The sequence below is a fragment of the Calonectris borealis genome, chromosome Z, assembly GCF_964195595.1.
Source record: "Calonectris borealis chromosome Z, bCalBor7.hap1.2, whole genome shotgun sequence".
NCBI classification, from domain to species: Eukaryota; Metazoa; Chordata; class Aves; order Procellariiformes; family Procellariidae; genus Calonectris; species Calonectris borealis.
In genome coordinates this window covers 19722191-19866369 of record NC_134352.1, presented here as the reverse complement: position 1 = coordinate 19866369, position 144179 = coordinate 19722191, and the positions used below count along the sequence as shown (strand labels likewise).

The window sequence follows — 144179 nt, the reverse complement described above, 5'->3', positions numbered from 1 at the left end:
TCTTCTCCCAAGTACCAAGCGATAGGATGAGAGGAAATGGCCTCAAGTTGTGTCAGGGGAGGTTTAGATTGGATATTAGGAAAAGTTTCTTCACCGAAGGGGTTGTCAAGCCTTGGAACAGGCTGCCCAGGGAAGTGGTTGAGTCACCATCCCTGGAAGTATTTAAAAGACCTGTAGACGTGGTGCTTAGGGACATGGTTTAGTGGTGGACTTGGCAGTGCTAGGTTAATATTTGGGCTTGATGATCTTAAAGGTCTTTTCCAACCTAAATTATTCTATGATTGTATGATTCTATGACTTTTTATTCTCCTGTGGCAAACCTGCCAGTGCAAACTTCCTTCTTCATCCTCTTTTCTCTTTTCGCCGTTTCCTTTCCCTTTCATTTCACTTTTCAGCGTGCTCTCCCTTTTGTCTTCATTGCCCAGCTGTACCATTTGAGCATTTTCTCTCTCCTTTCTCAGCCACTCATCTATTTCAGTCATATGTTCATGTTCCCAAACATCTACACTTACCATCCAACTTTGTCAGGGATACTCTTCTAGATGCCTGTTTTCTTCAGGCACATATCCATTTATTATTCCATATATGTGAGTAACCGGTAACCGGAAGCACCGTGTTGAACTCCTGAGTCACCCATGTGAAAATCACTTCCAGTTCTCCATCAGTATTTCTGCTACTTCCTCTCAATCATCTTCTAGATTTCTCTCAGTCTCTCTAGATACACCACAGCCTACATGTTCTTTAGGATTTTTTATCCTTCTCATGATTTTGTACTCACTTTTTGCTGCTGGAGGGAAGCAGAGGAGTTGAAGACATAGCATGGGAGCCATTTCCAATTGACATCACCTGCATAAGTATCCTTCCTGCCTACTGAGAAGCAAGACCAGCAGCTGCACCCCTCTCTTTCTTACAATCTGATCAGGAGAAGTTGGGAACACGACAGATCTGGCTGAGCACGAGGAGGGGAGATGCAAAGAGATGAGGTGAGGGCTGTACAATGAGGTTTCTGAGGAGGTAGGGGCCAAGATACTACAGGAGAAACCAGAGGGTCTGCAGGGGAATAAATGTGGCCACAAAAGGCTTCTGAAAATCAGAGAGCTGGATGAAATGAAAGGGCACATCCTTTTCCTGTAGGAGGGGAAGCCTCACAGTACAAAGAGCCTCGTTAATCTTCTTGCTATAAGTGGATTTAAAGCCATAACAATGGAAGATGACAAAGTTAATCTTTTACCCATTTTCTCCTCTGAAGTTGATCCCCACATATTGACCCCTCTCAGTACCTGCATGAGTATTTTTCCTTCCTGTATCCTCCTCAGCCTTCTGTCTGCATATTAAACTAAGCAGCTCACTTCACATTCCCTAAGCTCAGAGGATTTCCTCGGCCCTTCCAAGTCCTGTATGATGCAAGCAATCCAGACAAACATTTAGCCCTCAAACGTACTTATGTGGCCTCTTGTTTTCCCCTTGTGTGGCTCTGAAGGGTTATGAAAATAGGAGGCCAAACAAATTCATGCCAGCAGTAATTCCAGCCCCACCCTGCAGAATGGGCAGACACCACACGGCCCAAGGAACAGCCAAATTTCGTGATTACATTTAAATAAATGTTGACGGTTGAAAAGACTGCTCTGTTTCCCCCAGTTTTTCTCCCTCTTCATGTTCCTTCACTGCAGGGGGCTATCAGCACCTTGGCTAACTTGGCTGCAGCATTACATGAGGAGACTTCGCTGTGTAGGAACAAAAAGTTCCTCTAAAAACTTGAAAATACCCACGTAACAAAGCAACGTTAGTAAACAGGATTTCAGCGAGCACCACAATGCTTAATGATTTCGGGGGTTAAGAAAAGGCACAGATGAGGTGGGAAGAACCAACTGTTTTTCCAAATATTTTAAGTTCCGTGTTTGCCAAGAGCTGCAGGAGGGAGACACAAACAGTAATACTAATAACAAAAAATGAAGGATTTAGAACAGTATTTCACTTCATTTTGCAGGCGGTTTGGGTATTTTGTTTGTTTGCTCTGCTTTTTTTCTGGACTTGGCTGCAGGTACCTGTAGTATTATGTAGACACTCCAGGCAGGAATTTGTATTTGCCTTTTGTTGAGTTGTTCACAAGCTGTACAGACACCACATTTCTGTGCCTCTTTATCTCCTTGTAGTTTTTCACATCCTTAATTCTACAGCAGGCTTCTACACTCTGCTTCTGACTGTATATGAACAGTACTTTCAGGTATTACCAGAATTAAACAGGAACTTCCATGAGCCATTTGAAGAATGGAATTTTTGTTACCTACTTCAGAAAGTAAAACTGAGATAATGCATGTAAATGAAACCTGTTTTTTAAATGACATATATTCAGGAAAAATGCAAGACTATGCTCGATCCTATTGTTTTTTAGAATTGAGAATACGAGTTGTTTACTCAGCCATTTCACTTTAGCTTCATTGTGTATTGTGATTTGAATGCTGTCAATACAGATTAAACAGGGCATGTGAGGTTATTTTTAAAGAACATTGCATGGTCAAATTTAGAAAAGTTTATTCTACATTGTTTGGAAATCCAGCTGAAAATTTTGCAAATCATATCTCCGTGGTTTGTTTTATAATTTTTTTAATGGCAAATGCTGCATTTGTTGTTTTTTTTTTAATTGTGTTACTAAAGAAACTTGCAGTGTAGCTCAGACCTCATTGTAACTCATTACTACTACTTCATCTTGAGGTTGCTTGTATTACAAAGAACAAAAATATTAACAGCCACCTTGTAATAGGTAGCTGCCAACTATAAAAGACTATGACTCATTTGCATTTTCAACTTCAGTATTTTTTTGGAGGTCAGAATGGGGCTTGTGTTCTTATCGGCTTGGCATCAGTTATACTATAAGTACAATACCATGATGAAAAGTTTTGAGTCTATTAATAAAACATGGAAGTTATTTGACTGCTAAAGACAGTGTATAAGTTTGGCACTTTTGGATATACACTCAAGCTAGACTACTTTTATCTTCCTTTCACATCTGTTTTTTCCTTCTCATCTCCCATCATTCACTCTGCTACTTCTCTTTGAGCATAGATTGCCAGTTGCAGACTCTTGCAGCTTCCCCTTCAAGATGCTTGAGGATGTTGTAAAAGGTAAAAAGAAAGCAATAGCATTGTATCAAGGTTTCATGGACAACACAGTGCTGTTTGATTCCCATATCCTCCTTGCAGGTGGCAAGACAGCAAGCATCAAGAAACCACGTGGCATGAGCACCACACATTCCTCCATATATTCGTCTCTTGGCTATTTGTGACTAGTGGATCTGTACTACTGATTAACTGTGCCACAGAAGACGAGACAGTGCAGCTGGCTCTGCAAGAACCTATCCAGGCTCCTTAAGTTATTATCTTGAGGCAGAATACAGGAGTAGTGCGGCAGTTTTTACACAGAATATAGCATAGGCCTGGACTGGGATTATCTCAGTGGAGAGCCAGACCTGTGGTCTCCACACCATACACACCAAAACAGTACTGTGGAACCCTCTGGAGGTGCATCCAAGGGGCTCTTCTTTGCCAGCACGAGGCCAGAAGATTTTATGCATTTGTGTGCCTGCCATATCAAGCATGATCTGGCTCCTACTATGCTGCAGAGCACACTATATTCCTAGAAAGCTTGTTAGCTCTTTTGCAATGCGGTGCACTCAGAGAGTCAGTTCAGGTTGGGCGCTGTGTCTGAATGAGTAAGTCCTCCTGCAGTTTGAAGTGTCAGGGGGGTGCAGTGCAGAGATACTCCTAGGTCTGGCCAGTCTTATGAGAACTGGTTCCGTGACTGCTCCCAGTACTTGCATCATCCATGTTTTTCTACTATTGGGAAAATGCTTGTTTCTTTCCGTCAGATAATGGAGAATTCACCGTAATTATTTTTGGCTGGTGTACTGCTGCTAAGAGCTATTTCAAAGTGGTGTAATACAGAATAGGCTTATGCCAGCGGATGGTTCCTTTGTTCTGGAGAAAATGGTGTTACTGAAGGTCAGACTAAGAGATCAGAAATCCCAGTAAAAATCCTTTCAGCCTGATGGAGGGCAAAGGCTTGAACCGTTACCTACTTGTCACATCAGTGTCCTACTACTGGGGCAGGCAAGTTCGAAGGAAGGATCTCGTCCTATGCATACTTAATCTACTCCGCTCAAAATGCATCGACAGCTACTAGGACAGAAGGACTTTCCAACCTGGTGGTGAACATGACCAGCTTCCGTAACAAAGCGTCAGGCCAAGGGGTGAGAGCAGATCCATCTCAATACTTCCCAGCCCGCTGAGCAGGGAGCTCTCCTTTGCTTCAGAGTGTTCAAACCACAGCTCCTGTGACCTGAGAGAGGCATCAGATCTGCATCCTCCATATCACTGACTGCGCTGGACACTTTGCTAATGATTAAAAGCACTGCCATCAGCATTCACTGCCTCAAAAGTATGTGAAATGCCTGCATGATTTCTTTCCTGGAGGGGAGTTTATATGCCTGTGGAAAGAAAGACAGAAAGAAAGAAACAAAGTCACTAAATGCAGTTTGATCTGAACAATACATACATTTTTACTTCTTTTGTTCAACAGAAGCTAAAACCGTCTATTATTCACAATATAATCAATGTTTAAATGGCATGGTAGCCATCATCTTTTTTCTCACAGGAATATCCCTACCATTGTATTCTTAAGCCTACATATAATGACTGCTGCAATCATTTCTTACAGGCCTCTCTTCATGTTGTATGCCACAATGAGTAGGATTTACTTTCATCCATTTTGTGAACAAAGACAAAACCCCATCCTTTTCAAAGTCTAGCCACTGGGCTCTAGCAAGGTGCTCTGGAGCAGTTCTGTTTCGAAAGAATGTTACAAAAAATGTGAAACTTTCTACACTGGCATAACATGAGAAGACCCTACAGAAATCGAAATGCCAGACTAGTGAGCTGGAATTTGCCTGCGTTGCTGACTGGGAAGGGAAAAGGGGGAAGAACAGCACACATTCCTACTCCAGAAGGAAAAACCTGGTTGTGACTCAGACAGGGGAGAATTTTTTCCAAGAACAGTTCATCCTAGTGAAACTAAGACACTCAGGTCATGTTGCCAAGGTCATTGACATTTTTGTTCATCTGATTCTTAAAGGGAAATTACTAAGTTAAAAGTTGTGGGCTATATCCTCCATGGGGCAAACTGCTGCAGCACCAGTGTAGCCACTGGAGGCACTTAACAGCACCACGGGTTTCACGCTGTTTCTTAGGAATTCTATGTTGTTTGAGTTTTGCTTTACTTCCAGTTTTCATAATCTTTCCACAGTTGATTTCTGAAAGTCAAGCTGTTTTAGTCTGGTTTTCCTATGTGTAATCGTATAGCTGCATCGTTGCAAACAGAATAGTGAAATACACGCAAGAAAACTTGCTTGAAGTCAAAAACAATGTAATGAACATGTTGTATTAGAGTCTGAAGCAACACCGGGCCGTAACTTCCTGCCACTTGCTATCTCCTACCTCCTCCCATTCCCAATCAGCTCTTGTTAAATGACTGCCTTTTTCCTCCTTTCATGTACCCCCTGAGATACAGCAACTGTCTAAAGCCTAAAGATAAAACCGCATTTATTAAATGTTGAGTCTGTGTGAGGTGTAACCTCCCTACAGAACAAGCTGCACAAAAACATGTTCATTGTTTTTACAAAGGGCAACTCCTTACTGGAGGCAAGGATTTGAAAGTAACTTCTTACTCTAGTTAGTGCCATTTTTGTTATCTCAATGTGACTTCCCTCCATAGTTTAAAAATCATGGGATTTAATCCTAGTAAAGTCTCAGTGTTGAGCTCTCCTTGTTTGCCTTCTGAGTGGAAGAGCACTCCTTGCTGGCCAGTAAGGGGAGGTACAAATGTAGTCCCAGATTCACTGGGTGTAAATTCAACCAAACGGCCAGCGTTTCATACTCCCTATTGCTTCAGCATTTTGCAGGCCTACAGTGAGCCAACAGGCCAGCGTCAGCAGCATCCTAGGATCGGCAGTTATTTGATTTTTCAGGAAAAGCAGGGATCCTTACAGACTCAGTTAGCTGGAGTTTTAAGAAGAACACTATCTCTGACGAGAATTCTCCGCTCGTACTTTTTGTCTCTAATCACACACCTGAACTGTAAGCTTGATAGGGCAAGTTTTCTCTCTGCTATGACCATCACGTAGAGGGACCTATTCCTCAACTGAAACTTGCCAACGGTAGTGATATGCTGCCATTAGTAAAATATTAAATGGCTGTCAATAAGGAGTAACCTTTGTGCAATTGTCTGCCTGACTAAATCCATGAAATCTGGAGTCACTCTGATGCATCACAGGTCCTCTGGAAGTGTAATCCTCCCATGCATCATGGGGGAACCCGACATACACAGTGTAACTACGGAGAGTTTTATTTACAAACATATTCTGTAGTATTAACAGTGTAACTACGGAGAGTTTTATTTACAAACATATTCTGTAGTATTAACAGATCAAAATCGGTAGTGTGAGATTGGTTATACTCAATATCTTTGAGCCATTTATCCTACAGAGTGCAGCATGATAGCTCCTGGCAATACTCCACAGGAAAACTTTTGTGTAGGTTATCACTTCCACATCTTCTTCTCATCAAGAACAGGGTCCAGTTTCCCTCAACCACATAAAGCCAGTCAGTCTGAAGACACTGTCGTTTTATGCCTGACCTCACTATTGCCTAATAAAACATTTTCCTGTTTTGGAAAACACTTGGCTATTCAAAGTACAAACAGAGACCCTAGTAGTCCCTTCAAGTAGCCTCACTGTGAAATACAGCTCAAGGGAAAAGTATACTGAAGGTTTAATAACAAACATATTTAGAAAACAGTAACTAATCACATGGGAAACCACATATTTCAGCACGTTACTCTATGCAAGATTTTTTGTTACAGAACAATTACTAAATCAAAGTGTTGATTATTAAGAGAGAGACTTCTTTTATGACTAAACGTTCTCCTTAATAAAATTACACATAAGACCTACACAAAATACAAACTTTATCAGACAGCTCTGTCTACAAACAGCCTCAGAATATCTGTAAAAAATCCAATAAATTCTTCTCCAAATTTATTAGAAGGCCATGTCCATTAAGCAGTCAATTTTTGTTGTTCCCCTGAGAGACTGCTTACGGCAAATTTTACTGTATTTCCTTCCCTCCTAGTATTGACTTATAATAAAAAAAAAACATTTTTCCCTCTTTAATGCATTTTCCAAAATTACATCAGTATCCATCCACTTCAAACAATTTCTAACAAAGGCCTTGTCCAGCTGGGTAAACAAAAAGATTTTACGTATATTTCATTGAGCATTTTTTACTTTTTTATTGTGAAATATTAAGGCAACATGTCTTGCCAAAACCCATCACTACTCAGATGAATAATTATTTACATGTTTAAACCAAGGTATAGGTGCTCTTACTGTCACAGCAGAAGTTAAGAAAAACATCCCGGTGTAATAAACTTGAAAACATGAAAATAGGGCATTAGCATGCAACACCGTTTAATGGACTTATACAGCAGCCCTAAGGCAACATGACTCTCAAACAATAAATACTGATTGAACAAAAAGATAAACTGCTCATGCTGATACACCTGTCGTAAAGAGAAAGATGAGCAGTATAACGTATTTTAGCTTGTTCTCTTTTTCAGCAGATTAAACGCAGATCATTACCAAAGTCAATGAGCAGATTTCCTGAGCGCACAACTATTCCCAAACAAGTAGCAACACAGGCAGCCAGCCCAGTGCCCCCTAAGAGAAAACTGTTTTCATCCCCAGCTGCTGAGGGCATGCACTTTGAATACGCTTAGAATGAAGCTTTAAGCATACTTTGGGGTTTTGTTTTTTTAATTAAAAACATAAAGTCAAAGGAAACAAACCCAATATGAACCATTCTTCTTTCTTTGGTGCTTTAAGTAGGTTTTGTTAAAGCTGCATTGGACTCCATTTGATGTTAAGGAAAGGAAACCCTGTTCCTGAGGACAAGATGAGTGGCAGGGTGCGCATGGGAAGAGTGCCGCTGTTTATGAATTGGTCTCAGCAGCTCAGGTTTCCTTTTTTTTTTTAAGGACATAAAGACAGCTGAAAATAAATTGACAATACAGAGGAAAGACCTCATTTGACTTGTTGCATAGCCCTGAAATCCTCTCCAAACCAAATCCAGCTTTCACTTACATTGTCATGATCTCAGTGGAGTCAAATTTTCTTGTGATGTGCTGCTATTCACTAGACAAAATTGAAGAGAAAGAAACCCTTCCTGTACTGATTTTTGAACACACCGACGAGCGCTCATTGCTGCCAGAGTTATCCTGACTGAAGTGTTTCACCACAGAAACTCCATGGAGTCCAGTTTTTTGAAAGCTGCAATGTAAATAAGTAATTACTCGTTACATGAGGTACCAATTAAACTTACGTGTTTCTTTATGTCGAGGTTTCACTTTTCCCCAATGATGTGTGTTAGACCATCAGAAAGACGGGTGACTGTGTAACTGATTCACAAGCGTGTGGCACAGGAGTTCTAGGTTTTGTTCCTGGGTGGTCTTCCTGTATAATCAAGGAAAGGTCAAGGGTCATTCCTTGTCTAATGACAACTGAGACCTCTGCATGCCACCATAACACAGTAATATGTTGAGGTGGGTTAGCCTTGGCCAACCGCCAAACTCCCACCCAGCTGCTCACCACCCCCATAGAGCAGGACTGGGAGAGAAAATAGGTTGAGAAAGTTCATGGGTTGTGATAAAGAGATTGAGATAAAGGGTTGAGATAAAGGGATAAACCACTTCGGGGAAGTGGTTGAGTCACCATCCCTGGAAGTATTTAAAAGATGTGTAGATGTGGCAATTAGGGGCATGGTTTAGTGGGCATGGTGGTGTTGGATTGACGGTTGGATCTTAGAGGTCTTTTCCAACCTTAATGATTCCATGATTCTATGATTCTATGAAAGACAGGGAGATTGCTTACCAGTTGCTGCCATGGGCAAAACAGACTTGACTTTGGGAAAATTATTTTATTTTATTGCCCATTAAAATAGGTTCATCTCGTGAGAAACAAAGACAATCAATAAAACCACCTTTCCAGCCTCCTTTCCCAGGCCCACATTCACTCCTTCACTCCTGACTCCTCTATCCCACCCCGAGTGATGCAGGGGGTTGCAGTAAGTACACAGCAATCTCCTCTCTGCTGCTCATTCCTCCTCACACTGTTCCCCTGCTCCAGCATGGGTCCTTTTCATGGGCTCCAGTTCTTCAGGGTAAACCTGCTCCAGTATGATTCTCCATGGGCTGTAGGGAATATCTACTCTGCCATTGAGCACCTCCTCCTCCTTCACTGACCTTGGTGTTTGCCTGTGCTGTTTCTCATTCTTTTTGTTCTCTTCTTCTCTCTACCTGGCATTTTCTGCCCTTTCTTAAATATGCTTTCCCAGAGACACCACCAGAGTGGCTGAGGGGGTCAGCTGTGGCCAGCATGGGGCAGCCCTGGCTCTCTTCTCCTGGAGGCCACCTGCAGCCCTGCCCTTGCAAAAACCTTGCCATGGACACCCAGTACAAATGTACACTATCATATTTTCTAGCTGTACAAAGAGGTGCTTGCAATAATGCCTGCTTTTTTATTTTACTGCGTGCTGTGACACTATGTAATGCAAAGTGACAACAATATGTGATTGGAATGTGGTATAAAACTTAGAATTTACTAGTATTGAAGATTTGTAAAGATACTCTTTATGTTCTTTTTTCCAGCAAATTTCTCCGCATCCCTCTCCTCTTCCAGAAAACATTACTCAAACTCATAGATTGAACCAGGTGTGAAGGTTAAACAGAAAGGGAATATAAATAAAACAAATACTGTATCTACAGCAATTTACTCATCTAAACAAAGGCAGATATATATAGATATGCATGTGTGTGTGTGCTTGTTTATATGAAGAAGAGAGTGATGAAGAAAGAAAAAGGGGAAGAGGGTGAGAGTGTGCGGAGGAGGAGGAAGGGTAACTTGGGAACTCGCACGTTCCTGACATTACGGGGCAATGCAAACAACCACAAATGCAGTTATTTATGGCAAAAGAAAATATATACATTGGTGCAGACTGAACTAGGCTCACACAGTGGGCACCTGCCTGTAAGTTACCTAGTCAATCTGTACCATAAAAGATCCTTCCATTTCTCTGCTGGAGTGCCAAAGCTGGAAGGAACATAGAGGTAAAATAAAAAGGATTAAGGGAGTTGTACTGCATTTCAGGCGTGCAAGGCAATTTATGGTGTCAGATCTTGGCTGAAAAAAGCAATCTGTTGTGGACAGTGGTGGTTAAAGCATATCAGATTCAATCTGTTACAACACATCACAGAAAAATCAGCATCTGTTTGAGATTACACCTATAACAAGTATTTTAAAGAAAGGAATTCTGAAGGCAACTACGGAAACAGCAGACTTTAAAACAAGTTCTGAACTCTTGGGACTATAATCCTTCCTGTAACAGCCCCTTAATACTTAATGGCCTGAGCTTCACACAAACTACGAGCAATAAAATGCAGTGTATCATGTGGGCAAGGAAGCAGAAAAATCTGCAATTGGGAAACTTCTGAAAGTTAAAAATTATCTATGCAATACAAACACATTGTGGCTGCACTGGACCCTGAAGTATGGTGAAGTAAACAGGGAAATGCTTTCACATTTAATTGCTTTTTTGAAGCACATTGATGTTTTCGCAAGAAGCGGTTTCCAGTGCTCATCTACTTGATTCTAGGAGATATTTATTTTTCCTGGTCTCCTTTTTTCTTGCCCTTTCAGAACTTCGTTATTTCTCAAAACAGGACTAGACTAAAAATTACTGATAGGAGGAAATGAGAAAAGGATATTTTTGAAAGAGAAAAAGAGGATATTTTTAGCCGACATGTTTCAAGAGTGGTGCTGCCCTAGAGAAACTTATCTGACAGTTTCCTACTGACCCATGATTTGTACTGGGTCACTAAATGTATATATGAAATAAAACCTCTCCTGTTTTTAGTACTTATTGGCACACAAAGAGAGATGCAGTAGATCAAGCACAAACTATTTTAATTCAGTTTTAGAGAGTGTCTGCAGGTCAGGACAGGGGCAAATTGACTAAGCATTGAAAGGATGCAGCTATGAATTATTCTGCTGGAAGAAAAGACAAAAGGCTGTCAACCTTTTACATTTCATAGCAGTACAGTTGCTATTTGTCTATTTTGCCAGAATGTTTACAATCAAAAGAATTACTTTATTAAAATACAGTGATGATTCCTTAGGTCAAGGAGTTTTGCGCTTTCGACTCTTACTGAAACCACAATAGAAACACTTTCTAAATACATACGGATAATTAAATTTCTAATTAGTACTTTTTCTTAGCAACTGAATTACTGTCTATTGTTTAGAATGATCATAGACTCATAGAATACCAGGTTGGAAGGGACCTCATGGATCATCTGGTCCAACCTTTCTCGGCAAAAGCACGGTCTAGACAAGATGGCCCAGCACCCTGTCCAGCTGCATCTTAGAAGTGTCCAAATGTTGGGGAATCCACGGTGTCCCTGAGGAGATTATTCCAATGGGTGATTGTTCTCATTTTAAAAAATTTTCCTCTTGTGTCCAATCGGAATCTCCACAGGAGTAACTTCTACCCAATAGCCCTCGTCTTTTCCATGTGATTCCTTGTAAAAAGGGAGTCTCCATCTTCTTTGTAGCCAGCCTTTAAATGTTCCTTTAAATACTGGAACATGGTGATAAGGTCTGCCCTAAGCCTTCTTGTCTCAAGGCTGTACAAACCCAGTTCTCTCAGCCTTTCCTCATGTGGCAGACTTCCCAGTCCTTTGATCGTCTTTGTGGCCCTTTTCTGGACCTTCTCCAGCCTGTCCACATCTTTCTTGTATACCGGGGACCAAAATTGGACACAGTATTCCAGGTGTGGCCTGACAAGTGCTGAGGAGAGTGGGATAATGACTTCTTTACCTCTGCTGGTGATGTCCTTGCTGCTGCAACCCAGCATCTTGTTTGTTTTCCTTGCTGCAGCAGCACACTGTTCACTCATATTGAGTTTGTTGTCCACCAGGAGCCCCAGGTCTCTTTCCACAGAGCTGCTCGTCAGCTGGGTAGATCCCAGCCTGTGCTGCACTCCCGGATTATGTTTTCCCAGGTGCAAGACCTTACACTTGTCCTTATTGAACTTCATAAGGCTCTTGTTAGTCCACTCTTCCAGCCTATCCAGATCTTCCTGCAGGGTGGCTCTCCTTTCTGAAGTGTCCACTTCCCCACTCAGTTTGGTATCATCATCAAACTTCATCGGGGTACACTTGATCCCATAATAAAGATCACTTATGAAGATATTAAACAGTGTTGGGCCCAATATTGGTCCCTGGGGGGACCAGTTTGAAAAGGAGCTATTTACCACCGCCCTCTGGGTGCAGCCTGTTGGCCAGTTCCCCATCCACTGCACAGACCCCTTGTCTAGACCATAACACATCAGTTTCTCTAGGAGGAGGCTGTGGGAAACCGTATGATTTATTCACTTGCCTTAGACATAATGCGTTACCTACTTTTAATGAAAACTGACCATTTCAGCTTTTCCAGTCTGTCCTGGTTCCAGCTGGGACAGGGTTAACTTTCTTCCCAGTAGCTTGGGGGTGTGCTGTGTTTTGGGTTCGGTGTGAAAGGAGCGTTGATGGCCCATTGATGCTTTGGCTGTTGCTGGGTGATGCTTGCACCGGGAGGGGGGAGCACAGCCGGGGTGGTGGACCCAGCTGGGCAATGGGGTATTCTATACCATGTGACATCATGCTCAGTATAAAAACCAGGTGTGTGGGGGAACTCGCCCCCCGTTCGTGACACGCGGTCGGCGGTCAGTGAGCGGTTGCGTTTTGCATTGCCTGCTTTGTGTATTCTGTTATTGTTGTTGTTCTCATTGTTATTCTTACTGTTCTACTTAGTTTTATTTCAATTATTAAACTGTTTTTATCTCAACCCGGGAGCTTTCCTACTTGTGCCCTCCCGATTCTCTCCCCCATCCCACCGGGGGGGGGAGGTGATCGAGCGGCTGCGTGGAGTTTATTTTTGCTGGCTGGGGTTAAACCACGACACTGTCTCTATTCCTCTTTTCCCTGTATGCAAGGAAAGAAGCGGAACTTACCCATTCGTATATGGCATCATGTTCTGTCCTGGAATGAGGCTAAAGCATGATGGCTGTGCTAGTACAAGACTATGTACTGCATCATTTCTTGCTTCATGTTGGTTATTGGAGAGTTCCCCCATCTCATCTTTGTAGATCTAGCTAAAACAGGTGTGTTTTGCTTCACAAATAGTATCTTGTCTTTACTTTGACTATAAACTGCAATAATACTTGGGAATAATGTTCTTTTCCTGTAGAATTGGGCAGTCAACTAAAGCAACTAGTGCTTTAGTTCCTGTGTTGGAAGTGGTTCATACTGACTAAAAGTCTGCAATGGCAGGGCCACCAGCTGTAGCACCCTTCATTGTCAAATTATGGGAAGGGAATTGTCAGCAGGGTAGTACAAAATAATGGAAGAATCATGTCCATTTAGTTGGGACAAAGTGGGTTTGATAGGATGGCTTAACAGTGATGCACTCACTGATGGAGTGAGTTATTCAAAAGAGTAGCCAGAGAAAAAAGAACTGAAGGAAAAAAATGGAATATGCAATACCTTATGCCCCAAAACACATGAACAGTTCAGAGAAAATTTCTTTTGGGATAGCCACAATTGAGCCAGCAGCATAGAATCATCTTGATGGGAAATCACAGACCATCAGATTGCCAGGAGCTCCAAAAAAAATCTAACGACCATTATAAAAGCTTTATGTAGAATTTGTCTGGTTTTGACTATATAAAAATTCTTGAATTTAATTTGGGCTGGGTACATTTCAGGATGTAATTGTTTGACAATTAAAAAAAATATTCTGCTAAGTTATTAATTTGAATTTATTTATATAGGTGAATTTATTTATATTATGTGAATTATAAATACTACTGGCACATCAACCTTGCAAAATTCTGTTTGTTAGCTCATACATGACAAATATGTTTTTTGACAAGAAAATAAATTATCAGTAGTTTTTGCATCAATCAGTATGATGCAAGTATAAAGGGGTATTTACATGGGTGTAGTTGTTACTCATTCCATACTAATATGTTACTCATATTATTATTTGGCTTTTATGCCAAGGCTAACATCCTTTCTTTCATGAACACTTCTAGATATATAATAGTTGCAAGTTATTTAAACCCTAATTCTACCTTCATCTCATGTAACATACTGTACTTTGAGTAACACAGCACTTCCTACCTTTGTGCTGGACAACAGGGTTAGTTAGCAGTGACTCAAAAGAAAGCTGTCACTCACTGAGTTATTATCACCAGATAGTGCGGTATTTTATAGCAGTATACTTTCAAAGAGTCACAGACAACTGACCATATATAATCTAACTTCTTCTGGACTACATTTAAGGTATTGCTTCTCACCTACTGTCCTGTAATGCTTTAGCTAATCTTCAGCTCTCCATTTAAAATTGCTTTATATTTATGGTTTCCTAAATACATTAAAAATCTTTCTAAAAGAAAAATATTTATCACTTTTCAATCTCATTGGGTTTTCTGATCTCAGTGAAAAAAATCATATCACTTAGAAATGAGCTTGGAGCACGAAACACCATGAAAAATATAATGTTTTAAAAGTATAATTAAAAATCTCTGTCTAGATATTAATTTGGTACTACCATTTGAAAAATGAAATTAATTGATCTTCCCCACCCCTCTGCCCCCCCCCCCCCCCGAAGCTAAAAGGAGAGAAGCAAATTACTGCCTTATCAAAGAATAAATGGCAAGATGGTGATGATAAAAGCCAATTTAGCCTATAAACTTTATACACAGCAGAAACAAGGTGGGAAATAGATGTAAAACCACACAAAGTCTTTGGGTGATGAATTTGATTTGGTTTCACCAGGGAACATTATTGTCTTGATAGAAATTAAAACTGTACCCTGAGCCTCAGTAGAAAAACTACTGTACAAAGATAAAGATTTACTAAAGAAAAGGCAAAGTGATGCTTACCTTTCTAACAGTTTACATGCATTATCTCTTCTTAAAAGCCATGAAGATTTTCATGGATTTAGACCTGTTCTGAAAAAAGTGTGTAGATAAAGAATAATCTAACTGTATCCACTTCTGGAATATCTCTTTATTTTCAATTTAAACCATAGGACTCTCTCACCTTGAACTTAAAAACACTAAGGTGCCTTAGGTATTCACTCCCTCTACCTGACACATGATGTAACGTCTTTTATAATCCGGTTGCAGATCTACCTAGTACAACATAGCATATGATGCCTAGTGACTAGTGTATGTTACCTAGTATGCTAACAGTCGTCTTATTTCTTTAGCTGTAAGGACAACCAAAAGTTCTAACTCCTTTTAGTGTTACCATGTTATATAAAAGCCAGATTCCAGCATGCAGACATTTCTGCTAAAACCTACCAGAATGTCTGCTAAATCTGGCAGACAGATTATTTTGGGAGCACTATAAAGTTATTTCAGACAAATTCTTTAGTCTAAACATTCAGTTTAAGTCTCATCCCATCACAAGTTAAAGACTTCTCTTACGCCTGGGAGGTCCCGGAACCACCAACATTCCTCCTGGACAATTTGGGATCTGAAAGGAATTATCTTCAACTGGAGAAGATTAATAAATAACATAGCTAAAGGGAAAGTGAAGTTTCAAGAATGTCCCAGTATTCTGGCTTTTAGGATAACACTGTTTCAGCATGTTTGTGAGAGTCTACGAATTTGGGAGATCCAAAACTTTGCTTAAATAATTGTAGATCTTCATGTAATTGTTCTAGCAGATCGAGTAATTAGCGATTTGGTAAATTGAAAAAGCCACATTAGGGAATTAGATCTTGCATTATAAAACACAGGGCCTTGCATCGAAAGCAGAAAAATCTGGAATGATTCAGTACTATGTCTCAGTATGAAGAAACATACACTTCTGCCCTCTAAGAGAGCCCTACCTGTAGTCACCTATTATCTCATAATGGCTTCCTTTTGTTGTAAGTATTTAAGGCAGGATGTTAACAAAAGCATTTTTTTTAAATTCAAGCATTGCCTGGATTGCCCTAAGTACGTGTCACAGACAAATACCACAACAGCACAAGGAGCGAACAGAGCCCACCAGCTCTGACTGGAGCGCTGCCTCTTAGCCTGTTTCTAGTACACTGATGAGAGAGGTCGTTTGTACTACCTGAAAAACCATGTTCACGAGTGGTATATTGGACTGGAAAAGGAAGAAGTCTGTCGGAGGAATGCATAATGTTCTCAGGAGACCCATTTTGGATATTTTAAACCCGAAAAATTACCAGATGAAACCAGGAGAGGGCAATGAGCTCACAGAATATTGTTGATACCTAGAAAGGCCCAAGTTCCTGAATGGTGTGGTATTTTCGTCTTTTTAATCGAGGGGTAAATATTTATTTGCCCCATCATTGGCTCTGAAGAAGCTGCATTTCTGAGGTTAAATATCATCGCATTGCACACGATAGGTCTAAAGGTCTCTCAAAACAAACTAAAGGTTTCCACATCAATCTTGCTGAAATAAAAAACAATTCAGAATTGCTGCCGAGAGTTTCCTCTTGGGCTAAATGGAAGAATGTGTCTAACTGGATAAATTCCCAGAATTAATGCCACAGAAATTTGCATTAAAAAAAACAACAATCAGCATTTAGAAGTGGAAAAACCATTGCAAAGATCTGTTCTAAGAAATTGCTTTCACAACACTCCTCACATGAATGCACTCTCTGAGTTGCTTCTTTCCCAATGCATATTATTTTTAAGAAGCTTATTTAGTGCATTTTGGTCTCTTTCAGAATGTTTAACTTTTGGTGAACTCTGAAAAATCTATCTGTTCATTAACAAAATGTTTGGTTTTCCCAGAAAAAAAGCTTGCTGCTATATGTGTTGCTGTTAGGTCCGCTGCAGACATAAACAACAATAAATTGTCCTGCTGGATTGAGGCATATAATTTTCTTAGTTTTTTTTAACAGGAAACTCCCTTTAAAAAGACAGGGTAACTTCTAACTTCAAAGATTCTGTAATAAAAAAAAAAAGAAAAAAAAAAGGAAAAAAAAAGAAAAAAAAAGAAGAAGGAGAAAAAAAAGAGTTGCTTTGGCTGAAACAAAAATAACCTTTCCCAAAAGCAAATGAATAAGGTACATCATTATTCTCAGGTGTAAACAAGTGCAGGATTTTAAACTGGAGTTTTTTTATAGCTGAAGTGGAAATATGTTCCATCAAAAAATAATTCTTCAGAAGCTTGAGTCCTGATTTTTTATTTTTCAACCTTAGTAATTTAGGTGGCATGTGTTGGATTCTGTTTTTGTCCTAAAGGTATTAGTTTAACATTTTATAACATAATATTTAAAGTTCTGAGGAATTCAGAATACTTTCAGGATCCACAGGAGCAAACACACACATATTGCCTGCATACCTAATAGTCTAGTGGTTTACTGAAGAGAGAAACTGCCCACCACATTTTATGGTTTAGCCTCAGTGCTTAGTTTTTCATGGGTTCAAATGCATTGAGTTTGTGTTTCTCAAGGATATCACTATCTCACACTTAACATACATAATTTGTTCACTGCTTGGAACGTCTTTCTGAAATAATATATTTTAAATATCTGTATAATTTATGAAAACATGATTTCATGTCATATGAATAACAACATGATCATCTTCCGTCACAGAAAATGACTGAGTTAAATCTTATATCCTTAAACAGAACAAACTTTATTATTTATGAAATTACTTTTATAATAAGGGTGCTGTCACAGTGAGCAAAATAAAAATGAAGGCAAATTAATCTCAATGGTATTTTAAAACTTAAAGAGATAGGCCACGGTCTCTAGATGCTATATAGCCACCAATGATTCAAAAGAACATGGAATGAATGTTCCAGTAGTCCCATTTTTTTTGCAGGCTTCTCGGGAGAAGTACGTCTCGATAGGGATTTGATCACATAGAGTGTGGAGGTGCACCAGACGCTCTGGAGGGCACAGGACTCGCTGGGACTGCACAGGTGAGACAGGACTGGGTCACACTAACTACAATGGAGATCTGTCCTTTGTTTCTGGCCTCTGTTTGCTATCTTTTAACCCCAAAGAAAGGAACCTGGCCAGTTTCTTCATGTATGGGATATAGTTTACCTGACATATTTTAAGCCTGGGCAAAAGCTGCAAATCATGATTTAGGACTGAGTATGTGTCCTGGTCCCCCGGTACCAGGCTTTTTTTGAGCAATCCCTTTGCCAGTATGCCTTTTCACCATAATGTGGATCTTAAATGTAGTTTTGTAAACTACAACTATGATCTTATATTCTGAACATAAATTTTGAGTGGTGAAAGAAATTGAATTTTTTCAAGGGATGCAGTATTCATTCTGATCCCAGTGTTTAGAAAGCAAAAACCATGTAACAAAGGAGAAGACTTAACAATTTCTGCTAATTAATGTGTTTGATGACTCCTTGAGAAAAAGGCGTCAGGCTGTTTTCACATGCTTGGATATCAAAACTTCCCAAAATGCTTCTGGGGGGTAAGAGGGTCTCTTCCCCCCAGCTGACACTCATTGGTGGTGTTCTCAGCCCAGCAGCACTTCATCATTTGGCGTGAAGAATGCAATGTCAGATAAATACATTTTCAGCACACCAGATGCTGCAACCAAAACTGCTCCTTTACAGCAACATGCTCCTTTCTCCCAGGTAGAAAACCAGTGAAGGACAGTCACTCCAAAGACCACATAATGGTAGGGTTCATTTCAAAAGGTGCTTCAAAGCTGCTGCAGCTCTTCAGCACAACCCTGGCCCTCCCTCATGAAGTAAGCAGCCAAAAGGGAAAAGTGAGGGACCTTATAAAAGTGAGTGAACAAGAACAGTGAACAAAACTTTGCTTTATTTTCTTACTGCTCCAGTCACTGCTTTTCATGCTTAAAATTCTTACTTCTCCAGTCACTGCTTTTCATGCTTAAAACACGTTCATGCTTGTGTTAGCAGTGCTTTCTTACTACAGGTGCTGTCCTGAATGACAACTTCAGTGGGGGTGTTCAATTCAAATTATAAATAAGGCACAGTTTTGTTTTGTTTTGTTTTGAAGTCAAGGGAAAAAACTATTGCATCAGCTGACTTTAGGATGTGGTGTGCTCTCTATCATTTGACCTCTTTAATCCAAGACTGTCTTTCTAAAAAAGATATCTTAGCTCAGTGACTAATTATGATCTTTATGCAGAAATTACTGGGTGAAATTCCATTGCCTGTGTTATGCAGAAGATCAGACTGTATAAGTCCTTCTTGGCTTTAAAATTTTGTAAATCCAGATTCCAATCCAAATTCTAACACATGTAATCTTACTTACAGATTTCCCCAGAGGCTTCTATAAAAGAATATTTCATTTTCCTCCTGTCCCACACTGCTCATTAACACTACTGTAACAGAGATTACATGCTCTTCCTCAGCGGTGTGCAAAGAACAGGGATGGGAGAGATTTCTATAACGTGCTTTTGAATCTTCCATGATGTAATGCAAACTAAAGTTACTACTTGTTATTGTTTAGTCTTTGGCTAACCTGTAAGGACAGTACAGTAATGATGGAAAGACAAATGGTAGTTTGAGAAAGACAGTAGGTGCCCTTCTTCATTAAGTCAGGCTTTTAAAATTTTGCTCTGCTCCTACTTCCTACTACAGTCAAATTTAAACTTTAATTAACCAAAGTTTTACAACAGGAGAGTTGTGCTGGAAACGATTCTAATTTTAATGCAAAATGAAATGTGAAGACAGAGCTACAATAAAGATGTGAAAAATACAGTATCTGAAGGAATTTTCGTTCTTTAAAAAATATATCATAGGACATATACAACCATGTTAAATTCTCCATTCTCAGCTGCAAAGTCCCACCCTGGTGTAGCTCAGCTGATTTCCATGGGAGTCATTCACTAGAATTGAGTATTGTACACAAAACTTCAAAGGGGAATCCAAACACAGTGTATTCCTTGAGTGTCTGAGGGGGAAACACCTGCTTCTGGAACCATTCATTCAGTAAGCTTCATCCTCCTCAAGCAGAATCTTTGCTTCTTAAACTTGCCAATGCTTATGCAGGTTCTCTTTTCCTACAGGGTCTCTTCTGCTGATATGATTCCTAGAGAAGTCCTATAGGAGTTCCTATAGGCTCTGCTCTTTATTCCTCAAGAAGTCCATGACAGTGAGTAAAACAATGCTACCAAGTCAAGACTTTCTTATTGATTATTGATTTCTCATGCCTCTTCAGAAACTCTTTCTGGCTTCCTCTATGAAGCTTGACTTCAGTGGAGCAGTCACAGTAACCTTCCACTAGGAAAAGCAGAAAACCTAGGAGCAGGCACACCTCCCTGCAGTCCTTTCAGATCGTTGTGCTACAGGGTGTAATCTGTCATACTATGAGCGGTGAGACACCCCATTCTGTAGAACAGCTAGTCCCCTATTGAGTTCCCCATAACAAAGCATGGACAGTGACCAGAAACATAAAATCTCCTAAAGCTTAGGGCTGTACATATTTGCTTATGATGGTCTGTGTATTTGTACAGATCCAAGAGTTTGATTTTGTTCAAGCTATGCAGGGAAAAGGTAATTGTACCTAGATAAAATATTATATAGATAGACACATACAGGAAGTTTTGCTAAACAAGAACAAGTACGGAAAGAAATTAGCATGGTAAAACTAGACTAAAAGAAAAACTGCTGTGGGTTTAGCTGTAGATTTACTGGGGAATATAAGTAAGGGGTTTAATTGTTCCTGTTTTTCCCCATCTTATGTCCTCACGTCCTTCTCCCATGCCACCACACAGATAACTAATACAAACCCAGCCACTGTGTGAAACCACAGCTTTTCCCTAGTGCCTCCAAAGCTACAGAGAAGTCAGTGTTTCACCAGAGTCAAGACTGTTTGTCATCTGTTCTCTCCCTCATCCCATTGCCTATTCTCTTGTAGACCCTATTGGCAGCATCGCCCCATCACCTGACCTGATGCAGTCACACAGCCCAGACATCTATCACAGGGGTCAACACAAGTCACCTGGAGGGATGGGGAAGGGGCTCCACTTTCTCAGATAAAGGCAGCAGCCACTTCTGTCACTACAGTACTCAACTGAAATTAGCACAACTGAGTGTATACATTTCTGAATAATGTATCTATTTTCATGAAAGTTTCTCTTCGACATCAAATGTTGAGATAATTTTGAATGCTTTGAAATGACACACATGCAGTGCAGTTTAAACCAATTACTGTGTTAGGCTTCAACTCAGATAGAATAAACCCAATGAAATCAACCTGGCATACCATGACAGTTTTCAAGCTTAGCCTCAAAGATTTGTCTTCAGCTAGTAGCTGTTTGAGTCTGTTCACTGTGAGGAGAAAATAGTATTTACCATCAACTTTTATTTCAGCTCATTAAAGCCAAACAAGCACTTTCTAAGTATATCTCTTTTCTTCTGCTCTTAGTTGGTAAAGCAAATATTACAGTTATTGCCCTGATATACCTTCAACACCTTTTTATACACATTCCTTTCAATCTAACTGCATGACTTAATGTTTTACTTCAAATAATTTCTCCGTCTGAGCAATGAGAAGACCTGAAGTGAAATCTGATAGTTACCTGTGGATGAAAATAGGAATTAGTTAGGAATGTATTTCAAAAAGGATCTACTACAGAGCAGAATAGTAAAAGAGTTCATAATATTGGTATGTAAGACAAAATATTATGATGAAATTTAGACCAAAGGGAAAACCACCATGGGTGTTTTATTTCATTCAGAATTGCTGAGTGTCAACTTTGTTCAATAATACACACAGCTGCATGAGGGCTTTCACATGTTCTAAATGTTGCATTTGTTCAATATAGCATTCTGTATTCAGTGCTGCTCTTCATATTGCAGCGGTGGCCAAAAGTAATAGTCAGACTCAGTGCCCTGCTGTGAGCATCACTGAGCCTATACATAGGAAGCCACGGTCCGTGCCCTGGAGAGCTTACAATCTGGCTTGAGAAAGGACATAACAATTGGAAAAAAACAAGAGAGTAGTAAGGCAGAAAGATAACGAGACCAAGATCATGTACTTGGATAGGATAAGAATATGAACAACAAACAATTTCTCAATAGGTTTAGTGTTCTTTTCATCTTATAAGGAAGGTAAATAAATAAAGTCAGTTCTTCCCAAGACTCATTCAATAGACACTACTTTTTTCAATCTTCCTAGAATAGTTATACTTAGTTGTGCCTAGAGAAAGAAATGCTCAGCAGCCAAGAAATGCTTACCAGTCCAGGCCATCAATTTAGGCAAACTGGCGTATCTCCACTGTTGTATGTAAGCTGATTTTTTTCAGGACCGGAAATACACCTTTTTTCATAGAATCATAGAATCATAGAATGGTTTGGGTTGGAACGGGCCTTCAAAGAACATCTAGTTCCAACCTCCCTGACATGGGCAGGGACTTTCAATTAGACCAGGTTGCTCAAAGCCCCATCCAACCTGAGCTTGAACACTTCCAGGGATGGGGCATCTACCACCTCTCTGGGCAACCTCTTCCAGTGTTTCACCACCCTCATTGTAAAAAATTTCTTCCTTATGTCCAACCTAAATCTACCCTTTTTCAGTTTAAAAATATTGCCCCTTGTCCTGTCACTACAGGCCCTGGTAAAAAAACTCTCTCCATCTTTCTTATAAGCCCCCTTTATATACTGAAAGGCTGCAATAAGGTCTCCCTAGAGCCTTCTCTTCTCCAGGCTGAACAACCCCAACTGTCTCAGCCTTTCTTCATAGGAAAGGCATTCCATCCCCCTAATCATTTTTGTGACCCTCCTCTGGACCTGCTCCAACAGGTCCATGTCTTTCTTGTACGGAGGGCTCCAGAGCTGGGCACAGTACTCCAGGTGGGGTCTCACCAGAGCAGAGTAGAGGCAGAATCACCTCCCTTAACCTGCTGGCCACGCTTCTTTTGATGCAGCCCAGGATACGGTTGGCTTTCTGGGCTGCAAGCCCATGTTGCTGGCTCATGTCCAATTTTTCATCTACCACTGTCCCCAAGTCCTTCTTGGCAAGGCTGCTCTCAATCTATTCATCCCCCAGTCTGTACTGATATTGGGGGTTGCCCCTACCCAGGTGCAGGACCTTGCAGGACCTTGCTGAACCTCATGAGTTTGACACGGGCCTATCCCTCAAGCCTGCCAAGATCCCTCTGGATGGCATCTCTTCCCTCAAGCAAATCAACTGCACCATTCAGCTTGGTGTCATCTGCAAACTTTCTGAGGGTGCCCTCAATCCCACTGTCTATGTCATTAATAAAGATATTGAGTGGTACTGGTCCCTATATGGACCCCTGAGGCTCACCCCTTTTTACTGATCTCCATTTGGACATTGAGCTCTTGACTGCAACTCTTTGGATTTTCTCTTGGTGAAGCCATGTTGGCTGTCTCTAATTAGGTCTCTGTCATCGATATGCCTTGACATAGCTTCCAGGAGGATGCACCACATCTGTTTACGCTATCCACACAGAAAACCTTTTTCAGGGTTTATAGATGAAACTTTCTACACATAACTGTTTGATAAGCAAAATAGGGCCAATCTGTCTTAATAATATCAAACATTTCCTTGCCAATACCAAGCTAGGAACCAAGATTGAGTTGCAAATGTGAGGGTATTTATTTTAGAAACATCCTGCCCCCTGGCCGGACATTTAGATTTTGACAACATCAGATACAGCAAAACACTGCTGGAGACATCTAGGAGAGATTAAGGGCTGATAGATGCCTAAATTGCACTGTTTTTCTATGGGAACTTGCCTAATATAAGGTAGCTTATAAGCTGAACCTGCATCTCTATCAGAAGACCTTTTGTCAGGTAGGTTTCTGTGTCCTGCTAGAAGTAGATCTCACTGTGGAGAAGTTGGCCTATCCATCTGTTTCTATTCTTCCCTCATTTCTTTCTGAATACAAACTGCAAACTGTATTTCTAATATCCTTGATACTCACCTTTAAAACATTCTCTCTAATGTAAAGATGTGGAGTTTTTTGTTTGTTGTTTACTGTATATATATTCTTCAGTGAAAACAAAGTAGAAGATAATTAAAATCCTAGTCACAGGGATATGGTAGTTCCTCTGCCAGTTCTTTACTACCTTCATCATTGTCCCACCTTTTGTGGATTCACATTTGCATCATGAATGGCATTATTGATTGCTATTTTAATTAAGCCTTTGTATGCACCTTATCAGTATAACACAGAATTCTTTTCCAATGTCAATTATGAAAATTCACCTTGAGATTTGAAAGTGGGATCTTCTCTGGTATTTCTCCATCAGACATTGAAGTTACACAAAGAAAATTACCTGACTCTGCGACAGCCATGCAAATTCAGGGATGGTTAGGAAGACAAAGATGCTATACACTAGATGGAAAAGAACTATCAGATCCAGGTATATAGGAGAGTTAGGAATTATATCTACTTGTAAACTAAGCAACCTAGATATGATGAACGAGACGCAATGAATCTGGAATTTCTTTATGCTATTTTTCAAAGACAGCTTTGTTTTAGAGATATCACTGCCACACTGTCTAACTATCTTTGATGAGATGCATAGTAAAATCATGTTCCAAAATTTCTGCCAACGTGTTCTGCTCTTACATTATATTGGACAGTGTTCCACTTTGTGAAAGATTTACAAGGACTTCTCCCTTGCTGAAGAGGAAAGAAAAATGACGGATTTGAAATGTTATCCATTCCTCTCCCTTCATACATAATGTTCTTAATCTCAGAACAGTCTGGTGAATGCCTCAATTCAATACTAATTGTTTTCTCAAGTCTTCCTCAGCTTGGACTTACTAGCTGGGTTTTTTTGCTTTTGTGCAAAATGTGCAGAAGGGAAGACTCATTTTGGAGCCCTGCCACAACAAAGACATGCCCGTGTATAGAACTGTTCAGCCAAACATTTGCTCTTTCTCAATTTATTTAGGTTTTTCAAGTTTATCATGATAACCTCTTCTCAGTATTCAAAAACCTCAATAAAATTATGTAGTTGTAACTGAGATGGTGGGCAGTTCTTGAGCACATGCTCTGCTTATGAAAACAATTCAGGACTGAACTCCCTAAACAAAAAAAGTACTGTTTACACATGTACTGTACAATCTAATTTTAATTTTATTAACCTTGCTAAATGAAACTAACTGGTACCTATCACAGGCATTAATGCACAGATAGTGGGCTTTTTACTTTGAGTGTCTTGGATTTCTATTCCTTTGTACATGTCATCAGACAACTTACTGAAATCAAAACAAACATACCTGGTTATATTACTGATGGTAAGTTTTGCATACCATTGCAATGAAGACTTCAAAGACAATAGTTAGGGAAGCTTTCATTACAGACGCTGACGTCTAAGAAAACAAATAACTTTGGTGGATTTTCAAATATCTGATTGAATGTGCAGTAGCTGGCTATTTAACTATTTATCTCACTTTTTTACAATTCTTACTTGTTACAGAAACCTTTGGGAGACCAACGGAAAACAAATAGAAAAGTTAGAAAAAAATATTCAGAGATGAAACACACTATAAATTCAAGAAGGGAGAGGCTTTTTGTTTAATTTTCACTATGCTCTTTTAAAATCTAGGTTGAAGTAAGAAACCATGTAACTGCATGCTGTGAAACCATTCATACTCAGCTTTACCAACACATCAACGCGCTAAACTTAAAGAATACTGCTATTAAAACCTCATTGCAAAACCCTGATTTAACAAAAAATCCACTGACATCGGAAGGCTTTTGTCTTCAGGCCTCACACAAGAAAAGAACAGCAGCTATCTCAGGTCCTCTAGCTGCTTTTCTTGATAATGCTGTCAGATCCTGCAGAGATAGACAAGTGTGCTTAATTTCCTTCATTGGGTGTAGATACATGCAATTCAGTAGCTCTACCCACAGTGTATGAAACAAAGTAACTACAAACTAGTTTTGTAATGCAGATAGGTAAACCCAAAACATTAGATAGGGGCCAGGTGGTATTTTGGCTGATAATTTTGAATTGAGGAGATTACCTACTAAAAAATTCTAACCATTTTCTTTCTTCAACAAATTGACAAGTTCATTGACGCAACAAAAATCTATGTGTCCTTTATAAATTCAGTGCAGAAAAAAGTCTGAAATTTTACTTTTGCACTTTACTTATGGTCATAGGAAGCTGCCTGATTAGAGACTTCAATATCAGACCTACAAGTTGTAGCTAAATTTAACTAGAAGATTAACTTTTGTGAAAATAAATTATTACAGTCTGCTCCAAAGACTACTGATGTCAGAAAAAGTCTATAACCCTGGTCTCTAATTATGTTGGTTTGTTAAAAAAAAAATCTCGTTACAGACCTGAATCTGAAAATACTTTGTGTTCTTAGTTTCTAGTGAAGTTCACATATTGTAAGGAATAACTTAATGTCTTAATTCCAACTATTGAATGGAATTCATTATAATTAGGAACCTTTTAATCCAATGCACTGACAAGTGAGTTTCTAAATAAAGATACCTGGACCTGCTGTAAAATGTGCTTCAGAAAAATCCACATTGTTCTAGTGTGCAACAAAACTACCAATTTTGAATATTTGAATGCAAAAAATTACAAGTTATAAAAAATATTATAAATAAGATCTGCAAAACAAGTTATATTTAAATAATCTAGTTGCAACTCAAACGTGTTTAAGCAAACAGAAAAATCAGAGTAAGTTCTTTGTCTACTCAAGCATAACTTGGATGAGTAAACTAAATTTTTCTCAGATACAGAAAGCTGAAACCAATGAACTACTCTTCAAGATTTTTCTCATAGTGACTCCTCAATAACCAATCCTTTGATCCCAAACAAATAAATACCAGCTTCAAAGAAATATACTTAACACATATTAAATTTTTCTAGTTTCATGTTAGGATTTTATAAGATTATTTATATTTCTTGCTTCACGTTCCCAATTTAATACTAAACAAGAACACATATTAGCCATCTTATAACAACAGAATTGATGATTTTTTAAAAATAGCATTGAAGGTAACAAATAATACGTTTGGTGTAAACTGTCTGTCATTTAAAATAACTTCACCTTTTCTATACTATTACACTTTTTTCATCCACACACTAAACAGTAAGCTTAGAGAACCTTAAAATGTCTTTCTGAGGACATGTACTAAGACATGCCAAGTTCAAATATCTTTGGTTCTGTTTGGGGTTTTTTTTGTTGCTTTTTTTGAAGAACAGATTAATCTTTTTCAGATTAATTTTTGAGATTCACAACTGCTGTTTAATAGTGGTGTACAAATAAGGAGGACTCCAAATGCTACACATGCCATTTAAGACATTTTTCCATTTGTAACCTTTGAATGAGGACTGCAACAATCTACCAACTCAGTTTAAATATAAAATACCTCCTGATTTCAGGTTTTGTGAAATTACTGCGATTACTTACTGATATCTGCTTCAATTAGTGTCATTTTCTGGTGAGGGAAAATCTAATTTCTCAGTTGATATAGACTGTGTTTGTTTCTGTAGGTGGCAGAAATGAAAATCTCCAGTGCAGCAAGTACCCAGGCATCCCAGTCATTCCAGCCAAAAAAGAAAGAGATGGGCAAATGCTGAAGTAACTAAATTAACTGCGATCCAGTATCAGAACTGGGCTTTAAAAAGAAGCTCTATTAACCTCATGAGAAAGCTTAATACCAGCGTACTTGACTTTTTTTTAAAAGCAATCACAGTACCCGGGTTGCTTAGAAGACTTCTAAGTATTCCAGAGATTTTCACTTCCATACCTCTGGTCACAGATACTGGTGGCATTTTTGATGGTCCAGACAGATCCAAGGTATAAAAGCTAGGTATAATTAGGCAACCTGTGAGGAGAGGATGGGAGCTGAATGGACGTAGGCACTTAATGATGAGTGAAGGACATGGCTCTCCAGGGCTGCTGACAGTGCTTTTCATGTTTTATGAAACCTAAATTAATTAACAAATAAAACTTGTGCCATGGAAAAAATGGCAAACAACATGAATGACTGATAAATGGCAAGACTAGCCTCAACTACGTTTTCTCCAGTTTCATGAAACTTAGTTATTTAGTCAGGAAAAAACCTATATGGCTAGAATCCCACTGTGTGGAAACATTGTTTAATATCACACATTGGGCAACAACCTGCTGTTTGTAACACTAGTAAGATTTAGAGGAAGATTAGAAAGACAGAAACCTCATTCCTTCAGTGTTGTATTTTCCCTATCTTCAACCTTTCCATTTTACTCAGTCTTAGTCACTGATTGTTCCAGGCAAACCCTTAAATGGAGAATAATATTTTCAAAGCCACAATGAGCAAGATCAGAGGGGATGAGCAGTCTGCAAATACAATGAATAAGAGAACCCAAACCCAATCACCTTCTATGGCAGGCTGCCCAGACTAGTACTAACTGGAGAAGTACTAGCCTGGAGAAGAGGAGGCTGAGGGGAGACCTCATCGCGCTCTACAACTACCTGAAAGGAGGTTGTAGCGAGGTGGGTGTTGGTCTCTTCTGCCAAGTAACTAGCGATAGGACGAGAGGAAATGGCCTCAAGTTGCACCAAGGGAGGTTTAGATTGGACATTAGGAGAAAGAGTGGTCAGGCCTTGGAACAGGCTGCCCAGGGAAGTGGTGGAGTCACCATCCCTGGAGGTATTTAAAAGACGTGTAGATGAGGCCCTTAGGGACATGGTGTAGTGGGCATGGTGTGTTGGGTTGACGGTTGGACACGATGATCTTAGAGGTCTTTTCCAACCTGTATGATTCTATGATTCTATGATTCTAACTGGAGCGTCAGGCACAACCTGCTTGTGGAAAGACAGCAGTTACTGGTTCTGGTTGGGGGCCCAGTCCAGCCGATGCTCCCCATCAGTCTGGTGCTGGCTAGCAGTGATAACAAACACCCACTTTGCTACTGGGGGTATTCCGAAGTAAGACGACTTTGCTCTCTTTGATGCATACCTAGCCTATGCTCCCCGGTGTTCTCCAGACTGGGAATTTTTACAGTGATTTTAACCCTCTAGGTTGTTTGGGTGACTGCAGGGAAGTGAACAGTGCTTAAGTCCACTAGGCTGCACACTTGTCTGCAGCACAGGTCTCCCGAGATCAAGAGCAGAGCAAGCAAGCCTGGCTTGGTGAGCAGCGGGTACCAGGCACTGGTCACAGCCTCTGGCAGGGGTAACTTTGACTCCCAGGATGGCGCCACTGATTTCAGAGGCTATAAAGAGCTACTTTAAAGCTAAGTACCACTACTAATAATTGGACAGAAGTGTAAACCACACTCACAATCTATCACAGGCGCAACACAGGACAACATTTTGCAGGATTTCGATTATTAAGTGTGAACCATTTGAAGTAATATGCAATTAAAATAATCTACAATGCAAAAAAAAAAAAAAAGACAAGAGAACTGTATCAAGAACATCAAAATGCAGTGGCAAATATCTGTGCAGCCAGTAGCATGAGGACTGTTAACCTGTCCTCGGGAAGCCAGCAGTGGCGGGAAGGTGCCTTGCATCTACTTCAGTAGGGTAAAAACTTCCAGCCTGGACCGATTGTCTTTGACGGGAATCACGTAAGAAATATCCTCACCACCAAACTTTTGGTGAAGGAGAACTTTTGTGTATTCTCCTCCATTCCTTTGCAAGGACTCATAAGCAAACAGCCCTTGGAAAAATACACCCAAAAGGAGTTTTGGCTGAAATCCATGGACCTTAATTCGTTTGCCTCGCTGGGTGATTGGACTTATCAAAACACAGCGCTGATGAACTCTTGTAAAAGCAGGAAGGGAGGGAGACGCTTTCGGGCCACAGCCTGCTCCTCTTCTCCAGCACGGTTTTGGGGAGACGCTGCGTGAGCCAGGTTTATTTGTTCTGGTGACGGGGCTAAGCCTCTCCCATGTGAAATTTCACTTTTCAATGAAAAGTTACTCCGGGAGGAGGACTGCCAGTATATTTCTCGTGTGACTCATACGCAGATAACCCAAAATTCACTAGTCAAGAGTTTATTTGATGGAGGTTTTCTCCTAATTAAGAGGTCATTAAGGGGATTCGGCTGTTACTCAGCGCTGAGACGAAGGTCCCCAGCAGCTGCTCCAGCCCGGGAGATGTGCCGGCCAGCACATTTTCCAGAAACATGTTTCCTCTCTCGCTAGCGGCCCCTTCCCCCTCCCCGCCACCCCGTTTCTAGTCTCTCCAGCGCTGATGAGCTAATAGCATTTTTCCTTTGCATACTTTGGCGCTGCCCCACGGCATACTCTGGCAGCCGACGTGTGTCTGAGCGCGCCCGCCCGCCGCAGGCTCGGCTCGGCTGGGCTCGGCGCGGCGCGGGGCGCGGGGAAGGAAGGCGGGCGGGCAGGGAACGAGGGAGGGACGGAGGGAGGATGGGGAGCCCTCGCCGCCCCGTCCCCCCCGGCCGCCCCCGCGCGGGGTGGGCGGCGGCGACGGCGGGCGGGGGGCGGCCGTGGGGGAACTGTCAGGGCCGCACGTTTCCAGCCGCATTACGTGAACAAATGGCGGGGGCGCAGCCAGCCCAGCCAGCGGGGCTTGTGTAACTTTGCGAGCGTGCCAGCAAGTTTAAAGTCCCTGGTCTCTCCTCCTCCTCCTCCTTCCCTCGCTCCAGACACCAGCGCGGGCCGGAGGACGATGAGAGGCTGATTGTTTGCTCCGGCTCCCATTCGCATCCCCCTCGCCTATAAATACCGGGGAGAAGAAAAGCCGCTCCCGCCGCCTCCCCCGGGCCGGGTTTCCTTCCCGACGGCCCGACCTGTCCGATGGCACCGCCCGGGTGCCGCCGCGCCTGAGACCCCGCTGCCCGCCTAAGCCTTCCAGAGGCGCAGCCCGCACCCCCCGGCCTCCCCACACCCCCCCGCCCCATCCCGGGCAGGAAGGCGCCCCTCGCTCTCCGCTCGCCCCCCGGTTTCGCCCGTTCCTCTCCCCCGCCGGCACCCAGGAAGGAGGAGAAGATGCATTTCGCGCCGCCGGGGCTCCTGCTCGCCCAGCTCCACGCGTGCATCTACTGGAGCTGCCTGTGGCCCGCCGGCTGCCAGCAGCCGCCGCCGCGCCGCGACCCCCCGCCGCCCCCCGCCACCTGGAGGCAGCGGATCCAGTGGGAGAACAACGGGCAGGTGTACAGTCTGCTCAGCCTCGGCTCGCAGTACCAGCCCCCCCGGCGCAGGCAGGCGGCGGAGGCGGCGGGCAGCCCCATCCTGCTGCTGCGGAACAACGGCACGCTGCCGCGGGGAGCCGCCGCCCGAGCCGCCGCCGCCGCCGCTGCGCAGCCCCAGCCCGCCGCCGCGCAGTCCCAGCCCGCCGCCGGCAGCCGGGGGGGCTCCGGCGCACGGCACTGGTTCCAGGCCGGCTACCAGGCTCCCTCCGGGGGTCGGGCCGCCGCCGGGCAGCGGGGCCAAGCGGCCGCCACCCCCGCGGCCTCCGGGGCGGCCAGGAGCGCACCCCCGGGGGCGTCCCGACCCAGCGCCCCCACCAGCCCCGCCGGCGGCACCGGGACTGACGGCAACCGGAGCAGCACCGGGGCCGGCGACCTGCCGCCCCTCAGCAGCTTCAGACCCGGGCGGGAAGATGTCATGGTGGGGGACGACCCCTACAACCCCTACAAGTACACGGACGATAACCCCTATTACAACTACTACGACACCTACGAGAGGCCCCGCCAGGGCAGCAGGTACAGACCCGGCTACGGCACCGGCTACTTCCAGTATGGTAAGAGCCCTCCTTTCCCGTCCCGTCCCGTCCCTCCCCTCCCGCCGGCCCCGGCCCCGCCGCGCCGCCCCGCTCTCCCGCGCACGCCGCTGCCAGCGCGGCGCGTCCCGACGGGATGCGGTACGGGGGTCGGCGGCCCTGCCGGCCCCTCGCTCGAGGCAAAACTTGACCGGCCAGGCGCTTGCAGGGCTCCCGGCCCGCGGGGAGCCGGGTGGGCAGCAGTCCCCGCGGCTGCGGGGGGCGAGCTGCGGGGGGCACGGCGGGAAGCCCCCCGCGGGGGGCCGGGCGTCGTGCTTGTGATGCGGTCTTTGAGAAAAGCCGAAGGGCCAGAGCAAAAGGGAGAGCGAGCTTCATGGGGGGTAGGGGTCCGCAGAAAAAAGACGGCTCCTAACGGTTGGGATGGAAGCCAAGTGTTTGCAGACGTGTCCTGGGTTGATCTTGCTGTTATGTGGTTGGTTTGATGAACTGCAGGTCTCCCTGACTTAGTCCCGGATCCCTATTACATCCAGGCGTCCACATATGTCCAGAGGATGTCCATGTATAACTTGAGATGCGCTGCCGAGGAAAACTGCCTGGCAAGGTAGGCATCACCCCAGCTTTTGCCTGTTCACTGTGCCTGTTCTTGTGCTCCTGTGCCCACCGCAGAGTACCTGAGGGCACGGTGAAGAGTGGAGAGAAGTGAGGCTGGAGGGCCTGAGGAAACATAGCCCAGTTTGTAACCTTCTTCTAAGCCTGTGGTAGATGGTAAGGTGTGCAGATAAGAAAACAATACCGCCATATTAAAGAGACAAACTACAGATACTTTGAAGAACCTACATTTTGTGAAAAGTTATACTGCACGTTTCTATTATCAGGGTCATTTGAACGTATCTGAATTTTGCAAAATGGAGGCACCTAAAAAACCCACTTGAATCTGGTGATTTTCATCTCCCTCCTCTAATCCAACCAGATAATTTTCTACTCCATTTAAAAAAAACCCTTATTCTTAACCAGCACAAGTTACTATTAAATTTATAACATGCTAATTGTTTCTGGGCCTGTGCCTTGTAACGTCTCCTAAGACTAAAATCTCCCTGAAAAGTGTTTCAAAGTCTTTTAATGGGTTGAAATAACAACTTTGCTATGAAGTTAGGTGCTGTCCAGTTGGCAAAGAGGGATTTTTCCTGTTTTGTTTGGAAAGAAATCAACATGCCTGTTTTTAACCATTTTAACTTGTTTGATACCTTATCATGCAAAACAGATTTATTTATTTACCAGCATCGTTAATTGATGTCAGGCTGTTTCCAGGGTCATGCTCTTCCTTTACTTGCTGGAAAAAGAAAACGTGGCATAAGAAGCAGTATTTTTTATGCTAACTTTATAGTGAAGACTAATTGAAATGTTCTTCCTGGCTATCAATTGATTAAAATATTCCAGTATTTAAAATACTATAGATAATAGCTATGTGAAATAGGAAAATATAGCCTGAGTCATATACTTACTCATTTTTGTTACAAAAGAAACAAACACCTGTTGTGTGATCTTACATACACAGTGAGTTATTTTGGTTAACATCAACTAATGAAATTGGGTTTTTGGTACCAGAGTAATTTTACAACTAAGTGGTGATCTGCTTCAAAGATGGAGGCAGAGAGTCAGTGGTCAAACTTGCTCAGGTCTTGGTCTGACACCAGACACTTCCTAGCACACCATGTGGAAATCCTGTGCATCTCCAATGCGAGAGCTTTGGAGAAAAGGTCTGTGCTATCAGTTACTTCTGAGACAATACAAAGGTTTTTTTAAAGTGTTTCTTGCATATACTTACAGCTCTTTTTTACATTATTACAGTTCAGCTTATCGAGCAGATGTTAGAGACTATGACAATCGGGTGCTCCTGAGATTCCCCCAAAGAGTGAAAAATCAAGGCACGTCAGATTTTCTGCCCAGCAGACCCCGTTATTCATGGGAGTGGCACAGCTGTCACCAGTGAGTGAAGTGCTCAGTATGGTACCTTCTAATTATCTTTTTCACTAACAACTTGTCACTGATAAGGTGACATTTTCTAAAACTGCAGTGAAGCGGGGGGAAGCCATGGGGAAACTTCAGCCTTTTACAGTCTGATTAATTTTATGGTAGTGGCAATTACTCTTTATATAGCCACATGAAACCAAAATGGATATGAAGCTTATCTATAAGCATAAAACTCTTACAAGTATAAATTCATTATAAATACAAGTCTCAAATAGGTTTTGACAGTGGCACCTTCTCCCTTTAAGTATATTTTACATAGGTTATAGTCCAGTTAAATTTAAGCAGAACCAGGAAATAAAAGTCCCAATCACGTTAAAATAATTGTGGAAACCCTAAAATGTACATTTACTAGCATGTTCCCTATAATACGTCATTGTAAACATTGACCCATACTTCTTGACCTGAATTTCGTGAGTTAGTTCTTGACAAGGAATGGTCTGATCAATATGGAAAAGAGAAGATATGAGTTGACTGATCCCATTGTCAATATCCTTATTACATCGTGATGCTTTCATGTAGCAGTATTGCTCTAGAAATAGCAAAATTGCTGGAAACATGGCAAGGCAAATGTAGTAGAGCGTAAGTGATAACTTAATATTTTTCTATTAAAAAAATAATATGTAATGTGGGCTTGATCTAAAGGCCCCTGGAATGAATGGAATATTTCTCTCTAGCTTCAGAGGCTTTAAGCTTTGAATGAAAAATCAGTATCATTAGAACAAATTCTTTCAAGAAAAGACTGATATCACTGGTTTATAAATCTTTTAAGGATCAAAGAGCTAAAACTAAATCAAACAAAACAAAAAAAAGCTGCATAAATGCTTTCATTAACCCCCACCCCTGAAAAAAAACACCACCACCAACAAAAAACCCCAACCCCGGTGCTTACAAAGTTGATAAATGGATGAAATGGACAGAGAGCAATTGAAATCTTCTATTTCTAGAATAGCAGTTTCTTACTCTGCCACGATAGCCCAGCTATGGTTATCCAGATGCAAAGTGCCTCTGATGTTGGTTCCGTTCTTGGACAGAAAATACATTGCCTACAAAAAAATGCATTTCTTGTGATCATTTCCATGACAGTGAAACAAGCTCATTTGGAAATGAACTATAACTGCCAATTAGTTTGGCTAGCCATCAGACTTCAGTGTTAGTCATCATTATTTGTGGACCAGTTTTAGTGTACTTGACCTGCATGCTTGTGAGATTCTGTGCTCCTCTTCGTTTTAACAACATGTTTGAATTCTGTTTAATTGTATCTTTTTCACATACCTCTTGAGCTGAAAGCAGCCAAATGCTGCACAGACAAAGTGCAGGTAGACAGTACAAGTTTAGTTTTCAAGGTGTTTGGAAAAAGTGAAACTACAAGAATAATAGGTGTTCAAGTCCACAGTAAGAGCTAGAACTCACTTTGTATGAGAGCAAGAAAAATGCATCACTGTGCCCAGATCAAAAGCATACACACTTTTGAAACGGAGTAGACTACAAAAATAGTTGGCATCGGATGAGACCTGCATTGCCAGTACACAGAAGCTGGTTCCTTTACGCAGATTTTGTTTTCACTAATGTTATGAATGTGTTACATTGATTGAGGGCCATAGAAATGTGAAAGTAAATTGTTGGGGTTTTGCTAGCAAGTGGCAAAATTCCCTGGAATTTATAGTATGCAAGGGTATGTAAGCATTCCTCGCGAAACTCTGACTAAAGGCAGTTATAAGATGTACAATTCAAATATGAACTATATAATACTTGCTATTGTTACTGGAAAAGAGCTGAAGCAGAAAATTTTGGAAAAACAGTGCTGCTCTGGAGTCTATCACTTAACAAATTAAAATCTGTTATTTATTTATAGAAGATGGCATTTTTATAGTCATTGAAAATTAGAATAATGAAAATGATAGGAACGTATACTAACACACAAGTTCTGTGTAATAAATAAAATTTGTCCAGATCAAACAAAAAGTAGATCAAATAGGAATACATTATTGTCAATGTTATTGAAAAGATCTGATCCATCTTTAATGGTGTATCTATGGTTTAATAGACATTATCACAGCATGGATGAATTCAGCCACTATGACTTGTTGGATGCAAGCTCACACAGAAAAGTTGCTGAAGGACACAAAGCAAGTTTCTGTCTTGAAGATACCTCCTGTGATTATGGATATTATAGACGGTATGCATGTACAGCGCATACGCAGGTAAGAGTTGGTTTGGAGACAACCAAGGCTTTTTTCCCCTCTAATTTATCTTGGGTATTTTTTCTACCAATCATCTGATGCCCTGAATTATCTGATGCCCCAACTAGCTCTGAAATTCTCCATCACAGAGGCCAGGATAGCAACTTGGAGACTTATAATTTATGCAGGTGCTGTTAAATATGGGTGTCTCATTAAAGTGCAGGGACACTCATTAGCCTAGCATCCCTGGTAACTGAACTGTTCTTGTGGTTATAGGACTGGTTAAGCGAGCTAAAGGGAACTCCAGAGAGTCAGTAAAGTAGTTGTTTCCAGCGTTCATCCCCCACAAACTGCTCAGTGATGTCCTTGGCTAGTCCCAGAGTTCATAGCTAGTATTTTCTCCCTTGCAGGGCATGAGGCAATACCAATAGCTACTGGCTAGCAGTCCAACACAGAAAACTTACAGCATAGTTTTATGCATGTATAGAAGGCTGTTAAAGAGGATGGCAGCCATGTGAACATTATGATGGGTCATGCACAAATGTAAAGCAAAGTGTTAGGGCTTATTAAAGGAATAGATAAAAAGTGGAATGTACCATTAATGATATTATATAAATCCGTGATAGACTCCTACCTTAAATACTGCATGGAATTCTGGTCACCACCTCTCAAAACTGCTACAGAAAAGCCTAAAAAAGCAAACTAACCAACCCCAGGAGAACAAGGATGATCAGCAGTGTAATATGGCTATCACACTAAGAGATTTCATAGACTATTCCATTTGGAAAACCAGAAATGATACCAAATCTCGAGTGGTTCTGGATGGAAAGAGGAAATTGTTGATATTCACTGTTTCTCACAGTACAAGAATTTGAGGATATCCAAAAGAACTGTCAGACAACAGCTTTAAAACAGAGAGAACTGCTGTTTTGGCACATGAGTAAAGTATTAAATTCCTTGCCATAGGATGTTGCAGAGATCAAAAATATCTGCACGGGTTCAAAAAAAATTTAAACAAAGTAATGGAGGCTATTAAACACAAAAATCTGATGGTACGCCATGTCTTAAATACAGTTAAATACCTGGTGGAAAGAATTTGCCTGGGTAAAGGACATTACACATCCCATTTCTTATGTTCTTTTCTCCTCAAGCATCTGCTGCTGACCACTGTCAGAGACATGACACTGAGCTTGATGGATCTGTGGTTTAACTCAGCGTGGCCATACTTATACATAAACTTGTATCCCTTATTCTGCAGTTTTTAATCTAGGAGGTAGTTATTTTATCACCGAGAAATGACAGCTATGCTTCACTGGCTGACGTGTCCACACTTGAATTTTAAATATAATGAATGATCTGCAATACATAAAGGCTTTGAAGAGGTTTTATGAATATCTTTTCTCCTTCTGTAGAGTATGACATCAAACTAAGCAACATACATATTTTACAGCTGGATTATTTGTGTCACTAGAATCATGGCTGTGTCAGTGTTTCCACTGCAAGCCCATATTTCAGGGGTTTGTAATTGGACTGTAAAACTTTCCTCCAGCCTCAGACTTGGCACATACGTGCGAGAGTCTGAGCTGATCACCAGCTGGGTCAAGAGGGAATTCCTGCAGGACTTGGGTTTTGTGCATTCTGTGTGTCGCCAGAACGCTGATCAGCTTTGCCTAGAGCAATCTGTATCGGCCGCAGATAAAACCACCAGATTTGAACCACTGATAGAGTCATATATGGAGATTCTTACTAATGTTCCTAACAGCAAAGAAGTTTTCAGAAAAGGTTCCTCTGGAAGAAAGGCTACATTTTCAGTTCTCGCAGATTCTTGTGTCGCTATTTGCCTGAAGAGATGCCATTTCTGTGCAAAACTCAATGTGAAAATGGCCCTAGACTCTACTAGTCAAAGATGGCACTTTAGCAGGGTACATCTATAGCAAAAAGTTGCATCATTCCTAAGGGTAGAGACAGGTTCCAACACAGTGATCAAGTTTGTTCTCAAGGACCTCAGAAACTATTTACTTGAGATATCCAGATATTTTGGTCCAGTCTTTGGTCAGTTTTGATTTTATTCTCACCTTTTGTAAAGAACAGTGAGTAATAGCATCAACAATATTTACGTAAAAGGAGTACTGTAACAAGTGATAATAAAATACAGATAAAATACAGGTATCTCACAGATGAACAACTATCAATAGTATAGGTGTTTCTTATGCAGTAGTAATACAGTGCTGTCTATAAAAATGATATGTTAGACTTATGTGTTCTAGATTAGATATTCAAATAAAAAGCCAAGAAAAGATAAGCCTCATTTCGTGAGGTAATTTTCTTAGTGAAATGTGATGGTTAAGTGAACTTCAGTCTGAGTGTCCCTAATGTCTAGAATGTTACTATTCCTAATGATTTTTTGACATCCATCTTAACTTCATTTTTAAGGGACTGAGCCCTGGCTGCTATGACACTTACAATGCTGATATAGATTGCCAGTGGATTGATATTACAGATGTAAAACCTGGAAATTACATTCTGAAGGTAAGGGTATTGGGAGTGGGAAGATTTGGGGTTTTTTTGTCATTTTTTAAAGAAGCAAATCATATGCATACGTTCTTTTGAATGTAACTTACGAACTCAAACCTGGAAGTAGACAATACTGTGCTTTCTCCCCTTAAGGTGAGCGTAAACCCCAGCTATTTGGTGCCTGAATCTGATTACTCCAACAATATAGTACGCTGCGATATACGCTATACAGGCCACCATGCATATGCCTCTGGCTGTACAATTTCACCGTAAGTACATTCTGTTTTATATTCATAATACTAAAGTTGACAAACAGATTTATAAAGCTTAGACATTTATTTTATATTGAAAAAATAACTCCCGCTCTTAATTCTAGAGATATCAATTTCTTCAGTTTGTTGTTTCTTGGGTTTCAGGATCTAGTGTGTTAATTCAAAATTCAGATGGTACTTTTCAAAGGTCTTTTTTGGCAAGAATGATGGGAACTGTTGCTTCGCTATTGATAGCTGCATAGCTTTCAAATCCTTACCTCCAGTAATTAAACTATTTCCATAAGGCTAGCACTGATTTTTAAAAATTATTTAGTCTTGAAAAACAATCACAAGTGAGAATTTTGCTCTTGCAATCGTGCCAACAGGATATATAGCACTTTCAAGATTGCTGCTACGTCTGGGCTGCTAGATAACTACCTCTGGCTCATGCCTTCTTTGTATTTGCACTAAAACCTTTCTGGGCTCATTCAGTACCCATTTATAGCATCCACACAGAACTGTTGAGCAGTTACAGAGCTCTTCAAACATTCTGCAAAATCCCACACATATATGTTACTTTGCTGCTGCGGCTGACACAGCAGCCATCCTCCCTGAAACAGTTCTTCCAGACACACTCCATTTACAGTTTAGTTCTTTAAAAGTTTAAACAATGCCACAATTACACGTTTTTTTTTTCCCTCCAAAAAGGCAAATTCATTTAATTAGTGTTCTCATGGTAGATCTACTGTAGCTTAGTATCTGTGAAACACACATACAAAAAGCAATCAGTCTTCTGTAACACAGAGGTAAGCAGTTCTCAGGATAATATATTGGTTGCTCATACAAAATATTTATCAATGGTTTCATTTGGATTGTATAAGGAGTGAGTATTAGCATTGTATAGAGGTTCATGTGAGATAAATTCCAGATCGGTAAATGAAAAGTAAAATAAATGACCAGCATAGTGTGCTATAACAGCATCAGTGAAACAAATATACCTAATTAATGTGAGTATTGCTTAATTAGCCTTTAAAGTATTCATTGCTTACCTTGTACTTGGAAACCAGTAGTTAAATGAGGCTAAAATGAGAAACATTTTTTCATGTCAGTGTGGAGATCTGTATTTGTAATCACACTTTGGTCATAAACGCGACAAGTTAAATGGCTTCAGCATTGACCAAGTGGTCAGACTTGCAGGAAATGGAGGAAAAAGAACAACAGGCGTCCTGCAAGTCATGAGTGATTATTTTTGGTGGACCTGTGGCAGGAGCTTTTAAAGCATTTCTCTGTAACAGCACTGACTAATTGGTACTTCTAGGAACACGGTCTCTGCTCACATTCATGTGGAAGGGAAATTTATGCTTTACGCATTTAATCCTTAATCTCCCCATCTTAGTTCTGTAAATGTTATCAAGTAAATATATTCATGCAGAGTGAGGAAACAAAATTTCTGTTATTGCGTGTTGACCTGCTCCTTCAAGCTGACACAAGGGTATTTAGCAGATACTTTCTGTATTTCTTGGTCATCTGCCATAACATTGTTTTTTTTCTTTCCACAGATACTGAGAAAGATGCAAGAAAATGGATGAGATGGTGCCAAATGTTGTGAACTGGAGTATCATTATATAAACTTCAATAGGATGTAAACACTATAGAAACAAAACTACAGAACATACACACATACACCCACACACCTTATGTGATTTTGAAGCACTTCAGCTGCTTCTCAACCAAATCTGTAACTGGATTTTAAGCATTTAAATTGGCATTACTTTTATTACTATTGAAATGTGTGGAACTGGTGATTCATGCACAGTTAATTTAAATTTTGAGGATCTAACTCATTCATAAAAACATGAGCATTTCTTAACTGCTGAAAACTTGGAGTTTAGGTCATAATAGACTTCAGTGGGAATATTGGTGAATGAGTTGAACATATTTTAAAACGTAGCAAAAATTTATGTAAAATGAATTAAATAAAATGCAATAGAAAGTACTAATGTCAGCTATCTCAGAAAATACCAGAATGAAAACCAGCTAAAACCAGTAATGCTAGAGTACCATTAAAATAAAACTTGCTAGGACTCATTGATATGAATGAGAAAAGTATGTTCAGTTTTCAAGGAATATTAACATATAGCAGAGAAATACATATATATATATATATATCAGTTATACCCCTGCAAGAAAAGTTATGTTTACATTTTTAATACATTAGAAGTTTTTCCATTTTCTTAAGTAAAAAACAGATGGGGTTTTGAAAGAAACCTTTCATCTGTGGAAATGAATTAAAGAACTTATCCACCTTTCTATGTTCAAGAGATTTTTCAAGGTGGGGCTTTTAAAAGACTTCTGCAAACTTAATGTGTATAAAAATAAATACCTGTCAAGAAAAGGGCTCTTGGAGATGATGAAGAGTCCCTGATGTAGTCATCCGTGAAAAACATCCAACTTGAACAGGTTAACCATCAAAATAATACAGGCATAATTAACTCAGGTGGCACCACAACAGAAGTAGGTCAGAATCTCTAACAAAGTATTTTTATTGTGAAAAAGCCTACTACCTGCTTCCCCCTTAAGTACTGTATTTGACTTTAAAAATTTATATCTCAGTATTCAAACAATGAAGTTGAAAATATACTATATATAGAGGGAGAACAAAAGTCAATTTATTTAACATCCTACTTTAGGCTGTTCAGGAACCAACTACAACATTGTTAAGGGGAAAAACTTCCAGCCCAAATTAAAGTTTTTGCTGAACTGCTTAACTGGTGCTGGGTACACCACTCCTCCTCCCATTCCCAAATTATTTTGCTTTTGCAGTGCACCCTGCTGTAAGCTACAGTAGCTGTGATTTTGTTTTTAAACTGTGAAATAACATATCACAAGGGGATCTAGCGTTTTTTTCAGAAGATTTCTGATCATGTAAAATGAAGGATTACTTTTGAAACAAAGGGACCTAGAAATATTGGTTGGTATTAGTTAAGTTTAATCAGCCGTTCAAAACACCTAATGAAACATGGAAAGCTCAATATCTTTTAAAAAAAATTGAAAAATACATGTGCTATAGTATAATTAAAAATGAAAAATCTGAGGAGTATGGAGAGGTTTTATTATCGCTATTGAGAATACTTCAGGCAGTATTTGGAAGTATTTTACGCAATAGGACCCTGTGGATTTTATTTGGAAGTTTTGTGAATTATCGTAATATCCTTAAAGGATCAACTTGTTCTTTACTACGTATATTTAAGCTTATTTCACGATTATAAAGTATTTCCACCTTAATCATAACTTGGTAACAAATTTGCACAACTAGTATGTATACTTACAAAGAATCTAAGAACCAGCAACTCAGTGATTACTACCCAACATTGGGAGTGGGTGCAGAATGAATACCATTTATACCTGCAGGTCCCTTCTTGTTTGCTGAGAGATCCATTTTGGCAATCAGTCACCAGTATGGGCAATGAACAGAAGCAAAATTTGGCAACTAGATTTATTAGAAAGCCATTTATTACATATGTCTGCAAAAATGAGGGTCTCTTTGAAGTCTAGGCTTCTGAAATCTCAGCCCAAAGAGTTTTTAAGATTAAGAGGTGTTAAGGGATGCAAGTGCATTCACCTTTCTTTAGACTTAGGTCAAAATTGGGGTGAAAGTCCTGATAGCAGCTTGGGCAATGGACACAAAAGCTACTGTAATGGAAGCTAGGCTGTGGGCACGGGCTGCTTCCTGGTAAGAGGTTGTGTGCTCGTACCTCATTGTGCCTGATGCTGAATGTGGGATAAGAGAGCACTAACTGGACACACAGCAGCCGCAGAAATTGAGTTTATCCCTCGACTTACGAGACAGTAACCTGCTCACATGTCTATACCCAAACTACTTGCAGAACTCCACTGAAGTCAGCAAGGAGCCAGAGGACTTTGAGCATCTGTGTAAGTGGAGCAAGTTGTAATACTGGACTTAGTCCTTTCAGTGGGAATGGCCTGGTTCGGAAAGGTGTTGAACGCCATAGCTTTGAATATTGGGGATATTGTAGCTACAAAAATGTAGCTTTTTTTTCCGTAGCAAAATATTGTATTTGTTTTGAAATGTGTGTTAAGCAACATGACAGTGATGTACAATAGCACAAAAATTGCCTAAGATAACATGAACAGTCTATTTAGAAAAACAAGGGATTTTAGGATTAAAAAAAATGAAGGAATGTGACTTTAACTTCCCCTGTTTAACGATAGTAAATCACAACGCAGTAGAAATAGAAGTGTTTTTTATATAGCATGTGTAGAAATAGGTCTAAATAGGGGAGTGCCAACCAATATTTTCAGTATCTTGGCTCTGCAGTTTTGACCCAGACACCTTAACTTACTTTTTTCATACTGGAATATATTTATGGGATTACGTGCATTTTGTTGAAAAACATTTATAAAAACTGTTTGATAAAAGCATATTTTATACAGCAAATTATATTTTTGAATCCTTTTTATGAAACATTGGGCTTATTCCCATCATCTTTGAAAGGCATCTTGCCATTGGTCTCAGTGGGAGCAAAATCAGATTTAAATTTTGTGAGAATTCTAGCGCAAATTTGCTGTCTTGCAGTCTCAAATTTCCTTTGAAAAGCCAAATTGCAAAAGTGTGTGTGAAGCAATTACCTCCCACATTTCACATCTTTAGATAAAAATTGCACATAAGGAACATATTGTATGTCAGGCTCATTACAGGAGGGGTTTGTTATATATTTTTTTTAATCCTGAAATACATTTGGTATTTGCATATTTCTAGACAAAAGTGTAACAAAAATGACAGATTGGTCACCAATGGAACCAACATATTGTGTAGATTATGTTTTTGTGTTAGTAAAAGTCTACTCATTTTCTCTGTGCTCCAAAGTTTACTATGCAGTGTCGAATGAGTGCAAACATCACATGTACCTTCCTATAGTCATTCATGCATTGTTTGCAGTGTACTCATTCAAAAGCAGCAGGGTGAATTTCATAAACGAGACATTGAAAGGTGGTTTATCCTGTGTCTCACATTTATGCCGATAAGGCATTTTCATTTTCTCCAAATCCTAAAAGGTGCTGAAAGATTTTAACTTGAATTAAAAACAAAGAGTATGTTATTGGGAGGTTTTTATTATGCAACTAAATGCTACAGATACAGTGAAATGCCACTTGTTTTTGCAACTTTTTTGAAGGTTTTTCATTATTTCCTTCACTTTTCTTCCAAGAGTCTTAATTTCAATAACTTTGCATCTTTATCTGAAGAGCTCTAATTTATAATATTCAGGCACTAGCTTTGTATTCTTCATTGCACTTTCATATTCTTGTGTTACATGCCCGTATTATGGTTGCAAGTTTATGTGAAAATGACTTGAATAAAATGTTTCAAGCGTTCTACTTGTCGAAGTATTATACTTAATGCATAGGCCGGATCCATCTCTCTATGAGAAAACTTCAATTAAAGTTGTTATATCTATATGAAAATGAGGAAGATTCTGTCATGCTGACATGACGGTCTCAGAAAAAAATGTCACAAGTTAGAAACAGGAAGAAAAAGTTGCAAGGCGTGATAAATTATCCCTCTCCCTACACAAAGGCTTAACACAAGAAGGTGTAACAGGGTGAGGTATGGTCCATCTGGATACAAGATTTCTTTACCATATCAGCTGTCTCTGTAGGAACAGGAACTTGGAAACCACTTTCAGAATTTCTGCTCCAAAAACTCTACTTTCATGGAAAGAACATTTGAGCAGTCCATGGTAGAAAGTCTATGTACTCTAGAAAATTGACAAACACATTTAACACTCAGTTACTCCAAAAACGTTTTATCCTTTGCTATTTACATTCTCTGAGTACAAACCAACCCTGCTGCCTCTTCAATCTGTACGCTAAACTGATGAAATAGGCTGAATTGTGAAGCATCTTTTGTCCCTTCACTGAGGGATTAATACAGAAGAGCATGGTTAAAAACTTTGGAGTGTTCACTCTAGTAAGAAGTTGTCAAACACTTCAGTATCTTCATTACAAGAGTAATGGCACTCTTGGCTTTGAGTAAATGAAGGTCAAAATGATGTAATATCTTTTAAAATTCATAAAATAAATGTAGAATTATTTCAGATATAAACAATGTTGTGATGATGTTTCTATAATTTGTTTAACAAAATTACTCCTATACTACTACATATTAGAGCTAAGAGCTTCAAACTGAGAATTCCTGCAAGCGCTATCCCTAGAGCACAGAACTCAGTGTGGATCAGAATACATGCAAATACAAAAATGCAGTAAAAAATGCATACAATTATTGCAGAAAGTATATTAAAATTTATTGAAAATAAAGCATCTCCTAGTTTCCAAGTACCTTCTACCTGCTAATCTACTACCTCATTTTCACATTAGATCACATTAGTATCACATTTCATATTAGTATCGCAAAATGATCTATCACCAATCTACAATTAGAAAGCAGCCCAACACTTTTGGTTAAGAAAGTATGGCTGTAACGGAATTTTCATTCAAACCCTACTTCTCCTGATCTAATTAGTACATAAAAACTGATGAGAGAAATATTTATGCCTGTTTGGAAATCTTCAAATTAGTGCTATCAATACTACACCTGTCTTTCTTTTAAAAAAAAATTACATTTAAACTAATATTGACTCTCAAAAGATACTGAAAAATCTGAGATTGTTTTGTCAGTTTGAAGTGAAAAAAATGTGTACCTGAAGCAGTCTAGTAGCATCTGACAGTACGTACCCTGACTGAGAACATTTCTTCTATGGTATGGTACTGAACAGGAAAGCATGGTTCTCAAGGGTTTTTAAATCTAATCATCACAGAATGAAATAACTTTCCATATCACTATAAAAATAAATTGGTAGTACTTTGTGAGAGGTCTCTGTCTAAACAGTGTTACAGATAGATACAAATTATGTTAAAATCATGTATATACTGAAAATATTATGTTGTTATAATGAGGAGAAAATGTTCTCAACTTTATCAACAAACTCCAGGCAAGTTCATTGGGTTTATCAGCTCACAAAAAAATTGCCCAGTTGCACATAAAAAATATTATCAGGTCTAAACCATTACTACTTGTTTGTATAGTGCATTAAGGCTGTGATCCAGGTGAGTCACTAAGCGCCAGCTAAAAGTAGTAGTAACCCATTAAAATATGAAGCAATGCCAGTAACCTAATCTCTCTTCTCTCATTCATGTTCAGTGTATGTTATCTTTTTTCTTTTCTTTAAAGTAAGAGCTCAGAAGTGTTTTTGAAGACGAAAAAAGGAGATGTTTTGATAAGTCAGGCTTCCTTCAGGAAGAATTCTATAGCCACAAATCACAGCTGTAAGAATGGAGTAAGAAACTTGCTCAAATGCCAAGATAAACCAATGCTCCTAGATCTCTATGCACATGCAAAAAAGCACTTTAGAATATAAGCTCCTTAAAGAGTCTTTTTTTTTTTTCCCCCGAACTATTTGCAATCTTTAACTTTTTGGTCTTTAATGTGAATCAACTCTTACAACAGAGTGCGCATCTGCTAAAAGAAAGATAAGCTTGAAAAACTGTATTATAGCTGATGACATCTACCAAAAGACATTTTTCTTGCCTTCTATCGGAACCAGAGAAGTCACATACCAAACATTTGTTTGGCATAGCATTTGGCTAGAATTTATTTACTTTTTTATTTAAAGCATTAAGGATTAGCATTCGTATCTGGAAAACTTCAAGATTTTGTATACAGCAGATAAATGCATGGCTTTTTCTACAAAATACGATCCTTCCCTACAAAACCAGAGTAAACACGTTTCCATGTTTTATTTTGATACTTCTGGCCTTAAATGTTGGTCCATATGGTACAGTGAAAATAACAAAAACAAAAAAAAACCTGGGAAATGGAAGGTTATTTGAATTTCTAATTCCTCTGAGCGGCAATGCCATTCAGGAAGGTAATACCATACATACTGACATTTGTTCAGAATGCACAAAAGAAAGCCTAACTGAGTGGGGCAAAGACATGCCTAGATAATAATGCAAAATGGACCAACCAGAATGTTTAGCCTTCAAGAACAGGATAGGAGGATGGGCAGAAATTGCTGGGCTCGAAGTATTAAGATACTGCAGGAGAGAGAGAGACAGACGTGGCCATACCAGCAACAGAATAACACTACATTAAAAAACCCTAAACTTATTCCTGCCATTTGACTCTAACGTCATCCCAAGTGGAATAGACTCAGGTATTACACAGTGACTACACGTTCTAGACACAGGCAGGAATTCCCCTGTGGAGCTGCTGATGGTTAGGGAGTCATTGCTTGACTCAGTCCTAAGTGTACAAAATCACAAGGAGCAGATGAGGTAGGAAGAGACCTCTGGATATCATTTAGTTCAAACGCACTGTCCAAGGAGGGTCACCTCGAGACAGTGTGCTGGTTTCGGTTGGGATAGAGTTAATTTTCTTGAGAGTAACTAGTATGGGGCTATGTTTTGGATTTGTGCTGGAAACAGTGTTGATAACACAGGGATGTTTTAGCTACTGCTGAGCAGTGCTTACACAGAGTCAAGGCCTTTTCTGCTTCTCACCCCACCCCACCAGCCAGTAGGCTGGGGGTGCACAAGAAGGTGGGAGGGGACACAGTTGGGACAGCTGACCCCAACTGACCATATATTATATAAGGATATTCCATACCATATGACAATACGCTCAGCATATAAAGCTGGGAGAAGAATGAAGGGGGGATGTTTGGAGTGATGGTGTTTGTCTTCCTGTGACGCGTGATGGAGCCCTGCTTTCCTGGAGATGGCTGAACACCCGCCTGCCGATGGGAAGGAGTGAATGAATTCCTTGTTTTGCTTTGGTTGTGTGTGCGGCTTTTGCTTTACCTATGAACTGTCTTTATCTCAACCCACGAGTTTTCTCACTTTTACCCTTCCAATTCTCTGCCCCATCCCACTGCGGGGGAGTGAGCGAGCGGCTGGGTGGGGCTTAGCTGCTGGCTGGGGTTAAACCATGACAGACAGTTACCCAGGACTGTGTCCAGTCAGGTTCTGAGTATCTCCAAGGATGGAGACTCCACAATCTTTCTGGGCACCTGTGCCTGTGCTCCATCACCTCACAGTGAAAAAGATTTTTCTTGTTTAAGCAGAATTTCTTGTATTTCAATTTCTGCCCATCGTTTCTTGTCCTGCCACTCAATAGCACTGCGAAGAGTCTGGCTCAATCTTCTTTACACTCCCCCCCGCCCCATATTTATACACATTGACAAGATCACCCCAAGCCTTCTATTCTCCTGAATAGACCCAGCTCTCTCAGTCTCTACTCATATGTCATATACTTCAAGCCCTTAATCATCTTGGTCACCCTTTGCTGGACTCATTCCAGTCTGCCCTTGTTCCTCATGTACTGGAGAGCCCAGAACTGGACGCAGCACTTCAGATGTGGCCTCACCAGTGCTAAGTACAGGGCAAGGATCACCTCCTTCGTCCTGCTGGCAACACTTTCTAATGCAGCCCAGGAGGCTGCTGGCCTTCTTTGCCAAGACATAGAAAAAGACTGTTTTGCATAACACGTAGGAAGGACTTCTACACCTTAAGGGATTACAGATTCCACAAGTTGACGTGGATTTAAGAGCAGACAAATCTGCAGAAAAGAAATCCATTGAGGATTATTAAACACAATAAGCTACAATATCACAAGATGCCTCTGAGCTATAAAACCAGAAGCTCGATGAGTTGCAAGTCAGATAATGCATCACTGTGTGCTTCCTCTACCCCTATGCTTAAAGCATCCCTTTTTGACTACTGTTGAAGATATTAGGCTAGATGGACCTTTGGTCTGATGCAGGGCTATTCTTAGGCATTACAAAAAGCTGCATGAATTGTACAGTGTATTATCTTACACCCACTGCAATCATTTACCCAGTTTCTGAATTAATTTGATTACGAAAGATAAAAGATTACAAAAGATAACTGTATTTAAATAAAAAACACTGTTAAAGATCAATTACAAGTTCAGAACTTGTTTCAATTAAGCAGTAGGAAAAGCCCCTGAAGAAAAATACCCATATCCCAATCAAATGAACTCCCAAACTCAGAATGGCACTTAAAAGTCAAATGTTTCTTAGTGTACAAAAATCTTTCAATTTTTCAGCATTCTTTCGGAAAGTGCAAGACAGACATGTTGGAGCACCCGGATATATCTACCAGGACAATAGTATTAAAGACACTCTTTCAGTTCTTCAAATTGGCAGTATAATCAAAGGACAGAGATCACAATTTAACAGGCCAATATTTTATTGCTCTCCAGAAATTTTCATATCATGCGTACTACTGATCGGCTTCTCCAACTACCTGATATATTCATGAATCTGTGAATTCTGTTCAAGTTTAAGAATCTCTTACTTTTTCTCAGTTAAGATGTATTTGATAATATAGTCCTAGGATTATCACCTCAAAATTTTGTATTTTCCTCTCTCTTTTGACGTCCAAGTCCTCATACAGTTTGAAGTAAATTTTTACTCAAAAAAACCCTTCAAAGAATCTGTACTATTCCTACAGGGCACAAAGGATGTTCTGAAAACCGTTCATTCATGTTAGGGTGTATTTCATAAATGATGGCACTATGTAATGGGACTTACGAGCCAACACCATATGACCATACATTAATCAACAGACAGCACACTGAATAAATGAAGCAATCTTCATTATTAACAGATGGTAAGTTTTAGCAGTTGCTATTTTATAGGTTGCAAAGGATAAGGACAGCATAACAAAAATGCTCAAACAGCAGTTGTTACTTCATAAGAAAATACCATAGGATGCAAATCTGCAAGAACCTTTTTTAAAAATCTCGATTTACATACAGTCTAGTCATCAAATTTAATCTTTTTCCCTTGGAATGCTGTAATTTGAGACATTTGTTCCCGGCGTCTCTTGCTTGCTTCCCATGACGGATGAAGAGGCTGCTCCAAACATGCTTTCTTATTGTCGCATTTAAAACCTGCAGCTTTTGCAAATGGTTGCTTCTTGAGCTGTGGTTCCTTTCTAAGAAGAGCTGTGCAAGAAGTACAAAATAAAACATTAACTACATCATGAATCTTCATAAAAATATGCTAAAACTACGTTGGGATTGCAGATATTTTCAAGAATTTCTTAATGAGCCACAGGGAACACATTCATCTGAACGCTCACAGCAAGATTTCCTCATCTTGCAGCCCAGTAAATTGTCACTTGATAGACTGCAGATAGTTAAGATTTATTATTACTGACCACATTCAAAATTTGTGTAGACAGATATTCAGCACAGTCTCAACTTTTTTCTTCACAATAAACCAATGAGACACTACAGAATGTAGCTCAACATGACTGAAATTCATATTATTATATGAATTCCAAAACGGAATGGAATAAGTGGAATACTATAATGGAATAAAATATTGAAGGAGCTATTGAAGGAATTACTCATGAGATAAACTACTTGTTAAATATCATAATATGACACCTTTACCTGTGCACAGGTAACAATAACTGCTCAATATGAAGACAGACAGAAAAGCACTTTCCTGTGTAAACCCTACTTTTAGTATTTCTAATATTCAAAAAAAGGAAATAGCAAACCATGTTCACAGATTAAAATGAAAGCTCAACAATTGGACCATTTTAACAACAAATGTTAAAATATGTGCCACAAAATTGAAATGAAACAGAAATCAGCCTATCATGATTAGACTGCAGAGGCAACAGAATCTCAAGACGTTTTTACTCTTACAACTTTACCAGGTTAAGTAATACACACCTGTTCTTCCATTCTTGAGAGGCTGGTCTTTAGTATTTCTAAAAATAAAAAGAGAATTTAGGATTTTTCAAGAAACTTGTAAACACCTGTGAATAAAGAAACATCACCACCAAAACACTCAAGCAAAGACTTTTCAAGCATAATGTGCAAAACCCTTACATATTGTTTCCTCTTTGTTAATAAAGGAGTAAAAATGGAAGTATTCAGTAGTGATTTAGTTTGGATGCAGGTCTAGTTAGGAATCCTATGTATATGTCAGTGCTAATGTGAATACGAAAAATATGTAAGTGTCAAGAAAGCACAAGAAGGCTGCAGAGTAGTTTATGTGAAAATATTCTAAGCTGTAATTGGCTGAAATTCTCCTTGTTTGGTAAGGGCTACTAAAAATCACAACAATTTCCATTACTAGGAAGGAGGGAGGGGAGAACATAACAAGGGGAAAAGGTTTACCTTCTGTTTTGAGATTTCTGATTAAAGGTAGACAAAGAACTGCAGAACATTGATTCTAGCTTGCATGCTTTTGCATGTGGCTTTCCTTTTTCCATAATCAAATCTTGTGCTGTCCCAGGCGCTGTTTTCTTTTCTTTCTTCACAATGTTTTTCTGAAGTCTATCCTTTTCTTTTCCCAAAGAAAGATCAGTAACTGCTGCGATCTTTTTCTTTCTTTTTACTTTGCCAATGAAGAAATCATCATTGCTGTCACTGTCAGAATCTGATGACTGGTTATAAAACCTCTCCTCAGTACTATCATCAAAGTACTCCTCTTCATTAGGATGTTCCTGGTCACTATCATCATTAATTATTTCTTTTATTGCATTTAATTTGTTCATGCTCATATTTTCTTTCCTTTTTTGATAGCCAAGTTTCTTTCCTGTTTTATTCTGACTGACTGCTTGCATTTCTACTGCCTGAAATGAAGATTCTTCTGAAGCATATGCTCTCTCCACTTCCACAGTTTTCTGCTCAGATTCACTCTCAAAAAGTTCTTCAGCCACACTGTCAGTTTCTATTTTCATACTCATTTTTGGTTTTTGTTCACATCCTTGCTGTTTTTGAGCTAGTTTAAGAGGTTGGTCATCCAAATTGCTATTGAAATGTTGCGCTGATTTAGGCTGTTCTTCTGACTTAGCTTTTTTCGAAGGAGTGGCTTTGGCTGGGTTCTTTCTTGCATCCTTAAAAGCTTTTACAGCAGCTATACAAGGGGCAGAAGAAAAATCTTTTGTTGCAGCTACATAAGTTTACATAAGGTATTTTAATATAATAAAACATTTTTGCAAGTTAAATATGTTGTATTGAGTAAGCATATTTTGAATGTCCTTATCAATCATTTACTGAACACATGGGGCAAGAAATACCTTAGAGTACAGCATCAACAAAAGTGAGGAAAAGAACTTGAAATTATTACCAACTGAATACACTGTTAAACTTGGGTTTAACTGGAAATTCTCTTTCAGGAAATAATCTGCAGCTGATAATCATGTTCATTTAGGGCATTACTTTGTTTATAAAAACTGCAAACAAATAGTAAATTGCTCAGATATAATTAAATGGATATTTGACATGATCTGTTATTAACAAAGTAACTTTGTGACATTATTACTAGGACTTGACCCTTTTTAACATCAATTTTAGTTGGAAAATTTGAGTTTAAAGAGAACAGGAGATAACCTAAAGAACAGGAAAGATTCCCTAAGGATTCTGGGGATACTTTCCAGGGAAGTTTAAGGAAGCCATTTGCAAAACCTTTTAGCTGCCTTTGGAAACCCAGTTGTAATGCTTCTTTTACCTTTGTATCTGTATGTTATTGTGCTCATTGCCAGTTCAGTCCTATTTAATTTAGAGATACTCCATTATATCCATTCGATTTTTTAGAGTTCCCATTATGAGCCCTGTTTGTTTTACATCCTATATCTTAAATGTCATATAGCATACTGTCACGTATAAGCCCATTTCAACCAACATAAATGACTACAAGCTTGTGACACTTGGTTCACTGCAGCTAGTTAAGGAAATTACAGGAGCTTTTCGTTTTTTTTTTCACTTTTCTTTTTATACTGGCTATTATATCAGGAATATACAGGAACAAGGTAACACACCAGTAAGCTACTGTAGTCATAAACAAGTTAATATAATATTTCATACCTTTAAGTTCAACAAATCTGGGTTTCAAGATGGGGTGTGTTGCAAGTCTTGCAATGGCTCGCTCAGTTGCAGTACAATTTGGCTATACAAAATAAATGCAAAGGCATGAAGTCAATAGAACGGTGAATACTTATTACAGGTCTGTATCAGTTATGCTACAATGCATACTAATGTGATTCCGGACTATTAACTGAACAAGAGGAAAAGCTTATGACACTATAATATTTGAGTATTTCTTATTTTTCCTGTATTACCACCATTCTAAATGGAAAAATCTGACTGCCCAAACATTGACAGAAATGTAATAGACATGTAAATCTGCTATTTCTCAGGTACTGAATAGGGATAACATGATTTTTATTTTAAAAGCATACCAGACACATCTTTCAGAGCTAACACCCTGATTTTACATTCACTATTTCTTACACGTGCAAAGGAAATTCATGAACCCCCTGAATAAAGAACAACATATTGGTAGAAGGCATTCTGCACGAAGGAATACAGCAGCTTGCAAGAAGTGCAGTGTGGATGCCATAAAAGTAGGCAAAATGACATAGCAAGTATTGAAGGAATATGCATTAAATATGGTTGAGAGGCAAGGTCTAACCTGATCTTAAAGACAAACAACCTTTAATTTGATGTGGTAGAATACTGGAACTCTGTAGACTGATTCAAAGAACAAATATGATCTTCATGCTTTAATTTGAAGATAAAGGAGAAAAGTAGGAATTGCTTCCATTTCTGACTTCCTCTTTTATATCTTAGAAGTCACAGGTACAACACATTGTAAAAGCTATCTCATTTTCACATTCTTGTCATCATTCTGCTTGGAGAACAAAATGAAAGGTATCTAAGACTTTTCCAAAGACAGCTTTGTCTTCTCTTTTTTTTTGAAGGAAGAGAAAGGGGGTATAACAGGCTTGTAAAACACAAATTTAACAAGAAGATTTCTTAAAGCCTGCAGTGGAATTCTTTAGGAGAGAGGAGAAAAGACACACCTTCCTCCCTTCCTCCTAGTGGTACTGTATGGATATATGTTTAAATTGTTACTACCTGTGATTTGAGCTATATGCCACAGGAAGTACTACAGTAGAGGCCACCCAAACCAACAGATGATGAGTTTCGTAAAGAACCAGGCAAGTGCCCTGTTCTGGTTTTGGTGCCCAACAACTCAACACAACACGCTGCCCCTCCTGTCCTGAGCCACAACAGATGGAGCCCAAGTCACAGGTATGTAAATGGTAGGGAATAAAGGGTGGAGATTGTACTGGCTCTGCCCCGGGATGGAGTTAACTTTCTTCATAGCAGCCAAGATGGTGCTGTGCTTTGGAATTGTGACTAAACATTTTAGAGTTGGTAACACACCCATGTTCTAGTTATTGTTGAGCAGTGCTTAGATCAAGGCCTTCTCTGTTTCTCACTCTGCCCTCCCAACAAGCAAGCAGGGCATGGGCAAGAGGTTGGGAAGGAAACACACCTGGGACAGCTGACCCAAATTGACCAAAAGGATATTCCATTCTGTATCAAGTCGTGCTCAGCCATAAAAGCTCAAGGAAATGAAAAGGAAGGGGAGGATGTTTGTGGTTATGGCATTTGTCTTCTCACGTAACCGTTATATGAAGCCCTGCTTTCTGGGATGTGGCTAAACATCTGCCCGCTGATGGGAAGTAGTGAATAAATTCCTTATTATCCTTTGCTTGCACACACAGCTTTGCTTCACTTATTGAACTGTCTTTATCTCAAACCACGAGTTTTTTCACTTTTGCTCTTCTGACGCTATCCCCATCCTGCGGGGGGGTGAGGTGAGCGAGCAGCTGCTGGGTGCTTAGTTGCTGGCTGGGGTCAAACCACAACACAAACACTACCTAACACATCAGCAATGCATGTTTAAAGAATCTGATTTGCTTGACATAAGAGTGCTCAGTGGGGAATCTTACTTGTTTGTATGTACATTTTCTTCCAGCAGAACTATGCCACTTAGTATAAAGAGTTATGTATTCATTGCAGCATAGATGGACACTTCATGTCAACTACCAGTGCAGGAGAGTCACTTTCAGTGCTTTGGTCTGAAGGAAACAGAGCAGAAGAAGACACTACAGCTAGAGCAGAGCCAGTACTTCTAAATGCAGAAACATTTAATTGGTTTGCAAAACGTAGATCTTGTTCGTTAACCAATGCAAAGCAAATCCCATTTGTATTTCTTTTGCTGTAGTTCTAGAGCTTACAAAATAAACTCTGGGTATGTTCGCTCATGTTTCATGTTTGAAGTGCAGAGCATCTGCGAATTCTAGTACTTTCCTTTCTCTTCAAGTCTTTGCTATTACAATGTTATTTCTTCAGGTCAAGAAAAACTGGAAAAACTTTTCTCTGTAGACTGTCTACAGAACTATGAACACTGGCCAGCGGAGACGAGTCAAAAGATGGGTCCATTTCCAAGGGCCACAGACTGGTTTACCTTCAGGCTAGCCTAGCTCTGAGAACTTGAAATCTTAATTTTGATCCCCATGTGACAGTGCTGCATGCTGCCACCAGATTCCTGGGACAGCAATTTCACATTTCTGAAGATCAAACGCTATTTTCTTTGGAGATTTTTCTATAGCTGGAAAATCTATTTCTGAACTTAATTAATACACTTTTTCCCTCAGCTACTTCCTGTGGGTTTTGAAAGAATATACCATGAAGTTCAGAAAGCAGCAGCAGCTTCTGTGCAACATCTGGTGTCCTTTAATTCAAATATTTATAGAAAGGGTTTAAGCATATAGATGCCAATCCATATGGAATAACCACATTTTTTCCTTATAGCAAAATACTTCACAAACACTACTCTGATAGACAGTAGCCAAAAAACATACAATATGACATTCACATTCTTTAAAATTTCCCATTTTTCTGATTTTTTGGCACATCCAAGGCTCAATTTATTTTTCCTCAATAAGGTATATAAAAGGTATATAAAACCTTGGCAGAAAATAAAGCTTAACAGAAAAACAGAAAAACTTAACAGAAAATACAATTTGAATTTGTAAATACAAATCTTATATTTACAGCAAGAACACCCCTTCCCCCTCCTCTAGCCCGCAGTATGTTTAATTATGCAGATACTGGAACTGTACACATTTATTCTCACATGTGCCGGCTACTTTTTGTATTACCTTGCACTATTCATTTTTTCACGCAAGAATGTCCTAGTACTTTCCATAGGAACACTCTCCCCCATTCAGCGTGCAACTGAGCTGCTGCAAAGTGAACAAAGCAACTGAACAGTGTATAGTCACACTTTTCAGTGAGAAGTTGTAAGCTACATACAGAACCACCTGAAAGTCAGAGTCTCCTCAAACTTCTTATCTTGGTAAGTGATGCATTATTTCTGTATATAGTATTAAAGACTTGTATCTATCATCACTGACACATTTCATGAAACTCCATGTGGACATTTAACTGAATTAACTGCACTGATCTCTGTATTTTCAAATCTCTTAAAATGAAAAGAAACCCAACCTGCATAAATCCTGAATGGTAGATGTACACACAGATGCACAAACCTCAAAACATAACTTGGCAGTTATAGCATAATAAAGCAGCAGTTGTATAACTTACACATGTGCAAACACACATGCATGCCCCGCATAAAGGGGACAAACTTTGTACAATGTGGCAATGATTGGGAAGAGAATGGACATTACAAGCTTGCTAAGATAAAACAGTTTCACAATGCAAATTTTGAGATGTGCTGGAATAGGGGTGAGGAGAAGTATGGAATGGCTCTGAGAGCTGGCAGTACTGGATAAAAAAAAACTCAGGCAGAAGTTGTGTGGGTAGTGCCTGCTTCATACAATGCAGGTGATAAAGTGAGAACGAGGGCCTTGGGGCAGATGGGATTGCAGGAGTTGAAAGGGATATCTTGTTAGCATGCTTGAGACAGTAAAGCTTCAGGAAGAATTAAAGGGCAGAAACCTGGGATTAGCTCCGGAGCATGAAATGGAGACTTCTGACCATTGCTTCACTCTGATTACTCTTCCTGTTCAAGTTGACTTTTGTCCATACCCTCTCTGCTATAATTATAATCAATAATAGGAAAGAAAGAGGTCATACTTCTGTTCTTCAATTGACTGTTGTACAAAGGGGGATTGCCTTGTTACAGGTCTCACCAGAAACAAGCCTGCTACTAGAAGAGTAGACTACTACGAAGACTACTACTAGCATTTCAACTGGGTCAAAGGACAGTGCTACCAAACTGGTAATGCTTGGTGGCCCTGCATCTGTCACTTTAGATCATCTCTCAGTTATTTAAATTAATGACATTCAAATGGAGAGAGTCAGAAACCCCACTGATAAGTATGCAGTACATGGCAAAAGCCATGACAGAAAAAGTAACCTTGAAGCATGTCATACTCAAGTTTCTAAACTAACTGGAAGTGCAGTTTAATGTCGAATGTAGCAACAGCCTGATTTTAGGCAAAAAAATGGCAGAGATAATGCTAACCAGGGTAAGCATAAAAAAAATAAATCCTCTATTCTGGGCCAAAACAAGATGTCATTGCAATACCCTTTGTAGCAGCTTAGGAGAAGAGCTGTCTCTCTACTAAAAAAAAACCCCAGAAAACCTGTTAATCCACACGTTCTTCCCAGAGCTCTAACTAGTTACAGCTGTTCTTCGTAATAGCAGATGTGGTTAATGTGGAGTCACAGGGTGGCTGAAGATGCCAGATCATGGCTGCCACCCAAGTCCATCCCATGACCTCATACTGCTTTGGAATAAGACCCTTGAGAAAAGTTACTTTCTGACTGCGAAATGGTGCTAGTTCTCCCTCTTCCTTTTTGTCTGTAAGACATACAGTATGTGATTTGTGGCCATCAGACATGGTGAAGATTTTGGTATGAAGCAATTCGTTATTGGTATCACTCATGGCAGCATTGTAGTCTCTCAGCTCTTGACAGCAAGAGATTGTTTGTTGACTGTGGTGTGTTGACATTGGCTGGACACCAGGTGCCCACCAAAGCCGCTCTATCACTCCCCTTCCTCAGCTGGACAGAGGCACGTTGTCTCTGCCGCTCCTTCCTCCTCAGGGGGAGGACTCCTCACACTCTTTCCCTGCTCCAGCATGGGGTCCCTCCCACGGGAGACAGTCCTCCAAGAACTTTTCCAATGTGAGTCCATCCCATGGACTGCAGTTCTTCATGAACTGCTCCAGCATGGGTTCTTTCCATGGGGTGCAGTCCTTTAGGAACAGACTGCTCCAGCGTGGGTCCCTCACAGGGTCACAAGTCCTGCCAGAAAACCTGCTCCAGCGTGGGCTCCTCTCTCACAAGTCCTGCCAGGAGCCTGTTCCAGCACAGGCTCTCCATGCGGTCACAGCCTCCTTTGGGGCACATACACCTGTTCTGGCACAGGGTCCTCCACGGGCTGCAGGTGGATATCTGCTCCACTGTTAACCTCCATGGGCTGCCAGGAGACAGCCCTCACCATGGTCTTCATCGTGGGCTGCAAGGGAATCTCTGCTCCGGCATCTGGAGCACCTCCTCCCCTTCTTCTTCACTGACCTTGGTGCCTGCAGAGTTGTTCCTCCCACATATTCTCACTCCTCTCCTCTGGCTGGTATTGCGCAGCCGTTTTTTTCCCCTTCTTAAATATGTTATCACAGAGGCACTACCATCATCGCTGATGGGCTCGGCCTTGGCCAGTGGCGCGTCTGTCTTGGAGCCAGCTGGCATTGGTTCTATTCATGGAGGCTCCACAACAAGCAAAGGATCCCCTGCCCTCTTGCCACCAGGCAGAAGGAGGGGACCCAGGAGACAGGGGGGAATGGACATGGGTCCCTGCTCGGCGTGCCAGGCGAATCCCTGCCCAGCCTCCCTCACCTCAACCTTCCCAGTTGCCCTTACAGAACAGATACGGGGCTCTGGAACTTGAGGGCCAGACGAATGAGGATGCAGATGCAGGCCCATCCAGGGGGTTGCCCAGGGCGAGTCAGTCAGCCCCATGCATTACGACTGCCTCCACTAAGAAAAAAAGGAGGGTAATTGTCGTAGGTGATTCCCTTCTGAGGGGGATAGGGGGCCCAATTTGCCGGCCAGACTCATCCCACAGGGAAGTCTGCTGCCTCCCTGGGGCCCGGGTTAAGGACATTACTAGGAAGCTCCCTAGTGTGGTACAGACCTCTGATTACTGCCCGCTACTGGTTATACAGGCTGGCAGTGAGGAGGTTGCAGAGAGAAGTCCCGAAGGGATCCAAAGGGACTTCAGGGCACTGGGGCGACGGGTGGAAGGATTGGGAGCACAGGTAGTGTTTTCCTCCATCCCTTCAGTGGCAGGGAGGAATACTGAAGGGAACAGGAAAACTCATCGGATCAACACGTGGCTTAGGGGCTGGTGCCATCGGCAGGATTTTGGCTTCTTTGACCACGGGGAGGTTTACACGGCACCGGGCCTGCTGGCGACGGACGGAGTTCAGCTGTCTCACAGGGGGAAAAGGATTCTCGCGTGTGAGTTGGCGGGGCTCATCGAGAGGGCTTTAAACTAGGTTCGAAGGGGGAAGGGGATAAAACCAGGCTCACTAGAGAAGAGCCTAGGGGCGACATGCCAATCTCACAGGAGAAATTGGCAGCCCAGCTGAAGTGCATCTACACCAATGCACGCAGCATGGGCGGCAAACAGGAGGAGCTGGAAGCCGTTGTGCAGCGGGGTAGCTATGACTTAGTCGCCATCGCGGAAACATGGTGGGATGAGTCTCACGATTGGAGTGCTGCAATGGATGGCTATAAGCTCTTCAGAAGGGACAGGCGAGGAAGGAGAAGCGGTGGGGTAGCCCTGTATGTTTGGGGGTGCTTCGATGGTCCAGCGCTCAATGATAGTGATGATAAGGTTGAGTGCTTGTGGGTAAGGATGAGGGGGAAGGCCAACAAGGCAGATATCCTGCTGGGTGTCTGTTATAGACCACCTAGCCAGGATGAGGAGGCAGACGAAATATTCTACAAGAGGCTGGCAGAAGTCTCACAGTTGCTAGCCCTTGTTCTCGTGGGGGACTTCAACTTTCTGGACGTCTGCTGGAAATACAACACGGCAGAGGAATCAGTCGAGGAGGTTCCTGGAGTGTGTGGAAGATAACTTCCTGGCACAGCTGGTAACTGAGCCTACCAGGGGAAGGTGCCTCGCTTGACCTGCTGTTCACAAACAGAGAAGGACTGGTGGGAGATGTGGTGGTCGGAGGCCGGCTTGGGCTTAGCGACCATGAAATGATAGAATACTCAATACTTGGTGAAGTAAGGAGAGGGGTCAGCAAAACTGCTACCATGGACTTCCGGAGGGCGGACTTTGGCCTGCTCAGGACACGGGTTGAGAGACTCCCTTGGGAGACAGTCCTGAAGGGCAAAGGGGTCCAGGAAGGCTGGACGTTCTTCAAGAAGGAAGTCTTAAAGGCGCAGGAGCGGGCTGTCCCCATGTGCTGTAAGAAGAACAGGCGGGGAAGATGACCGTCCTGGCTGAAAGGGGAGCTCTGGCTGGGACTCAGGAAAGAAAGGAGAGTTTACCACCTTTGGAAGAAGGGGCAGGCAACTCAAGAAGAGTACAGGGATCTCGTTAGGTCGTGCAGAGTGGAAGTCAGAAAGGCAAAAGCTCAGCTAGAACTCAATCTGGCCACTGTCATGAGAGACAACAAAAAATGTTTTTACAAGTATATTAATGACAAAAGGAGAGCCAAGGAGAATCTCCATCCTCTATTGGATGCAGGGGGGAGGGAACGTTGCCACCAAGGACAAGGAGAAGGCTGAGATACTTAACGCCTTCTTTGCCTCAGTCTTTAATAGTCAGAGCAGTTATCCTCAGGGTACTCAGCCCCCTGAGCTGGAAGACAGGGTCAGCGAGCAGGATAAACCCCCCATAATCCAAGAGGAAGCAGTTAACGACCTGCTACGCCACCTGGACGCTCACAAGTCTATGGGGCCGGATGGGATCCACCCGAGGGTACTGAGGGAGCTGGCGGAGGAGCTTGCCGAGCCACTCTCCATCATTTACCAGCAGTCCTGGTTAACTGGGGAGGTCCCGGACGACTGGAGGCTTGCCAAAGTGACGCCCATCTACAAGAAGGGCCGGAAGGAGGATCCGGGGAACTACAGGCTTGTCAGCCTGACCTCGGTGCCGGGGAAGATTATGGAGCGGTTCGTTTTGAGGGCGCTCACGAGCCATGTCCGGGACAACCAGGGGATCAGGCCCAGCCAGCACGGGTTCATGGAAGGCAGGTCCTGTTTGACCAACCTGATCTCCTTCTATGACCAGGTGACCTGCCCAGTGGACAAGGGAAATGCTGTGGATGTGGTCTACCTGGACTTCAGTAAAGCCTTTGACACTGTCTCCCACAGCATTCTCCTAGAGAAGCTGGTGGCTCATGGCTTAGACAGGTACGCTCTTCGCTGGGTGAAAAACTGGCTGGACGGCCGAGCCCAGACAGTTGTGGTGAATGGAGTTAAATCCAGTTGGCGGCCGGTCATGAGCGGTGTTCCCCAGGGCTCAGTTTTGGGGCCAGTCCTGTTCAATATCTTTATCAATGATCTGGATGAGGGGATTGAGTTTCCCTCAGTAAGTCTGCAGATGACACCAAGTTGGGCAGGAGTGTTGATCTACTCGAGGGTAGGAAAGCCCTGCAGAGGGACCTGGACAGGCTGGATCGATGGGCTGAGGCCAATTGTATGAGGTTCAACAAGGCCAAGTGCCAGGTCCTGCACTTCGGCCACACAAACCCCAGGCAACGCTACAGGCTTGGGGAAGAGTGGCTGGAAAGCTGCCCAGAGGAAAAGGACCTGGGGGTGCTGGTTGACAGCCGGCTGAACATGAGCCAGCAGTGTGCCCAGGTGGCCAAGGCGGCCAACAGCATCCTGGCCTGTATCAGAAATAGTGTGGCCAGTAGGAGTAGAGAGGTGATCGTGCCCCTGTACTCAGCACTGGTGAGGCCACACCTCAAATCCTGTGTTCAGTTTTGGGCCCCTCACTACAAGAAGGACATTGAGGTGCTGGAGCATGTCCAGAGAAGGGCAACGAAGCTGGTGAAGGGTCTGGAGCACAAGTCTGATGAGGAGTGGCTGAGGGAACCGGGACTGTTTAGTCTGGAGAAGAAGAGGTTGAGGGGAGATCTCATTGAGCTCTACAACTACCTGAAAGGAGGTTGTAGCGAGGCAGGTGTTGGTCTCTTCTGCCAAGTAACTAGCGATAGGACGAGAGGAAATGGCCTCAAGTTGTGCCAGGGGAGGTTTAGATTGGACATTAGGAGAAATTTCTTTACTGAAAGAGTGGTCAGGCCTTGGAACAGGCTGCCCAGGGAAGTGGTTGAGTCACCATCCCTGGAAGTATTTAAAAGATGTGTAGATGAGGCGCTTAGGGACATCGTATAGTGGGCATGGTGGTGTTGGGTTGATGGTTGGACTCGATGATCTTAGAGGTCTTTTCCAACCTTAATGATTCTATGATTCTATGAGACATGGGGGAGCCCCCCCCTCCCCCCCGCTACCAAAACCCTGCCATGCAAACCCAATACACTCACCTTGATAATAGGAGGATGGATCAACTAGGGAATGCAGTAAAAAGGTCTCTGTTAGATTTGGCAAGCATTTAAAAGAGAATTGTTCTCTCAAATACAGAAATAACAGAGAGCAATCCCATAGTATTCAAAGGAGAGAAACATCAGCACTAAATACTTCAGACTCTGCACTGGAAATGGATAGCCAAAACCTGCCAGATTTATAATCAATTTTTACGCAGTTTTTACCCCAGCTTTCCCAATTTTCCATGTAATATCAAAATGATGGTACAGGTGTTACGAAGAAGTAGCTATACAAGCTTAATAGCAAGAAAGGTGAGAAGCTCTTTCTGCATTTAATTCTGTATGGATCTCAGGAAATCATGCAAGTTTCAACAGATTTTTTTTTATTGGACTGTATACAATTTTTAAAATAGATGGATGAAAAATTTCCAGTTGAAGCTAAAATGCATGTCCTAACAGATCTAAAGCCTTTGCAAAAAACCTCAGCAGGATAATGTCTTGTAATAGAACAATAGAAGAAAAACTGCACAATTTCTTACAAAACATCAAGATACACAAGTAAACCTGAAGTTCCCCCTGCCTTCTTGTTTATTATTCTCTTCACTTCTTCCAGGGCTAGTAAGAATATGTGTCTATAATCGTCTCAGTTTGGCATCCCACACAAACAATGCACGCATTTTTTAAGAAAAAAATGTTAACTTCTTAAGGTTTTGAAAGAGGACATAAAGCAAGCACCGTGCCAACTCCCCCACACAGTTGTGGTGGTCTAACTTGTTCTGACTACCAACACCGAAACCTCTGCTGGTCTTTGAGAAAACCTAGAAGCATTTTGAACATAACTTTATGCTATTGACAAATGGGTCTATGATGTGGACAAATTCCCACTGGAAAGCAGTTGTGAAGAGAGTATTTCCCATATTAGATTCTAAAAGAATTATTAAGAAATATCTGTAATGTAAAAATATTACATAATTTGAGTTGTACATCCAGTACAATTAACCAGTATAAAATATGTACCATTCTGACTTACAGCAATGTAAAATCAAATACATAAAACGTAACAGTATAAAGACTACATGTTTTTGCTTTTTATATATAGTTTTGTATAAAACATATGCATTTCATATATTTTGACATTTGAACAGTTGGGACACTATATCACTATAAAATATACGCATCTTGCCAAACTGAATAAAAAAATTTGGCACATAGCACAGTAAAATAGATCCCATGAAAAAAAAACAAAACACAAAAACCCCAATCAAACCCCACCCCAACGCAAATCAGGCAAAAGACAATCATATTGAGAAAGTAAACTGGAAAGCTAAATGTGATGAAATAGAAACCGTGACGCAAAAAATGTACTTCGGGGGAACAGAAACAAAATGCATTGTGGATAACAGGCAGTAGCTGTGAACAATACAAAGAGAAAGGTCTTTGCCACAAAATTCACACAGACTTCTTCAGAGAACATAATGAAATTTGGAGGAAAGATCATATATAAATTAATTTGACAACCACTATATATCAGATCTGAAGCCACAACTGACTTTTGCAGAGAAGTGTAGTTGACAAATCGTTTGGTCATAACTGGCCATCTAGAATGAGGGTCTGGAGACTTAAAATAGGCAGTTGTTTATTAACTCTGAACAGGGAGTTAAGCTGGCCAATCTCAAAATAAAATTTGAAACAACCACTATGTGGGAAAACAAAATTTGTTTACTTATACTTATTTGTTATAGAAAAGAGAGCAGAAACACAAAGTAGACCGTACAGCACCATGTGTATGAGCACGTATGAAAAACAGTTTATAACAGAGAAAGTAGACATAGTTCAGATCTTCAAATTTAAAACAGATGCAAAGCTTCAAAACTAGCTAACATTTGAAAAACAAGCTCCAATTTAATCAGGTATATTTCAGATAATTCATAACATAAAGGTAAAAGATTTATCCCTGCCAACAAACCCTGTCTTGCTCAGACCTTCACATTTACAAGCATTACCACCAGGGAACACATCTATATATAACTAAAGTATTGTCAGGTCAATGTCTTCAAATAAAACTCTTGGGAGAGATGTATTTATGTTCAGAGCACTGCTAAGGAACTAAATATGAGAGCCAGGGATTTGGAGGCACAGGCGACTTAAAGACTTCACGAACACTGCACATGCTAACCAGGGATAGGCCGTGCTGTAATATGCTATTCAAAACAAGACAGAATTTCTTGGCATACCACATTGCAATTTTCGTGCATAATTGAAAACAGATTTCTTTTAATCTATATGTTTTTCAGCCACTTTCTGAAAAAGACAATGGAAATACAAATTCTGTTCACTGAAAAACTATTAAAACATCTGAGATAAACATACCAGTTCTTTGGCACCAAAATGTAGATCTTCCATCATTAAGTCTATTGAGGGAGTATATGCATTCAAAACTTACTCTAATGATAAACATATGTCAGATATATATGGAAGCCCTAATACTACTTGAGCGTATCAGCAGATGATAGATGTAAAATGAATGGAAATCCTGGATGTTCACATTTTATTGCAGGTATTTCACCATATGGCACGCAAATTAGTCACCTTCATGCTTAGAGGCTCTTGGGCATCTTCTAGGCCATTACATTATTATTACCGAAGTCTGGCATGCAGAATTTTCCTAATGTGTAATCACTCAACCATTTCAATCGTCATGCAGTTATTTGTGTTCCAAACCCAAGAAAAACTAGACCATCACCCTTTAAATTTAATGCTGTTATACTTTCACTAAGTAACTAGTTAGCTCATGTTTCCCATACTTTCTCTTACCTAGTAATCTTGCCATACAGCAATATGCTGTAAACTTAGGCTCTCATTTTACCAAGCTGTAACTTTTTAATGTCGCTGGTCTTAGCAGCTACATTCGTTGACATCCCAATAGATCAGATTTTTCCTTAGACAGAATTCCAATAACTCAAGAACATCTAATTTTTCTCCTTCTACAGTTAAGTTTTTAAAAGTTCAAGCAATAGTGCCTCCAGCATTTTTCATCTAATTTTGCAGTGTTAACAGACTGATGGGCTTCATACTGAGCTGAAAGAGCCCTCCTAATTCTGTAACTTCTTTTTTTTTTAGTTTTTATTTTTATAAATCTCAAGTTCTTAATTCGGAGTTGCAGCACTTTAAAAACTAATCTGGATAGGAAAGGGCTGAAGAAATCTGAATGGTTTTGTACTTTATTTTTATATGATATATAATGAAAAACTGATAGGCTTTCATTTATAAAAATAAAAAGAGCAAAAGACAGCAGCAGCTGTTTTTCATTTTTAGAAATATCAGGAATGTCATATTTATTTTCTTCTGATTTTGTAATGCAATTCTGAGTCACACTACAAAGCATATACATAGATAGAGCTTTTCCAGTTAGTAATCTGTGAGTAGCTGTCAGTCTTCAGCTTAAATGATTTGTTTATAAAAACAATTGTTTATAGAACATTAAAGACATCTTAACATTTTAAGTTTTCTAAGCAACCAAAATAATGAAAGATTCCAACTCATGTATGTTCTACCTTACATTCTCTCTCCTTGCACGTATCTTCTGTGCCAACTCTATGGTGCTTCTCAAAACAAGATCAAGAGGTAATGGACTATGGCCACCTTTCCCTTCGTTTCTCAAACAAAAAAAAACTATTGGAAGTTAATGCTTTTAAAACCACCTCCAGTAACCTTGGTTGAAATTTCTCAATGGGTACCAATACTTAGAGGATTAGCAGATAGATAGATGGCAAGACAGGGAAAACATTTTGCTTTCTCATTTGGCTAAGCATATACTTCTCCCTGCCCCTTCATGTGGCTCAGCTTTATAAACTGATTACTTTCCCTATGGATACATAAAGGACGCAATTCAAAGATTCTCTCTTTAGTACTGAATTAAGGGTAACTGAAAACTCTCACTATTAATATCGGGCCTAAATTTGTAGCTTCTCTAATCTCATTTAACGTCTTCTCTTCACCATCATCATTCTGACTGGAGGCTGCAGCACATCACTAGTACCAAACTTCTATGACAGTTAGAACTTCCATTCAAAAGGCTTCTTAGTGCTGCTCTTTCCTGTAATACATTTGTGCTGTTAGACTTAAAATACAGTGCTTCACAACACACCGCCACTCTCATGCACATACATCCTACCCCATTATCCCTGTAAAGACAGTATCTTTCATTAATTTTCTTGAAGACCTGGTGGAAGGAGGATATCTATTGTATCTGTGATGACGTTATATGTCAGGCATTCTATTCCCCCTCCCCATTAATTTTTTTGGTTCAAGGATTGCTGTGGAAGCATTCATAATTTACACCCTTTCTCTGTAGCTTAGTATTGGAGGTGCCAATCATCTGGCACTGTAGGCAGCCTGATTTACTGTCGTTATTTATTGGATCAGGCTATTTCCTCCTTGGCCTTTAAGAGACATCCTGAAAAGTAGCCACATGCCCCTTGTTGGTCATGTCATTGTGACTCAGATGTTCCTCCATGCATATCGTCTTTCCCCTACTTTTAGTTTACGTATTCCTTTACGACCTCTAAAATTTTCAGTGCCAGCAGTTTGGCACAATTTTGATGATGATGATGTAGCTCATCTTTCCTATTTAGCTTCCTCTTGCCCCAAAGGTTCCCCAAACACCTAAATCTCTCCTTTCTATACTATATTTTCATCCATTGCATTGAGATTCTGGACCTCTGTCTGTCTCTTGGGCGTTGTATGCAAGTCTGAACAATATTTTGGAGAAGGATACCAAGGAGATTCTGGACATCAGTAACTTGGCCTTCCTTTATTAAAAAAAAAACAACAACAAAAGCCAAACCAACCACCTTTTGTTACGCTGTATTTTTTTCCTGCATTTTCTTCAAGGAATGCATAGAAACAAGACTACTTCTAACATTTTCCTCTATTGTTCCCATGACAGCTCACATCCAGTAAAATATTTATACACATCACTTAAATACTCATTTAAAATAGGAATGAAAGTTGAGAGTTGCTTGCCTTTCATCAGTGCTGTGATATAAATCTTTCTGGGACTGAAAAAACCCAGCCACGTGCATGTGAAGCATCATGCATCACAACATCACTACCACAGGTATATCTGAGCTTAAAAACACTGCTCTTCCCCACCCACCTTTTTGTCCATTTATGCTCTTGCAGGTGTGTTTATTGTGTCTGAATCATTTATTGTGTCAAATATCGCTTACAAAAATGTGAATTGATTCCCTCTGAGCTTTATTGACAAAAATATCCTGCCCACATTCTGGTCTGACACACCAAGTAAGTGAAATGAGCATATTCAAATCAAAAGCAATTACATCACTTCTGAGATTGAGCCTTGTCTAAGGACAGGAATACACTTTAATAATCTTGAATAATCAGTTCAGCCAGGCAACAAAATTAAGTAGTACAGCTTCATAGGAATGCAAATGAGTGGTAGAAAGATCCCTGGACTATTAATTTAAAATTTGACAGGAGACAGCCTTTTTGTGTCAGAGAAAAACAGTATCTCTGTGAAAAACTGCCAAAGTTACTAGCAGTTTATTTCAATACTGAACTTTAAAAGATTCTTTCCAGAATGGACAAAATCCAAGCTGTAATTAAACTGAGATCACTGCAATTGCTACTCTGCTGTTGAAGATGATGGTAACTTTGGTCTAGTCTATCTCCTTGCTCTCAAATGGTGACCCTACTGAGGCCCATGTGTGGCAGCCTACTTTGAATGCAAAGGGGCTAATGGAGAAGAGATCTACAAATTGGCCCAGAGAAAGTAAGGGAAAGAGTGTGTGTGGGGAAGGAATGGCTATCCAAAGGTGGGAGGGCAATGGACAGAACATAGCATAGACAGGAGCCTGAACTCTCCCACTGGAAGCCTGGGAAGAGATTGATACTGGCTGGGCCAGCAGACAGACGGACAATTGGGTGAGAAGAGTGGAGAAAGATTTGTCAAAAATTGACAGACTTAGTTTTATACTGACATAAAAATTCAGTTGCAGCCATAGCAATGGATTTTAGGCTCTAAAATATAGAGTAGTATATATAGAAGACATGCTAAACAGCTCGCAGTTCAAGTTATCAAATTTGGAAGATGAGGAACCTTCAGAAAAAGAAAACAAAAACCAATCAGTCACACAGAGAAAGTATTTACGCCTGAATGTGATATTCATCACTGAATGCAAAATTCTTCACTTCATCAGTAGTCTTAGGAAGACCACAGACATTCCTGTTTAACATTAACATCTGGTGTTTGACATGGAAAATTCTCAGGAAACAGTGGCTTCATATATTCAGAGTAACTTCCATTCAAACAGAGTCAAAATACTCAGGACAAAAAGAATTCAACTCTGCAACACCGATTCCCAGCATCAAGCCAATTATTTTAGCCTGTGTTACAGGAAATTGTGCTATTAAATCAATGCAACACATTTCCAAAAACATAAGATGTTGACAGACGCAACTATTACATTGAGAAAAGTATATCTGGTATCTGATATGCAAATTAACACCTTTATTTCCATACTGAAATAAGAAAGGAACATAACATAACATTTTAACATGTGGGAAAATAAATGGAGGATTATTATTTCACTATTCTCAGCGTAAACACATTGTTGGAGAATGGAAACCTCTTTGCATGTACAGGGCAATACATTCATTCTGAGGCAAAAGTAAGTAAAGTTGGTAACAATGATTCCAATAATTGATACCTAGAAAGAGGCGGGCTGGAGGGGGGGATGAGATGGAGATTAACAGAGTCCAGGTAGCTGATCATTAAGCTATTAAATTATCACATATTCTTCTTATAATTATGCTCTGATTGTCTACACAAGATTTCTAATTTAAGAAGAGTGTAACAACCAGAGTTTAGATAAAAAAAGAGAATGAAGTTTTTCATGGGTCCCTCAAAAACAGCAGTCATTCACCCCCACGTTGCCAAAATCAAACCACAAAACAGCGAAGTGCAAAGAATTAATGATAAGCATATTATACAAAGCTGATGGACTATCACATCAGTATCACACAAAAGACTGATTCATACAGTAGTCCTCTCCCTATGGTTTATGGACTGCAAACAAAATATTTTCATAAGCAAAGAATGTTAAAAATCCACATAAGTAATTATCTAGTTATGCTGCTATTAAAGGCACTAACAACAGAAACAGAAGTTTTATATCAATAATAACATCCATCCTAATCAGAATGTTTTTGTAGTGAGTAGAATTCTTCAGGGGGGGGTTGGGGGGTGGGGAGAAGGGAGGAGGTTGTGGAAAAATCCCCCAAAGCCCAACCAAAAGACAGCAACTATTCTGTGCTTGATCCAAAGCCTTTGAAGTTAATGGAAAGTCTTCAATTAAACTGCAAGAGACTTTGCATCAGGGTCCTTTTATGATTTAGTGCATTTCCTCAGATTAAATCCACAGAGAATACAGTGGTTTTGTTTTTATATATTTTCCACTAGAAAGTGCATTTTTAAAATAAATTAAGGCAAAGATCACAAGTGTACATTTAAGATTGTCAGCTAAAATAGAAACCTTTATATTTTTCAAAGTTAGAAAATACAGATGTGACTGTTCCTTCTCGGATGCAGATGTGTTTAATCAAAAGTTCTACTCGATTCAGAAATTACGTCTTCCTCTCTCTCTCTGTCACACAGTTAAAAAGTACTAGCAGTATCAAGTTTAAAATTTCCTTAATAATTAAGTGTATTCATTAGAATAAATGTTATGCATGTATTGGTTGTGTAGCTGTATCTTGTACGTGTTAGTGTCTCGTAACCAAAGATTACCATCTAGTGACATACTCCGGGGAATCTGATGCTCCAAATAATTACTTACTGACTGTTAATTAATGTCTCAAAATTAGTAGCCTTTCATAAATTGCCTTTTACAGATTGTTGGTGTGAAACATGTTTTCAGTGTAAATCTACAAAGAAGAACATGAAACAATACAAGCACTGTGACTACCCTATCCTTGCTTTTTTTTTGGTTACTGATGAAAGAGAGGTTGGGGACTGATAAAGAAACTAATTGCAGGCCATCACCTGCAAAGTTTAAAAAGACGGTGATATGAATCAGTGAAACACTATTTTGATAATGTGATTTAAACTGTTTAGAAAGAAATAAAGGTAATACAGAATCAGACCTGTAACTTCATCCTTTTTGTTCCTGCCTGGCCTGGGCAGAAATACCTTTTTACCTCTTTCTTATGTCCTTCTTGCCCAAGGACTTCCTTAGTCCCACACCAGAGATCCAGTGAATTCACGAGGAGTTTGGGAGGTGAAACAGGGTCTTTCACATGTGAAGCAGTAGAATTCTCATTTGATGAGAATGAGAACTCTCATCTTATTACTACCAGTATTTTAGCTGGTTCCCCAACTCAAATTCTTCCAAATTCATTTGAGCCATATAGGTAAAGAGCCATAGATATTAAATTCACTCACCCCTAAAATTACCTCCAGAACTTTAACAGTAACATAACAGTCTTTGGGCATCCATTAAAAATACCTGGACCTGAAGCTAGACAGCACTAATGTCATCCCTCCAAAATCATGTTACGTACAGCTGTCCTCATCAGGCAGCTTAGACTTTTAATGATCAAAATCATACCAGGCTGCTCAGTCAAATCCTGGCATGTCTCTCTATGGCTATGCATGAGCTGCCTGAGATCTTGTTTCCAAAGCCTTCAAATTCCTTTTAAATTCCAAACAAGACAAAGTTGGTTCCTGATCATGAAGCAATCCAAAATAAGCTCACCAGGCCTTACATTAGCACAAAAAAGCTTCTAAGAGCTCGTAATGGCTTACATTTCTGGTCTAGAAGAAATTTCTCAACACACTTAGAAATTGTGGCAAGCTTTTCGGTAATCTTGAGACTCAGAGGGATGTGGCATGGCCCCAATAAACTCTGAAGATCACTATATACTCAAAATTTGCTGTGCAGAATCCTCTTTGCAGACAAGCATCTGCATGATTCAAACATGACAGGATTGGAGTAACAGATGAAAATACAGGACATAGTAGGAAAAGATGGTGCTCTTCTCAAGGACCACAGATTAGACCTCAGGGCAAAAAAAGGAAAACTATGCTACTAAGGTTATGTGAAGATTGTACCTGGAAGCAAAAAACAGAGGATGTATTTATCAACTGCGAATATTTGTTGGTATTTCTGCAAGTCAGAAGCATGTACTCAATTCAAGCTCTGACAACAATGTATACTGGTACTCTATTCATGCACTCAAAATAAAATACAATAGTTCTTTGTAGTTTCAGTTTCAATGCCTCCCACCCCCAATCTGAAACTCACTGACTTTTGAAGCACATAGACTTTATTATTTAGAAAAAATAAGAAGTATTTTGACTTAAGGCAAGATGGCACTCCAGATCATTGCTTGTAGTAGAAAGTTCCATTATGCTGGAGCAGAATTCTGTCATTCCTCATGTCCTATATACCAAAGACTTATTGGAAGAAAAACTAAATGAGATGCTACAACAAGTTAGTCAGTATCTGTTAGCACTAGTGCAAAGGCAACAAAACCAACTGCAGTTATGAAGAAGGTGTTCACAGGTGGACCAATGTTCCCCTTTTCTGGAGAAACAGCACAGATGATACACATAATTTCTTTAATACCGGGAAAATATTAATACATATTAACCTATATATCCAGCCTATCTTAACCTATCTAAGTTACTTTAAACGTATGTTAGCAATAAGTTGAAGATAACAGTTAGGACCTTTGTCAGTTCCCAAGTCAGTTTCTTGCTTGTAATGAACAGCATTTTTAGGATTAGCTTCTGATTTATAACTTTGGTGTGTGGGAGCACAACACTAATGAACCAAGCTTTCTGTAACAGTTCAGGTACGTACGCTGTAAGGAACACTTCAAAATACAATCACAGGTGGAAATACCAGTTTAAAAGAACATTAGACAACAGATCTGCCACGTTTTTTAATTTTATTAACGGCTGGTAAATATATTTGTTGCTGACAGTACACAACCGTGTACAGAAAGCGCACAAAAACTTAGTCAACACCTAAAAAATACAGGTTCCATTTTTCAACAGCTGTAGCTAAGCACCAACAATATAGAGGCTAGTTAAAGTTGCATGGCAACATTCATTACAATTTTTACAATAGAATTTATCACCTGTCGATAGCAATGGTGCCAGCTGCAGCTCCAATATTAAAATGGATTAAAAATATTTCAGCAGAGGTGCACAAAGAAGAACTGTTCAACTACTGCTTCTTGTCTTACAGTAACGTGGTAAGCCCTGTAATATTTTTATAAATTAGAAGAGGAAGAAGTCTTGTATGATGTGGCTGGTGACTCTTGCCAACTCACTCTACAATTATCATAAATCTGATTTGCTTATTAGCAACCACCAGTATAGCAATACTGACAGCTAAATCATAAGAACTCAAGTTAGAGTGCCACTTGCTAAACACAGCACAATTTTATTGTACTTCTACGCAAACTCTTTTTAAATAGAAAAGTATGCTTATCTTATTCTGAAAAATGCTTATCTTATTCTGAAAAAATATATGGGGAAACATGGTAATGGAACATAAAATCTCAGTGGGCAGAAGGAATTAAACAAATATCTTGACTACATGTCCACTATGCAAAACTAATATTCAGCATTCCACAGTGAATTAAAAGCAGACTGCCTTTTATCAATGAAAACAAACCTATTCTGAAAATGAAAACAGCCACAGGATGTTTTCCTTCAAATATTTTGAAACTCAAGTTAATGAAAAGGTAAACAGTGATGTCTGCATTTCATGTAACCTACAGAATATTGCTAGGGATAGAAAATCAATGATTTTTTTTTCTTGTGTATTTAGCAAGTAACTGTGGGAAAAGAAGAAATAATTTACTGGAAAATTAACTTTTGTTAAAGCACAGAAGGGATGCTTTCTTTAGTTGGGGATATTCTATGGCCAACCAAGAGCAAGCAATAAAGTTACGATGGCTTAGCCACCACTTGACAACAGTACTGTAATAATCAAACCTGCATGTTCTTCTACTGCAGTGAGGTTAAAAACCCTCTATGGGTTTAAAAAAGCAACAGCACCCCTCCATAAACTTGATTTGAAACATGAGACCCATTCACTACAAGGTGTGAGATTAACAGACTTTCATACCACTGAAAAACAGGACCAGCAGCAGAAAGTAACAGAAACACCCAAAACAATTCCATGAAGATACCTGTATTATCTGTTTTCAAGGATTTCAGCTAAATGAATGTCTATTTTAAGTAAATATGGAAAGCATATAGTCAGCCATGACTATGAACACATCAAAAATAATGGGACAAAATAAACTAGCAAGATTAATAATGTTCCTTCTGTATTCTCGGCAATAAAATTGTGCTCTTAGAAAAAAATATTCCAACTGTAAACCTGTAAACTCCTTTAAAACAATAGCATCAATTGTTTCATTTTGGGGCTCCTATACTTTATGCAACCAGCATAAGCCTGATGCATTTGAATTCTTGGCAGAAGAATATTCTACAGGAAGTGACAAAATGTCTTACTGTTTGAATTTATCATCCCTCTTCAAGCATGAAATCCCTTTCCATGTGTCCTCACACATCCAGACTCTTCACTTCTGCGCCATTTCTAACATTACAGTAACCAGTTTCTGTCTAGCTCACCTTCAGACTAGAAAATCTTGGTCAAATAAATTTAAAGAATAATACTGCTTTTTAGCTCCATGTCAGTACGTCCTTACTCTCTTCTATCATTAAGAGAAGGAAAAGCAGTAAGATGCTTCCATCCAAACACTGCTCCAGAAATACCAAATTCCTACGACATTTTCCTATAAACTTGATTTTGCTCACATGAAGCATGGAAATCCTGCTGCACGCTATGCTAATAGCTGAATTACATCACACATGACTGTGCTTTGCAACAGCATAGTTATATTACAAACTAATGATGCTATTATAGGAGGAAATGACCCAGTTCTACATTAAAACTTAGCCTGTGGACTATAAACATTTCAGATTTCAGACCCCCTCAGTGGACCACCCATAAGAATTTAGGATAACATGGAGGAAAATATACAACTTCATGTATTGATATTTTTTGATTCAGAATTGCTTTCTGGCATCACTTCTGCAGCACATCGCTTAAAACGGTACTTGTTTCTGCTCTTCACTCTTCCTTTAGAGCATCCTGTCTGCTCTCAACCTCAGCTGCTTATTTCAACAAGCATCTTTCCACTCGTATGTCTTCATTTAATCTCTTAGAGACATCACTAGTTAGACAGTTAATATTTAATAATGTATCATCAATAGACTTCAGGAGAAACATTGCACTGAAATTAATGAGCCACAGGGGTGTTAAAATTCCACCTTTCAGGCTAATTTTTGTCACTTTTTGTTCACATGTGGAAACTTCTCTGCATCTAGAAGTATTTAGAGCCTTTTTCCAAGTGTTGTTGAAAGCTTAGATTATTTACACTAACTGAACCATGTATATGTACTATATAAACAAAACAAATCTATTTATAAAGACTCAAAAACCACTACTACGCTTCCTGGTATTCTATTCCACTTACTAGGGATTAGCCCACCAGCCTAGATGACAAGCCACTTGTACTAAACAGCTATACAATTTTTCGTAGATATGTCCTAGTGGATAAATTTCCTTAGAAAAGGAAGTAGGATCTACAATGAAGATGCAATACAACATACAGAACACACTGTAAAATGCAGGTACTCCCACCCACATATGCACCTTTTCCTAAGGACCACTCTCACGCTCACAGAAGCAGGGGAAAGAAAACAAAAAACAACAAAACTTACCTTTCTGCAGACACTTTCAAAATTAACTTCTGTCCTAAGAGCAAGTCTGGTAACTTCATCTGGCTTTATTTCCTGTGGATGAAAGATATATTTATACTTCTTATGATGAGACTTTATGAAATCTTTCTAAAGTTCACCTTCCTCATAAACATTCTAACTTCATGGCATCTCCCATTGATCTCTTAAAGGAAGAAAATCAGTTTGTTATATAGAGGGTTTTTTTTGTGTGTATGTGAATACTACATTTACTGACTTCCAAGACATTACTTACACCTAATCTGATTGTATTTACTACTATTGAAGGCAATAGAGATTTTCAACAGCAAGGTATGCAGAAGGGTGATTTTATTTACAGAAATGTTTAAACTGCCTGTATTCTTGTGCTACAAATAAATGGAAAGTCTGAAATGCCTCATTTACCTTAGACTCTGAAGTTACATCACAACTTATCAACATGTGAATATATAAGTTTGAGACAATGAAAATGAAGTTGAGAAGAAAAAAAGTAAAATTCTCTTTTCTGAAGAGACTGACTACACATGCAGTTTTCATTCCTTGACTTAAGCATTTCCATTGGCAGCTGAAAGAGGGGAATGAAAATCCTGGACAAGTGGATTTTGTTAAAAGTTGAACATTTTATGAAACATGCCCCCATGACAGATTTCTCGTTATTTTAAAATACATACTTTATATCTGCTGTATTACAAAATGCCCTATTAACCTTATAAATTGAATGCACTGAATATTGGCTTTTTCCTCCTAGGGCACTGCGTCAAATAAATCATGTTACACACCAGTTGTTTGCCAGATGGCCATTTTAAAAGCAGTTTAACTACTGTTATGCAGAGCCCAAATAACTTCCACACATTCATAGTTCTGAAAAATGAAAAACTTTGTACAAAGAAACCTAGTTATTCTGATAGCTTTCATCTAGATCTAGCCTATATCACAATCCTGGTGGCTTCAACACCTGAAGAAAATTATCTGTTTGCTGAATTTCTAAAACTCCAAGAAAGTAGATGACTTCACTATAAAATACAGTGATTTTGCAACATTTGTGGTCAATAAAGAAGAAGAAAACCTGAACTGGAAGTGCCCATGCGAAGTATTGGTTTGAGAAAATAAGACATGTCCAGGTGTTTGGGCTGCACAAACATGCTGTAGTTAACATTATGCTCAGATCTGGACAAGAAAGATGCTAACTGAAAACCCTTAAAAGCAACTACTGTAACTATTGGCTCAGAATAATCAATGTATTAGCAAAGATTCAAATGCAAATCAAATTAGGGAGACAATATAACTTACAAATGTCTAGGAAAAAAAATGTACTATATAATAGGGAAATAGTTCACGTTCAACAACTAAATTATACTTGTTCCTTTCTCTCTTTTTCCCTACTAAATCATCCTTGATAAGTATTCCAACACTTTCATTTAACATCCTGCTCCATTGTTAAGTTTCCATACTCTATCCTGTTTCTGTCCTAATTCTGGAGCAGTCTGCACACTTCCTTAGATGTAATTGCTTGGAAGAACCAAGTAGCTTACTTTCTTATAGAGGGCCGTACCTTGAATTTCAAAATCTTATGTTGTCCTTCCTTCCATATATTAGATACCTTACAGAGAGTTTGCATCTTATCTAGATTTGTAAGGTGTTGCGTAAATTGCATATATGTTAAAACTATAAGCAAGCATATAATAATGGGAATAAAGTAACAGAACGAAATTAAATTAACAAAAAAACCACCCCAAAACCTCTTTTTGTCAATGTCAGAAAAGCTTCCTGACAATGAAGTCTAGAAGTCTGCAAAATCATCTCCCAAAGGTACTGGTGGAAGCCCAATCATTTGGAGGACAGAATCCAGACTGGAAAAACACTGGTGGATATAGGAAACAATCTTCTACTGGCAGATGGACAGTTGGATGACCTAATAGACTTTAGAGATGGAAAAGACCTATGATTCAGTTTTCCATGACTTTCCAAAGCATTTTACAGATGGTGAAAGTAGGACACGGTGGTTAAGTGACATGCTTACTGTCACATAGTTGGTTGGGGGCTATAACGAAGCTCTGGAACCCAATACTATTCATTAAATCAAGCTGTTGCTTTATTAAAAAAAAGATAACTTACATGGTCTTCATCCCAAATAAAACTGGCTATTTCCTGTCTCTTTAGGATTTAAACGCAGCAACCTGGTTCAGAGGGGAGGCAGGTAAACTTCAGCAATCCCTACACTAGAATGTCAAAGGTTTAATTTTTATATGACAATATTGCAGAATCCCTCAACATTGCAGAATCATGCATAATAATGGAGAAAGAACTACGGTTTGGAATGTGAAGTCATGAATGGAACTTCACTGAAATGCTTAATATACAGAATGAGGCCAAGAACCTCCTGTTAAGGCTTAAAACCCCAAATTCTAAAGCATCTCCTTCACTTCTTTTAGATTTAAGGCAAAACACGCATTTTTGACTTACATAATCTTCAGCAGCACCCTGGTTTTGTAAAAGCAGCCATGGAAATCAAGGTATTGGAATAAATAGATCTTTCTTCTGTGTCTATTAATGGTCAGCAGCAGACAAGAAAATAGAAAAAGGATATAGTGGTATTTTTCTCAGCACAGTTTTCTCAACTTTGAGATGCATGTAGCTCAATAACTCCTGACTCACAAAGAGAACCTTTGTATTGAATACCTATTTTGAAATCTTCTTTCACCAATTATGTTAAGGGATGTTATAAGTGGCTGCCACCTCCATCATCTCTGGGACCAGTCCAGGGATTTCTCCTGTCCTGCTGCTGGAGCCCAGTCTGGTGTATCCAGAGGCCGGGGGGTCTCCATCCCAGATCCATAGATGAGGCAGTGGCTTCCTCATCGACAGGTTCAACCAGTAGTGAAGCTCAGCTATGCAGCTAGCTGCCACAGACAAGGCCTTCGACAACACCCACATGTAACACTCCCAGGGTTCACTCACATGAACTTAAGGACAGCCAGCCAAGACCTCTTCCTCCTTTTTTCCCTGGTCAGGATTGAAGCTCACTATTGCGAGTACGCCCCCTCTCACCCCCTTTAGATTCACGAGCACATGCACATTCATGGATCCCTCAAATACCAGCCCAGCATATCCCTCTGTCCATTTAATACCCCTCTGCCTGGGTCCAGAGTCCTTTTAGCCATCTCATCATGGGCCTACTCGCTGGCTGGCAGCAAGTCACTAGCAGATGCATGCACTCACATTCTTGTCTTACAGGTACTCTTGTCTTACAGGCACCCCATGCTCACAGGTCCCTCCGGAACACCATCATGGGCCCTCTACCTATCTGATACCCCTGACCAGACCCAGCACCCCTCTCTCACTGCTAGTCCAACTTGAAGTTTGCTAGTGAATTACACATGCCAAAGAGACACATGTGGGGTCAAACCACGTGAAAAATACAGACACTCTGCCTGCCCCCGTCAGCAGCAGGCACCAGGCACACGGGCTGCAACCTGCAGTCCCAGTCCAGATGCTGTGCCAAGAGCCTCACCTGCTTGACTCACCCCAGTCTCACCTGTAGCTGCGCCCAGGACACACACCGTCCCTGTCCTCCCAGTTGGGACGCGTGCTGCTCCTGCCCCCGTGGCTGGAGCCGAGACCCTTGCCCGCTCCTGCTGCTGACACCACAGGCTCGGGGCACCTACACCCCTGGTCTGACTCCAGCTGCTAGCCCCATGCCAGTCCCACAGTAGCTGGCACCTAGTCCTTACAGCACTCGCACAAACAGGATATACAAGGAAAGTTAAGAAAAGATTTATAAAAAGATGATAGACTGGTGATCAGACACAGGGCTTGGTCAGATAAGTGTACTGACTGGCACTGGTTGGGACTGGCCCCTCCCATACCCGCTCCCACCTGTGCCCCCTAAACATTGTTTAGTAAGCTTCGCAGAGTCCACAAGTCCTCCCATATCCCAAAATCCTCAGGTTCATCTTGTTTCCCCTTCTTATCAGTTCCAAAGTCCAGGCTGGCCTTCCCCAAAGCAGTACCAGTAGTTTCTTAATGGCCTGTTAGTGACTGGAGGCTTTTTGTCTTTCTCACTGTCTCTGTTATCCCTTATCCACCAGCTCTGTTCCTCTCTGTGTTTTTGCTCACCCCTTCCCCCTTCACTTATTAACCCCTTAGCATTGAAAAGGTCCTCTACTGGGGGCTCATAATGAAGAATGCTCTCACCACCTTCCACACAGCCTCAGATTATAGCTGCTTTTTGAAATCATGTTAATGCTTGGTATCATAACACCCTGTGCCAGTAAGCTTCTAAGATTAATGAGGTGTTATGTTCCAAGTGAAGAGGGAATACAAAAGTTAAGAGGGAACCAGCTACTTTATGAAGTATCCGGTCCATAATAATCCCAGATTAGGTAAGTACACAAAAACACCCCTACCAACCAACACACGTAGACTCCTTCTCTCCCTGAAAATCATCTCTCACAAACATTTTAAACAACCCCCAAATACCTAAAAAAAAAGCCATAAAAATAAGGTGTTGAAGTACTGACTGCCTCTTGAGAGATGATGAAAAACAACTGTTGGGATCAACAGACCCTTCTCCCCTGCACGTTGACCATGTTTTCTCTTGTGGAAAAGAGACTACAATTACAAGAGCTACTGACTTTCAGGTACATTGCTAGCACCGACGGCACCAGTGCCCTAGCTGGCAAACGCTGGCACACTGATGGATAACGGGTAGTAAGCAACAAGGGGAACAGGTGGTTTTGTTTCAATTACACTCTGCACCCCTATCTCAACTTCTGTCACAAAACCCTTTAAGAGACAGGGAAGTGAGCATGAAAAGACTCTCTGCAGGCTGACGTACACAACACAAAGCACAACCGTGTAGCTCTCTTTGTCCTGGTGCCTGAGCTGAGCCAACAACTGCCACAGGAGCAACCAAGATGAGACTGGAAGGAGATGGTGAAGGCGACAGAGTGGCAGCAGCAGGACCAGCTTGACACTCAGAGCTGGGATTTGCACAGTTTTTCGACGATTTTCACAATGAGCAGACCGAGGCTTCTCCAGGCAGTCGCCACTCAAGCAGCTGCTCTACGCTCCGGCGGGCGGACGTCAGGCGCACCGACCCGTCAGCCAGTTGGACCTCATCACGGCTGCAGGCAGATGACTGGGCCTTGGCCTGAGATTAAGCTGAATAAACAGGATGTGAACAACTACTGGACATGACATAAGAAAACTGCTGGATGTGACAGATAATGCGAGAAGCTGACAGGGCGGCTGGATTTTACAGATCATTAAGGGAGAGTTACGTGAAAAACAGACAAGCTCCACGGAAAGGTGGAGTACGGGGCAGCTTTGGGGGGGGGGCATCTTGCAAGCCTGACAGTACCAAGGTAACCGTACTGGTAGTAGCACACGAAGCCTAGACCGTCTACAAAGTCACACTGAAATACAAATCTGGGGCAAAATTACATATGGGTGGGCAAAGCCTGGCCTGGGCTGGGAAAAGGGAGCGCTGGGGCACAGGAAGGGATACGGCGGCACGCAGTGGGGCTACCTGTGGGGCAGCCATGCAGCGACTCCCAGTACCAGAGGCAGCGAGCTCACTCCACTACTGACAGAAACTTAGAACAGCACAGTTTGTTTTTTTTGTTTTTTTATAAATGATGAACTTATTTAAATAAACCGTAACTGTCTTACACAGAAAGGCAAGACTATATTGAACAGAAGTATGTCAAGCATAAATGGCATTTGAAAATGCGATTTCATGCCGATATTGATTGTGATTGCTCAGATGACACTTTATCCAAGCGATACTGAGGAAGATACAGTTTCTAACTTAACGGGTATGGAAATGTAATTTATCGAATAGCCTTCAGAAGACAGGAAAGACACAAAAAACCCCTCTCGGATGAGGCTTTGACACATCTCAGAAATGCAAGATTATCCACATAAAATGTATTCCCAGCTATGCTGTCTAAGGCAGTTTTAGATGACTCAGAAAAAAAAGTTTGCCAGTAGTGGCCTGTGGAAGCAATTTAGGAGCCCTCACACTATTAAAAACTACCCAATTTCAGTTTTCTTTTGACTAGTATTTTCCTTTTACCTTTATCATGCAATTCATTCATTTTCCTCGTTATTTTTTCACATTTTCTTAGCTGTATGAGTGTTAAGCCTTTCCTTATGAAATCACTCCATATACCCCACCTTTATAGGATGATTGTTGTCTTAAAATGGAGGGATTTCTATAAAAAATAGGTAATAGAATCAGGGTATATACAAGTAGATAACAGAACACTCATACCAAAAATCAAATATTTCTGGTGAAATCTCAACTATAGTTTGTTACCCATTACTGCACTTGCATCTTTTAAAACATTATTATAATTTTTACCCTTGAACAGGTGTTTGAGACTACTTTTTTGCAAAGTTTCTCATATTTTCCCACGGCATTCAGTCTCATTTTGCTGTTTTCTGTCATTTTTCTAGGTTCCTCAGTGAGGAGAAAGGGATAGGAAAAAAAAAACAAACCTCATTTCAAAACAGGTCTTCAGCCTCTTTTTTCTATAATTTAATTGCTGTGTGGCTTCCTGTCATAACCAATTTGTTCCCCTAAGTCTCTAAAAGTTCAGTGTTTTAATCATTCAGAGCAAAAGTAGACTTTGACTCTTAGTGTACATACTACCACTGTGAAAGTATACAAAAATGGGATCATGCACTTACAAGCAGGATATCGTCAAAGTACTGAAATAAATCCGCCATGGTTCAGCTGAAAGTTTATATGCTTTTCAAAAAGAAACTAAATCCACGATAAGAGCACAAGGTTTGTTTCAGCTCTGAAGGCCTGTTTTCAAGAAATCAGTACTCTAATTAGTTATACCAAACTGATTATGAAGAAAAAGTGACACTTTTTTCCCCTGACAGTTTACAAATCCAATTCCTTTGTCAGTAATTGTGACCCAAATATAAGAGAATTTCTACAGATGCAAGTCTCATTAGTGGACCACCATAACAAACTAAATGGCACTCTGCCTATGTAAAAAAATAAAATAAATCCACCCCCCACAACATATCTCCCCAAGCCCCCATTTTACCAGATGTGAAACCAAGATGAATGGTATTGCCAGGAGGGGAATTTAGATAAAATTAATGTACAGAGCAGTAGGACAGAAAATTTAAACTGCTAAGTAAAAATCTGATATTGTCTACTTAAGTGTGTCTTAAGCTTATTAATAAGTTTATTAAACAGATCAGCTGTATCTCAGATCACTGAGATATCTGCTTTATTATAAAATCACTATGTAATTTTACCAACAGACAAAATTAACCACTTTTGAGTAGCTGGCTGTCCTCCTGCCAGTACTTACAAACCATTACCAAGTCACCTCTCAAGGCTTCTTTTGAGTAATTAAATGTCCTGAACTTCATCTACCACAGAATGAAAATTTGTCCGTATGTAACCTCTGTAAGTCTTTTCTGCATTTGCTCTCATTTTTTAACCACAATTTTTAAAACTGAAATAAAATGGGATGCAGTATCTGTCTTGGTAATATCATACAGAAGAAGAGAGCTCTCATTCTAGACAAAGAGCCCATAGCCTTCCTTACTCCTGGAAATTTAATTTTCCATTTGGCTTTACTTTTTTCCTCAATGGAATCCAGGCAATCCAGATCACTCTCATCTTTATCCATCACCTTTAAATTACATAAAATTCTTCCAGAGAGGTCTACTGATTTGTCTCAAATTTCCCTAACTGCAACCTGATGTTAGGTAAACTCAGAACGCTGTATTTGCTACTTGTTTGTGACTGCACCTTCTGCAGTAAACCTTCTGACACCTAAAGACTCAGACTTTTGTTTTAATGATTTCCTGCTTTGTTGACTGTGACAAGTAATCCCAAAAACCCGTTTATCTCCTCTGGCCAAATGACAACATGAGAATGCCCGAATGATGCAACCGCACCATTTATTTTACTTGGTGCTAAGAAATAGATTGGATAATCACTGAAATGTTTCATTCCTAATTAACAAAAATATAAGCTGATACATTAATTTAAACGGACATAGTAGCATTATTTTGATACTAAAAATTCTGTTGCTAGCATCCCCTAGAAATCTCCAGTCTTCACACCCATATATTGCAATACAGCACAGTCTGAAAGTGTGGCAAGTAAAAACCAGATTTTTTTCATCAGGAATTCAACCCAGCATTTCAGCATTTCAATTCTAAAAAGACCTGCCATTGCCTCCTGTTGCAGCAGACTGCAAACAGACAATTCACATAACGCTTCACATCCGTGGATGTGAAAGCATTACGCCACAGTTACCAAGAGTTTCAATTACTGCTGAGGAGGACTGAGGTTTCAACCCACAGGTGAGAGTCCTGTGAGGGCCAGTTACAGTCTGATTAGAGGTGGTATGATTCACAAGGAGTCTAGGATGGCGCTGTAAGGGCCATCCCTGTCACAGATCTGAATTTGACTGATGCCCAGAAAATTAAGAAGGTATAGAGACTGCCAACTCAATTGTTCAGAATATTATTGCCCTTCATGAGTCAAGTAAGTATCTAAATACCTCTGTGCTAAAAGCTTTCCTGACAGTTTTTTAAAGACTCATTTGGAAAAAACCTGCACCCACCAATCCTAGAAGTGTCAGCTCACCCACTGGCTGAAACGGAGATTCATTCTAGGGGTTCTTGGGTGAATCACACTTGGGGCTCAGGGCAGGGGATATGCTGGGAAACTTCAGCATTTCAGCTCCCCCAGTTTACAGAATCCCCCCATATTACCCAGAGAAGGGCCTTGCTATGCCTCCCAAGCCACACTCAGTTCATGCTAGATTTAAAGAACATGCAATTAAAAGCATTTATTTGTAATACTCGAAACAGACATAGAAACATTTATAAAATGCCTAGGTAAAGAAATGAAAGACAAGATATTATTAATCTACTCACACGAAGGTTAAAGATCTCTCTGCCTTGCTCAGGTTGACTCACCGTTCTTCCTGGCAAGGCAACACTCAGGATTTTCAATGTTTGTGCATATTTATGCCACAGCCTGCATCTTTCAGATAAAGTGAAGGAGTCTATTTGCGAGCTACTGTCATGGTTTCTTTGGTGACTCACTTGCTATTTAAACTACAGATGGACACAAAATCTAAGTGGTACAAACATGCAAAGCTTATAAAAATACACAGTACTCTACTGGGTGCTAACACAGATCATAAAAGACAATAATTAACCACTGTAGGGTGAATGTCTTTGGGAAGATGAATTCCCAATCCTTTCAATCTAGTATAATGTAATATACTGACAAAGTAAAGACTGTGTGTTGAGGCATAAGTGCGCTCCAAATTAATATAAACAAGACAAATAAATCAGCATATTACTAATGTATTCTTTTTTCTAAGTGAAAATGACATGTCACATTACAATGGGGGTAGGAATGTCTTTCCAATTAGCAATGCTCTGCATGTTGTGGGAACGTCTCACTATTAACTGTTTTCATGCTATCAGTCTTACAAATATTTATTAATATTGTTTGAATAAATACTATTTCAGAAGTTCGCACATTTTCAGGAATGACATCTTTTAATAAATTACTTTAATAAAAGAAGTTAAACTTTTTCTAAGCTTGCAGCCAATGTATTAAGTCTGATAAAAGTTCAAAGTATGTGGATGTACAGATTTAGCTTTCCACAGAAGTCAAGTTTTACAGTAAATACCTGTGTCATAAAGAACAGACAACTACAGGAAAGCAAAACCACAACAAAAAAAGATTCCATAGATCTTTTTTTGTTCCACCAGTCTAGCCAACAAAGCTTTTCCCGGCAACCTGACTGGATGACTTGATTCTATATCATCACATACTGGAACCAGAGTTTTATCCGGTAGAAATGAAGACATTTTCTCTCTAATTGCAGACAAATTAAGTGAATTATAATTTAAATACATTCCCCTGTATCATTAGGGTTTAAGATTATTATTATGTCCTACAGTAATTACAGTATTTTTCACTTATCAAATATCTAGATTCTGTATTACAAAGAGGAAGGAAAGCATAAAAAGAAAGGGTTCTACAGTTGCTAATTCTCCTAAAGTATACGCTAAAAAAAAATTTCATATATTTTTAATGACTTTGCATGTTTCATCGATTGCCTTACATTCTCAAAAGCTTTACAGAATTTAATGTTGTTTTAACTTGTCTTTTATTTTAATATATGACTTCTCAAAATAAAAAATAATCTTCCTTGAAATCATTAATTTTCAGCCTTGTTGGATTAATTACAACTTGGGCAGGAATACTACAGAATTGATTAAGAAAAAATAGTAAAACTTAATTCTCATTCTAAAATAACAAAACCAAAGAAGTCACTAGAGGAAATTATCAGAATAGAACTTCCCAAAATATCAAAAGCTGTACAACCATCTCACTTTAGATGAATATATGGCATTTAATTTTGATGGGAATTAACTATTACTAACCTGATAAAAAAAGAGCACTCCAAAATTACAGTTAATCATTGGGAATGCAAGAATGTATTTCAAGTGGAACTTGTCTAGCAGTTGTTCTTTTTGTAAACTATACTGGTGTCAGGTTTTTGCTGGCAGCAATTTTAAACATTACTAAATGTCTACAGTATTGCTGTCTCAGTTTAGATCCAAGTGAAATTCAATGTCAACCTGTGACTTTTCATCTACTAAGTTTCACACTACAAAATTTTATAGTTTTCTGTTTTTATTGTTCTCTGGAAAATTAAAGTTATTAAAATACTCATCAAACAAAACTACACAATATTCCTATAAATATAGTCTTGTCCAAATGGTTAACTTCTTCTACCCAAATATCTTTATTCTGTTATGCTGTACAAGCTTTCTTAAAAGTAGAGCACAAGCTTAGGCAAAGACTACGTTTTCATGCAGTTTAATAACAAAACAAAATGAAGAAACAACTCCCCAAAAAAAGAGTTAACATGGCTAGTTTGTTTAAGCTGTTGTAAAATACCCAAACTTTATTTGGCAAGTATAGGCTGCTCTTTTCTGCCACGTTTATAAACTAATTTAATATTTCAAGAGGTATGCAAGTCAAATGCCAGCAATTACATCAGTCTACCGAGATGAACACTGTGAACTTGGCATTTTATTTAGTCAATTAGATTAGATTAAATGAATTGTTTAATTCTGGAGGTTCCCATCTGATTCAGTAGCCACCGTCAGTGAGCAACAGTCACTGTTTTCACCATATGTTACAAAAAAAGTTAGCAAGTCTGTAATCTCGTGAAAATTTTAGAAGTAGAAGGTATTATGAAAGTAAACTACAATTACAAGCATTCAAAAGAAAAGTTACAAAAAAGGAAAAAACAGTCTCACTGGATTATTCAGTACAGCAAGATGATGATGCCAAAATTACCATTATTTGAATATTCTTTTTTCTTCAGAGGTCTTTTAGTTCTGAATGTCAGTGTTCACTTGGAGTGGTACAATCTGTAATTTCACTCTGTACTGGCAATTTGTTCCACACTGCTTTTCTAATATTAAAATAACAACCACATGCAATTTCAGGGTTAACATATTTCCAAGCAGTCCTGTGTTGGCTGGAACTATCTTTGGTTTTGAATTACTATCCCCGGTATTCACAACCGTTGCCAGTATCACTGGCTGCCAGATGAACTGTTTTTGTAAAAATAAGGAAAAACAGCGTTACCTGCCAGAAGGGGACGCTATGCACAACTAACAGAAAACCGCCTCTTTCTCAGTTTAGCCTCTTCCCTCCCAGCAGGAGCTTCAGCCAGCAAGACTGCCACCAAAGCAGCCAGGAAGAGGATGTGCTATATTCTCACAACGCTCCCAATGGAGACAGTGACTGACAAATGGGTGCAATCCAGCTAATAATCCCCACCCGCTAGATTCTGGTTTGAAATAGATACGGAAACAGAAATGAATAATGAAGGACAGAAGAACCCGGAGAGAAGCAGAAAGAGGTAGAAGAGTGTGAATACACAGAGCCATATACACAGCCCCTTCGTCTGCTTCCAGAGGGCATAAAAGAAAAAGAGTTCAAAGATTAGACACAATGGAGAAAGAAAGAATTTCCTTTTTCCATTCTCTTTCCCAGTATGCACTTTCTCCAGGAAAACTACTCCTCCTCCAGTCTTTTCTTAAAGCACCATGGGGAAGAAAATAAATTACTTTTTGTCCTTTCCTAGAGATCTTGAAACTTGAGCAAGACAAACCTGCTATCTCCTTTGCCCAAGGTGAGGGGTAAAGGTGGAAAGAAGAGATCTGGCAACAAAACATGAAAAATACCATTTTTTCCAGTACCTGCAGATTTCCAAATTGGCTGCTAGAAGCTCCTGAGCAAAATGTTGGTATACAAAGTGCAAAAGAACTATCCAGAACAAATACACAAATTGTGTAAACCTCCAACATCAGTAGTTCACCTTGTATCCTGAGGAATCCTATTCCAATTTTGTTACACCTTCTGTAGATGCTGTGTCATATCCCTGATCATCCTTGACACTTTATGTTTTTACTAGTTTTTTTTATTTTTTTAAAATACACTAAGATAACTTATGCAGTATATTGTAAAACAATTGATTTAAATAGGAACAGACTGCCTTCTGTCTGAAGACACCTAATAGCAATATAGCATTTTCACACAGGTATCTATGGTAACTCCAATATCCACCTCCTCACTGGTAATAGCCAATTTCGATCCAGTGAAAATGAACTATTGGAAATGTAATTCTTGCCACCACCACATGCATTTGTATCTATTACTATCGAATTTCTTTAGTCATTTTATTGCCCAGTTAATCAGTTTTGTAATATTACTCTGCAGTGTCTTAGTGTTAGTATCTTCACTATCCTGAAATTTTGGATCATCAAGCTGTGACATTCATTCTGTTTTTCTGAATCATTTCCAGCACTGACCTCCACAGAAGTCCACCGTTAGCTTTCCAATACTACGAAAGCTAACGATCTATTCCTCTCTTCCACTTATTATGTTTAACTCTGTGACTAAAAGAAGAAAACTCATACCCATGAATAGCTTTTTTAAAAAAAAAAAATCAAAACCAAAACCACAAAAAACCACCAGAGGCTTTGGTGAAAGCTGGACAATGGCTTTTTGGAAATTTAAAATAATATACAGACTCAATCAGCAACAGCCATCGTATGTACTTATTCCTTCAAAGAACTCCCACTGATTTGCAAGGCATATCTTTCATCTCCTAAAGGTACAATTATTCTGCCTCATCCTATTCATCCATGTGTTCACTAAATCCATTCTTTAATAAAACTGCCACTGAGCCTGTCCAGCACTGAAGTCATATTTACATTAGTATTACAATCCCAGAACAGACTTCATATATTTTTTTTGTAAGCAGGAGGCAACCATGGGGGAAATAAGATTTTACACACAAAATCATCAATCGGAATAAGAAGTCATAGCAGCTGCAGTCATCATTCTGAATTAATTAGTTTCCAAGTGACTATAAAGATATTTACAGTAGGTCTCCAATTTCTTTTTTTTCTCCCCCCCATAACCCCTCCAATTAGAAGAAATAAGAATAAAACCTTTCCTACAATATTCAAGAATAATTTCTTTTATACCTGTGAAGAACGAAAGACGTGATTTCTGTGGGAAATTTCTTCAGAAGAAGCAGTCCCAAAAAGAACAGTTGATTAAGGATATTGAGACAGTTTAATACTGATCCACCATACTAAGTAGATTCACTGTTTACTGGAGATACTCTTCTTAACTTCTCCAGAATAAATTAAGTACAAAGACCAGCTAGTATACAACAAGAAATTACGTAGAACTGCCTCAGAGATCTCACAAGGACCATCTTATTTGGCAACTATTAGTACACCTCAGCATAGGATAGCCAAAATGTAAAGAAAAGGTATGCAGTGCTTACAGAAACATTCTTTCCTATCTCAAGTTCAGACAAATTATAGAGAAGGTTAATGAAGAGGCCCAAGTTCGTGCACTGAAGTGAAATACATGTTGGGATGATGAAAGAAGTCAACAACAAAATAAGTATCTATTTGGAATATGCATAAATATTTTCAAAATGAGCGCAGAAACATGCTGACATTTCTGTCATTATTTTGAATAATAATAACAATAAGTGTTTTGGTTTGCTGTCACTGCTCAATTTTCAAATAAACTAAGGCATATGGGTTGTATTAATTTGTTTTTTGTACTACTGCAAAGGTTGCCTCTTTATTAAAATAAACAATAAAAATACTTACGCAGAATTCAGAACGGAGATGGAGTCTCATCTGCAAGCCATATTTTTTAAAAAGTGAAAATAGCTTATTTTGCATCCTTACAAAAAAATAAGATAGTAAAATTCTTACGCAAGACTCAAGAGGAAAAAGCTTCATCTGCAAGCCATATTTTTAAGATAGTTGACATACTTAGAACCTACTTCAATATTTTCCTTAAGTTGTCTCAAATCCAACAAAAAGCTCCCTTTGTGATCTGTTTTCACTTTGTAACTAAGAATCTAGTCCATAAGAAAAAAAGTACATGATAACTGCTTCTATTTGAGTACCTTGTCAATGATGAAGTCTTGAAAATGAAGCTGAGTTTTATATTTAAAAATGCAGCCCATTTTTTTTTATGCAATCCAAATAGTATTTGGTGTAAAAAAAATCATTACTCTGCTATCATAATGAAATAAAACAGTAGGAATGGCTGTCAGTTGTTTTCTCATTCCAAATTAAAATTGCACAGTACAAGATTTCCCTCCCATATTTTTCTCTCAGTTTTCCTTACAATTCTAAGTATTCTTTTATGCTTGCTATCTAGAAAAAAATGTTTCATATTTTACAGCTTTCTCATGCTGAGATTGTTAAGCTTGCTCAGTTAAGATATTTTGACCTGCAAGAGGAGCAAACAGGAGACTGGCTTGGGAAAACGGTTATATTAAATATGGGGTTTCTCATTTTAGCATAAACATGAATGGAAGCAGTATATCAGTGAAAATAATATGAAATGCTATGAAGATTTAGAATAGAACAGAACTCAGTCAGTGAGTATACCAACCTGCCTTCTCACTATTTTAAGAATCATGTCAGAAAAAGGTGGTAGGTAGGAATATTCAAGGAAAGTGGTATACTGAGGAAACATGGTTATGCAGTCTCCTGACAAGGCATTCCTCCCTCCTTCTTATTAATCAAGAATATGAAGAGCCAAGCCTCAGACCTCATAAACACTGAGAAAGGCTTCCCAACAGACAGCCATTCAGCTCATCACTTCTGTATACTTTTACTCCACCTTAGCTATGAAGACCAAAACATTTGTGTTTTGATAAAAAAAGTTGTCATCATTTGCTTCTAAGGATAAGCGCATATACATATCGGTAGACAGGCGTAAGTGAAATTTCCATGAAGTAATTTCCATTCAGAAGCAACATCCCTTATTGTCTTGACTGGAGAGCAATTACATACACCAGCATTTTATTCAGGAATAATTTATGTTTGTTCAGACTCTCTTACTTCTCTCTGGAAGTGTAACATTGTCTTTGCTGATTATTTCAATGTTAATGTAATGTTTTTAATTTCAGAAACAGAAGGAAAGAAGTTTTTTCAAGTAAGAACATCTTTCAGTATCAGAACATCTCCAAGGCCTGAGATCCCACACCCTCTCTTTGCTACCTCTTTCAGCATTTTATCACCCCAGAGGTGAATTCCCCCTCCTCCTCCCCCCCAGAGCAAGTCAAAATTCTCCAGGATGTAACTCATGCCCACCATCCTTCCACTGGACACCTCTGAAGAAAGAATGGCTCCATCTTCCTAGGTCATCCTAGGTAGCTACAGACATTAATAAGGTTTGCCCTTAGCCTCTTTTTATTAAGGGTGAACAAACACAGTTCTCTTACCTTGTACATCATATGCTCCAGCCCCTAACCAGCTTGGTGGCCCTCTGCTGGACTTGCTCCAGTATGTCCATGTCTTTCCTGTACTGGGAAGCCCAGAACTGGAGACAGCACTCCAGCTGCAGTCTCACCACAACCAAATGGAGGGGAAGGGCCACTGCCCTGGACCTGCCAGCTATACTAATGTAGCCCACAATGGTATTCCTTTCCACAGGGACACTTTTTTGTCTTATGTTCAACTTCTTGTCCACCAGGACATGCAGGCCCTTTTCAACAAAGCTGCTTTCTAGCCAATGGGTCCCCTAGCCAACTAGCCTGGACTGTTGCATGGAGCTATTCCATCCCAGATATAAGACTATGCATTTGCTTTTCTTGAACTACATGTGGTTCCTCTCAGCTCATTTTCCTACCCTGTACAAATCCCTCTGAATAGCAGCCCTGCCCTCAGGCATATGATCCATGTCCCCCAATTTGGTATCATCCATAAACCTGCAGAGAATGCACCCCATATAATCATTTATGGCATTACTAACACACTAAACAGTACTGGTACTAGTACAGACCCCTAAAGGACATCACTTGTAACCAACAACCAGTTGGATGTTCTACCACTGACTATAACCCTTTGAACCTGACAGACCGACAGCTTTTCACCCACTCTTATTGCCCAGTTGTCCACTTCATCTCTCTCCACAGAATCACAGAACTGTACAGTTTAGATGGGAACCTCTGGAGTACTACTCCAGCTAGAGGTTGGATCTCTAGCCCAACGCCCCTGCTAAAACAAGTCAACTAGAAAACATTCCTTGGGGCTATGTCCAGACAGGTTTTGAATATTTCCAAGGATGCAGACTTCACAAACTCTCTGGGCAACCTGTTCTAGTGATTAATCATTCTTACAGTGAAAAAGTTTCCCCTTAAGTTTAAACGGAGTTTCTTGTATTTCAGTTTGGGCACACTGACTCTTGTCCTACCAGTGGGCACCACTACTTCCATCAGGTATTTATACACATTGATAAGATCCCCCTGAGCCTTCTTCTCAAGACTGAACAGTCTCAGCTCTCTCACCTGCTCCTTGATGCTCTAGTCCCATAGTCATCCTCGTGACCCTCACTTGACTTGATCCAGGACGTCCATATCTTTCTTGCACTGGGGAGCCCAGAACTGGACCGAGCACTTGAGGTGTCTCTCACCAGGTCTGAGTAGAGGGGAAGGATCGCCACCCTCAACCTACTGGCAACGCCTTTCCTAATGTAACTCAGGAGAGTGCTGGCCGCCTTTACCATGAGGGTGCATTGCTTGCTCATGGTCACCTAGTGTCCACCAGGACACCAAGGTCCTTTCCTGCAAAGTTGCTTTCCGACCTGTCAGCCCCCAGCACAGATGGGTGCAAGAGTTTACTGCTACCCAGGGGCAGAAGTTGATATTTTCCTTTGCTAAACTTCATGAGATTTCCTTTCTGTCCATTTCTCCAGCCTGTCCACGTCCCTCTGAATGGCAGTACAACCGTCTGCTGTACTCTTCCCAATTTTTTATCTTCTGCAAACTTGTTGGGCACGCGCTCTGTCCTATCCTTAGTGAAGAACTTAAATACTACTGACCCCGGTATTGAACTCTGCAGTATATCATCAGTTCCTGGCCTCCAGTTAGGTGGTCTTTGTGCTGCTATCAAAACCCTTTTTGCTCAGCGCTCCAGCCAGTTTTTGACCCACTTCACTGTCCCTTTATCTAGTACCTGCTACTTCAGTTTGTCTGTGAGGATGTTACGGAATACGGTGTCAAAAGCTTTTCTGCAGTAGAGGTAAACAACCACTGTTCATCTCACCCACCAAGCTAGTCACCTCACTGTAGAAGGCTATGAGGTTAGTCAAACGTGATTTCCCCATTGTAAATCTATGCTGACTACGCCCGATCAGCTGCTTGTCCTTTCTATTTTTGTAAATGTTTTTCAGTATTATTTGCTCTGTTCATCACCTCAGCAATTGAGGAGAAGCCGCCTAGCCTGCATTCCATCTTGCTCCACTCCTGAAGATAGGAGAGACATTTGCTTCCTCCCAGCTAGGGATACCTGAAAAATCAACCTCTCCTGGACTCCCCTCCAGGACTGTATCCCCATGGGATTCTTCCAAGCAGCTGCCTGAGAAGGCCAAATTCTGCTCTCCTCAAGTCCAGCGTTCTGATCCTGCTTATTTTTTTTTGTTCCCTTCTCTCAGGATCCTGAATTTCACCATGTTGGGGTCACTGCTAGCAATGTTGCCCCTGACCACCATCTTGCTGACCGGTTCGTCCTTGTTTGTTTATATCAGGTCCAGCAGAGCATCTTCCATCATTGGCTCCTCAATCACCTGTGTTAGAGACTTATCATCAGCACTCTCCAAAACTCTCCTGGATTGCTTGACACTTGTGGTTTGTATCGCTCAGCAGATAGTGGGGCGATTCAAGTCTGCAAGAGGCTGCAGACATGAGGCTTCTTTCAGTTGTCTGAAGAAGGCCTCACCTATGCCCCGGGGAGGGTGTGTGCGGCCATGGGGGAAAGCTGGTGGTGGGGAAAGCAGGGCCAGGGCGGGGTGGGGGGGCTGGCGCCAGTGCTGGCAGGGGACAGAGGGTGCAGCCGCACTACCCTTAATGTGTCCAGTCTCGAACGCTAAGCAGAGGAGGGCCAGCTTAGTACTGGCATGGGAGACCCCCCGGGGACACCCTTTTGCCTCTGCCCCTTTCCGTTTTGGGTTTTTCCCCTTCCTCTCTCTCCCCGGCTTTCGTTGTCCTCCTTCTACAGCCTCCTCGCACACGATGTGGAAGTTGGCCAGATGGGTGCTAATGGGTGTAGGGTCATCTCCCATCCCCTTTTCGTCCCGCCAGCATCGCGGTCTGTAGGGTCAGCACCTCTGGTGCTGGCCTGCAGACTGGGAGACGCATCCTCGGGGTGGGGTGGGTGGAGGTGTGAGGAGGTCTTTCTGCCCAGCCAAGGTGGCGGGGGGGCTTCCTTTGTCCCCACTGAGGGGCTGGGGCAAGTCCCCAGACTTGGGCCGGGTGGACCGTGTGCTGTCCTGGGAGGTGGTGGGAGACAAGGGCAGGAGGAGGCAGGCAGGGCACTGATGGCAGAGCGCCAATGCAACGCCAATTGGTGGGGAGCACGGGGGAAATGGGACACTAACCAGGGCTGGGCCTTGCTGGTACACGGCACCCTGAGAGGGCAGGCTGCTACGGTGCTTTGGCCCGCAGCGCAGGGCATGCGCGCACCACCCTGGGCAGCCTCTGCATGGCAGGAGCTGTGTAACGTGGGGAAGTTATGCTTTGCGGCAGGGATGGGGTGCGTGAAGTCGTCTGGAAGGGGGTCTTCATCTTTGTATCAGAAATAGTGTGGCCAGCAGGACTAGGGAAGTGATTGTCCCTTTGTACTCAGCACTGGTGAGACCGCCCCACAAGTACTGTGTTCAGTTTTGGGCCCCTCGCTACAAGAAAGACATTGAGGTGCTGGAGCGTGTCCAGAGAAGAGCAATGAAGCTGGTGAAGGGTCTGGAGAACAAGTCCTATGAGGAGCGGCTGAGGGAACTGGGGTTGTTTAGCCTGGAGAAAAGGAAGCTGAGGGGAGACCTCATCACCCTCTACAACTACCTGACAGGAGGTTGTAGTGAGGTGGGTGTTGGTCTCTTCTCCCAGGTAACAAGCAACGGGACGAGAGGGAACGGCCTCAACTTGCCCCAGGGGAGGTTTAGATTGGATATTAGGAAAAATTTCCTTTCATGCTGTCTTCTTCTGTGTTACGTTAGGTGTGTTTCCTTTACATTGTATTTCCTACTTAGAAGAGCTTTCTACTTTAGCCCTGACAGAATTTGAGATATCCATTAAATTAATATTCAGAGTTTGTATAACAAAAATAATCTGCTTTATTAGGGCATACATTACCTAGAAGAGCCACGTAATGCTACTGACAAAGTAGAACGTGCTGTTGAGAACACAAGCGGTAAAATTCAGTGTTTCGTTGAAGTGCCTGACTTCTTGTGTATGTATGCCTGAGTAATGCACACATGGATCTATTCACCACTCAAAGCACCAAGTTTCCTGCATTACTGCAGAGAAATGCATCATGCATGGATAACAAGTCTGACACTTGCCAAAGCAACGATCTGCACTGCTCTATTGAAGGAGGGCTGCATGACTTCGAGTTCTACCCCTTCTTCCTTCCCTGAAATGGTCTATGAGTGGCATCTGGCCCATACCATTGTGAAAGCTGGTCCACCCCTGCATATGTCGTTTGTTGCGAAGCATCAAGGACCCTTCCTAAGCTGATTACACTAGAATTTAAGAGCTTCCCATTACTCTTTCAAAAACCTTTAAGGGTTAAAGATTCTATAACATTAGTATGAAAGTCTGCTATCTATTATGAAAGAAAATATGCAAAACTGTTGTTGGAAACATATGCTAGGAGAAAGAAAAAGCAAAACTGCAAAAAAGTGCATTAGTCCTCACTTTTACTTAAGACAATTCTACAGTGAGATGTTAACTGAAACGAAGGCTACAGAAGATGAAAGGATTAACCAAAAAAGAAACCACTACTGTTAGAAGAAAGTGATAAGGCTTTTTGAAAAAGCCTGGTATTTCAGGATACAAAAATTCCACGCAAAAAGACCATACTAAAAGAAAGATCTATCAAGTTTCTTAGGCTGACCTACTCTAAAATCATCAGTTACGCAGTCCTGAGTAGAAGCCCTTTCTCACCCGTATCACTGTTACTTTCATGAAATTGGATGATTTTTGTTCCAAAGCCAAAGATTGTGAAAACATCCTTCAGACTGAAGCTTCACATTTACAAAACAATTTGGCTTTCAAAAGCTTGACAGTAATACTGGAGTTCATACTTAACTCTACTTCTGTTCATATCTTGCTAAAATATACAGTTGAGAGAAAATAATTTAGAGTAAAGCATTATTTTTTCCTGTATCTCTTGTACTAAACTCATTATTCTGTGATAAATATTGTGTTTTAAGTGTATTAAAACAAAAACATTGTATTGACTTAACTGTTTCTCCAGTAATAGTTTTCAGGATAGAGAACGTATTTTTCCAAGCCATTTAACAATGGTTGTAACCAACTGCTGCTCATTCCCAACAACTGGAAGACATTTTCCCTTCAAGCACTGCAAATAGCCTTTCTTCCACATCTCATTAATGGGCATTCTCCAAACACGATATTGCTACAGCAACACCTGCCATAATACTAAGATTTTTGTTGTAAGATAAAGGCAAAAACTACTCCTAAATACACAGTAAAGCAACCACACAAAGTTGTATTAAGACCTAATTTCAGCCAAGAAATTTGAACTATTCAAGATAAGTTACACCTTGCTAAGAAATCACTAGACAATCAGTTATTTTTGTGTAAAGAAACTTTTTAAAATATCATAGCTTCCTAAAGATGGTAAGAAGTACTCTACAATGGATAATTCATCCATTTTGACAGTATCATCAAGCCTGAAAACAAGTAACAAAATTCCTGCAAGTATACACAATTTTGTATTTTAAAAAAGTAGTATCATAGTAGAAGGACTAGAAAGGATCATACTGTTCTTTCTTCCCATCTTTCATGAATTGTTAAATAAATATTTTATATGGTCTTGGCAAAACAAAATCTGAAGAACTCAAAAAACAGTGTACTATTCCAATAGCTTTGAGAACTCCTGCAAACAATTAACCCAGTTCCTGCATCCACGTAGCTGGAATTTTTAACTGCTCTCATTTCCCACATTGTTTACTTCTGATTGTTGTGCTTGAGACATTATTAGTTGTATTTACCAATTAAGTTATTTTTAATCTCCAGTTCTGACAATGAAAACACATAGAATCAAAAATTGTCATTCCAACAATAACACAACAATATATGCTATTTGCAAATTCAAATAACAAAAAGTTTCTTAATACAGCCCAGCACCAACGCTTCCTAGGTTTTCAATACATGCAGAACTGTGTATGTGTGAGTATGTATAGGATATTAAAAAAAGTAGACACAGACACAGTATTTAACCTGAAAAGTGAGCATGTGATTATGTCTCACTCCTAGGAAACAGTGTATTGACAGTGAAATTATGTCAGCAGCATCTGTTTAGAATCTACTTGAAGACAGGAAAAAAGCATCCCCAAGAATTAGTGATACGACAAGACTTATCAAATAATAGCAAGCATTTTCTCCTTCCTATGATATCAGATTGTAATTAGTAAAGATCTATACTAAAAAGAGAAGTTAAGATCTTGTAACTGAAAGTTCACATTTGTCTCATTCAGAAGGACAGTAGCTCTTACAAGTCCTGCTGAGCTGCAGGCAGCCAGCCTCTAACAACAGATACACCATCAGGCAATTGATCTTTTTTTTTTTTTTGTTATAGTCTGGATGAAAGATAACAGTTGTTCCACAAAGTGGCAGCAGCCATATTGAAACACTGTGCTGACCAAGAAACAGATTCTCCAAAGAAATGAACTAGTACAAAAGGTTCCTGGGTTTACAGGCAGCTGAATGCAGAAATGTAATTCTTAAGAAGGCAAGGCATTCTCCCTTATTGGGATTTCAACCCCTCAGATTTTTTCCCTGAGTAAGAGAAACTTAAGCCATCGCATTAAAAACTTCAGTAAGACAGACAACTGTGTCAAGGTCCCAGCATTTCAGTCTCTTCCCCGAGCATGAAACAATTTCCCTGTGAAATGGAATCCTCCTCTCATGCCTTCTGAGGTCATCAGGATACATAGCAAGTCCTTCACAGAAGACCCTGTTCATGCCAGCAGTCCCCAGAAGACTTTTTCTTTTTTTTTTTTTCCTGGATATGTGGTAGGGGAAAGGTGGTCTGGGTCTGTTCTTGACTGAGAGAAGAAAAATGCATATTTAGAAAGAAGTGTGGTGTCTTTGGCAACCGGGAAAAACTCAGGAAAACATTGTACTATCTTCTTTTTCTTTCAAAGATGTATTTTCTTCAATCTACAGCAACCCTTTGTGTCTTTGTCCGACCAATAAAGAAGTTCTAGAAGTTGTAAGTAGCCATCTCCAGAAATCTTTTAATCTGAAAATACACATGCTGTCAGACTCTGGTGTAACATCCACTTTCTGGCTCCAAACCGCTCTGGCTGGTTATTTTTGTTGTTTTTCGTCTTTTCAACCGAACTTCTTTTTGCAGCTTGCTATACTCCTCAAGACTAAACATTCAGTAAGAGAGAAGGCAGACATTTTTTCTTATGTAAAACATGTAAGTGGAAGTTTATGGATTATTTCTGCATGTTACATGAAAAATGACCAATTTGTATATTCTGCACACAAACAGTCAATCAGTTTTGAAAGGACCTGCATCTCCTCTGACAAGTGTTTCAGATCCACACACTGAAACTGCTAGAATAGTCTGGATAATACAAGCCTGCTCTAAGTTACAACTTCATAGACGGCTTACCGATTTACCTTATTAACCATTTCTATTCTGTCCATTCTTTCCTAAAAATTCTAAAATATCCATTCAGGTTATGCAAAGAGTTCTCCATGAATCCTATGATCAATAACTTAAGACAAAAGGCTGCTGGAAGTGACGTTATACCAATATAAAATCTCCCACTATCTCAAATAATATCAATGATATCTGTGAAAGCTGTCTTGTTACTCTTCCACGCTGAATGAGGAATATTTCTATGCCAACTCTAAAAAGCTCTCTTAGTCTAGAAATCAACAGTGGTGAAAAAATATGTAAACAACTAGTGTTTTTTAGGCTGTGATTCATAAGAAACAGGAATTTTTCCTACATCTAAGAAACAAATGAACAAATAGACACTTACTAGCTCTAAAGACTAAAAAAGCCCAAGAAAACCAACCTTTTTGCTATAAAAATATTATGAACAGAAGGGTGCGTTTTTTAAACAATAAAGACCACTTACAGCACAATTTCAGATAACCGAGCGCATTTACTAGCTATTTGCCTGAGAAGTGGGAGAGCTTTTCCTCATTCTCAGCTGCTCACTTAAACTGTTTCAAAACAAAATTTGTGTGCCTTTGGCTCTCCAGATTACAAATCTATCCTTCCTTGACAAACACTCTTAAAGTTAACACCTACAAGTCCTGCACTCATTAATGGCAACTGAGGAATCAGCTTGGATGTACTTGGCCAATAAAGTCCTGAGTGCAAGCAGCCTTTAAGATGTCTGCATGAGCCAATCCTGGAAGGAACAGCACAATGTGGACAAAGCAAACACTTCTGGGAGATGTGTGCAGAACAGATCTTGCAGTGAAACCCTCTCAGGAGCGCTCACAGAAGCCCTGTAAAACACGGGCTTGTGAGCTCAGTGCTGCACCACACTTGATCACTTGATATATACTGTTACAAATTGAGAGATGTTTCCAGAATCCTCATCATGCTCCAACAGACACATAAACATGTCACCCAAAAAAAAAAAAAAAAAATTACAAGACCAAGTTTAAGACCGAGGGCAAGCCAGAAAAGCAGAATGCCTCAATGTGACTGTCATGTTGCTTGACCAGTGCTTTACCCTTAATACAGTGCTGCCTATTTTCTTTTCCTCTTTAATGATTTGTGAGGACTCTTGTTTTTTAAGTACTGTGCTAAAACCTCCTATGATTCCACCTGATGAATCTGGCACAAAGCACATCTAAACGGGTCAATGAAGCCTTTCCAGTTACCAGCTTTTTTGAAGACTAAGATCTGTGCAAGGATCAGGAATTTAAAAAAAAAAAAGAGAGAAAGGTTAAAAAAAAAAAAACCAAACAAATCACACAAAACACACAACAGTAAGGCTTGACTACAGTCATCAAGGAAAAACAAACTAAACAGCCATTTTATGTGAAAACAGTTTTCTTGGCCTATACAGGACTCTTGTGCTCAAGCCTTATGACTGGAATTTGTACCTCATTTTAACACACACAATTTTAAGCAGTACCGGTTAAAATTGAGATATGACTAGTACAAAACATTACAAAGTTATAAAATTTCTGAAGCATTTGCTGATATGTCATAACATATAAGATATAAAAACTATAAATTGACAGCAAGGCTGAAGATAAAAAAAGGTCTGACTCAAGCATTACCAGTCCCTTGTGGCTAAAATTTCAAACTAGCACACAACTTTGAAGTTGAAAGTAAAATACAAGTAGCATCATACTTGAAGCTAAGAGAACTGACAATGAGGATACTGTACTGTCAGGCACACAAAATGTCTTCCATATTCCTGAGCAGCATGAGAACTTTAATTTCTTCGCTTTAACTGTTACAGTAAAAACTTCAAGCACCATGCATTTCTAAACAAATTCATGTTTAGCCTGGCAAGCTTAAGACTCAAATTGTCTAACACCTTGAGAGATGCAGCAAACAAACATAGAAATATGCAAATATTCATAATTTTCCAGCTGTGTTACAGTAATAACCAAGCTGACTCTGGAAATATTTCAGTTAAGTTTCAGTAATGCAATCCCAGAAAACAGACAAAGCTTTTTGTTACTAAAATTAATTGCCTCTAATATTTAAATATCTAAACATGGTATTACCTTCATGGCATGGATTTCTTCTATTAATCTCTCAACCCGTTTTTGGTTCTTTAATTTCAAGTCTTCTGTACCCCTGCAAATGAAATCTGTCTTTATTAAAAAACATCTGGGTTTTGTTCACTTTATTTCCCCCCATGGGCTAATACTAAGTAGCAAAATGAAAATATCACAAGAGTGAGCATAAACACATTTCCTTGTTGTTAAATGAACATTTTAGCAAAGAGTTGAACATAATCTACTGCTTCTGTTGTTCTGCAGAGGAAAAAACACTGAGGATTTACCAGAATAATAAGAAAGATAAACGTTACTTCATTAGAAAATAGTAACTACAATTCCTATCAATAATACATAGGAGACACTGATATGTCAAATATAATTACATTTTAAGATCTGTAATATTTAAATATAAAGGATCATTGGGCTTGCTTCTTATTTTGCACGATTTGATAAAATTGTGGGAGAAGAGTACACTCAATTTACACTTTGAACACAGTAACAGATGTATCTTATACTATCTCCAACAAGACACGTCGTAAGTTACTTTGGGCCAGTTATCTTTAAAGACATAATCTACAAAATGTTGTTTTAACTATTTACTTAAATATTAATTAATACTAATTATTAAAAATCAAGTATGACCTGTATATCTATGCAAACTGAACAATATTTTTTGCAATAGAACCTTGCAGACAACTGCAGTGAGAAAATGTTGCACAACTTACATTCAACAGCAGAATAACCTAAAAGATCAAGTCTGACACTTTTAAAATTGCTGTAAAAGGTTCTGTAAGTGATTGGGATTAGCTTCCAATACACTAAATCCCTTTAAAAAAATGTTATCCTAAGTCTGCTTTCTGAAACTACTTTTTAGTATTTTTAGTCTACCTAAAGTGACGTAAAAATAAGACAAATAGAATTTATGCAGCATAGTGCCTTAAGTTTTAAATGTAATACATGTTTCTCCCAGTTCTCCGGTTTTGGGAAAAAAATTTTGGGACAAGATACTGTCTCATTTATAAACACACAAACAAGAACACTGATATTTAAAACTGACTTTTTCAACTTTAATTTCCCGATGTGTCTGGTTAGTCTGCGAATAGTCAGGACTCTGGCCTTCTTTACATCTTTTCTCATCTTCACAACCTGTCAGAAAGACGGAAGACATTATAACACTTGTTTTTCTTGATTAGTTTCCATATACAATACATTCATTGCATTGACTTAAATTTTAGAAATTAGTTCAACAAAAAGAACTATTTTTTTAAAACAGAGTGCATTCCCCTGCTAACCAAATCCCAGTTCAAATGAATTCAGATTTCATTTAAAATCAAACTGCTTCCGTAAACATCAGAGGAAGAACAACCAACAGTCTAAAAATGTGTCTGAGGTCTAAACAGAAGACAAGACATTCCTAACTAGCCATACATTAATATTATTCTTACAGCTAGTCTGAGCTAGAGATTTGAAAATACTCACCTTTTGCCTTCACTTTGTTTATTTTTGTCCCAGTGAAACAGCACCAGTACTTTTCCATTAATGCATAATACGTAAAAGCATTTTCATTATGAAACATTTTGAAAGATTAAGGAAAGACTCCCAAACTAAACAATATTTATTATAGAACAGAATTAGAGATATTAAAATCTTTTTACGTATTTGAATTGATTTTTGTTGAAACTAAAATCAAAGTGATTTCCAACTCACTACAGTCTCTTTCAACTTCCTATCTTACCCAGTACTCTGTTCCCAAAATGTATTTCCAAGTAGACAGTATTGAAGAAAACTTGACAATCATGTTTTGGTCTTATTTCTCATCCCAAAATAAAAGAAACAGAATTCTAATTATTATTAGATAGATGGTACAAACAGACAAATCTTTGGAATCTTTTGCTATTAAATTCCATCATGGGAACCCTTAGACCTAGGCATTGTCTTATAAATGATGCACATTTTGGAGATACAAGGAGTCAACAGTGACTTATAACCTTGCCTTTTTACAACTAAAAAAACCCCTTATTTATTCAGATATATGTTACTATCATTATTAAGATCTTGGATTTAACAATTAAACTTAGAAAATATGAATTATTAAAACAAGCAAAAAAATCAGTCTTCCTGACAAAAAGCCAAATTTCTCTTACATTTATCCAGTGGGATAAGTTTCAAAATAAATTGGTATCTCTTTCTCATGGAAGTTCTTTATCTTATATTTCTATTTTATCTTCTAATTTCTCAGAGATAGTATCAAAATGATTGCTTGATGGTGACTCCACCATCAAGTCAGTTCCACCAGGAATACTAGTATTACAAACCTGCATCAAGTTTGACCAAAAAAGAGAAAAAATAAATCTTCGAAGCTCACAGAGGAACATTTCACACCTATGATAGGAACCCTGGCTAGTATATACTCCCTGTGCAGAGACCATAAAAGTGACACTATATCATTTATTTAAAAAAAAAAAAAAACAACACAACCTGCCCCCCCCCATGTATTTTGCACACCTGATTGTGTTTGCAGCTAGGTTACCGACACAAGCAAGCAATTAAGCCTTGAACTGTACTCAGCAGTGGCTCTACTGAAGGCTGAATCAGTCAGAGCAAAACAATTTCTAGAGAGGTGCACGTGCTGACTGCCAGCCCCACCTCTGCCAGGGCAGAGGAGGAGTGTGTGGAGCAGTGCTCCCCCCAAAAATAGGGGAGGGGAATTGTACTGAGGCAACATTATTGGCACTTGCACAGAGAGAAGGGAAAAGGCAAAGAAGGTTTTTGGAACAAGAATAACTGACTTAAAATTGGTCTCCTGTTTTAAAATTCGTACCATAAAGGTCAGTACTTGCCTCGGTTACCCTAGTGAAAATAACTGCACACAGGTCTACCTACAAGCATTTCTACTTCAGTTAACAGCAGAAACCACACGCCAAAAAGCACCTGTGCCAAATCTCTGATAGACAGCAGCACTGCTCAAGTCTCCATACACTAAGGAAGAAATCCTTAACATTACCGTTTGCCATCTGAGCATGTAAACATTTCTTTGTATAAGATATTGAATGGAATTATCACAGCTCCCTGTATTACATCTTCTTCTAAGTGGAAGAAAGAAAACAAAGCATCTTCTGGTTGAACACCTCTTAGATACTATGTATGTTCAAGGAGTTTGGCACTTCAGTTGCAAACTGAGTATGCCTTCTTAGAAAGTTTGGGAAGGTGGTGTTCTTTGTTTTGTTTTTCTTTTTTTGTTAAATAACCATTAAAAACATCCACAAGCTACAAACACACTTGAATTAAAATAACTCATACTTTACATATTAGTTACTGTGTATCCAAACACAAATTATATTTAACTTTGTCTTAAAAAATATTTTGTAATGTATTTTTTAATAGAATTATTAATGCAGACACAGCATGTTTCCGGGGCCTATAAAAGCCAAAACCCAGCCTGCCCTGCTGCCAGCCAGTGAAGGCTGTATAGACATATGACAGCAGGAATGAGGGAAGGTATTCGCTCTTTGGCAGACTAGGAATATCAATTTATGTAATCCACAGCCACTTCTTTCACACGGGACAGTATGCATCAACTCTGTTCTTGGAAGTACTCATAAAGTTCTCAAGAAAGCAGTGAATTCTTTGGGACAGAAATAAAAAAAGTTTTGCTTTAGATTTACAGTGTGCCTGACTGAAACAATGGGGCTTAGACCACCAGGGTGGCTCCTAGGACTCACTGAACTACCCGCCTCTCATGTTACAAAGCGAGATAGGCAACCTCCTCTTGAGTAAAAAAAAATACCAAAAAAAGTCCCCATCAAAAACAGTAGTAGATTTTGAAAAGTAGTAACAAAGGTATTTTTTATAGATAGGTTAAGAAAAGACAACATGAAAAGGAGAAGTCTTTGCACTGAAACTTAGAAAGGCTGCAGTGTAAGTCAGGGTCAGACCTAACAATGCTTTAAGGCCGGGAAATAAGGATTTTTAATCTACTTATAGGTTGCAGTAAAGAATAATTATAAACACGGGCAAATCTCAAAGCAAACAATTTCTTCTATCAATAGGAACACATTCTAGGATTCCTGGAAATTCAGGAAGTCTGCAACTGTAAGTGGAAATAACCACTTCAAGGATTCCTTGTAACAAAGAAAAAGAGATGCTTTCCTTTTTTAAAGACATTTCTTTATTCTGTAGGAAAACATTATCTACAAGGCAATTAAGCCATTACTATTTATTAATACTAACAAATATCTGTGTTTATTAACGTTTAATACATATTTATTAATTACAATTCTTAAATAATAAGAATAGATAATATAAAAGTAAGAATAGATATACATAATACATAAATTATTAAAAGATTATTAAAAGATTTCTAAAAGAAATCATAGGGGAAATGAACTCGCTTTTAAAAACAAGCCTAGGTAGTAACACACACTAGCCTGAAAGCACATGAGCATGTTTCAAAAGCTATGGTTAGGAATAAAAATCACATCCATTCCGCACTGTGCCTTCCACAGTATGCTATAAGTATTTATATTACTGCAGATCCTGAAGAAAGATGAATTGCAAAAAAATTCCATGGCTGCAGGTATTCCACAAAGAGAGGCCTCCATCTACAGTAAGCATTGCCACAAAACATGATGTGTACCAGCCAACTGCACAGAAGCCACTTCAAACCATAGGCAGACAGTACCTGCCGCTGTTTCAAAGAGAGAAAGGGCAAACAAAGAGCACAGCATGGGATCAGCAGATTACTAGCCAGACAAGAACTAGAAACCCTCTCCTGCAATTTACCTTTGCCCAAGGAGTGCACATTACTGAGGGGGATTATAACAGGAATTGCTGACTTCAGCGCAACCTACACTAAAGTAGGCACTTAGCTCCTGGTACTCACTGCTAGTAGCGGCAGTATTTGGCAATAAAAAGAGCCTCAATTTGGCTAGATGGGTACGCTTGGCATGGTACAAAAGAACAAGAGGGTATATGTTGAACCAAGAGAGTTATTTCCAGCAAACAACGCATCTAACAGGTGTGTGTTTAAAGGCACCACAAGAATGGTATTTAACGCAGAATTTACAGCTGAGGAAGGGAGAAACCAACAGCTTCAGCCATTTTGCCTTTTTATTCCAGGTTGCTCCTGCCTCTGAAGGTGAATAACCATTTCCAGAGATTTGTCCTCTTGTGTGGTAGTCCAACCAAGTCTTCCTCAATCCTCAGCACGTCCAAGCCCTTCTCATGCCCAAGCAGGGGAAATAAAGGGAGAGAAACGAACACAGGATTGTTTAATTGCACCTTTAAGTTTTCTTCCAGTTTCTTTTGCAAGAAAATAGTTTGGTTTGAATACTGATATTTCAGTCATAGTTACAAATTACTTAATTTCAACTAACAAAAATCTTGGAAAGGCCGAATCAGTCCCTGAATCAGTGTTGGACCTACTGGAAAGGGCTTCTGATTACATACATTATCCCTTTCAAATTAATGGGACACGGTTATTGTATACAATACAAGACAAAACACGTGTAATACAACAGGAAGTTATTTTAAGAGCCTCCCACACAATTACGTTGTTGCAAGAAATCTTTTATGAAAATTTTCATGTTTCTTGAAGAGAGACTTAAGGTATTTTTAGATGAAAGAACGAAAAAAAATCTGGTTTTAGGTCCCAAAACCTAAGTCACTACGGAACAGTCCTCATATTGTTGATGGCAACAAAAACACACCAAGAAGTGTGGACAAAATGACAGTATATGCACAATAATATATTTAAATTCACATGACTAGTCAAAGGTATTCGCCTTCACATTTTTAAGCAGCAAACTTCTCAAAGGAACACTACATTAGAATAAAATGTTATACTTGGCCACTTCTGAAACTTGTTTTGAGGTCTGTACAGGCAACATGCCTCCAAACTAAGCTAGTGTTCAGCCAATTAAAAAAAAATAAAGGAAAGTATGACTAAAGATTTGTGGATGTATCAAGAAAGGTACGTGTCTACGCTGAACTATAGTATCAACTACACTTGACCGAAAAAAAAACCCCAAACCAAATCATTCCTCAAAAAAAATATTAATCCAATGGATTAAGAGAAAAAATAAGCAATAACATGTTTCTGCCCATGACTTGTTTAATATATTCTATTCAAAAACACTGAAATACTAGAAGAACTGTGTAGGTTTACAATATGAAAAGTGAAGTCTTTTTTGCATGTTACCATGTACAAAAGCTAGTACTGTACATGAAAATACCTGAAAGACCCAGAATGTCTTAAATTCTTCTTAACTCAAAGTTAATAAAAGTTTACTTATGCAGTTGGCCTCAGCTATCCAAAATGCATGAAAGCCAATAAACTGATGGCCATGTCTTTTTCCTCTGAGCAGCCTGAAGCACATACAACTGTTCTCCTTGGGCTTCAGCCCATGAGGTGCTAAACATTTTGGTCCTGACACAATAATGCACTTAAACAAATTATTAAATCCTTAAACAACCAGCACTGGACATACTGGAGTTTCTTCATCCACTTCTGCTTCATGCCAGCACACACTCTAGTCCTACTTCTTGTACATATAACCAGAAAAGACAAATCATTCTGTTCTCCTCAAGGAAGGACACTGCACCTAACCTTACCCAGTGAAAAAACTCATCGTAAGAGTTTATAGTGTTCTTAAATATCCATAGTGTTATACAAACACACACCCATTAAAGAGAGGCCTCTCTCCTCTCCCCCAACATGAAATCTCTCCTATATGAAAGTTGTCTTCAAGGTCCAGACACAACTGCAAAAAAATTTCATTTACAGTTTGAAGATATCATTCCTAAGCAATGTTCTGTAATTTTATGTAGACATGTCAAAATCCATTTGCAATCTAATGTAATCTCGTATATCTTTTCGATCACTTGATGCCTCAAAAAAAAGAGGGTAGTTCTGAGTTTGCTTTTCTGCTTCAGTTTCTGCCTGTACTCTCAAGGCTAACAGGCTTTATCTGACATGAAGGTCACACCTCACAGTGGGATGACAATGAGAAAACATCAGGAATCTACCCTGTAAATTCTCTTTCAGGAAAGAATCTATTTTAAATATACCTAATCATACCGCTATCAACAAATTACCACATACCTGCACAAACTGGGTCTAGTGAATGAATGATAGCAATAAATGAAATCATAGGTACAAGCTATACCTCAGTCCTAGTGGAGCCTTTTCAAGCCAAGAGAACCCTAGCAGGTTGAAATGAGAGTCTGATCCATTAAAATCAAAATGGCTCAAAGCAAAAGGAAGAATCTACATGTGCCCAAAGGTATACAATAGCTTTTTCATTTTACCGCATTAAGAAATTTGCTTCTGAAGCCCCTCAAGCTTAAGCAGCACTGCTGAAGTAGAACGGGAAAAAGTCATTAAAAACACACCAAAACCAGTTGTGTATGTTGCTTAAATTATGCATCAACAAATGTCAAAGCAAGAAATTCAACTTAAAAATAAAATAAAAGTAAGTTAAACGTATTTAAGTTGAGTATTCAAGGTCTCTCCAATACCTACAAGAAAAACATGGAACTAAGTAATGTTTCATTTCTCACTGATCTTCTTTCCTTTCCTCATTTTAGGGCACACCAAAAGCATTGGTTTCATTTTATAGTTACTTGGCAGTCTTATAACCAAGAAATCACCATGGCAACAGAGTATTCTAAATGTTAATTTTTGGTGCTATTTGGCAGCAGAGAGTTTTAAAATTCAAAACACCTGCAGCTGGATCACATATTAGCCAGAACTAACAATAGTACATAATCTTTTGAGTGAATAATCTAAGTGAAAAAATGTTTCTGGAACTTCATTACAAATATTTCTTTCTATTATCTGGAATGTCAGCTTGAACGATCTAACGATTTTTAGATTCTTAGGAAAGTTAGGAATTGCCAAGTTTACTATTTTTTTTTCTTTTTTAGAAAAAGTATCACTATATTACAGTATATATTTTATATATGTCAAAATATCTGGAAATAGCCAGTCTTAGACTTATTACAGCTTCATATATTTGAATTGTAAAAACACATATAAGCAGGGACGTAAAGGCAGCAAGAACAATGTAATTGCACCTATGTGGAATATCAGGGTTCAGTAGTTCAATTTCAGGACAGTTTTACACAAACATATATCCACAAAAAAGAAAAACCCCACACATCCTAACCTTACAAAAAACAAAACAATGTGAGTTTTCAGCTAGATCAGTTCCCTGAACTGTCTCCCCTTATGGTCACATGAATGCTAGCTAGTTCCAGGGCAAAAGAGCAAAGTGAGAATGTACAGAAGGAGGCAGAGAGATGGGCTACAACAAACCAGACTACGACCAACGAGCTATCCCTGCATTTAATACAAGAATCAAATCCCAGCATAGTGCTAAGCTACACACAGTTTCTTCAGCTAGTGTCTGTGCCGTACCATTGTAGCGTTAATCTTGCCTTTGCCATCTTCAGCTACGTACAAACAGGTTCAAACCAAGTGGACTGAATTGTACCACAACACATCTAACAAAATGTAGACAAGTTCATGAAAGAGGCAATTTTTTCTGGATTAAAATATAGCACCCTGCTGCCCAAAGCAGGCAGAAGCACTGTCACTAGCTGGAGGCACTCACAAAGCAAAACACCCACAGCCTCTCAGGTCTCTAAGCACTCACCCCTTCAGGTCCCTAAGGGGGGAATGAGAGAAATGGAAGATGAATGGGAGAAAGCACACTGACCACTTGGGCATGTTTCCATCTTTCTCACGGGAAGAGTAATGTACACATTCCTTGTGAGTTACTGTCAAACCCTTCCTCCACAGTCTGTCCATGCTGCTTTCTTTGTTCTTTCTCAACTGAAGCACTGAAATACGAGGTTTTTTCAATATAGCACCATATTTCCTCCTGCATGGAGAACAGTTGTCATTTCTAGCGTAATTTCTCCAAGTGGAAACCACAATGAGTACTCGGACTGCTAGCAAAGATCATTTTCATTTAAAGGTTTTGAAAAGCAATTCCAAATATCTCAGATAGTTGGGAGGGAATAAGGCTAGTCTAGAATTACTTGCTCGTTGCCAAAGACCAAAATTTAATGGATTTACTGCTTCAAAGTCGGTGTCTCACTGTATGGAGTCAGGCTCTATGTAGTACTTCAGAAAGCATTCGAGCTCTCAAGTCCAAACCAGGATCATGAGCTGGCTAGACACATTTCTAAACCTTAAGTAAACAGCAGCAGTTGTAAACGTCCGGGTAAGAAATAACTGTGATAAACTAGCACAAAGATGCTATATTACATAAATCAGTGCATAGGTCACCACATGGAAATAAAAATTACACAAGTCTTCCAAAACGGAGGACTACCTGAAGGCGATTTCTAACCCTGTATTTAATTGATCAGCTGGACATGAGTTTGAAAACCCCCAGCTAGCACTCTACTAGAAATATTTCCATGGAATGTTGCAGAGGGATGTGATCAAGGCAGTCAACCCAGACAAGCTCAAATCAACGGATTTCTATGTCTAGGATTTCTTAATTAGACCAGAGCTCTAGGTAGAAGCCACTTGTGAATTTCACGCCCCCCTCATGCTTTGATTTCACAGGAAGACAGTAGTAGCAGAAGCTGCAGTAGTGACGTAAGAATTACCAGGATGAACACACATGAATAAATAATGAGAGTGGCGAGAGTTTTTTCCCCTTTTTCTCTTCAAATCATGAACTTTTTAAAAGCAGATGAAAAAGAGAGCACTGCTCCCATGGCAACATTATGAATCTCCGCATTACTTGCATAATCTGAAGCATAACACCATACCTTGACTGTACGGACTCGCAAACAATCTGTGTAATTTTTTGCATTAATTATACAAATCACAAACACTATCCAAACCTGTAGAGTTGAACGGTTATGATGAAAAGAAAATTGTGGTAAAAGTGCGTATGACACTTTTCACATAACAAAGTCAGAAATGCAACAACAGTGTTTCTAGTATTAATTTGAGGGGATGGCATGATTGGTTTGCCTTGGGATTGTTACTTTTTTTTTTTTCCTTTAAAGATGCTAACTCCTCTTCTTCCACTTCAAGCAAGATAGGCACCTTTCTATAGAAACTGCATAGTTGTTAAAAGAAGAGATAATCAAAAGAGGTTTACAAACTTACACCCTGGTTCTGAGGATATTTTAAAAATACAACATGACTCAGGTTAATGTATAGTTTTTAAAGATTAACCTCCTTTTATCTAAAAATGAGCCTGAGTAACGCTGTTGAGCACTCGCCGCGCTTTCACTTACCACAATTCACGAACCACACTATTAGCCTAACCACCAGCAAGGAGCAGAATGCTCTCTTCTGACTGCCTGGTACTAGATCAGCAAGTGCTTTAAATGCAAGTTGAATTCAGTCCATCTGTCAAAGCTCCAAAACATCCAGGGATGGGTTCATCTGACACAACTAAGAGATGCAAAACTCCTTGCTATGTAAGCCAGGAAGAGGTCTATTAAGTACCAACTCCTTTGCAACAGCATGTAAAACTAAAGCATTTGAATAGATATCACTCCATCTTGCAAGAAGAGCAGCAGCAGAACAACCAGTTGGCAGCTCAGCTGAAAGGTGAAACCAGTGTATCAGATCACTTTCCCTTATTCTACCTTAGTTTGATTGTCTCAGTCATGGGGTATCAGTCACTTGAAAAAGTGCACTGTAGAAACATTTTCAAGAAGGGAATGGTAAGAGAGTGAATAAACTTTGGCAAACTGTAAACACAGCACTGTTTCCCTTATATTCTTCTCTACCTTCCCTCATTTACATTTACTTCCACATAGCACTGGACTGTTGAATATTCATAGAATCACAGAATAGTTTAGGTTGGAGGGGACCTTTAAAGGTCATCTAGTCCAATCCTCCTGCAATGAGCAGGGACATCTTCAAATACATCAGGTTGCTCAGAGCACCGTCCAACCTGACCTTTAATGTTGCCAGGGATGGGGCATCTACCACCTCTCTGGGCAACCTCTTCCAGTGTTTCACCACCCTCATTGTAAAATATTTCTTCCTTATGTCCAATCTAAATCTACCCTCTTTCAGTTTAAAACTCTTGATCCTTGTTCCATCACTACAGGCCCTACTAAAAAGTCTGTCCCCATCTTTCTTATAAGCCCCCTTTAAGTACCGAAAGGCTGCAATAAGTTCTCCCCGGAGCCTTCTCTTCTCCAGGCTGAATAACCACAACTCTCTCAGCCTTTCTTCATAGGAGAGGCGTTCCATCCCCCTGATCATTTTTGTGGCCCTCCTCTGGACCCGACCCAACAGGTCCATGTCTTTCTTGTTATGGGGACCCCAGAGCTGGGCGCGGTACACCAGGTGGGGTCTCACCAGAGCAGAGTAGAGGGGCAGAATCACCTCCCTTGACCTGCTGTCCACGCTTCTTTTGATGCAGTCCAGGATATGGTTGGCTTTCTGGGCTGCGAGCGCACATTGCCGGCTCATGTCCAGTTTTTCATCCGCCAGTACCCCCAAGACCTTCTCGATAGGGCTGCCCTCAAAACCTTCACCCCCCAGTCTGTACTGATACTGGGAGTTGCCCTGACCCAGGTGCAGGACCTTGCACTTGGCCTTGTTGAACCTCATGAGATTCAAAATAACGGGCTAGAAAATTGCACTTGATTAAATGTGCATTTCAAGCATCCTCATACCACTCTTCTGGCCAACCAGTTTTTCTTCACATGCTGCAGTTTCACTTTCAAGGAACTACATGACTTCGGCATTCGTGGATCATCCATCCCTCATCAACAGGCCTCCAATATCCTATGGCCAAACAGTCAGCAGGTCAACTGTCATACTGTCTCACTCAGATTAGTGTGCAAATGTGTCATTAAGCAAAACATCAAGATTCATTTCTGAACCACAACAAAGCTGCTCAGCTCCAGCTGTAAGATCAGTCTGCTGTGCTAGGGTCCTAACTGGGGGTAGGATGGGAATAGGGAAACAGGGACAGTGGCAGTTGTATGCCAATCAGCCCTGCAAGAATGCATGCTGCCCCTTCTTTTTGCACTGGTAGAACCCAGATTATTCATGCCTTCATTTGTTTTGGAAGTGCTTTGGACAACGTCCACTGAAAGCAATTATTAGCATCCAGAAGTGTGGCACAGGTTATGATGGGCTTTAAAAGCAAGCAGAGAATCAGCACCTGAGCTCGCTCAAAGCTTAAGATGGAAATTCTGAAGACTGCCAGCCAAGCTGATTCTGCTATGTATAGTTTTCTTTTTTAATCATTCATTTAGACTTGAGTTCTTTAAACGTTACATCAATTTGTATAACTACTTTTATGTAACACTGATGTTATGATAAATTACTTTATTTACATTGCTCAAAAAATGAAGAAAAACATATCCTATCCTACATTTAAAACATTGTGTCCATGTCATCTTAAAAGTCCCACTTTCTCAAACTTGTTTCAAAATGTAGATCTTCAAAATTTGCTTGCTGCTCAGCATTTCCAATTGAGTTTAATTAATGATGCCTTTTGCAAAAAGATGGTGGTATTGGCCTCCTAAGTCACCAGAGAAAAACCTCAAGAGTCCTGAAAGCCAATACATTACAGCTTTTCTCAGCTATCCTAAAAGAGTGGAACATTAAAACTGTGTGTATTCTGGAATTAAATATGTTAACCTGGTTTCTGAGGAAATTAAGTTTGTCAGCACATTGTTTGGTTGTCAGTATCCCTCCCCAGTAACTTTCGGGCGTACTAAACAGAAACCAAGTTTGACAAATCACCACAAGTCAGAGCTCCTACAAATTTTGTGAAAACTGGTAGCCAAGTAGGAGATAAGGACTAAAATTAGCGTGGAAGAAATACACAAGCAGAATTCAAATCTTTTCCATTTTGGCTGCCAATTAGTACATGCATACTCATTTGCCAGTACGTCTGGCTCTGAACCAGCCACAGAACATCAGTTACATCTCTTGATCGGGCAAACAGGTGGGAAACACAGGCCATACTTACAGATACTGTACGCTCAAAGAGAGCAACTCTAAGGATAATACGCTAAAAAACTGTAGAGACAGAGGAATAACTGAGGATGATGGTATGAAGTTTTAAGGAATACTGGCCTCAAAGCTGTAAGATGCCAGGCATCATTGGTTCTGCAATTTGAACATACAATAAGTTTTATTCTTACCACATTCTTTGGACTGCTGTTTTTAATCTGGTGATTGAAGCTTCAAAGGAAATTAGAACACTGACACCTTGCTGAACTGGATAGAAGAAGGAGAGGTTCTTTTATGCAAGATACTTCATGTAAAAAGAGACATTTTTATAGTTACTTCAATTACATGCTAAAAAGCCAGGGAAAGAATGGGAAGCCTGTGCAACATTAATAGCAGCACAATATTTGCCAAATTTTTATATCTTAATATTACCAGAAAATGCATTATTTTTGTGAATCTGTCATTCAACACAACCACTCATTTTGTCTTAAGACTCATCCATTTCAAAATTTCTACTTCAATGTCACTATATAGTTGTTATTATGCAGGTATAAAGAAATCATACAGGAAAAATGGTTTCAAGTTCATTAAACAAAAACAACAAAACTCAGCATCAGCTGAGCAGTGATCAAGTTGGAGAAATACCTATTAAATCATTTCTCCATTTCTCTATAAATCTGAAGGATAAAAAGTGAACTAAATACCACAACGTTTAGATTGTCCATAAAGTATATATATAACCTGCTTTTGTGAAAACTGAAAATAAAAGTAACTGATCTTACTAGGATTAGAAAAGCAAACTTCTTTTTTAAAATCTAAACTACTTTTCTTCAAACTCCTCCTCAGTAAAGTTCATCCCTGCCCATACGTGCAAGAAGAGGAATAAGTACTAGGAAATCAAAAGGCAGGAAGGTTCTTCAGGTATGTGAAAACTCCCATGAAAAAAGGGGAAGGTCTCAACTATCAACGCCCGCTGCTAAAGTGAAACTCAATATTAAGTTTAATTAAGTTTTGGATAGAAGAAAACCACACCTTAAGTTAAATTTTGCAACATTTAAAGCTAATTTTCATCATATGAGTAAGTATCACCAGTACTGATATCTTTTGGAGGAATCAGCTCTCCCTGTACTACACTCTCCACACGAGCTAAAGGAATTTCCGTCATGCAAGTATACTTTAAACTAATGATAAAATTTTCTCCTGCCTCTAATCTGTTACTGCCAAGAGCGTCTACTTTCTTGTCTGATGCTCAAATATGGCTCTTCTAAAGTTTAGACAGAAAAAAAAAATCTATATAACTAGCATCACAATATCATAACAAAAACCATCACACAGGAGATAAGTAGAGAGGTACGTCATGGAATGAGGGAGTATAAAGAAAGCAAGGAATGATGTCTAGTCCAATAAAATGATCAAATAAAAGTTACAGTGTGTGACATTCGGGCGGGGGATCATAAGCACTTTTTTTCCTATGCCTAGAAAAAAAAAAGCTATGGCAATAAACATGTAATAAGGATTTAGCATTCATGTTTTCAAAGGAAGAAATCCTCTTAAAAAAAAAGGAGAGAACAAGAAAACAGGGAAAGAACAGAAAAGACGTGTATGTAGTTTTAGACTTTCAAAATATTTGGTACCTTTGCGTACGCTCTTACAAAAACTCTGCCTTCTCCTTATTTAAAAGATGCTAATAAAAGCAGATTTCAGTTTTCTACTAACAGACTGTAAAGTCTAGCATAAGGCTTTTCATGTGCCCTATGATGCTTTTAGCACAAGGCCACCTAGCATGCATATCACATATACATATCACAACACATCCAATGAGTACAACTCCTGTTCAGACCTAGGGTACTCCACTGACTGGCAAAAGCATGGCCTCAGGGACCACGCTCTGATGACCACTGATATAAGGGAGATCCAGATTTGCATCACAGATTTTTCTGATTTACTCAAACAGGATGAATATTCAGCCTGTGTCAGACTACTAAAATCATGAGAATGTGAGGTGAGCTTCTGTTGTCTTCAAATATGCTTCAATATTATTGGCCTATCAGACTCTGAAACAGTATACTATTTCCCTCAAAAAACCTGCTCTTCCACTAAGATTATTTCTGCTATCATGTCTCTTTTTTGTGGGAACTCTTTCTCTCACACAGCAGTTACAGATTAGGCAAAAAAAAATCCTAAAAAGCAAGGTATTTTAACAGCACTGCCACATAACTTACTTTTCAGTCTTTTTGGAAGGACAGGAAGAATTCTTTCTAGTGGGAATGGAGAATTACCTTGCTACATCAGTTAGTGCTCTTTATTCCCAGAGAGCAGTTTAAAAAAAAAAAAATACCAAGTTCATGATGAGAATTTTTCATAAACACAAACATGTGGGAAACGGTTCGGGAAAAAAAAAAAAGAAAAGAAAAATCTGTATACAAAAAATGGATGGATCCAGAGGGTAGTAGTCAACGGCTCAATGTCCAGATGGAGATCGATGATGAGTGGTGTCCCTCAGGGGTCTGCACTGGGACCGGTACTGTTTAATATCTTCATCAATGACATAGACAGTGGGATCGAGCGCACCCTCAGCAAGTTTGCAGACGACACTAAGCTGAGTGGTGCGGTCGACACGCCTGAGAGACAGGATGCCATCCAGAGGGACCTGGACAAGCTCGAGAAGTGGCCCCATGTAAACCTCATGAGGTTCAACAAGGCCAAGTGCAAGGTCCTGCACCTGGGTCAGGGCAACCCCCGGTATCAATACAGGCTGGGGGATGAAGGGATTGAGAGCAGCCCTTCTGAGAAGGACTTGGAGGTACTGGTGGATGAAAAGCTGGACATGAGCCGACAATGTGCACTCACAGCCCAGAAAGCCAACCGTGTCCTGGACTGCAGCAAAAGAAGCGTGGACAGCAGGTCAAGGGAGGTGATTCTGCCCCTCTACTCTGCTCTGGTGAGACCCCACCTGGAGTACCGCGCCCAGCTCTGGGGTCCCCATAACAAGAAAGACATGGACCTGTTGGGTCGGGTCCAGAGGAGGGCCACAAAAATGATCAGGGGGATGGAACGCCTCTCCTATGAAGAAAGGCTGAGAGAGTTGTGGTTATTCAGCCTGGAGAAGAGAAGGCCCTGGGGAGACCTTATTGCGGTCTATCAGTACTTAAAGGGGGCTTATAAGAAAGAGGGGGACAGACTTTTTAGTAGGGCCCATTGCAACAGGACAAGGGGGAATGGTTTTAAACTAAAAGAGAGTAGATTTAGACTAGATATAAGGAAGAAATTTTTTACAATGAGGGTGATGAAACACTGGAAGAGGTTGCCCAGAGAGGTGGTAGATGCCCCATCCCTGGAAATATTCAACGTCAGGTTGGACAGGGCTCTGAGCAACCTGATCTAGTTGAAGATGTCCCTGTCCACAGCAGGGGGGTTGGACTAGATGACCTTTAAAGGTCCCTTCCAACCTAAACTATTCTATGATTCTGTCTAATAATCTGCATTCTTCCTGGAAGTTTCTTCATGACATAAAATAGAAACTGGGGAAAAAGACAGGTATGAAACGTAGAAGGAATAAAGAGATTAAAACATCCGTGCCAGATGTCTGACAGACACTATTCGTTTGTTTAATAACTATACCTTCCAGCAATTAGTTCTCCACCAGGCAATTGCCAAGACACCAGATCTACAAGAGGTTGTGTAACTATCCCAGTATTAGTTATTAACAACTTACAACAGTGCTTGAAGGTTCCTGCAAAATGTTCTTTGTCGTAACAGAACAAGTGCTCTTACATTACCCATCTATTTTAGGTATGGTATGTTTATTGTCCAGCCATTTAGAACTTCTCTCCCACACCAAGTGCTGGTTCTGTTGCGGGATTACCTTCTTCTGAAGCTTGCTACTTTCTTTTTCAGTCTACAGCTTTTTCACACCAAACACATTTTCCCTCCTTATGAGCTCTCCTCATTCCTTATCCTATTTCCTCTTGTCCAACACACCTCATACCCACCTATCATTTTTGACTGTTGCAGTATTTAAAGAATTACTAGCTATCTCTCTCTTCCCTTCCTTCCATCATTCTCATTATTTCTGAACTGCTCCATGCGCAAGCAATCACCTTAACCGCCCTTTTGCTTTATATCATCTGGAATTCATATTTTATCATGCAACTAAGTGTAAGTTATGCTCTCCTGCTCCTATGGTACTCATTTCCTTTGCAGCAGTCCCCCGGTAATTTTTGCCTCTGGATGAAATCCCTTATTCATTCCTTTGAACCAGTTGCTATTAAAAACAGTTCTTACCAGCCTCTCATGCAACCAGTCTCTATTCACTCATCCCTTCCCACATTAGGATATCTACATATGATCTCAGAATTTTTCTAATGTGCTCTCATAAAACAGCAGAGAGGAATCATAAAATCATTTAGATTGGAAAAGACCCTTAAGATCATCATTAACCTAACACCACCAATTTCACCACTAAATCATGTCCCTAAGAGCCATGTCTACTTGTCTTTTAAATACCTGCAAGGATGGTGACTCAACCACTTCCCTAGGCAGCCTGTTCCAAGGCCTGACCACTCTTTCAGTAAAGAAATTTTTCCTAATGTCCAATCTAAACCTCCCCTGGCAGTTACTTGGGAAAAGAGACCAACACCCCCCCATTGCTAGTTACTTGGGAGAAGAGACCAACACCCACCTCACTACAACCTCCTGTCAGGTAGTTGTAGAGCGCGATAAGGTCTCCCCTGAGCCTCCTTTTCTCCAGACTAAACAACCCCAGTTCCCTCAGCCGCTCCTCATAAGACTTGTGCTCTAGACCCTTCACCAGCTTTGTTGCTCTTCTTTGGACATGCTCAGCACCTCAATGTCCTTCTTGTAGTGAGGGGCCCAAAACTGAACACAGTATTTGAGGCGCGACCTCACCAGTGCCGAGTACAGGGGCACAATCACTTCCCTAGTCCTGCTGGCCACACTATTTCTGATACAGGCCAGGATGCTGGGCACATATTCAGCCAGCTGTCAACCAGCACCCCAGGTCCTTTTCCTCTGGGCAGCTTTCCAGCCACTCTTCCCCAAGCCTGTAGCGTTGCATGGGGTTGTTGTGACACAAGTGCAGGGACCCGGCACTTGGCCTTGTTGAACCTCATACGATTGGCCTCGGCCCATCGATCCAGCCTGTCCAGGTCCCTCTGCAGAGCCTTCCTACCCTCGAGCAGATCAACACTCCCGCGCAACTTGGTGTCACCTGCAAACTCACTGAGGCAGCACTCGATCCCCTCATCCAGATCGTTGATAAAGGTATTAAACAGAACTGGCTCCAATACTGAGCCCTGGGGAACACCACTTGTGACTGGCCGCCAACTGGATTTTACTCCATTCACCACAACTCTTTGGGTCCAGCCATCCAGTCAGTTTTTTTCCCAGCGAAGAGTATGCCCATCCAAGCCATGAGCAGCCAGTTTCTCCAGGAGCATGCCGTGGGAAACGGTGTCAAAGGCTTTACTAAAGCCCAGGTAGACAACATCCACAGCCTTTCCCTTGTCCATTAAGCGAGGACACCTTGTTATAGAAAGAGATCAGCTTAGTCAAGCAAGACCTGCCTTTCATAAGCCCATGCTGACTGGGCTGATCACCTGGTTGTCCTGAACGTGCTGTGTGATGGCACTCATGGTGATCTGCTCCATGATCTTCCCCGGCACCAAGGTCAGGCTGACAAGTCTGTAGCTCCCCAGATCCTCCTTCCGGCCCTTCTTGTAGATGGGCATCACATTGGCAAGCCTCCAGTCAGCTGGGACCTCTCTGGTTAGCCAGGACTGCTGGTAAATGATGGAGAGTGGCTTGGTGAGCACTTCCACCAGATCCCTCAGTACCCTTGGGTGGATCCCAAGGGTATAGCTGATTCTGAAAATAATGAAGATAGCCTATTATCACAATAAAAATTTTGAGATGCCATCTACCTGACACATCATAATGACTACAAATGTAATGGAAAATGTTCCCCTAACCACTTAGAGATTCGAATATCCATACTCAGCATTTACTGGTAGCCATGCCCAGTGATATACTGTACATATTGCTTATATAAAAATCTCATTGCCCTGCTCTACCATTAGCTTTAAATAATTTGTTTCCTTTAAAAGGGGTGGGCTTTCTTGTGAACACTTTCTTTCAAGACAAAACAAATGTTATTTCCATTTTTATTTTAAAAAGTACTAAGAGTTATACCCTGAAGAATAAGTTTTGTTTTACATTGGTCAATTTTATTTTGCTGGCTAGTTTTAATTCATTATTGAAATTATCACAGTCAGAATCTAGGGATACAAGCTAAGAACTCCTGAACCGCAGAAGAAAAAAGAGAATAGAAATAATGAAGGAATAAACACAATTTTATAGCCATTTTAAAGCATGTTTGGAGTTTTTTTTATTTGAAACTGGCTTATTCTCACTATTACAGTTATTTGGAAACTGAGTAAGCCAAATCGTAAGATGGCACTCTTTTTCTAAAATAGCTTCCAAACAAAGAGCTATTCCAGATTCACCACTTATATTTGCACCTTATTTAACACACAGTATCTTTTAGGAGAAAGAGAAGCCCTAATTCCAACATTTGACTCATTAAAAATGGGAAACAACAAGTCCCTCTCATTTTACTCCTCACTCTGAGCTCCTGCTCCTACTCGAATATTACTTATTTGGGCTCCTAGTCAGGGTAATGAATTTTTAAGACTGAACTCTTTTACGTTGTATCGATTTTAAACACCTTGCAATCTAACTTCTCACCCTACCAAGCTGCTTAACATCTTAAATTGATAGTTGTCCAATTCAACTGCTGAGAGACACTTTATATCCAACGTTTGCTTGACCACAGATAAAAGGAATTTAAACAATTTGGAAGGCTGTAATAGACCACCTAACCAGGATGAAGAGGCAGATGAAGCATTCTACAAGAGGCTGGCAGAAGTCTCACAATCGCTAGCCCTTGTTCTCGTGGGGGACTTCAACTTTCTGGACGTCTGCTGGAAATACAACACGGCAGAGAAGAAACAGTCGAGGAGGTTCCTGGAATGTGTGGAAGGTAATGTCCTGGCACAGCTGGTAACTGAGCCTACCAGGGGAGGTCCCTCACTTGAACTGCTGTTCACAAACAGAGAAGGACTGGTGGGAGATGTGGTGGTCGGAGGCCGGCTTGGGCTTAGCGACCATGAAATGATAGACTTCTCCATTCTTGGTGAAGTAAGGAGGGGGGCAGCAAAACTGCTACCATGGACTTCCGAGGGCGGACTTTGACCCGCTCAGGACACTGGTCGAGAGAGTCCCTTGGGAGACAGTCCTGAAGGACAAAGGGGTTCAAGAAGGCTGGACGTTCTTCAAGAAGGAAGTCTTAAAGGCGCAGGAGTGGGCTGTCCCCATGTGCCGTAAGAAGAACAGGCGGGGAAGACGACCGGCCTGGCTGAACGGGGAGCTCTGGCTGGGACTCAGGAAAGAAAGAGTTTACCATCTTTGGAAGAAGGGGCAGGCAACTCAAGAAGAGTACAGGGATCTCGTTAGGTCATGCAGAGAGGAAATCAGAAAGGCAAAAGCCCAGCTAGAACTCAGCCTGGCCACTGTCATGAGAGACAACAAAAAATGTTTTTACAAGTATATTAATGACAAAAAGAGAGTCAAGGAGAATCTACATCCTTTATTGGATGCAGGGGGGAACATTGCCACTGAGGACAAGGAGAAGGCTGAGGTACTTAATGCCTTCTTTGCCTCAGTCTTTAATAGTCAGAGTGGTTATCCTCAGGGTACTCAGCCCCTTAAGCTGGAAGACAGGGATGGCGAGCAGGATAAACCCCCCATAATCCAAGAGGAAGCAGTTAACGACCTGCTACACCACCTGGACGCTCACAAGTCTATGGGGCTGGATGGGATCCACTGAGAGAGCTGGCGGAGGAGCTTGCCAAGCCGCTCTCCATCATTTACCAGCAGTCCTGGTTAACAGGGGAGGTCCCGGACGACTGGAGGCTTGCCAAAGTGACGCCCATCTACAAGAAGGGCCGGAAGGAGGATCCGGGGAACTACAGGCCGGTCAGCCTGACCTCGGTGCCGGGGAAGATTATGGAGCAGTTCATCTTGAGGGCGCTCACAAGCCATGTCCGGGACAACCAGGGGATCAGGCCCAGCCAGCACGGGTTCATGGAAGGCAAGGCCTGCTTGACCAACCTGATCTCCTTCTGTGAGCCAGCTGAACATGAGCCAATAGTGTGCCCAGGTGGCCAAGGCGGCCAATGGCATCCTGGCCTGTATCAGAAATAGTGTGGCCAGCAGGAGCAGGGAAGTGATCGTGCCCCTGTACTCGGCACTGGTGAGGCTGCACCTCGAATACTGTGTTCAGTTTTGGGCCCCTCACTACAAAGGACATTGAGGTGCTGGGCGTGTCCAGAGAAGGGCAATGAAGCTGGTGAAGGGTCTGGAGCACAAGTCTTATGAGGAGCAGCTGAGGGAACTGGGACTGTTTAGCCTGGAGAAGAGGAAGCTGAGGGGAGACCTTATCGCCCTCTACAACTACCTGAAAGGAGGTTGTAGCGAGGTGGGTGTTGGTCTCTTCTCCCAAGTAACTAGCAATGGGACAAGAGGAAATGGCCTCAAGTTGTGCCAGGGGAGGTTTAGATTGGACATTAGGAAAAATTTCTTTACTGAAAGAGTGGTCAGGCCTTGGAACAGGCTGCCCAGGGAAGTGGTTGAGTCACCATCCCTGGAAGTGTTTAAAAGACGTGTAGATGAGGTGCTTAGGGACATGGTTTAGTGGGCATGGTGGTGTTGGATTGACAGCTGGACTCGATGATCTTAGAGATCTTTTCCAACCTTAATAATTTTAGAATTCTATGATTCTAAGCATACGATAAACTAGCTTCCAACACAACTGAATGAATCCAACCAGATCTCTAGATGGTACACTCAAACTTAAATTTGTGAGTTAGAGCCCCTAGCTTATTTTTGGTGTCATGGAGATCTCAGTATCAAGCTTACTGGTAATTCAAAAGGAAGTTCTCCAAAAGCCATTACACAGATACTCTGCTGGACCAAATTTTGACCTGTTTACTCAACACAACAACTACAAAACAGAGACTCTAAATCAGGTGACTACAGAACGGAAAATACACCAGAATAAAAATGAACAGAACAGTTCCATACTGTCCTGGTTTCGGCTGGGATAGAGTTAAATTTCTTCCTAGTGCTGTGCTTTGGATTCAGTATGAGAAGAACGTTGATAACACACTGATGTTTTCAGTTGTTGCTAAGTACCCTGTCAAGGACAGCTTCCATGCTACCAAGCAGAGGCTGGGAGGGAGCACAGCCAGGACAGCTAGCCCAGCTGGCCAACAGGGTATTCCATACCATGTGACATCATGCTCAGTATATAAATGGTAGGCGTGATCCAGGAAGTAGCGATCGCTACTTGGTTATCGGTCAGCGCGGGTGGTGAGCAACTGCATTGTGCATCACTCATTCTGTATATTCTATCATTATCATTATTATTTTCCCTTTTCTGTTCTATTAAACTGTCTTTATCTCAACCCACGAGTTTTTCTCATTCTTACCCTTCCGATTCTCTCCCTGTCCCACTGGGCGGGGGGAGTGAGCGAGCAGCTGTGTGATATTTGGCTGCCTGCCAGGTTAAACCACGACAATACTAAAAAAATGATAACTGATTTACATTCTAAGTAGTTAGTTTTGAATATATATACACACACACTCTTCATTTGGTATTAAATGACATATGAATAAACATATCTCATTGTGACCCATCTTTGCAACGGAAATAATGTAATGGTAATTTTTTTCATATAAAATCAGTACAAGAATTTAAAATCCCTTTCTCTTATATGATTTAAAGGACAATCAAAAAAGCCACTGAATTCAGTAGTTGCCCACTTTTGTGCTGAAAACCCTAACTAAAAAACTATTCCCTTAATTGCTCTTCACTGCTGACCTCCACAGCATAAGACAAACCGAAAAGAATTTTACCGTTGCCACACCAATTGACAATTCGCAATGAATTCACAATTGATTACTATTCTCCTTCTAGGAACTCCCCAAATTCTATTAGGAAAATTCTCCTTCTAGAATAGTCCCCAAATTCTATTAGGAAAAAATCCACCACCACTCCTTCTCTTCTACACCCATTTTCAGCCTGGCTTCCTTCTTCATTTGGCAGCAAGCTTCAGGCCCAGCAATGCAAAGGTTGAAGAAAGATGTCTGCAATGACAGCAGTAAGCAATTAAGCACATTTACTGTAATAGAACCATTTTTTAAAATTGTATTTTATATATGCATATATACCCATAAATTACATCTGATAAAAGACTATACTGCGTACTGCAAGTATCTCACAGTTCCTTTAAAATAAAAGTTACAAAGTTTCCCATGACCATGTTTGCATGTTTTTTTCATTATTGTACACTACCACACCAAGGAACCACAGATGTTTTGTTTTATGAGAGCATCTTACTAGTCTACGTGGCCTACCACACACACTTTATATAAACCACTTGAGCTGAGGAAAACTTTTCATTTCTATCCTGAAGTACAGTAGTTTGATAACAGCTGTATACAATATTGCCAGAAGCAAAAAACTGCGTAGTTTGCCATGTTTAATTGCTTCAGTAATCTGCTGAAACAAAATCTGTGTGAATAGCAGATGAGAATTTGCTGTTAATATTAGTATAACTGATGATGTGGCAACTCTAGAAACTTTAGAAACAGCTGCTGGAACAGTTCCTAGGAAAAAAAAAGCCACAATTCCTCAGAATTCTATCTCACAGAGTATAAGTTTGGAAATTTCATAAGCTTTCAAAAGACCTTTTCCTTAGGACATTTACATGGTCTGTAAAAGAATGTCAGTAATTTAACACTTGAACTGTTTTAAGCAGAATTCAAGCCCAATCTAGCACAATTTTCTTCTCCTTCAAGAAACTGTTGTGCTTAGAATTATTTATTAGTAACACAAGTAATGCAAGAATTTTTACATGCATTTCCATAGAGCTAAAATGACTGCTGCCAAGAGTTTAAAGAGAAAGTCGTCAGCTTTCTAACTTTACACAGACTTGTAATTTACAGAAAAAAGCAGTGATTTGCTAGTATATTGAGAAATAAACTGATGGAATAGATTAACTATTTGGTTTTGAAGTGAAGAAATTTATTTTTTCTCAGTTCTCATAACTTGTTTATATGCCTTTCCAAGGCTTCAGACTGATTTCAGTGACATATAAGAGACTGTATGACCAGCTTCAAGGAAGTATTTAAGACCACGTGTAAGCCAGGGATACGCAGATCTTGCCAGCGCCAGAATTCAGCCACAGCTTCAATTTTGACCACAGAGCGTCCTAGGCACCTGTACTTTTTCAAAAGTATCTAAGTGCTAGCCACTTTACCTTAAGAATAATTTTGAAGTGGTCACAGATGAACCTAAAGGTGACTTAAGTTGCCCAAGAGACAGAGTCTCTGGTATAGCTTATACTGGCAGCTGCCTCATACCAGTACCAGAACTGGTGTCCACCATCTGAGGAACAGTCTAGATGTTGGGGCACTTACTATAACTGAAAAGCCTAAAATTACAGACCACCTTCAGTGAGGGAGTCTAAGACAAATGCTTCTACTTCAAGAGAGTGGCTTGGTCAGCATGCTGGATAGGTGCTGGAACAAACAAGGCTCATAAGCCAGAGACAAAATAGCAAAAGGGAACTCATCTGTAGACCAGCAAGAAGAATTTCCTCAGGGGTAAGGAGTTCTGAGTTCCAGTATTTCCTTTGAGGGGCTCATGTATTTTATGTTAATTGTTGGATAAGCAGCCTTTGGAGCACTGCCGAGGACTTTTCCTATGAAAATGCTTCTACTGGTGAAATACATGACCAGGCTCCCCTCACCCCATAAAATCTCCCTTCTTTGCCGGACAGTAGCCCAGCATTAGTATTTGTTAGTATTTGTGATTAGTGCACTCTGCTGGTCATTAAGATCACGTCATTCAACTCATCTCAGACTGAGGGAACCTATAAAACAGCTATCTCAACTACTGGAAAGTTTTTTAACAACTAAGCCATTAAACAAAAAATGCAGCATCTTCCCCATCAGACAGAGGCATGCCTTGAAAGAAGGCATGATATTTTGAATTATGAGCAGTAAAACATCTCACAGCTCAGTCCAATACCGGATAACTGGTCAGATACCTCACCTCATGCCTCACTTCCCCTTTAGGCAGCTATAAAGTCAGCACACAGGAATATTAAATTGCCCTAAAGGAACTCCTAGATTCCCACATAGCCCAGGGGAGAGCACACAGAACAGATCTTTGGGGGTAGCTACTTTATTTCAAAGAGAAGCCTGGATCACTACGCTGGGCTGGCTGCCCAGTATTTCAGACTGCTTTAAACACCGTAGTGCCTACAGCACTCAGTCACTGTTACTTCGAAAGTTTCCATCTAGGATTCTTTTCTATCACTGGTAAAGAAGGTCCAGGAATGCATGTAAAAAATATCACAACATACCTTAGGTAACACTAGCCATTTGGATATAATACACTAAAAAACTGAATGCTTACATCAGCTTGTTCATGACAGTAAAAAGCAATTTTACAGAAAACTCAAGAAAGACGCCTAAGTGTTCATTTCTCTGACTACTGTGGGAAATACAGTTCCTGAAAACTACATTTTGCGTTACTTATTGCTGGATTGCAACTTCTTTTAAGAGTTCTTTTGCAACAGGTAAGAGACCAGAGGATTTTTCTCCCCTTGATATACTCTTGGTCACATTTTTCCCAAATAAATATGAACTTATTTAAATGTAACAGTGAAATTGTAAGATTCTTCTTTCAAGCTGATTTGTACCTACTCTCCAGTGAACTCATTTTGTAACATTATCAAGATCAGACAAATATAAGGGTTCCTTTGGCTTCCTCTCTGACCCTCTAGTTCTCCTGCCCTTATAGCCTTGACCACTAGTTAATTTCTGTAACATAAACACCTGCCAGACAACATAACCACATATCATATAATCATCCTGACTATTTTAGGTTTTGCTGGTTGAACACCCTCCCCAAATTTTATGCTTATTTCACAGAAATGCCACTGCCTAAAGATAAACACTTAAGTGAGATGGAGAACAGCACAGTTCTACCAGCCCCACAAGCCACGTGAACAGCTTGCTGTGGTGGAAGGGAGGCAGTCCATTTCCACTCCTCCTCCACACCCCTCCCATTCATCCTTAGTCCTAAGTTCCTGCTGCTCTCACTCCCTGTAAGAGCCTGTTACCTTAAATCAGCAGAAAACTACCCTACCAAAAAATTTATTCTGCTCACAAAAGAGGGAGGCAGGACGATGTGTCTGGAATGGGAACAAGGAGAGTGAGAAGCCCCAGCTTCAGAAGCAGTGAGTCCAGCTGCCCATGAAACCACAGTCGGAGAATCACACTCCTTCAGGGGCACATCGCATGTGTCTGAAACACCACATACTGATCAGTAAAGCAATTCCTCACAACAAACCTTATATGAAAGGCCTTTCAATGTTAAAAACTGTCCCAGTTTCTATAGTCTAAAATGTAGGGGGAAAAAAAAATCATTAATAAACAAAATCTTGACTTATATGTCTAAATTGTCATCTTAAGTCAATGAAAACACAGAGACGCGTATCACATCCAAGTGATGTGGCGGTCACAATGCTGAAGAAGGCTGAAAATAAGGAAGATCTTAAGTAACTGCAAATAAATAGCATGGAGAAGTCTTAAACTCACTTTGTATGGAACGTTTCTCTGCAAAAATGGTGATCATTCAATGACAAAAAAACTTTAAGTTAATTTCATTTCAGATCAATTTAAAATTTACATTTATACAAGCATGCTGGACCTACTGTATCAATAACAGAAATATATAATGCACTAAGGACTAGCAGTTTTTTCCACATTTAGTGCACCTCACAAAAATCATCATGCAGTTCCCAGCTACACAAGTCATTTCAGCTTCAGGAGGAATGCATGACCCTCTCAAATTCCCCCCTCCACATTCTTTAATAATTCCACCTGATATCCCAGTTAGACCATGGTTTTTTCACTGCTATACAGAAACTTTAGTCACCAAAAGTTATTTACTTTTAAAAGCATGTACTTGGCCTTTCAGCAATTTGTGAGTGAAGGCATGCATAAATGCAAATTCAGTAACTGTTTTTCTATTACATTTGTTATCTTAGCTGTGTCTGATCACCTAATGACAAATACGACACCCACCCATGCTACCCCAGGCCAATCCAGCCTTTATATAAGCATCTCCAAATATACATTTAATTCTGGTTGCACTGTGATAAAAGATGCATGTTTCGCAGAATTACAGATATAACTCAGACTGCAGTTGCAGACTTTCAGAGACTGTATGTCAGCGTTTCTTCACAAGTTAAGGTTATCTCCCATGGCTTTTTGTCTGATTTTTTTCCTATCAGCCGCACTATCCAACTTTGACTTTGCTGTACACCAGTCTAAATCCTTAGCCACGTGCCCAGATTGCTTTCTGAACATGCCATTCATCTAAATTGCACTCCAGATAACTCAGAGATCAGGATGTCAGTCCTAAATCTAAAGAGTAAAAGGGCCTGAGTATCTCCATGTCGAGTATCACAACACAAAGTATTGGGACCCAAAACACTACTGAATGGAATCCACCACCTTGAGCTTCGTTACTAAGCTCCCTACATAACATTTTTTAAATCTGCACTTTTTCTTTTTAGGGAAAAAAAGAACACTTCAATCATGGTTGAGAAGCATTACATAGACATCAGCTTTTATTATCTAAAAACTACAGCTTTGTAAACAAAGCTCAACCTTTTCTAATGCAGTAAGAGGTCCGTAACGTTTTTATAGAGAGAAATTATTTTGGATGCATGCAACTGATTATTAAATACAAATTTAAGAGAAAAATTCAGCTGATACCAAAGTTTCCATACCCAAACAAGTTTGGCCAATTCATATGTCCCATGGACAGAAGCAACTCTCAACTCTGAGAAGATTTAAATTTGCTTTACATAATGTGATGGCTTACTAATATTCAACTTCAGCCATTACAGCACTCATGTAGATACTTATTTTTAAACATCTGTTTTAAAAGCAATTCATACAGACATCATTTGCATTCGCTTCATGTGCTTTCCACAGCTTAATTCCTTGAGGTAGATGTAAACAGAATTTAACTAAAAAAAACCCAAAAAACAAAAAAGAGGGGCAGAGATAAATTTATTTGTTGTAATCATACGATATTGGTAGCAGAGTATGACTGTAAAAACAGAACAACATAATTTAAGAAGCACGGGTTCTGAAAAAAAACCACAAATCTGTGTTGGTTCCCATTCAAAAGCTTCCGTTTCATACTATTGTATACTGCTGATCAACAACAATCATTTTTCACATTAAACATGATCTATCTCCCTTTAGACTTGCCCATGTCCATGGTAGTTGATGATTATGTGCTGCCATCTAGCAAATGTTTCCAGAAAAGTTTAACTTTGGAAGCTATTTTGTGACAAGACACCTGAAAATTCTTAGAAAGCTTTTTAAAATAGGAAACATAGACAAGAAAGCAATATTTTTTTAAAAAGATTCCTTCAGCCTGCATGCTTATATAACTAAACACAAGATGAGAATACAATTAGGCAGATTCTATAATACAGACAAACCCTGCAAAAGCATGATCATATGCAGTTGATACATAATTGCAAAACTGAACTTTTTCATTCTACAAGTTATGTTTTCCTTTGTATAAAAGAACATGATGAGTAGAAAACGGTAAGAAATACTGCATTTTCCCCTTCTTTCTCAAAAACTCTAGTCTTCACTGTTTCACTTTGTTCTAACCTTCTGCAGTCTTTACTTCCTCCCCCCCCCCAACTCCTCCTTAGGCACAGAAATCAAAATGCAATAATCCCATACAGGAATGGGATGTCTGAATTACAAAGACATTTGTGTTTTTTAACTCTTTTCAATCTTAATTTTTCGGTCATGCAGTCACACTGAAACTGTACCATGCTACTTGCCAGCAGGAAAATGATGGTTTCTTAACATTACTGGACCTTGCTAACTGCGGGTTCTGCCAAGATCTTGCTTTTTTGTGTTATTATCTAGGTATATATGCAATTAGAGAAAAAGAACATGTATACACTTTTGGCAAAATACCCATTTGTTAACATGGAAATAATGTGAGTTTCTGAAGCTGTTACACTGATATAAACAACTTTAAATGAAAAAATAAAAAAAATTATGAATAGAATGTCTAAACTAATAATTCTGTGAATAGCTGAATAATTATGACTGATTTCTTATATTTCTATGTCTTATTTCACCTCATCACAACAACTGCAATTCCCTCTTATTTTCACCCAGGATCCTTACCACTGTACAGTAACTTCAGATCCCATTCATACAGTCACCTAAACAGTACAAAATTTATTCTTTGTTCCCTATTAGACCAGAACAGTTGGGAGCATGTTGCTTCATGGAGGCACTCTTCTTTAATCAAATGATAATTTAGGGGGGAAAAAAAAAAACCAAACCACTTTTGAGGTCTCTACTCCTTTCCAAATTCTCCAAAATTAGCGAATGAATTCAAAAGCTGTCAGAAAGGAGACACACATCACAGTCCTTTATTTCCCTCATTTCCTTGGAGGATTAGATTTTCATAATAACAATATTCAACTTTCAAGTTTCTTTGGTGATAAGAAGTTAAATCATCACCCAATTAAATGTCCTTTAATTTCAAAACATGTATACGCTTTACTGCATTATAATACTGGAACCAAAGGCTTGATTTTTACGCTTCCCATTAAGAGTGTGAGGGTTTTTTTTGTTTTCACCAGGACAGCAATATCAGAACAACCCCTACCATTGAATTAGACTCAACTGAAGCTACCTACTCAAGTGGTAAACAATTATTCTTCCTATTCAGAAATAAGCTAAACAAGTATATCTTACCTGTACAAAGCAGATGCTGTGCAACTTTCACCTATGCCAATACAGTTTATAGGAATGCTGTAGACACTCAGAACAAAGAAGTTTTTGGACATTGATAACTATTTGTTTTGTTAGTTACTACTATCAAACATATACCAGGAAGTAATGAAAATAAAGGTCAATTAACATTAAGAAAGGTGCCAGTTTATGTTACTGAGAAACACTGGTCTTGGACTATTTGTTCTTCCTGTAAACAAAATATGAATTGGTAAAAAGAATTTTGAAACCTATCATCCTCTTAATTTCTTAAGACTCCATCATTTAGCAGGCCATTATAGTTTATGATATTAATTAATAGCAGAAGTCCGCCTTTGCCAGAATTAAAACCTGGAATACGTAAATATAATACAGCTAAATTTACAAGGCCTTACACGGAACTACTGTAAATCCAGCTAAGACAAACAAGTTTATCAGCAATATAAGGGTCACAAAGTTCTTTCGGCAACAACTACCGTCATGCCAATTTGATACAGCGTAATGGGGGAAGAAATTTGTATGATCTCTAGCGTTGGTTGATTGCGGAATGCCAAAGGTGCATAGTATAGAGCTGCTTTGTAATAACAGCAAATCTTTCCCTTAGCAAATTGGAAGAATACAAAAGAAAAATCCAATAGTTGTTTAAAACATTAGACTTTCTAAAATCATTACTTGATTCATGCTCAAATTCCACCATTTTACCTTTATTAGAGAATAATAAATATTTCTTACCAGTAAAACGTGTTCTTACAAGGCATCTTGTAAGATGGGCATCTCAGTAATACACAGAGGATATCCAGGTATCGGTAAAGAAAATATTTATTTCAGATTTTATGACTAGTTACCATAGTAATTAATACAGCTGTGGTGCTTATGAAAAGGCATAGGTGTAGAAATTTATAAAATTGTTTAATCTATACACACTAAGTCTCCATCCTACTCTCGGCCAGCCTGACCTTCTGTGCCTCTTAATGTGATGGCATCCGCGATTTGTCTTTGTCCTACTTTATGTCTTGGAGAGACCTGTTATTAGAGAGTGCCTACTTTTTGTCTGAGCTCTGATACAAGCTCCCATCTCCAGAAAATCTAAGAACTTACTTTCAGTTTCCTCTTAGGATAGGGCGACGTTTGAATTATAAGACGGAACAGCACCCCCAGCATCCTTACTGAAATTTTTCAGTCTTTTGTACAGAAACTCATTGTATTCTATCTTTTTCTGAAAAACTGTTTGGTCATTCCTCAGTCAAAGAACGCTTCTTTTTTCATGTCTTTGGTGAAAGACTATGAATCACTACCTGAACGTGATCAATCAAGAAAATCCCTGCTTCAACAATGAATGAAATCCTCTCTTCTTTCTTTGGTGATTCACTGGCGTATTTCAATGTGAAATCACTCACATTTGACCCTACCTTTGTTAATAGCAAGGACCAAAAACTTGTAATAAATTACCAAGTAAATATCTACATTTTATGTAATGTCAAACAACATTTTTTCTGATGAACAGGCTACCTCTCACTAGATTCTTGACTTGCAAATCAACCTCTCTCAGAGTTACTACATGCCTAAAACATAAAACTTACTTTAAATACAAGTGTAATACAGAATGCTTTATAATCTGTCATTTTGGTTCTGCTGATGACAAATAGTAACCTTTAACCATACTGTGAATTATCTAGGAATCCTGGAAGTGCACAATGCCATCTGCAGCCGCTGATACAACACATGCTCAGCAGAATTGTCAGCTACTCTTTAGATGTTGCAGCAACAGTTTAAAAAGGCTGGTTTAGTTGAGTCAGAATTATTGTACATAATAATTTGCAAATGCGTAGTCAAAACCCATCACAAGTGAAACACACCTAACTAATTTCACACTATAGAGCAGAAAGAAATGCTGAAAGAAATATTAAACACCAAACTTCTTACACAACAGGAAAAAGTTAGGTCTAACCCATAAATTTCTCATTCTTAGCCCTTCCACCTCCAAGAAAATAGGGCAACATCCTATCTTTGCTATCCAGGAGACAGGCTGCTAAAACTTCGGTAGGTCCGCTAGAATCACCTGCAAAACTTCAGTGCGAACACAAACACGACAAGACATGACACGATACGATGATGTGACACTCGATGGCAGGATGTTGAATCGAAGCACACATGTCGACAACTGCGTAGCACCCCCCGAAAGGTAGCTTATCTTCGCAAGGCAGTTCTTTATTTTCATCACATAGCGCTTTCGCCGAGATCCAGCACGGTGAGCAGTGTTTACCAGGAGGACGGCGGAGCCCCCTCAGGCCACATGGCGACGGCCGCGGCCGGGGCCGCCCCCGGGGCCTTCCCCACTGCTCCAGGCAGCCACGCCGGCCCTGGGAAGGGCCCGTTCGCAGAGTGACTCGCCACCGCCCAGCTCTGCCACCTCCCTCCCCTCTCGGTGCCCCGGCCATCTCCAACGGCCGCTGCCTCCCCCTGCCCGGCCGGGCCCGCCCGGCCGACGCCTCCTCAACCGCCCCTGCCGGCCTGCTCCGACGGCCACCCAAGAGGACGCGGGGGCGCGTGGCTCACCTCGTTGTTCAGGTTCAGCACGGGAGCCATGGCGCCGGCCCCTGTCCGCAGAGCTCTGCCGCAGCCCCCGGCCCGGTCCTCGCCGCCACCGCCTCCCCTCCGCGCTCTCCCCACGCCGTTGTACGGGCAGCGCGAAGCGAAACTGCGCGCATGCGCTGCGCGTGCCGCGGCACGCCCGCTCCAGGCTGAAGCTCGATGGGTAGAGCCTCTCTAGGCCGCCTCTCGAAGGCCTCGGTCCTCCGACTCCGCCCTAGCCGCGCGACTTCCGAGTGACGCGTGCGCGTCTTGCTGCGCGGCGCCCCCCCGCCCCCCAGCAGGCCCCGCGGCCTGCCCTGGCACCGCCCGCGCCGGGGCGGACGGGGGGGGCAGGTCCGGGCCTCCGGGCGGGCCCGCACGCTCCTGCCCCGCCAGCCGGGAGTCCCGTTCCCTTTAGAAATGGGGGTGAAGAGGGTTTTCTTCTGGTTCTCGCGGGTGATAAGCGACGTGGGCAGGAAGAGGATCCCCAGCCTGAGCTGCCTGAAGGGCGTCGGGGCGGCAGCTCTGCGGAAAGAGCTCGCTTCGCAGGGGGTTAAACCTGAAACTTCTCACGGTTGCGCTGCATTTCATGCTGCTACGTTGCATCATCAGCTGGCTGTATCAAAGATGAAAAGATGTAGACCTCTAAATCCTAAAGAGGCATCTGCCCTTCCGGGTAGTTTGTAATCTTAGAAATAATCCGGGATTCTTGCTTTTCTCGCCTTGTTGCTGCCGTTATGGAACTTGCCTAAAAAGAGATTACATGAATAAGTGGTGAACAGTGCCGTATTTCTAGCCTTTGCTCGTCCTCGTTCCTTATGACACAAAAACAGCCTCCATTTTCAAACTGCTTTAAAATTTTCAGATTGTTTTTTCCATTTGTGCAGAAGTCAGAGTATGGATTGTGCAGAAATTAAGACATATAAAGGTTTACTTCTGTGAAATTTTATACACACAATTCATTTTAAGTAGCTGTAGTGAAGAGGGGCTGAGCATCTGTTTTGGACTGTGCAAGATCTCGGGCTGAAAAGTTTGGAAAAGTTTCATCAGAATTTTTCCTCATTATTTCCAGTTTATTGTGCTAGAAGGAATTGTTGATTTAAATTCTTACAATTATTTTTCTGTTTTACTGAAACGGGACTTTTACAAAACCCATGCCTAAATGTAAGCAAGTCTTAGCATGTCTAGAGAATGAATCAGTTATTGTTTCACGTTACTGTTTATCCGTTGCAATAGTCAAAAGAACTGACATCATATTTGAAAATATTTGGGGAAATTGTTTTAAATGTAAAACCTTTTTGTTTACACGAATAAGAGCAGTTTCAGGAAATGCTTTGGACATTCTCCAGCAGTTAGCTGGCCCCTGGATGGCACTGTTGTGCCTGGAATTATTCTGCATTGAAGTCCCAGTATTTAAACAAATACAACTGTTGTCAGCTGTCTCTGTAATGCAGTTTGTCTGCGGGATCTAGCATTTAGATCTTGTTATATTTTAATGTTTGATTTCTAACTGGTGCTCAGGCATCTCCTGTAAGTGAACTGCAGCTAAATCACCTTTGGCTGTAATTTTCATCAAGTCTTACATGCAAGTGGGATCAGGCCAGGCTAGTCCTTCAAAGTAAAACTTTCGAGTTCCATTTAGGATGTTTCAGGAAGTGGTACTGGTTGTTTAGTAGCAGTTTAGTAGCAGTAGGTTTTATTTGGATCAATAAAGAGCCAACTGAAACTACTTTGAACCCATCCCTTCATAATGTACTAGAGGTATTTTATTCCAACAGGAGCTGAACTTCAGGTTAAACAGACAGTTGCCGAGAATGCTTTGGCTGTAACTGCAGGTGAGGGGTATTTACCACAGCTGCTGTTTCAGAAAAATTCTGACTTGGGCAGTTATATCCAGCTTACCTAAAGTCAGCCAACCGTCATAGAGTATTCTTTGGTTTTTAGTACCACTTATGGCAAGGGCAGTTACAGTGTTCTACATGAGAAATAGCTGCATTTGATTTGTCTGCATATAAAGCAGTCTTGAATGTGATGCATTCAATACTGTCTATATTTTTAAAAATTAAAGAACATGATCTCATATCTAGATTGGATTTGTATGCACTGAGTATAAAATTGGAATCAGAAACTCAATAAGGAAATATCTTCCAAGGAAAATAAAGAGGTGCTTCCCTTTGTTGTGATCTTTCATGCAAAACTATTTCCTAGATATGCCAGTCTTAAATTCCATTGTGCACCTTAGCAAAGAGAAAGCAAAAGCGGGACCGGGGAGCCAGCTGTGGTTCTGTGACTCCAACCAGTGCCAGCCTGGCCTCACATCAATTAGAGTTGTTCGCTGTCTGTGTAGCTTACTGGGTCATAACTTCAATTTTCCTTTCCATTTCCTCTGGACGCTGAAATAACTTGCTTTGGAAGTTTCTCGTAGACCCTGTTGACATACTTCTGGCCTTTCTTCAACAATTTTGTTTTCGTGTTAACTCAGTCACTGATGAAGCAATTTTTGTTGCTTCCATCTTTTTAAACCTTAGTGGCCTTCCAGAGTTTAGAATCGCTGTGCCTCACAGCTGGTTCATTGGCTCTTTGTCATACTATTTTTTGACGTAAATTCATTCTAAGTCAAGATTTTCTTGTCAGCTTGTCAGGATGCTTTGAGGCACTGCCGCATATAACACTTCCATACTTTGATGCTTTGTTCTGACCTTTCTTCATTTCACGTCAGTATTTCACTCAGATATTTTGGCATGCTTTCTCACTGTTTGAACACATTTTTCTGGACCGTCTTCTCTACTTTGAGAACAGATGCCTGTGTGTGCACATGGCAGGGCAGCATGTATTTGTAGGACATAATATGTTGCAGAACAATACAGGGGAGTCGGCGCGGTAAGCTATTTAAGGAAAAAGGGGGTCATGAGTGGGTCCTGTTTCCCTCCCTTTATCTTGGCACTCTCCAGGCTTACGTGATGTGGTAGCTGTCTTGCAGCTACCTCTGGCCTTGATCCCAGAGGCTATGCATATAAGTCATGTTTTTGGAGTACTTACTGAAATTTGTGATTATTGTGGACACTTGCACTCATATGCACAGTACAGACATAATGAAATATGCATCAAGTGTGTTCTGTATTGAAAATGACAATAAGTAAATTTTAGCAATTTCAATTAATTGTTTATATTTCATGAAACAAATTTAAGAATTCAGGAAGTTTCACAGAATGGGAGTGCTAATAATGTTAACAGACAATGAGGACCACAAAACCAGAAGGTGTTCTGCGACTTGTAGCTTCCTGTATAGCAGCTTGTGCTCTGGCTTTTCCCAGAGAAATTTCTTTTTACCGATACCAAGGCATCTGTTCTGGGCTTGCTCCTTTTCTTTTATTGGAAATTATATTATTTTTTGCAAATTACAATAAGACTTAAAGGATCTAGCTGACCTGAGGATCCTGGTTTTTACTTACCTCTCTACATACATGTAGTAAGAGAAAATTTCAGCATCACACAAGACACAACTGAAATAGCCAGGTGAACTACTGAATCTGCTTCTTATAAAAGGAAAATGTAAGATATAGGAATTAATTAAATGATTTATGATGGGTTGCAGAAGAAAACAATGCACATTGCATGTTTAAATTTAATGTCCCAGGTTGGAGTTCACCACAAGATCATCTTTCCAAGCTCTATTTTTCATATACATTAAAATTTTCACTAAATTCAGAAATATTTTTTAAATTTAAGTGCCCACAGTGTGGCTGAATGTTGAATGGATTCTAAGTAGGAAGCAATCTCAAAGTTAATTTTGCTTCTTCAATAACAGAGGGATGTGATCACTTCAGATTGAAATACAGTGACTTTCTAGTGTGTAAGTAACAAGGGCAGTAGCCAGTAAGCGTGTTTGAAGACAAAGAAATTTTTAGAAGTGAAGAAAGTAATAAGAAAAGTAAGTCTGCAATAACAAAAGCCAATTTTTCTATTCTGTCCTAAAGGTCAAAATAACTCATTTCATAAAACATTTTTATAGACTACCAAGGAATTTTTTAATATGTATTTTTCAGTCTTTTTCTTATGTAAATAAGAATTCACATTTCAATATGATAATTAAATTATTAACCAGGTTCAGTATATATTCATATATGGCTTGTTAATGTGTTAAAAACAAGGTCAGTTGCATTTTCTGACTAATCTTTTTCTAAAGAGCATGTTCACTGGTTTTTTTGTGTGAATTAATATCATTAAATTACCCATATTTTAGCAACTACATGGCATTCACAAAACACACCCTTACAGAAATAATGACACTAGCATTTTACGGCATGTTGGCTTGACTGGAATAAGATCCAGCTATAACTGGGCTCATGCATACACGTATGGCATAGTAGATTCTGTGTGTTGACAATATAATATAAGAAACTTAAATGGAAAGCATTTCGCATGTTAAGCATAATGTTATTTTTTTTTATATGGTGGGCTAAGGCTTTGTAAAAGTTTAAAATACTAAATACAGGAGAGTCTAGAAACACTCCACCAGAGGAGTAACATTGTCTGGTATAGCAGTTTTTGCAGCTGTTTTGCAAGCCGTGGGTTCTGTCAATGTATCCAACTGAAACTGCTATTAAAAGGTATTCCAGAGGTGGCAGTAATTGCAAAGGCACAGAGCAAAACTTCTGGGGAGAAAGGTGCTAGCATTTTAATTACATTTCTAAGACAGTAAAAAGCCTATTTCAAAATATATTGAATATGCTTTTTCAAATAACACTAAGAAATGGAGATTCTTCAAAATATAAAAGTAGTTTGACATTTGATGGAGAAGCAGGAGCATATAATAGTTGGTTTTCTGCAAAGGATTGTTGCCTTCTTGCATTTCCTAGTTTAATGCCATTTTAGTGTATTTTTGTCCTCCTTTTCATACTACCTTGTAAATACACAATACATTGTGAACAGACACGAAAGCGCCGTTCTCCCATTTCAAATGCTGTTTGCTGGTATTCGAAGCAGACTCAAGCTTGTTTTGCTCTGAGTTGTCCAGTAGCCATGTGAATGTGATCTTTATGGCACTGTTACTTGCTTGCACTAGTGAGCAGCACTGAGAGGCAGACCTCAGGTTTGACACTGCTTGCTCCCTCACCTCACCATGATAACTGTCTATACAGAGTTTTCTGTTGACTCCAGTAGTGTCTGGGAAAGAATATTAAAGTCTTGAAAGTGAAGATGAGAAGCTTGTATTTAATGCATAAGGAAAGCTGCAAAGAGAAGGGTGGTAAGGTGAAAATTACTTTCTAGGAAGATGATCTACGTATACAGTGCAAAGATCACAGAACTGTATTAGTCAAGGCCGTGGACTACAATGTGGCCATAATTGTAATATGAAAGTGGTAACAGAAACCTGGATGAGACTATCAGCTCCATGAGTGGACAGGAAAGACCGTATGCTGGAGGTAAAATCATTATGCCTTAGACAACGAAGTTCTCTGAATATTCAAGGCCCAGTATATAGGCTCTGATGCCCAGTATATGTCTATTGAAAGGATGGCGCCGCTGTCGTCGTTGATTCCGGAGGGACATGGGAAAAATGGCCGGAGAGTAAAATTAGGATAGTAGCCTAGTTGATGATTAGACCTGACAAGATAGCAGGAAGACAGGCTGAAACACGAGTTTGACTGAGGGGCAAGTTTGCAGTAGAAAGCTACATCTGTATGTTTCAGTCCAGAGAAGACTGCTGAATTTGTGATAGCAGAAAAGATTACTCAGGGGGAGAAAAGGACAAAAGACGGACCTCTCTCCAACCCCTTGTAGGAGGATCACTTGAAAATTAAGCTGCAGAAGCACTTTAAAGGGATCCCATGAGCAGAAGCTGCGTGAGCATACAGTATCAAGATTAACAGTGAGTCTTTGTCACAGCACACAAACAACTGACATGCTGGGAAAGATGACAGTGGAGAAGCAGGTCTGAGTCTTGCTCAGAGAGAGGTTGTTGGAATTGATAGTGAAAGATGCCCTGGGAGTGTACATGGCATCTAGGGTGAAAGCTATATAGGATGAGTCCTAATACCGAGTCCCTCGGAAGGGGGACTGGAAGTGGGCAATGGAGCTTGGAGATGGATGGGAAAGGAGTCTGTGGGATAGTAGCTGGAGTGACTGATGGGGTTAGTGGGCTGTCGACAGACTATCGTAAGGAAAAAGCCGCAGAGAAGGAATGGGCAAGGAAAGGATAAATTGTAGTATGAAATTGAAAGTAAGTGGGATCAGGAATAGCGTGGGGTCATTAGTGCAAATGTAGAGGTGTGAATAGGTGCGTAGATGAGAAATTTCTTGGCTAAAACGGAGGAGAATTTAGCATCCATAGAACGTTAGTTACTTATGTGAAAATACAAAGCAAAGCATTATAGTTTAATTGTACGCTGACAATTCAGAAATGATTTTATTCCAGAATTTAAATTTTGTAAGCATAAATTTTCTGTATAGAAAAGTCTGAAGGCCAAAGTTCGTCATGCCCAATGTTAGGCTTTTAAACAGGATGTTTAGTCAGGAGTCTAATCAGCATTAATTGTCCCTTCTATTCCCTTCAGAGGGAGACAGAGGGATACTTCCAGAGAGCACTTAAGTTTATCTAAGATCTTGCTGCTGAGGATAATAGAAGTCTAGGGTGAGTAGCTTCTTAATTTAAATGTCTCAATTAAAGATTAGTTAGGTAGGATGAATCTTGGCATGGGTATCATTGTAGTTGTGAAGAAAAGCTCAAAAATGTGAAGAGTGTAGTTGGTATTTATTGTCTACCTAAGTCTGAAATCATAAACACATGTGATTTACTCCAGATATGACAAGGTGTTTCTTGTGTACTCCCAGTGGTAATTAAAAGTCAGTGTTTGAGTCAGGTCTTTCATCAGGTTCATGTACAAAAGCAGTTGGGAGATTGGAGTCTCAGAGTCTCAAGGGGCATCTGACTAATAAAGCTCGCTCTCTGTTTTCTTTTCCCTTTAAAACTGATCTAGGAGTTAAGTCCGTGGAGCTGAGCGGAATGCAGCAAGGATTCCTCTCTCAGAGGAGTTGAGTCAAAGGAACTCATCAAACTCCACAGACCATAAGGTGACTTAAAGCTGTCTGGTGGAGCCTGCTCGCTTTTTAAATGGAGCCTTAGTTTGGTAACTCAAATTATTAGAGTTTTTCATAATCAGAGTTTGGAAGAGTACTGCTTTGGAATTGCATGTTTGCACAATATTGTTACGTGGTGATTAATGAGAATCCTGTTTCAGCATTGATACTAATGATAGTTTTGATATATCGAGAAAGATAACAGACATACAAGAACAAATTTGTAACGGTGTAAGTTCTCTGAATTTCTTTCAGTCTACTAATTAACAGTTGTTTTTACCAGAATGTGCAAAGGATTGTTGCATTTTAACCTAAGCTTCTTAAAGGGATTGTTTCCTCATACCCTGTTCTCAACGCAAAGTAAATTTATACTAGAAAAAAATTCACATTTTTTTCCAAAGAAAATCAGCAAAATGTAAAAACAAGTGTAGAATGCACGATAAGTCTTCTTAAAGTAATCAGTTGTTGGAACGATCACATTTTCTGTCACTGGTCTTCTGGCTTTAAAGAAACAGCTGCTGGCACTTATGTTATGAGCATGATCACAGACCTAAAGGAGGTTCTAAAAAGTTTGGGCAGCTAAGAACATGAGTAAAAGTTGCAGTATTAGGTACATACTGTATTTTATATTCTCATACATATTTCATAAACTGCCCTTATATGTCTTTACCTGGCCATCTGGAATAGGAAAGTACATTACCGGTCAATTGAAAGATACATATAAGATAACAGATGGATTGTAGCAACTTCAAGGCAGTAAGTTCTGCTTGTAAGCATGTGAGCCTAATCAATGGATAGTCATTTGTAGTAACAAGTTTTCAAATATGAATGCATCATTTCTTTCATTAAAATAAGCAAAAGGTTAAAACTAAATTTTGGATAATCTGTCTTCAAAATGTGGTTTATAAAACAGGCTGCTTTTTGTTTTATACAACTTACAGGAACAAAAAAAATGGGAGACTTTATGCTTTGATTTTTTTTTTGTGTGTGGTCCTGGCTTAGAAATAGTTTACAATTAGTCTTAGAAAGCAATCTGAAGCTAATGTTAATACCTAGACGTGATTTTACGATGCAGCTTTGAGAGTAAGAGTCTGTAGTGGAAGTTCTGACTGGTGAATCTGTAACTGCAGCACCCCTAGCAGAACTGTGTTTAGAGGTTTTTATAAATGGAACTGAAAAATACCGATGAAAAATCAGTAAGTCTTCTTAATTTGCAAGGTTGTCGAACCAGCAAAAAGGGTTTCATTTAAAAGCACTGTGTATCATTGCAAAAGAGTACATTATGTGATATACCCATAGTTTATGTAACATGATCCTTTGGCAAAGATTTAACTTACTGAGCTTTCAAGCCACAAAATGATGGAAAAAATCTGCTGTCTTTCTAATGTCAAAGCAATTGTTGAATGTTTGCTGTGAAACCAGTAAAAACTGGACATAATTTCCTGAATTCTGAAGACTTAATATATATTATTTTTAACTTCAAATACATCTTTTTTCTATTGCAGCAATGTTTCAAAGTAACATCAGTGGCTACACAATAGTTTCTATATTCAGTTTGGAGTTTTTGGTATGAAAGTGATGATAAGGCAATCACTGATGTAATATTTATGCTACAGACACAGATATTCCTTATTTTTGAGCTTCTAGGAAATTTAGGGTACTGACATCATGTTTCATTTTTCTTGTGTTTTCACTGAAAAAATTAATTCTTTTTCGGAATAGATATACAAAATTTCTAGCAGTAAACAGCTTGTATTTCTTAATCTGTTCCACTGCTTACTTCTAATTTGTGAGATAATGAAATATTTTGGTTATACTTTTCCTTGAGATTTGGCTTGTTTTAAAAATCTAGCAAAATCACGCATTAACAAACTCACTGAATATTTAACTCACTTTCAGTATTACCAGCAGAATCCAAAAAGTACAGAGTTGTTTTAAAAAGAATCTTTCAGAAATTACTAATTAGGACCCTCTCTCCCCCCCTTTTTTTTTTAATGTCACAAGAGGGAACTCTTCTGGGATTCTTGAACATTGGAGCGTGGATTCTGAATATAGCTAAGTGACCCCTGAGGTAGGCAGTATTGGTTTTTTAGTTTTGGGGTTTGTTCTCTAGGTAATTAATAGAATCATAGAATCATTTAGATTGGAAAAGACCCTTAATATCATTGATCATAAACCTAACACTGCCAAATCCCACCACTAAACCATGTCCCTAAGAGCCATGTCTTTTAAATACCTTCAGCGATGGTGACTCAACCACTTCCCTGGGCAGCCTGTTCCAGTGCTTGACAACCCTTTCAGTGAAGAAATTTTTCCTAATATCCAATCTAAACCTCCCCTGGTGCAACTTGAGGCCATTCCCTCTCATCCCGTTGCTTGTTACTTGGGAGAAGAGACCAACACCCACCTCGCTACAACCTCCTGTCAGGTAGTTGTAGAGGGCGAAGAGGTCTCCCCTGAGCCTCCTTTTCTCCAGGCTAAACAACCCCAGTTCCCTCAGCCGCTCCTCATAGGACTTGTTCTCCAGACCCTTCACCAGCTTCGTTGCTCTTCTCTGGACACGCTCCAGCACCTCAATGTCTTTCTTGTAGCGAGGGGCCCAAAACTGAACACAGTACTTGTGGGGCGGTCTCACCAGTGCTGAGTACAAAGGGACAATCACTTCCCTAGTCCTGCTGGCCACACTATTTCTGATACAAAGATGAAGACCCCCTTCCAGACGACTTCACGCACCCCATCCCTGCCGCAAAGCATAACTTCCCCACGTTACACAGCTCCTGCCATGCAGAGGCTGCCCAGGGTGGTGCGCGCATGCCCTGCGCTGCGGGCCAAAGCACCGTAGCAGCCTGCCCTCTCAGGGTGCTGTGTACCAGCAAGGCCCAGCCCTGGTTAGTGTCCCATTTCCCCCGTGCTCCCCACCAATTGGCGTTGCATTGGCGCTCTGCCATCAGTGCCCTGCCTGCCTCCTCCTGCCCTTGTCTCCCACCACCTCCCAGGACAGCACACGGTCCACCCGGCCCAAGTCCGGGGACTTGCCCCAGCCCCTCAGTGGGGACCAGAGGTGCTGACCCTACAGACCGCGATGCTGGCGGGACGAAAAGGGGATGGGAGATGACCCTACACCCATTAGCACCCATCTGGCCAACTTCCACATCGTGTGCGAGGAGGCTGTAGAAGGAGGACAACGAAAGCCGGGGAGAGAGAGGAAGGGGAAAAACCCAAAACGGAAAGGGGCAGAGGCAAAAGGGTGTCCCCGGGGGGTCTCCCATGCCAGTACTAAGCTGGCCCTCCTCTGCTTAGCGTTCGAGACTGGACACATTAAGGGTAGTGCGGCTGCACCCTCTGTCCCCTGCTAGCACTGGCGCCAGCCCCCCCACCCCGCCCCGGCCCTGCTTTCCCCACCACCAGCTTTCCCCCATGGCCGCACACACCCTCCCCGGGGCATAGGTGAGGCCTTCTTCAGACAACTGAAAGAAGCCTCATGTCTGCAGCCTCTTGCAGACTTGAATCGCCCCACTATCTGCTGAGCGATACAAACCACAAGTGTCAAGCAATCCAGGAGAGTTTTGGAGAGTGCTGATGATAAGTCTCTAACACAGGTGATTGAGGAGCCAATGATGGAAGATGCTCTGCTGGACCTGATATAAACAAACAAGGACGAACCGGTCAGCAAGATGGTGGTCAGGGGCAACATTGCTAGCAGTGACCCCAACATGGTGAAATTCAGGATCCTGAGAGAAGGGAACAAAAAAAAATAAGCAGGATCAGAACGCTGGACTTGAGGAGAGCAGAATTTGGCCTTCTCAGGCAGCTGCTTGGAAGAATCCCATGGGGATACAGTCCTGGAGGGGAGTCCAGGAGAGGTTGATTTTTCAGGTATCTCTAGCTGGGAGGAAGCAAATGTCTCTCCTATCTTCAGGAGTGGAGCAAGATGGAATGCAGGCTAGGCGGCTTCTCCTCAATTGCTGAGGTGATGAACAGAGCAAATAATACTGAAAAACATTTACAAAAATAGAAAGGACAAGCAGCTGATCGGGCGTAGTCAGCATAGATTTACAATGGGGAAATCACGTTTGACTAACCTCATAGCCTTCTACAGTGAGGTGACTAG

The 144179-nt window shown here is 40.1% G+C and overlaps 2 protein-coding genes across 3 annotated transcripts; one reads left to right on the top strand and one right to left on the bottom strand.

Moving 5' to 3' along the window:
• Positions 1–31075: 31075 nt before the first annotated feature.
• On the top strand, positions 31076–38904 carry LOX (lysyl oxidase). Its single transcript, XM_075136837.1, has 7 exons — positions 31076–31506; positions 31585–31829; positions 32301–32409; positions 33657–33794; positions 35884–36040; positions 38453–38548; positions 38687–38904. Exons 1-7 carry the CDS (start codon positions 31076–31078, stop codon positions 38804–38806), a joined length of 1296 nt encoding a protein of 431 aa, XP_074992938.1. The 3' UTR covers positions 38807–38904.
• Positions 38905–49056: 10152 nt separating this feature from the next.
• Positions 49057–133150, bottom strand: SRFBP1 (serum response factor binding protein 1). Of its 2 annotated transcripts, none has more exons than XM_075136835.1 (8): positions 132974–133150; positions 101531–101619; positions 100477–100549; positions 75080–75151; positions 52718–52799; positions 51026–51767; positions 50576–50613; positions 49057–49834 (listed from the first exon to the last, which is right to left on the bottom strand). In XM_075136835.1, exons 1-8 carry the CDS (start codon positions 133001–133003, stop codon positions 49647–49649), a joined length of 1314 nt encoding a protein of 437 aa, XP_074992936.1. In that variant the 5' UTR covers positions 133004–133150; the 3' UTR covers positions 49057–49646. The 2 variants fall into 2 exon arrangements, with proteins under 2 accessions (XP_074992936.1, XP_074992937.1); XM_075136836.1 differs by lacking the exon at positions 132974–133150 and adding an exon at positions 101953–103203.
• Positions 133151–144179: the final 11029 nt, after the last annotated feature.

Excerpts from the sequence above, each read along its gene's own strand:
- LOX (XM_075136837.1), top strand. The coding sequence starts at position 31,076 with ATGCATTTCGCGCCGCCGGGGCTCCTGCTCGCCCAGCTCCACGCGTGC. Across the intron at positions 31,507-31,584 it reads GGGGGTCGGGCCGCCGCCGG|CGCCCCCACCAGCCCCGCCG; the intron begins GCAGCGGGGCCA and ends GTCCCGACCCAG. Across the intron at positions 36,041-38,452 it reads CATGTACAGCGCATACGCAG|GGACTGAGCCCTGGCTGCTA; the intron begins GTAAGAGTTGGT and ends TTCATTTTTAAG.
- SRFBP1 (XM_075136835.1), bottom strand. The coding sequence starts at position 133,003 with ATGGCTCCCGTGCTGAACCTGAACAACGAG. Across the intron at positions 75,152-100,476 it reads AAGAAATCCATGCCATGAAG|GAAATAAAGCCAGATGAAGT; the intron begins GTAATACCATGT and ends TTTCATCCACAG. Across the intron at positions 50,614-51,025 it reads CAGAAATCTCAAAACAGAAG|AAATACTAAAGACCAGCCTC; the intron begins GTAAACCTTTTC and ends TTTTATTTTTAG.